Here is a 144,179-nt window from a genome sequence, read left to right on the forward strand (position 1 = left end):
AGAACATGATTTTTTTCTCCTGCCTCCATCACACCAAGGATCGGTAACATGGCTGATGGGAATGGGAAAGAAAGATTGCCAACAAGTTAGCATAGTATTAAAACATTTTGTGTGAATCAAACAGAATTTCTGTCTGACTTTGTACTACACAACATCTGTCATAAGAAGAATAGTATTTATACAATCATAAGAGCTTAGTAGTCTCTCATAGGAGGTATCTAGCAAAGTCGTAAGTACAGTCTTCACTACTGAGTCCCATCTACAGCCAGCCTTTTCAATATTCATATGTCATTTCAGGAATTAATAAATGCAGTGTTTTCCTAAGTATGAAGGCAATATGTAGGCTACAGCTGTTTTGAGAACTAACTGCATAGCTTAATGTCCTTAGCTATCTCAGTTGCATAACTTAATGTTTGTTGCATAAGACAAACTGGACAGTAAATTACTGTACCTTGAAGCTTCTAAACACATCATAATGACTTATGCAAGTAAGAGACTCAAGAAGATTGAAGCATCTTGCAATAAAATAGTCCTCCACAAATTTGAGTCTAGCAAGCTTACAGGCCACTGAAGAGGACTGCTAAGGGTGAACAGGCTCTACTTCATGGAGAAAGCAAGAAAACGCAGCAACGAACACAAAACCCCAACATGATAAGTTAGGAGAATTTACCTGTGATACATTAGGAACAAGTTTAGAGACAATCAACTCATTAAGGACTCTAGAAACAGCACAGGTCTTTGTATCATACAGATATCTCTGACTTTTGTAAAAAATATGGATTTAAAGGTTTAATTAATTTACTAATCACTTCTATGAATTACTATTGTGAATGGATGTCCCATTCTAGATTCAGCTATTTTCATAGAATCAGAATATTCTGAGCTGGGAGGGACTCACAAGAATCAACCATCATCTGCTTCCACCCAGGATCATACAGAATTCAAATCATGTGTCTCATGGTGTTGTCCAAACACTTCCTGAGCCCTGGCAGCTTGGATCGCTGTTCTGGGGAGCCTGTGCCAGTGCTTGACTGCCTTCTTAGTGAATAACCCCTTCCTAATTACAAAATTACATAACTGTAGGGATTGGAAGGAACCTCTGGAAATCACCTAGACCAAACACTGATAAAGCAGGTTTCCTAGAGAAGGTTGTACAGGGAAGATCTTTAATAATTTTCAGAGGAGATTCTAGAATCCTCATCCTCCCCTGATGCAGCTCCATGCCATTCTTTCAGGCCCTGTCACTGTCAACACGCAGCTGGGTTTCCTGTGAGGAGCTGCAGCTGCCTTGAGGCCTCCCCTCAGCCTGCTCAGCTCTGGGCTGAGAACACCCAGGGACCTCAGTTACTCCTCATATATCTTGCCCTCCAGATACTTCAATATATTCATAGCCTTCCTTAAGATGCTCTCTAATAGCTTTATGTCTCTACGCTTTCATCTAAGGATGCCCTGTATATAGTCACAAGGTGAATGACTTATTTTGACTCTAACGTCAGCTCAGTGAAGATAAACAGTCAACTATTCTTACAGCTTAGCCAGACTGTGAACATTGAATTAGGAAAGTCTGGACACTGATGATGCCAGTATATTTTAGCTGAAATCAACCTCTATGCCTTAAATCACATACCCTCATTACCAAACAGGCACATTTCATTTTCATGCATCTAATACCACAGAATGGTTTGTGTTGGGCCTTCAAGATGAACTAGTTTCAAAACTTCTGCTATGGGCAGGGATACTTCCCACTGGATCAGGCTGTCCAGGGGCCCATCCAACCTTGGCCTGAGCACTTCGCAAGACAGGGTGTCCACAGCTTCTCTGCTTCACCCTCATTGTGAAGAATTTCTTGCTTACATCAAATCTAAATCTATCCTATTTTAGATTAAAGACTTTATCTCTTGTCCTATGGCTACATGCCCTTGTAAAGTTCCTCTCCATCTGTTTTGGGCCAACATTTGTTACTGGAAGACTGACGTTCACTGAGTGTTTCTGGAGAGCAATGAGTGGATGTTAGCACAGTGAGGCAGTGGGTGGTGTGTTTCAGCAATGGTGGCAACAGTGACAGTGGGTCTCCTTCTCCTGGTGCAGGCATAAGCACAGAATGCAGGCTCTTGATCGTTGCTAGAGAAAATACATAGCTAATGGTGAACTATCTTGAAAAATAGTGTTCTGTACCTGAGAATTTGCTGTATCAAATAGTGTTATTGTGCTCTTTGTATCTGCCTTAGTTTCCATGGCAATAAATAAGTGATATTACTTTTGGAGCAATCAATGTATTTAACAGTGACTTTTCCAGAATTTATGCGCAAGTCAGCCTTTCAAGAGGCCACTGCCTAAACTCATTTATTTCTTACACATATTCATACAGTCAAGTAAACAGAACCTGCAATAAATGAAAAGTGACATGGTCCTCCGTATTTTCTTTTTACCTTAATTAAATTGAAACACCAAAATACTCATAATCACACAGCAAGTTTATTTTTTCCAGCACAATACATTCATGGCCTTTGCTGCTTTCATGATAAATATTCTACAGTGTTAATTTTCCTTATGCGCTCCCCCATTGCACTGCAATTTGCACAATTCTAAAAGTGGGAACACTAGAATAAGCCAATCAGCGTAGATTTCACTACTTTATCTTGTACTCACAAACAAGCACCAGCCTGTCAATTCAATAAAATCAAGTACAAAGTTAAACTCTTTCAAAATCATGAACACAAAACTTGGACTACCTGGGTAGGAAGCAAAATATTAACCTCTAGAAGAGGCAAGGAAATAAGCAAGATCAGCACCATGTGCCTCTGCTTTTCCTTAGAGTAAGAAAGAAAATGAAACAATGGAATTGGGTAGACCATAAAACAAACACAAATGTAATACCAATCACACACAGACAAACCAATTGTTTTGGAATATACTCAAGAAGCACACCTTAGATAAAGGAAATAATTATTCCCCTCTATTTATTCCCCACTATTTAGTTTTGAAATCTCAGGTGAATATTGTCTTTTGGACATCACTTTCACATAAACACACCTTGAGAGTTTAAAGTGAATGAAGATACTTTGAAAGACACTCTCTCTTTTAAGCCTATGATGAAAGTTAAGAAAAATTTATATCTTGAGGGGAAAATAAAATAAAATAAAATTAAAAAGACTAAGGGAAACTGGTCAGAAGTACCAAGCACATTCATGGAAGTTATTTCAGAATTGAAATTATAAATTAAACAACTATTACCTCTTCCACAAGAGAAATTCTAGCTGTATCTAATTAATTGCTTTGTTGCCAATTATATCAGGCCAGGAGGTGCCATTCTAATGGAATCTGTCACACTCACCCATACTGCATACCACAGATCAGTACACAGGTAGGTAGAATATCCTTCCTTCTAAGATTGCTTCAGCAATAAAAGTACTGTCTCCAAAACCCCATGAGCGGGACATGAGAAGACTTTTGCAGAGGACACAAGTAAGAAAGGCACTTTCCAGGGTTTCTTATATCAATGATTTGCTTGATCATCACAGGGTTTGTCTTGACTCCTTAGCAGAAAGGGCGAGGGGAGTGGAGAGAGAGTGGAAAGTGAAAGAAAAAAAGGGCTGCTGCTTCTTTCTGGGGTAAGCCAGACACATGAACTATCCTGATGTGTAACACCAGACATTCCCACCTTATTGCAGCAAACCTACGGAGGCCAGTCTGCGGTCCCCAGATGATGATCTAAATGACCTCACCATACGGCAAGAAATATCTCATCTTCACCCCATTTTCACCTTTCAAAACTTACAAAAGTTCAAGCATGTACATAAGCTTTTTTTTTTTTTTTTTTTTTTTTTTTTTGAGGTGAATACTCTCTACCAAAACAGCCATCAGAATTATTAGAAATTATCAGACATCTGTTTCCTTAAGGCAAGACTTCACCTTGCTCACTTAAGGCTTCCTTGGATACATTTTAAAAAATAATAAGTCATTGTTGTTAATTGCATAGAAACCTGAGCACGAAGCCACCTTCATGGAATGCGGTAGCTTTAACTCATTTTCACTGTCCGTCTAACCTTAGCAGCTGGACTTAGCATCGAGGACTCAGGTGCTAAAACAAAGAAGCAAGAAAGCAAGCCCCTAATTTCTGCCACTTCTGCTGCAATGGCTGTAACTGCTGGCAGAGAACTATCAACACAAACTGTTGCAGCATGGCTTTCTTTTGAGGTAATGGCAGGTACAGCTACAACTGCAACTTCCTTATGACAGTGATTTGCCCTCACATTTTTAAGATTTGCTAAGCTAGACAAATTGATCGGTGGGAAAGTAATTTCTATTTTCATATTTGCTATTCATCTCCCACCCAAGTCTCATACCAAACTGTTACTGATCCTACCATTTTCACCAAGTGATTTCAGTTTAGTTGAATATCTTTAATCCTGACTAAAGAAATAAATCCAACCTGTCAGTCAATTTACACTCAGATTAATTCATACTTTACCAAAGACCAAATTGAAAAAGTTTGACATTAACAATATACTCACTCATCTGAGGCTTTGTTGTCCCAAATGGCAAGACAATTGGCTGCCAGTGACCTCCTAAAATAAAGATAATTGTTAACTAAACATAGTTACATTTATCTAAAAGCCTAATGAACAGATTTTGCCTGTAAGACTAATTTTACGTTCTTTCCTTATTCCCTGTATCCTTTCTTGTAAACAACCAAAAAAAAAAAAAAAAAAGCACAAAACCAAATCAAAAATGGAAAACAAAAACAAAAACAAAAAAAAACCCCACCCCCCCCCCAAAAAAAAAAAACAAAAAAAAAAAAACCCACAGAAACTGGCTCGAGCTGGTTTGTAATGGTATGAATACTGCCCTGTACAGCACAGAAGCTTCCCCTCCATTGCTTGGGGTTTGCTTTCCCTTTGCAAAAAGTGCAGGGCCTGCAGACTGACTCTGGGAATAGATAAAAACAAACATCCAAAGAATCCGCCCACCAAATACCTGTTTATAGTTATGGTATGATGAAAATTAAAAGAAAGAGGGAGAATCCTTTCATCTGCGTTAGAATCAATTCCCAAAAACCTGAACTATGTTCTTTCAGTTCCAAGACGCTGGATTGCAATTTATAAAGTGGAGTTTAAAATTAAATCCCACATCACCCGTGGATCACAGTTTCAAGTAGCGATAGTGGATACTTGTATACACAGATTTGAAAGCGTTTCCATTTATTTCATTTTATCTGCACCTCGATGCTACCCACAAAAACAGTGACGAACTGAGCACCTTCTCTAGTCGGTTTATTGGACACTCGGTGTTGACAATTATCTATCGGCATTTTGGCAGTCACTTTGGAAAACAATCAAGACGAAGCTAACGATCGTGCGGTGACGCCTCAGAAAACACAGTAACAACAATCACTAACACTGCATCGCTAGGTTATAACCGGATGGTCACCGCTCACATTCCACCAGCAATAAAGGTCCAAAGCAACCACGGAATAACACCCGCCGCTGCTCCGGGTCCTTAAACCCAGTCACTAACTCGAGCAGCGCAGCGTCACGTTAAACGCAGGCGACTGAGGGAAGAGGCACGCTTTCCTTCACTTTAAACTTGATCTCTAGCAAAGCGTGCAGTCCGCAGTAGGACAGGCACATCACCTGCAGAGCGGCAGGCTCCCTCCCCGTGACGGAGTTGTTTGGACCGCGCGTTCAGCCGCGCTCTGCCTGCCGGCGTGCTTACATCTGAGCAGCCCGCGACGGCCTGTTCCGAGCGCGGCCCCGCGGCGCCGTTACATAAACAGCGATACCTTCCGCAAACAGCGCCGTAGACGCGCCGCCTCCTGTGGGTACGTGGCCGGGCACGGATAAAGCCCCTCCGGCCCGGGGTGCGAGCAGCGTGCCGAGAGCGGGGGACAAGGAGCGGCACGGCGGCGCCATTTACCCGCCCGCACCGTGCCGTCACCGACCCGCTCCCCGCGGCCTCCCGGCGGCACGGGGCTCAGGCGGGGCGCGGCGCCGCGGATGGACAGGGGGCGGCCGCCCTGAACGTTGTCGGCCGCCTCCTCACCGCGCCACGGCTGCGGCCCCGAAGTTTCGGTAACGCCTTTCTGCGAGCCTTTTTGTTTGTGTGTGCGCCCCTTCCCGCAGGTGTCCCGCGGCGCACACCGCCAGGTGCGGGAGGCCCCGCCGCCCGCCGCCCGGCTCCTCCCCGCTCCGCCCCGCGGCTGCGGGCCGGCCCAGGCAGGCCGCGGGGCAGCGTCGCGCTTCCAGCACCTTCTCCACCTATCCCCACGCCGCCCGCCGGCGCCTCCTCACGGAGGTGGCCCCAGACCCGCGCTCCGCTCCGCGCGGGCGGGCCGGGAGGCGGCGTGACGGAGCCTCGGCGGCGGCGCGGCTGTCGCGGGCAGAGCCGGGCGCATACCGCACCCCCCGCCCTACAGGCCTCCCGGCTGAACGACGGGCGGCGGCAGCCAATAGGGGCGCGGGCTCCGCGCTGGGGGGCGGGCAGACCCCGCCGGCGGGCCAGTGGGAACGGCGCTTCCTGAGCAGCGGCGGCGTCGGCGCGGGGAGGCGGCGGAGGGGGCCGTGGGCGGGGCCGGAGTTTGGGAAGCGGAGGGAATGGCTGTCACCGGTGAAGTCATGCTCGGCGCCTAGCCTCTCTCCGTCCCCGCTCCGCTGCTCGCCCAGAGGCAGCGGCGCGACACCCGGCGCGGCGCTCCGCCCGAGCGGAAGGTAAAGGCACCTCGCCCCGCGGGGCCCCGCGCCGTCAGCTCCGCACCGCCGCCCCGCGCGCTCCCGGAGCGCAGCCCCGGCCGCCCCCCGCCCGGTTCGCCCCGGTGTACGCCCCGGTGTACGCACGGCGAGCGCGGCGCGGGGAGAAGAAAGTTTGGATGCGGTGTCGGGGGAATAACCCCCGCGCGCACCGCCGGCAGCGGAATGGGACAGCGACCGCCCGCCAGCGGCGTTCGGCCGCGGTATTTTCGCTCCGTCCGCAGCGGGGACGGAGTCGGAGTAGGGAGCAGCGGCCGGGGCCGCCTGCCCCTTCCCCACCGCGGCTGCGTGGCTCGGGGAAGTTGGGGCGTCCTGCGGCTGAGCGCGGTGCAGGGCTGTCTCCGCAGCGCTGCTGGCATCGGGAGGCCGCGGGCTGGGCGCCTGTCACGGCGCGGGAGGGAGGGAGGGAGGGAAGGAGGCAGGGGAGGCAGGGAGGGCCGCGGCCCCGCGCGGGGCTTCCGCTGCCTCCGGTCCGTTCCCCGCGGGCACCGCGCCTGCCCGGCCCCCGCCCCGCAGAGCGACATACGCACACACACACACACACACACATACACACACACATACACACATACACACACACATACACACACACAACGTGCGCTCGCGGTTTGGCGATCGCCTTTCCAAGCGAAAAGCATTTTATTTCCGGTGTGCGCGGAAATTTTTTTTTTTTTTTTTAATTCGCTCAGTTTCCAGCCGCCTGCCCCAGCCGCCGGTACGGGACGCGGCGCCGTGCAGCGCCCTGCCGCGCCGGCGGAGCTCGGCACCTGGAAAAGTTCTCTCATAGCCGGGGCGGGGGCGGCGGCGGACGATCAGGAAGCGGCCCCCTTCGCGCACGGACGCGTTCGGTGGCGGTGACATGGTGGCGGGGGCGCAGGGCGGCGGGGCTCCGGGCCGGGCTCTGCCCTGAGGCGTGCCCCGGGGGGAGCCCGCCTGCCGCCGCGCCCCGCCGCGATACGGAGCCGCACGGCCCGGCCGGGAGGAGGGACGGAGCGTGGCCGCGTCTCCCTGCGCTCGGGAGCCTCTGGGCCGTGGCGAAAACTTTCCAAGAAGGCCGGAGGGGCGTGCGGGGCCCGGCGGGGTGCAGCCCGCCGCCGAGCCGAGGCCTACGTTCCTCGGCCGGGCCGGAAGCCGCGCGGCGCTGCCGAGGCGCTGCCCTGCCCCGCGCGGGCGGCGCGTAACGGTCCCGCGGACGCCGTCCGGGAGCCCACGAGCGGGGCCGGGCCCGACGGCGAAGAGCGGAGCGGACGGGCTTCGGGTTCTGACTGCTTCACCCCCCCACCCAAATTTGTCATGGTGGAATGGCAGTCTGTGCACAGCTGGGAAAGTTACGGTCCTTCACGCTGCAGCCGAAGTTACCGTTAAATGCTTTTTTTTTTTTTTTTTTTTAATTTTTTTTTTTAATTTTTTTAATTCCCCCCTCTCCTTCCCAATTTGCCTTCTGCGAAGCGCGCATCGTTATTAAGTAATTAGGCTCGTTCTGTGTCGGTTGTTGTGGCCGCGCGGTTCGCCTCGGCATCGGCTGTTGACGACACACAGCCTCGCCGAACTTCGGTGAACACCGCGTTTTTTTGTCTTTCCGCGAGTACTTTGGGTAAGTAAATAACCGAAGAAAGGGAACGGTAAAGCGCGATCGGTTTTTATCTGTCTATTTATTTATTTTTTTATTTTTATTTTTACCACTGGAAGTAGTGTGCGCGCTTTCTGCAAAAAAGTGACGTAGGACCTATGACACCGCCTTGTGCCATTTGCAATCTCTTTTGTTTTTGTTTCCAGTTTGTTCGTGTCATTTAACGTTACCCACAGCCTCTGTGGCCCAGGCAAACACACGTTTCCGAGCCGAGTTCCCTCAGTAGTGCACCAGTCCGAGGTGGGGCCGCCGCTGCCGTGTGAGCCGGGCATTGTTATGCAAATCGAGGCACACTTTCTCTTCGGGAGCCTAATTGCCCCCTTACTGTCTTTGACTTTGTTTCTTTTGTCCTTTTGTGATTCTATGCGAAAAATGATGTAGGAGAGTGGTAGCGGTGAAGACCGGGTTGTGTCAGCAATAGAAGGAAAGATCGAATAATGAGCGTTTTAAAATACATCCAGGGTTGGGTGTATCACACAGAATGCGTGGACGTGACAGAGGTGAGGTTAAAGCTTCATTAAATACAGCGTTTCTCTCATGAGTTGTTATGTCTCAGCTTCAGTATTGGTGTTTCTGTGGTGTTTCATAGAACATATGCGCCAGAAGAGTGTGTTCAAAGCAGTCTCAGATCTTTTCTTTTGTTCATTTCTGAAGTGGTCTGTGAGCATTTCTTGTGAAGTTTGAAAAACGCTTTGACCAACGCCTGAGGCTTGAAGTTGACAAGAGGAAAAAGTGCTCCAGCTAACACTCATATGAAATACATTCTTGACAAAGGTGTACATGAAATTAACATTTCTAGATATAATTTATCAGGTTTTGTTGAAGTTAAGGTCACAGTGTGCATGGTCTGCACTTCTTCCATCAGTGTTCATGGTCTGGACCATCAGCATTGCTGTGAAGTAGCAATCCTAAACTGAAAAAGACTTATTCTTTAAATGAATTTGGACATCTTTGCAGATTGCTTTTTGAAACGCCTTTTTTTTTTTTTTTTTTTTTTTTGGCGTGTGTGTTCTTTCTGTATGAAGTGTTTCTTGGACATGCACCTCTTTTGTATCAGTCTTATTTTTCAGTTGTTCAGTTGATCCTCCAGCGGGATGAGAAGAACAGTGTTATGACATAAAGACCGCTTGTTGTGAAAATGGCAGCAGAGAACAGCTTATGTCTTATTTGCAAGCTATAAAATAAGGAAGGATGATTTGGAGAAAGAAGCAAGGCTCTTGAAACACATCTCTGGTAGTTTGCTGGTGTAGCAGGATAAGAAGACTAAGACTGAAAATTGTTTTTATTTTTTCTAACACATTTAAAGTCTACTCTTCTTGTGGGTAAACGTTTTGCTCTGAGTGTGTCCCCATGTATTACTGCGGGGTTGCAGCACTTAGGTGAATCATTTAGAGCCAGGATCTTTAGGGCAAATGCTAAGAATGTTTCTTGTTATGAAAAAGATGCCTTTGCCTCATCTTTGTTGATACTTTATTTTAAACAACTCATAGTAAGAAACAGCTTTCTTCCTTCTTCCCCATCTAAATAGAGACCTGTAATTAATTCTTTTGCCTACCTCTAATTGTGGCTTTTGTTTTTCAGAGTCTGACATGAAGATGATGTTCACTAATCATCATTAATACTTGTAGAAAAGGTCACTGTATGGAAACTTAATCTGTAATCAATCAGTGCTGTCATGAGACAGTTTGCTGTGCCCTGGATGTACAATAGAACCTACGTGTGCAGCAGACATGGGCTTGATCTTGGGCATTGACAGATTTGTTTGTGGCGACCATGGCTGTGGGGTTAAAAGGCAGTTCCGTGAACTTCCAACTGTCGTGCCTGCCCTCCTTTTCTCTTGAAGGCTGTTGGCTTCTGTAGCAAATCCAATGGAAAGGGTCACGGCTGTGCTTTGGCCTCTTCATTGAAGTCTGGTGACATAGCTTAACCTAACTTCTATGAACTCTGACTTAGGATGACTTCTGTGGGGCTGGTTAGTATGTTCATCCCAGGCTGGTAGGTGGTCATTTCTTGGTGCTGTTTTAGTGCTCTGGGGGAATTTAGTCTGTGAGTTTAAGTAGTTTGTTTCTTTGTGGAAAACTGAAACAGCTACACAGTGGGAATAGGAATTTCTTCAACAGGATGCAGCCAGCCTCTGGTAGATGGCTAGACAATCAGCTAAGGCAGCATCCAGGGGTTTTTATCTCTGACTGAAGTATCTGGATAAGCAATTACATTGCAGTGTTTCAGATTCTGTAGTTTGTAGTCTGAACTACAAGTTACCTTCTAGAAGATTTTCAAGTTACAGTAAAGTTATGTATCTGAGTATGCAAAGGCAGAGTCTCTCAGCTGTTACTGTGTTTGTTTTCTCCCATGTCAACAGAATAATTCTGGTTTATTTTAGCTGAAGATGTGACTCTTCCGCTTTACTGATTTTACACTTTTTCATGTACACCTACTGTTTACTGATTGATTCTTTGATGAAACAACAGTAGTTAAGTGCTCATAAATGTCACTGCATAGTGTCCAGGGGTGTTGTAAAACACATAATGCTGATTTGCTTCTAAAAACTATGGGTTATTTATTTTAATTGTAACAAGCTACTGCTTTTGTGAATCATGTCTTAAACTCTGAACATTTACCTTTGATTACAGTTAGTGGGTGACGCAAATACCATGAGCCATTAGAAGTATCATTTCTGATTTTGCTTGGTAGTATTTTAAAGATAACACCAAGGTGTTATGCATTGTATCTCAGCTTTGCAGTGTAGGTTTTTTAAGCCAGCTTTGAAATGTGACTTGTTTTTGGAGATGTCTGAGAAGAAGTAGACTGTAATAGTTTTTCTGTGGAGTTATAGGGAGAGTACTTTGCAGCATCTGTGTAGCATGGATCCACGTTCCCCTCTTGTTGGATGAAACTGGCACAGTTTTCTTGCTTTTCACTGTCTGTCCAAAGCAGGGGATCTGGTTGAAAACAACTGAAACTCAGTTTAGGTTGAGTCAATCACAGACAGGCAGAAGTCGAATTGAATGGTAAGGGAAACAACTAGAAGAATTATAAATACTTACTGCTCCATCTGTTCCTAGATGCAGTGTAATCATTCTGTGCCAAAGCAGTCTATAACCTCTGGATCTTTCTGGTTGTCCAGCTGGTCTTGAATTCCTAAGTAGTGCTGGTGGCTTACTGCCCACTGTGGTTTAGTTTCAGATCCATGCCCTTGTTCACTTCAGGTTTGTGTCAGGTTTATAGCAAAGTGTGTATAATGTGCTTAGATGCTCTGTGTTCTGAAAGACTGAGTGAATGTATGATGAAAGAACTATATTTACAGAACTTTCTAGGTGTGAAAACATACACACTTACCTAACATTCCCTCTAAGCATACTCAAATTCTTTATAATGCAGATACTGTCCTAGATCATTTGTTCTAGAAAGAGTGGAGCAAAGGGCGTGAGTATCCCTCTTAAGTTCTTAATGTTGTGGCTCTTGTTGTATTTCCATTTCTCTAAGACTACCTTGACAGTGATGGATTTTTGTTTATCTGTCTGTACGCTGATTAGTACAGAAAAGGTGTGAGAAATTACCTGGGACCAGTAAGAAGTAGGATTCACAAACTGAATTAAAGCTGCTCTTGTTCTCTTAACAGGGGCTAAAGTAGTGAGGGGATTTTGTGTTCAGCTTATAGTCTGCCTAGACTTCAGTGTGTGTGTGTGTGTGTGTTGGGGGTGAGTGAGATGTCACACTTTGCTGTGCAAATGTGGGAGAAAAGAATCTGTCCTTTTTTAAAGGCTGCTCTGAGCGTAATGCCTCCTATTTTGTTATGTTGGCCTGGGACACCAGGAACTGATGTTGGTGGAATGGCAAAACCTTCCTGGCAATATTCCACTGCATTTTTTCTGCTGCGTGACAGATGGAAGTAGGGGGCAGTCTGACAAATATAGTGTCTAATATGAAAGTGTAGATGAAGTGAAAGTGTCACTGAATTCCTCCATGCAGAAAAAGATGGCAACCATTGACATTCATTGACTCTTGGAGAGCATTTGTGGAGACCAAACTGTGTGTGAGCACAGCGAGGCACTGGGTGGTGCATTTCAGCTGTGGTAACAGAAAAAATTCTCTATGCAAATTTATCTGGACCTACTGAACCAGGATGAGGCTGAAGGTGACAGTTTCCTGGATCTCATCATTACTGATGGCAAAATATGGTATCACCACCATGAGCTGGAGTCAAAACAGCAGACCATGGAGTGGGGGTGTGTGAATACCTCCTTGGAGAAAAAGTTCAAGATGCAGCTCCCAGTGAGTAAAGTGATGTGTGCTGTCTATTGGGATAGGAAAGGGCTGGTCCATCTGGATTTCCTGGAACCTAGATGAACTGTCAGTTCTGACTGCTATGTCACAACGCTGCCAAAGCTGAAGGCTTGAGCTTGCAGAGTGAGACTAGAGAAGAGGACACCTTTCTCTTGAAAATGATAACGCTGGTCTGTATACAAGTTTGAAGACTGTGAAGCACATTGTAGTGGTGACAGTAACAGTGAGTCATCTCTGCTGGTACCAATATTTGCAGGTGTGGCATGCAGGCTCTTGTTTGTCGCTGGAGAAAATGCATAGTTAATGGTGCTGACTGTGTCAATTTTGTCACTAATTTTGTAGCAGTTTGCTCTGCAAGGTACTGTGATTGTGTTGTTTGTTGTAATTTCTGTGCAGATAAATAGGAGGCATTACTTTCAGAGCAGGCTGTGTAATTGCAGTGTTCGCTAAAGGTAGGATGCAAATGAATTTAAGAAGTGATATGGGATTGCAGCTCTAAACCAGCTGTGTCTTTTTGGGAGTCACGTGAATTACTCTGCTTATATTGAAAATCTGAGGAAATTTAAAGATTGGACACTTGAGAAACTATTAGCGTGTAATACACAGGAGAGTCTGAACCAACAGCTACATCATCTGGGACAGTGAGATTTTTGTTTTGTTTTTCTCTGTAACTAGCAGGAGCTACTCATTAAAAAGGCAGTCAAAACAAATGAGTTAACTCTGGCTTTGCCAGAATGTTGATTTCATTTTGCTTATTTCAGCAAAGGCACCATAATTCACCCAACGTTATAACAAGGTTTTCAGGATAGAACTTGGCTATCGTTGGATCTGTTTTCTCTCTCTTTTTTTCTTCTTTTTTTTTTTTTTTTTTTTTTGTCAAGACTTTAATGAGACTTTTGTGAGGGCCTGGACAGATTAAATATCTACTTTCTACAGAATTTTAATGAGAATGGTGTTCCTGATTTGCGAATTTTTAATACAGTATCAATTTTAGTAATATAAACTAAACTATTTTTGAAACGTTTTAGTTCATAAATGTCTTATTTAGCAGTTCTACTCTAAGTAGAATTGGGCAGGCTATGTATAATGCATTCACATTAATGGTAGTGACCATTATTAAAAAAAAATTGGTTTTGTGCACCATTAATTACTTGCATTCACATTATGGTTTACATTATTGTATGTTCCCATTATATGGATTTTGTAAACAGTTACTATTTGCTTCCACATAAATATTTTCTTTGATTTATAAAAATTTCTTTAGACATATTCAAAATGATACAAAATTGAATGACTTTATCTGTTTTTAAAGGGGATGGATAGGGGACTTAATCTGGAGTTAGGAGTGTCAGGATTACTCTCTTGTTGTCATCGTTTTCCACATGTTGGGCACTTGCTATCCCATTCAAAATTACTCAGAATTTTCCAGATTTGCTTGCTGGAAAAACTTAGTGTATATGTAAATGACCTTCTAATTAGCAGTGCAGAGATCAGGGCCGGTTACTTTTTAGGCAAGTGACAAGTTTGCAATAGAGGTGAACAGAAGGGGAGATTTTGATATTTATTCTAATATATAGCTGTAAATGAAGTATTTTATGATATAGATTATTTTGGGATACTGTGAACTAATGGTAGCTTTGTATGAGTTGTGGTTCTGTACCCATTTGTTCGGATAGTGGAGTTGGTACTAGGTTCTGCTTTGTTGAATGTACTGAATTTGGCTATTACCGTACTGACTCGGCTTTGACAGGATCAGTATTATGTTTCGCAATGGAACCTGGCTCGTATAAAAGCTCTTTGTTTTGCAGAAATATCTGTTTTCCAGCCAAATTCCGGGCAATTCCAGGCATCTTGCAAGAAGCTATAGCATAGTGTTTGCAGCTGTGGACGTTTGATGATGCAATTCCTTCTGTGGCAATGTTGTAGGAATGTGAGGGACTCAAGCGTTTTGTTGTTACATTTTGTTTGAAGAGAGAAGCTTCAGTGGTATCACCTTGTTTTACCTTGCAAGCGTTTAAGGTCCTAAGGCAGCTTATTTCAGGTAAGGCTAGTTTATTTTAAATTAGTTAAGCAGCCATTGTTCTGATTTGTTGCCTTGAATCAGAGCAGAGTAGCAGCTAATGAAACTCAACTGGAGGGTATTATAAGTAAAAGCTAGTGAGTTGTTTTGATCCTGGCAGAACATGCAGATAACTACGGGTAAATAATTGGAAGTAGTCTAGATGTGATAGTATTTTATTTTCTCTACTGGACCCAGTAAGCAAAGACTCTTGCTTGTAAAAGAAAATAAAAAAAGAGTTCTGTAAACTTTGAATTCCCTAATTGCCATAATTAAACACAAATCTACTTTTCTTTCTGATGTGTCATGCAGATAGGCCTCTTTTCTGCTTTGGTAGAAATCTCAGGAGGCTACTTTGCTTGTCTTCAGTGTTTCTTAATTTGACTTCTGTGAGCCAGGGTGTTTGCAGTGTTACAACGTGGGTTTATGTAAGCAATGCCATAACAGGGTTACACCACTTCTGTTAGAAAGTAATTACTGCTAACCATGGCTTGTGTATAAACCCTGATGTGGGTGTTGAACAATCTTCTGTAACAACTTCTATAAGGAGAGAATATTGGTCAGGGAGCCCCGTAATGTATTATGGAAATACTGCAAATTAAAATGCTTTTTGCAAAGGCTTATTTTTCACTGTGCTGGATTTATTACTTTGATGCAGGTAACTATTAACTGTGTCTGGAATGAACTGAGAGAGCAAGCTAAGCCTGCTCAATGGTCAGCTACTGCTGAAAGTGGTGATCCTGCTTGCTTCTTTGTGCTAATGTTGGGATCCATCTGTTACTTTAGAAAGTCAATTTGGTAACCTAAAAAATCTGTAACTTGTTTTCTTATGCGGTGCTACTTTTCTGCTGTCTTAGTTACTCAGATAATGAGATAATTGTGATTCTTGTGATCAAACACAGGAAAGTGAGGCTTTGGGGAGGGGGGAGTACCAAGAAATATGGCTGGTCTTGTTGCCATCAACTGGCTATCAACTTTGTAAAAATATAGCAGTTATGTCACTGCGTTACAGTACTCTGACAATAGTAGACTAAAAGTTCTCAATGCTAGCCATTGATAAAAGTTCTCAGGAAGATAAAGGATGTTTCAAGCCTGTACCCTGCATCAATTTGTTCTTTTAAGAACATAGAAATAGAGAATAGTAGTAGTTGTTTGTCCAGCTTGTAAAAGCCTGCCATTTGTTCTCTGAGCCCTTACTGTTTTATAAGCCACTTGAGCTGCATTCTCCTGGCTTGTGACATCAGCAGAACCCCTCGAGTGAGTTCTAACTGTGTTCAAGCCAAAGTAATTCTCTTTTCTGTTGTGTGCTTTATTTGATACTGAGGTGGTATGTAGCGACAATCAGAAAATTCTTCAATATCTAACTAAAAAAAGTATTCAGAAGATAACGTTAGTAGTACTTCTAACACTTGTTTTGCTATATCCCCATGAATTTTATAAGAATTGCCATCACATGTTGAGTGTGTATTTCTGAACACACATATATCACAGAGTTGCACAGGTCTACTCTGTATTCAATAGTAGTGTACATGACCTTCTGTTATGTAATTTGATGACAGCAAGTCTGTTGAACTACAATTTTCTCTAGTAGATATATCACATAGCCTGGTAGCTTCTTTGTTCTTATACTGTGTCCAGAAATTGACTGAACTATCAGGAACTTCCTCCTTCTGATGGGCTTTTTGAAGGGTGATCACATTGATGTTCCATATTAAGAATCACTTAAGCATTTTCTGCTGGTGACCCCTTAGATGTGTGTATGTGATAATTGCTAGTACATTTTCTTTATTACATTTTCTTGAATGCTCTGATGTCATATGGAAAATGTCTTTGTTTTGTTTTTTTGTTAATAGAGCTATTCTGCTCACTGAAGAAGAGACAGAAAATAGATGTCCACGCCCACAGACCCTGGCGCCATGCCTCACCCTGGTCCTTCCCCTGGACCAGGACCTTCACCTGGACCGATTCTAGGACCTAGCCCAGGACCAGGGCCATCTCCTGGCTCAGTTCACAGCATGATGGGGCCAAGTCCTGGTCCACCCAGTGTCCCGCATCAAATGCCAGCAATGGGGCCTACTGACTATCCACAGGAAGGCATGCATCAAATGCATAAGGTAATAATTAATTCCAAGTGAAACTTTTATTCTTTGAAGTTCTCCCCAGTGAATAAAAACTCAACTTCTTCTGCGTTTAGGCCTGCATAACTGTTCACCTATCACCCGCTGAACTGCAACAACACTATTAGTTCTGTCTTTGTTGCTAAAGATGATGCATACGTGAGATTACATACAGCTTCTTTGCTCTTAATATGCTACTTTGAATTATATACTATGCTTTCCAGTACACTAGACCTTACTAAAGAAAATGTTGGAATTATAAGTATTAAAAACCTACAGTAGGTGATTCTAATCACCTTTTACTTTTCATCCTTATCTGTTTTGGAGGATCATACTGCTGTAAAATTTTTCTGGGTTCTTCTTTAGTTTTGCACAATTCAATTTGATTTAGTTATGATTTGATTTAATTTTGATATTTGTTTTAATACTTTTAACTCTCCATAGCTTGTGCCTACAAATTTGTTTAATTTTCTGTGTTAATGAAAACTTTGTGTTGAAATACTCTTACATAGACTCCTTCTTAGTAAGGAATTTTAGACTCCATGTTGTAGAGTGTGTGAATAATTGTATAGTAGCTGTTGTCGTACACTTAATGTTATACGTGTACTTGGACTGTTCTTAATGTCTTCTGCTTTGAGAAGATTTTTGCAGGAGCAGAATTTTCTGTTTGAGAACAATCTCCTTTGTACTGTCATTTTCATGTGTCTGTGAGTCACGTATTTGGAACTGCTGATCACTTAAACTTTACTGATTTTCTGCTTTTTGCTAACTTTTGTTGATGCTATGTGTTACTTTTACAAGCTGTTGTGGATTGACCCTTGCTGACTGACGGTGCTCACCTAAGCCATTCTCTGACTTCCTCAGCAAGACAGGGCAGGAAGGTGCAGAAGATACAGCGGGAAAGTTAGCAGATTGAGAAAAGGATAGGGAAATCACTCAGCAATGGCTGTTGCAGGCAAAACAGGCTAGTGGAATTGGTATCTGCAGGGCTGTTTCTCTCACATTTTCCTGTTCTTCTTTCTCACTGTTACTGTGCAGTGTTTTAGCCTTTCTCAAAATGATTATCACAGAGGTGCAACTGGGCCATATCTCAGCTTTGGCCAGCAGTGGGTTGCTTTTGGATCCAGCTGGAAACTGGCTTTCAGCTAGTGTGGGGCAGCTGCTGTGCTGTGTTTAAAGGCCACTTCTGCAGCTCCTTGCAACTGAGACCTTGCCATGCAAACATACATATTATGTAAGCAGATCAGTAAAGAAATTCAAATCAAAGTAATAATATAGTTTTAAAGTAATGTAAACATATCTTAATTTTCCTCATGAATTGACAACTTTGTGTGTCATTTTCACGTATGGATTAATTTTAATCATTAAAGTAGTTAAAATGTCTATTTAGTAGAGACATAACACTGCCAATGCGTGAAGAACTGTATCATTAAAATTTCTAATAACACCATGACAGCTGAAGTGAAGAAGGCTATGATCCAACTCCCTGTTTGTACTAAACTGCTGCAGTTGTAATCTCTGAGAAATTAATACTTTAAATAACTGTAAGTTTTGCATGCAGATCTTGAAGTCAGTTAGCAATTAGCCAGACTAGATTTCCTACTTTGAGTTGGTATTTTCTTGTTTTTGAGGTTGTTGGCTACCTAAGGTGCCATTATTCTGGTGAGTGCTCCAAACATGATAGATGGATGAGGTTTACATTCTTCAATTTTCTCAGTTCTTCCTTTATTAAGAGATTCTGTACCTGAAGAAAATAAGACCAACATCAGGAATTTGTAGTTCAGCAGTTTAATGTTTTGTACACTGTCTTCAACTGCTATATGCTGTGTTCATAGAATCATAGAATAACTTGGGTTGAAGGGGACTTAAAAGATCAAGATGTTCTTCAGATGTCTGATGTTATATCAGCATTAGAAGTAATCATTAAATTTCTTACAGGGATTGTGTGTGTGACAGAGAGAGACAGAGAGAAGCTGAGACTGTGCTACAAAAAAATGTTGAACTGATGCAGGTGGAAAGGAAACTTTTTTTTTTTTTCTTTTCAGTCTAGATCATTTTTTTTTAGCCTGTTTTCATGTACAACTTCAGAAACAGTTGTATTGAGACAACTAAGAGAGAAGTTCTGGGAAGGGTCTGTTCAAGAAATTCTGTGAAAATGTGCCTCTAGACTGTTTTGCAAATGCTGCTTGAATGACATTCCATGTAGTTAAAAAAAAAAATCTGGTCAGCCACTTGTAATTTTCAGTTTGACAAGGTACTTTTTTTTATGTCTGTTTAGCTTTATTTAAAGCTGTTTGGCCTTTATGTCGTGATCTAACATGGTGTTTTGGGTTGGCTTTTTTGTTTGTTTTTGTTTTGTTTATTTATTTAGTTAGTTTAAACTGGACAAGTAGAAGTGTAGTAAGAGTGGGAGAGTAAAAAAAAAGTTCCATTTATGCTATTACATGTTGGCTATACACTGTGCATATGCGGTGGGATTGTGCTTCTCACTTTCAGAATCCACCAAGAAGGCGGTAAAGTGCCTTGATTCTTTGTTAGATGTTTGACTAGCTTACAGACCATAGTGCATGAAAATGAAAATACTGAAAAAGTAGGTAAGTGACTGGTTAAGTAAGTTTTGATTCCTAAAGTTTGTTTACTTGGAAGCAGTTACTATTGGAGGATGGAGACTGTATATTCACATAACAGTCCCAAAAGACTTCCACGGGAAAATTTACAGTTGATTTACATAATAACGTAGTTTTGATAGAAACAGTAAGTTAATTATCATTCCTATTACTTGCTCAAGAAATGTTTAGACTACCAGTGAAATTGACAGGGAAGTTATTACAATTCCAGTTTTTATTGATGTGCATTTTGGATGCAAGAGAACACAGATTCAAGGAGAGATACTTAGAGATCTTCTGGGGCACTGTGACATGGGCAAACTGTAACAGCCTTGGATTTTATCATGAGTCGAAAAAATCAGAAGGTGGGAAAATACTAGGGCAAAGTATAGTTGCATGATTGCTTTGATTTTACTCTTCTAGGGAATTAACTGTTTCGGGCTTGTGAAACAAGGTTTCAGTAATGGTGCTGCTGTTACATAGGTTCAGGTCATCAGCTAAGTTTGTAACTATGTAGTGTTTCAAAGATGTTGTGAAAAATAACAATTTTTCAGGCAGTGTAGTCCTTATCTATTTGGATCTACATGTTTTCCCATGGACCATAGAGATACTTTTAGATTAAGCATATTCTTGAAAACACAAGTCTCATTGCATAACTTGACATCATTGAAACTAATTTTGTCTTGGAAGAAATTTATGCCACCTTCGTCTTTATTTTGGCTTTTTTAGTAAAGACAGATCCATCAGTTCTGCCTTTATAAATCTGCTTCTGATGAATTTCTCTTTTAGACTTTCACGGCATAGTTTCTGCAAACACAGCGAAGCAAATGCAATTTTGGTTAAACTTACCCTCCCCTCTGTCTGACTTGAAACATTTCAGTTTGTTCCAGGTTTTGTTTTGTTTTCAATTTCTTTTGGAAAAAAGATCTTTCTGTTCTTTTGGTCAGCTCTTCTTCCCACAGAACCATTCCTCCAGCTGGTATTTCTGTTTGTGGTCATGTGCCATTCCTGTTTGTTTTGCCTTAAATTCTTTTTGAAAGGAGAAGTGTGGGGATGTATTTGCTTTCTTCCTCATTGCTGCTTTTCATTAGTGCTCAAATGGTTTGTCCACCTCCTCCTGTGTGCTTGTATTTCTGATACCCATGGGTATGTATGTTGTGTACCATCTCAGTCTCTTTGAAGTTTCCAGTATCAACAGAGGCTGCACTACTGCTGTCCATTAATGCAGTGACAGTCATCCCTGCTGTCACACCAGAGGTGTGTACAGCCGAAGTCCTCTGTTAAAGAAATCAGATCTGGTTTCTTGAACAATATTTTTCTCCTCTTGGAGATCCTAAAGATTGAGTTATAGATATGTACTGTGGCACAATAGGAATGGTTCTGGCAGTATAAGAGTTTCTGTTTCTGTGATATCCAGCTCTCTAAGATGTGAACTAAGCATTCTCATCAGGGTTGGTTGCTTTTATAAACAGGGGAGAAGAGAGAGGAAGACATATTCTTTGCTTCAGAAAAGGGTGCTAGCTTTACATAGTCAGCACAGTTAGACTATTTTTCATGTGTTGATCTATCTCTACATTTCTGTTCCATGTCCCAAATTCATCTACTCAAAAAAATGTATCAGATTTTTTTTTTTTTTTTTTTTTTTTCTGACACAAGTTCTTTTCACAGATGTTTTTGTAATGGCATGATCAAACATTCTATTGAAACAAAACTCCTCTTTGCTTCTCTTCTTTTTTTGTAACTTTTTAAAATCCTAAGTTTCTGGTAAGGAAAAAATGATGGTGAAGTGCTTCAAAAATGCTGACTTAAACAAAAAGTGTTATTTTTTTTTAAAGATAATTTAAGTCTAGTAAAATTATTTTGATGGAAAATGTAGAATTTTATGAAGGATTTACAGATAAAATGTATAATTTTTTTTTTCCCCCATTTTCTATATAAAAAGGATAACCTATGATTAATTAATCCATATGCAACAAATTTCTCAAAGAGAAGAGATTTGTCTGTGTTCAACTAAATGTACCTTCCTAGACACTTTTTTGTTAGCAATGTGTACTTTAAGTTGGAATAAGTTTTTCTGACTTTTTTAAAAGAGACTTAATAGGTGTGCATTTGTGTTAAACAGACTGCAGTGTGTCTGTGTACAACAGGGCTTGCAATAACAGTATTTAGTTTGCTTGTGTGTATGTTTTGGAGTGGGGCAGTTTCTGTGTAAAGATAAGTGATGACAGCCTTTTCTTTCCTAGTACCAAGCCTTGCAAATACTCTGAAGTTGTCAGAGAGGAAGCAAAATCTCATTTCAGTTTAGTGGCCTTGTGTAATTTTTGTTCTCAGGTAGACCTCTTTAGTTTTCTTAAGGCACCTTTTTCTTCTGATACCACTTCTTGCCTTGTTTTCATGTTTGGAGTCTTACCGTTTCTATTAAGGAACGGTTTCCAGTGCCCTGCATGCCTCCAGCATGTTTTTCTGACCCCAAGCTGTTTTCTCTGCACCGTCTTTGGAAGACATTTGGCCCTGTTCTGCATACCAAGTACCATGGTAAATGCAGTTCTTGAGGAGCGAATATGGTATCAGGAACTATAGGGAGTGCAAGTATTTGAGTAGAACCTTGTCTACTCAAATTCCTTGATTGCCTTAACCTCTTCTTTGCAGGCAAAGCTGGGGAACCTCTAGCAATTATATCCTTGTGTTCAAAGAGAAAAAGTGTTGGGGGCATTCCAGTAGAGCCGAGACAGAAAGGGCAAAGTTTGGGCTAAAAATAGTTCAAGCCAAGCCACAGGCTGTACTTTAACAAGTTGGTGTATGTTACATCGCTTTGTAATATGAGACCAGTGCTGTTCATGTGCTTGTGTGTGGGCAGTTTGCCTCCCTGGCATTGCCAAACAGATCCTAAGGAGGAAGCAAGCAAACAAACAAACAAACAAAAAATTAAAAAAAGAAATGGAAATGAACAAGCAGTCCAGTGGTGCTTTGTGCTTTCCAAAATGTTTGATTTCAGGGGTAAATGTTTCAGTTGAATTTGTTTGAATGACAGTTAAGAAAAGTTTCTGTATTTTGTATTTATTTAAGTTTTGAGTTAAAGTCCTTTGGATTTTTATAGTGAACTTATACATTGTTTCTGTTTAAATACTTATTTTGTTTTCACAGTCCATGGATGGCTTGCATGAGAAAGGAATGGTTGAAGACGTTCATTGTGGCTCCATGAAGACTATGCGACCTCCTCACCCTGGGATGGGCCCGCCTCAGAGTCCAATGGACCAGCATAGCCAAGGTTCATACATACTACGCATGCTATACATTTGAGGCCACATTATGCTGCAGAGAGTCAGCAGTTCCATGGAATAGTATTCTAATTATTTTCCTTTGTCTTTACTTGGAAAAACTTATCTCCTATCAGGGAGCAACACACCTGGTCTGGAGTGTTTATTGGTTATGTATTGGAAAAAAGTAAAACGACATTTTCTTAAGGTTCAACACATAATTGGAGTAAGTCTGTGTCATGGTCTGTTACAAATATGTCTGTAGAATAGGTGTGGCTAAATGGAAATGCAATAGAATAGTATCTGTTTTATTCCATTGATGAAGGAATGGCAAGAGAGAAGAGTCCAAGCAAACCTGAAGAAATCTTTCATATCAGACTTCTTGCCAGTTATTTTTTTATGTTGAAAAATAGGAAAATCTTTTACCATGTTGCTGTTAATCTTTGTGTCCTTCAGCTTGTAGCGTGAAAGGACTTGCATTTTGTAAGCAGCTCAGTACGCTGGAGATTTAACTGGTAGCACCTGGCAGTACTAATTAGTTCAGTAGATGAGGCTATGGTGTATTGTATAGTTAACTGTGTTACTGTAACACCTGAAGAATCCCACCCGAAGTTTAAATTCTAATTTGATACACTAAGAGACTTGTTAGCTGTGTTTACACATTTGTTACAGAGAATAAGAAAATTACTGGAAGGCTAAAACAGATGCAGGTTAGCAAAATGATTTTACCTGGATTAATTTGTGGCTTTGCAGTTTACTGTGACCCTGATCCTAGTGGGTTCATCATCGGAGTCCCTGTCTTGGACCTTAAACACTTTGAAGTCTTTTTTTCCAATTACACTGTTTAGTATCAGTTAACTGCAAAACATACTCTACTGGGACAAATTCTCCATTGGTTAAAACATTTTCACTGACTTAGTAGCATGAAAGCATGATCACTTGAGAGCAAAATTTTACCTCACTTTGCATTCACATTCATTGTTTTGCTTGTAATGAACTTGTTCTTTAAAATGAGCAGAATGATTAGCCTGAAGGTGAAAAATGGATCCAAACATAGCCAGTTCAAATATACAATAATAAAAATTGCAAATGCCACAAATACAGAAAACTAAGTTGTTTTCTTTTCTTTGTTAGCTGAGATCAGACTTCTGGGTTGTGTTGTTCTGCAACAGATCATAGTGTTAGTAGCATCAGCGGCAGCTTACAGATTGCAGGTTCTTGCTGTCTTCATGCTGTACTTTAGCAATGGTTGCAAGGTAAATCAAGAACACTGGAGGTTCTCATCTAAGTAGGCTTTTTCAAGAAACAGTTTTTTAAAAAACCAAACCTCCAAAATGCTAGTATTTAAAATACTCTATGTTAATGAGGAGCTTTTCAGCTTTCTTTGCCTGTTTGCCATCTGTTTTTCTTCTTACATGATTGTTTTTTCATTCATGAAGTTGGTAGCTGTAGAAGTTCTTGCAGGTTATGTAGCAATATTATGTGCTGATCTAGTAACTTCTTCCTTTAATGTGTATTTCTGTGATAGAAAACCAAACTTCTTGATAGCCCTTCAACACATAGGATACTTTCAGTCTAATTAACTGGGCAGTTAGAGTTGTGTTTCTACAACCTCTGAGAAAATAGGATATTTAGTAAAAGAGACTTCAAAAAAAGAGAGAAGTAAAAGAGACCCTTCTCCCCATGAGTGCCCACACTAGGGGGAGTAATGTAAAGTCTTCCACAGATACATGGAGAGATGTGTAGTGACTCTTCTAATTTGGACAAAATCTTCAGTTATGTTTGGTATGTTCTTAGAAACCAAGATCTATGGTATAATATACACTTGGAGACTTTGGAGTAGTAGCTTGAGTTTGCATTAGTTGTATACGGTCTTAACAAAATGCAAATCAAGTAGAAATTACACATTATTGGTTCTAGGTTTTTTTTGTTTTGTTTTGTTTTTTCCTTTTTTTTCTTTTTTCTTTTTTCTTTCTTTTTTTTCCCATGGTTTATTGCTTGTAGGCCTGAAATCAAAGTAGGTGAATACATGTAATGATTACTGATATTTTCAAAAGTTCAGTGGAAAGTAGCTGAAAATGTTCAGAGCATTAGGGAATGGGTGCCTTTGGACTTCTGCAATTAGTTTAAAAACATAAGCAGAATAATTACATTTAATGGTTAGCCTAACACTGATTCTAGGTAAAATAAAGAGTTTTGTCTGTCTTTTAATTTCATGTGGCTTTCTGTGATGCAGGCTATCAGACAGCCTAATATACTTACAAAAGGTGCTTGGATTGTTACTGTCTGACAGCAATTTAAGAGAAGAATAGCACTGCATAAAATCAGGATAAGCTCTATTAAATATAATTACCTTGTTAAATGATAGATTGTAAAGCTCACTAACTAGAAGTTGATCATCCTATTAGGAATATTTCTAGTTCGTTTTATATGACTGTTTTTGGCTCAGTGCTATTGAGAGTATGTAGGCTCTCAAAAGTGATGCCTCTTATTTATTTGCATGGAAACTACAGCAGATATAAGTACATAATAATTTTATTTGATAGAGCAAACTCTTAGCTACAAAAAACTGTTTTTCAATATAGTCAGCACCATTAGCTGTGCATTTTTGTCAGCAATGAACAAGAGGATACATGCTGTGCTCATCAAAATCCGTACCAGCAGAGGTGACTCAGTGTTTCACAGCTGCTCTGACAGTTCCACTGTTAGAAAAATGTTGCCCGTGCATTCCATGTTTCACCATAGAAGATAGAAGATAGAAGATAAAGGAGGATAGAAGGCAGAAAGCACCAAGTCTGGGCTATGGTGTGGGTGTGGTAGGACAGCCTAGTGAAAACTGGTAGTGTGCTCCATGGTATTCAAACTGATATAGGGCCTGCATTACTGTGTTGCTAGAGAAAGGATGTCTTCCCTATCCTGACTGGAAGTTAGGGCTTTCACATTAGTCAGCATCATGATGCAGCCACCAGAGCTGAAGGTTTGTTCAGGTTCCATGAAATCTAGAAGCACCATCCCTTTCCTGTCCCAAAGACAACGCGCATCACTTTACCCACAGAAGACTGCATGCTGAACTTTTTTTTTTTTTTTTTGCTAATTCACACATCTGTACTCCATGGGCTGTTGTTTTGATTCTAGCTCATAGTGGGCTGCTGTTTTGATTCTAGCTCATAGTGGTGGCACCATGTCTCATCACTGCTAATGATGTGATCCAGGAAACCATCACCTTCAGCTTCATATTGGTTCAGTAGGTCATGACAAACTTCCACACAGTGTTCTTTCTTTTTCTGTCTGAGCATTTGTGGAACCCACCTGGTACAAACTTTGTGATATTCCAATGTTTACCATGCTTTGAAGCTGATATTCAGCTCTGTACACAGTCCTGTTTGTAATCTCCAGATTTGCATGGATAGATTGTTCCAGGTGCTTTTCATTTTGTGGTGTGACAGCTGTGTGTGGTCATCTGAAATGTGGCTTGTCTTCTGCATCCATTTTGCCACAGCTGGAACATACTGTCCACTGCCTCGCTCACATTCACTGTTTCTCTACAAGTGTTCAGCAAGTGCTTGTGAATGTCAGTGGATGCCTTTGCTTTTTTCTGCATGGAGGAGTTCAGTGACATGCTTTTGCTTCATCTGTACTTCTGTGTTGGATGCTATTATGTCAGACTGCCCTTCTGCTGCTACCTGTTGCATGGCAACAACATGTAATGGAATATTGGGGGGAAGGTTCTATCTCTTCTGCTGTACCATCAGCATCCACCTCTGGTATGGTGGGCCAACGTAATAAAATAGGAGGCATAACTTTTGGAGCACTTATATTTGTCAGTGATTAAGAAATAAATACAAAATCAGTGCTCATAGCTGTGTTCTGATGAGTTCTGATTGCTCTGGCAGAACTGAATGCATGTTCCTATATACAGCATTTGAAACCACAAGGTGGATTATAGTGCTTGCACACGAGCAAGAGTAAATTGGATGAAACGCTGTATCACATTACATTCTAATACCTGCAGTTAACAGGATGTTGAGAAGTATTTAAGGTAGTATCAAATGTTTGGAGTGTCTGTCATATGAAGAGAGGCTAAGTGAGCCCTCATATACTGAACAAAAGAAGCAACAAAGAGAGAGCCACATTCTTTGCTGTGATGTCCAGTGGCAGAACAGAAGGCATAATGCACAAACAGAAATATACAGAGTTCCACTGGAATATGAGACAATTTTTCACTGTAGGGGTGGCTGAACAGCTCCAGTGTTATCTGTAGAGACTGTCTAATACCTGTTCGTGGAGATAATCTCCAAACCCTTCTGGACATGCTGCTGGGCAGTTTAATGCATCTGACCCTGCTTGAGCAGGTGGTTGGGCTACATAATCTTGGAATGTCTCTTCCAGCGTTAATGATTCCACGTAATGGTATCTTGAGTAGAAAATACATAAAAGAATGATTTTGAAACTTGGAAAACTTACATTTTTGCTTAGAGAATGGTGAGCTGCCTGTGAGAGGGAATTAAAGGATGACTTGATCAATTTCCTCATTTCCAGATGTTAGAGTGGAATGCAATGGATGAACCGTATACCTTTAAAAGTACAGGCAATTTTGATATCTGCAAATTCACATTTTATGAATTTAGACTATATTAAAAATCTGCCTCTTACTTCAAAAAAATTATTAGCTTTTGGGACAAGGATTACCCAAATATTTGTGGTAGGCTTTTTGTCAATTGAAATGTAAGTCAGTGGATGTGTTTCTGTTAAATTCTGTATCCCAAAGGGAGGGAATTGTAGAATGTTAGGGCTTTAGGTCTGTTTGATTCGTGCTAGGAGGACTGCAGTAACCATAGTGGTCCCTTACCATCAGAAATCTGTGAACCTGTAAATAGACTCTTAAGATTCTGAGAAGCGCTGTGAAGCTTGAGGTGGAAACAGTGGTTTTACTTCTTGATGAATGGGAAAGTGGATTATGAATTTGTGATAAATGCATTGTTAGCCTTTCTGTATGTGTATAGTTAGAAGTGATCACCAAGTTGTATGTAATCTAAACTTTAATGTTCTAATTAAAGCCAATTTTTTTATTTTAGTTATTTTTTTTTTTTTTGAGAAGTTCTTGCAAAAGTGTGTTTCTAAGTACCGAAGCATGCATGCACTTTGGAAAAGCAAGCAAACAAACAAACAAAAAATCAGTGACACAAAGTGCATAAATAAATAAATACATAAATAAAACATTGAAATCTGCAGCTCAATGAAAATGTATATCCACAGTTTTGTGGATCTAGAAAATGTGCATTTAACTGTGGATTATAGGTTAGAAATAAAGTGAACTGCAGATGTGGTTGTAGATGAACATGCTGCTGCAAATGAACGATTTTGAAATGAGGATCACTGAATTTAGAGCAAGTTAGGACAGAATTTTCAAGGTAATGATTATTACAGTCTGTGGAGAAACAAGAAGTGGATCCTTTTTGAGGTGATGAGTCTTACCTTGAGTGAATCAAAAACATTTCTAAATTAAGTCTGTCATTCTGCTCCTAAATACATGTTTCCTGTTTCCATGAGGGTCACTAGTCAGAAATTTTTGCGTTTATTTATTTACCTTTTGAACTAATAATAATTACACTCACCTTTGTTATTTAGATTCTGGATTTTTTACTTTCTTGATGTTCATTGGCAAGCTAGTCACGCAGAAATAATCTCTTGCTAGTTGAGGCAGTCTGTTACATTTTTCTTGCAATCATACTACAACACCATTGCTTACAAATGCTGGACATCAATTTATAGGCAATCTGTGTATCTCCTCAACAGTTACTGCTGGTATCTTTCTTCTCCACAGTTAATGCTTCCCACTGCCAAATTTTAGAAAGGGTAGCATCCCTATTTCCAGCGACCAGTTTTCTTTTCTTGTACTCAAGCACAATGATATCCTTGTTTTAGTCTTAAAACCCTTATTTTAATGCTAATAGATGAAATAGAAAGGGAAGTCCATTGCTCTGACTTCATAGTTGGCTGTTTAAATAATAATCTTACCACATTTAACTGAATTTAGGCTGTGTTAATGTTTTCAGCTTCTGTGAATGAACTGTGGCTGGAGGTGCCTGTATTGATTCTAGAAGTATGACCTTTACTTTAAATTGTTAAAATGGTAGACAGAGTTATCCAGAAAATTAAATGTATGTTTAGGTTTATTTTGTAAGGGGAATGGAGAGAAGCTGCAGAAAGAAGCCTGGTATCCATGGGATGGTGGCTATATAAATTGGATCAGAAGTGGAGATACAATAAGCTTCAGTAAGGCCAAGTGCAGGGTGCTGCATTTGGGTTGGGGCAGTCCCAGGTATTTATACAAACTGGGGGAAGATCTCCTTGAGAGCAGCCCTGCGGAGAAGGACTTGGGGGTCCTGGTGGATGAGAAGCTGGAAGTGGGCCAGAAGTGTGTGCTTGCAGCCCTGAAGTTCAACTGTGTTCTGGGCTGCGTTAAAAAAGGGGTGGCCAGCAGGGAGAGGGAGGTGATTGTCCCCCTCTACTCAGCTCTTGTGAGGCTCCATCTGGAGTACTGTGTCCAGGCCTGGGGCACTCAGTACAAGAAAGACACAGAGCTGTTGGAATGGGTGCAGAGGAGGGCCATTAAGATGATCAGAGGCTGGAGCACCTCTGCTATGAAGAAAAGTTGAGGAAATTGAGCTTGTTTGGCTTGGAGAAGAGACGGCGCTGGGGCGAGCTCATTGTGGTGTTTCAGTACTTTGAAGGGAGCACATAAATGGAGGGAATATGACTGTTTGTGAGGTTGGACAGTGATAGAACAAGGGGGAGTGGTTTTAAACCCAGACAGGGGAGTTAGGTTAGATATTAGGAGGAAGTTTTTCGCACACAGGGTGGTGACGCACTGGAACAGGTTGTCTAAGGAGGCTATGGATGCCCCATCCCTGGAGGCTTTCAGGGCCAGACTGGATGTGGCTTTGGGGAGTCTGGTCTGGTGGTTGGAGACCCTGCACATAGCAGAGGAGTTGAAACTAGGTCATCTTTGAGGTCCTTTTCAAATTGGCGATTCTGTGATTCTGTGGTAATTTCCTGTGTTTTCTTGGTATTGAAAACAAGTGAAATGCAGTTAGTCTGACAAGGAAGTGGCATGCAGACCAATTTTGAATAGTTCAGGTAGTTTCACTTGCTTTTAGTAAGTGCAAGCATAAGAACTGCAGGTGCTCAAGGTTCTGTGACCTAACCTATGTATACTTTTAATCACCAATTAGTATTTGTTGACATTCGTGTTAAGATAGTTTACAGAATTCCTCAAGATTTTACAGTTTCACAAACTATATTCATTATTCCTATTGTTTTTAAATTAACTGCATTTTGCTTTCTGATAAGTGTTAAAAATGAAAAAAGATGTGTTGGGTCAGCTTACCGCCTGCCTGCCAGCATATGACCTCAGAACAGTTTATTTCTCCAGCCTTAGCTTTAAATTATTTTTGCACACAGATCCTCTTTGTCCTTTTCTTGGTAGAGAGTTTCACAAGATGTTAATACTGACCACTCTGCCAGCAAGAAAAGCTTTAAAGCTTTACTCATTTCTTACATCAAAAAAAAAAAAAAAAGAAAGAAAAAGAAAAAGGTTATTGTTCTTGTTATTGTGAGCTTTTACTTGATTCTTCTATTTAAAAAAATAAAATTAATTGATGGCAGAAATGATTATTAAAGTAATTAATAATTACCTTAGTGACAATTAAGGTAAATACCATACTTGAACTAAGTTTCTATGATTTTTTTTCTGTATCTTAAATAAAATTCTCTTACATTTACCTTCTTTTGTAAGCATGTAAATTTCATACTGTGTTTGGCAGAAGGATTTTACATATATGGTACTTTGACACTTTAATCATCTGTCTGCTTAATTTCTAGTGAAAGTCAAGATTTCTTTTGAATATTTCATTATTTGAAGTGATAAAAAAGTAGGGTTCAAAGTGTCATTTGTTTCAGGATTCACTTGCTTTCTTGGAGCTTCATTAGAGTCCTGCCATTTTCAGCAGCTTCATAAGGTTTGTTTTGTTTTGGCAGATGAGGTTCCATTTCCAAGGCAGGCATCAATAGAAAGAGGCATTTGATGTTCTTTGTCTTATACAATAATTTAATCTTTATCAATTAAGAAGCAATTATATATAAACTGAATACTTCCTATTTTCGTGTTTGGGGACTTTTGCAAAAAAGGTCTCTGTCAGTGAATAAGTATTCTTTGATGCATGTGCATTAAAAAAAACAACACAACACAAACCATAAAACATCAAGCTGCAAAATAAGCAGTGAACTAAGATCATAACTTCTTAACAGTTGGAAAGGATACTAAAAGGTAATCTAGTCTAACTCACTTGAAATGAACAAGAATGTCCACAGCAAGATCCTAGAGCTCAGAGCCCTCAGCTGTCCACCTACCACCTCTTTGGGCAACCTGTTCCAGAGTCTTGCCACCCTCACTGTAAAATACTTTTCCTTTATATCCAGCCTAAATCTAGTCTCTTCATGTTTAGAATTGTTTCCCCTTGTTCTGTCACAGCAGACCCTGCTGAAGAGTCTATCCTTTCCTGTAACCCCTCTTTATGAAAAGCTGCTTTCAGGTCATGTTGAAGCCTTCTGTTTATGTCTCTCCTGAGTCTAGTCTTGAACTAGTCTGCCATTTTGATATCTCTTTGTTGTATTTAATGTTAAAATATGTCATTTGCAAAATAAAAAAAAAAAAAAAAAAAAAGGAAGATTGTTCTTTTTAGGAATATTTAAACCACAGAACCATAACTGCTCAGACAACAGCTCATTTAGCTAATTTCAAGTGGTGCTTTGTTCTTGCTGAAAGAATTACAAGCCTCCTGACTTCAAAGGGGTGCTTTTATACTCTGTGTACTGCCAAAGAAATATGGTGGAATTTGGATTTGACTTGTCAGGGTGCTAAATTTGTGATCATCTCATCTTTTTTAGGTTATATGTCTCCACACCCATCTCCACTAGGAGCACCAGAGCATGTGTCCAGCCCGATGTCTGGAGGAGGTCCAACTCCACCCCAGATGACTCCTAGCCAGCCAGGACCTATTATACCTGGGGATCCACAAGTTATGAGTCAACCCAACAGAGGTCCTTCCCCTTTCAGCCCTGTACAGCTGCACCAACTTCGGGCTCAGATTCTAGCATACAAAATGTTAGCTAGAGGTCAGCCTTTGCCAGAAAACCTCCAGCTTGCTGTTCAGGGAAAGCGGACCCTTCCTGGCATTCAACAGCAGCAGCCTCCCAGTGCCTTCAACAGACAGTCTGGTAAGTGCAGCTAGGCCTTGTGTCCTTGTGTCATTGGTGATGCTCAAAGTTCTACTTGTGGAATGTTACTGGATCATAGTGTTTGCATTGTAATTTGGGACAACATTCTGAACTTTTTATTACTGAGAAAGTGCACTGAACATACCTATTACTAATAGAATATTGTGCACAGAAATAGAAGTGTTTATCAATCACAGTTTTACTCTTCTTAGAGTAATTTCCAGTTTCCAGTTATGTGGAAAAAACAGATAGAAAATTTGGAGCAGATTAAAGGAAAACAAACTATGTATAGTATGCTGTTAAGTATGTATAAAGAAAAGAAAAAATTATTAGTCTTTCTCTTGCAATGATAAAAAAATGTTACAGTGCAGTATTCAGTCTTGAGAAAACTTTGTTAAAATTGAACACCCTTTACCTTTTGTATTGTATGAACATTTCCTTTTTTGATTATTAGAAATTGAGTGTAAGTCAGTCTTGTTTTCTTGCTAAAATGATTTTAATAGTTCATTTCAGTGTATATCACTTTGATAGCAAGTAGAGTTAGTTTGGTTTTTTTTAGGATACATGATTTTTTTAAGCTTTGTTGTTTATTTTCTTTCACAGTAAAAATTTTCATAAAACCATATTTAATGCACAGAAATACTGTTTGCCTCAATAGACCAGCATGCTAGAAATCAGAATAGTTGTTGAATGTTTCTTTCTTAATACAATTATTTACTCTGTCAAATTGTTAGGTATTGGGATGCATGCAATGAGTGGTGCTGCAACTGGACCAGGGCCTGCTGCAGGAATACCTGGACATACAGCTGCCATTACCCCTAAAACTTGGAATGAAGGTACAGAGGAGTATAAATCTCGTATTGTTTCATACATGGAGTTATGGTAAAACAAGAGAGTGAGAAAAAAATAGAGGGAAAAGTTAAAAGTAATGCAGACAAAATAGTGTAACCTTTACTGTGCGCAGGACTTAAATATCAAGGAGAATCTAACCATTTGTCCATCTGTGACTGACTTGGCCAGATGAAGTTACTGCAGTTAGGCAGACTGAACATGAAGCACCTTTTTATAATCAAAGTGAAATACGTAAGCTGCCTGAGGGACACCCATAAAATAGATACTTAAGTTATATTCTCAGCATGCGTAATTGCAGGAAGCTAGTCTTTCAACTGTATTCTTTGTTTCTGTAAACTCAAGTTTTCAAACCATGTTAGAATGAGGCTTTTTTTTTTATTTGCTTTGAAAGTACAGTGCGGCCCTTGAGATCAAAAGAACACTGTAACATTTTTTTCACCATTCCGTGTGATAATAATTTTTGGAATAAAAACATTTAGATTTGGATTTACAGGCTTATTTTATGATTGGAAAGAAGAAGGAGGGATGTATTGAAATTCATTAGAAATTATTAAGAATATGTTTTGAATTTGTTTTTCAAGATAAATTTAAAGGTGAATATAGTATTACAGACTTGAGAATAATTTGTTTCTCATTCAGCAGAAATCTTAGACATTGTTGTTGCTTGTGGGTAAATCTAAGTACAGATAGAGAACTGTGATAGTTGATGGATAGTAGATTTTTTTTTTTTTTGAATACATAATGAAATATATGTAAGTGTGTGTTTATCTGGTAATTTTGAATGTTTTTCTGAACTCGCATTCTTCTGCAGAAACTGTCTTGAATTTCTCCCTGTGTTCTATATTTCATGTTGTGAATAAGTATTTTTTTTATGATTCAGGCCAAACCCCAGATATGAGTGTATCCAGTGCACCGCAGAAACTTCCTGCACCATCTCCAAGTGGGAGGCCTTCTCCTGCCCCTACTGCTGCCCAGCCTGCTGCTGCTATGCCTGGGCCTTCTGTACCACAGCCACCACCTGGACAGCCTTCCCCCATTGTTCAGCTGCAGCAAAAGCAGAATCGCATCAGCCCTATTCAAAAGCCACAAGGATTAGACCCTGTTGAAATTCTTCAAGAACGTGAATATAGGTAAAAGTGAATAATATGATTCAAGTACGTGTGCAGGTTGTTATTTTTCACTTTCTGAACAAGGAGTCCTTGCAACGTAATGTGGTAGTGACAGTCAAGTAAATCTAGTTTCCAGAGAAGAATCATGTCAAAGAAAAGTAGAAACATTACACTCAAAAAGATAATCTAATTGCACCCCAAATAAGGAACTAGGATAGTGTACGGTCATTGCAAACCTGCTAGGTTTAGTAGGCTCAGGGACTTTGCGTGGTTACTGTATTATTGGATGCTTCAAAAGACAAAAGTTAGGAAATCTAAATCCCTGTAATCTAGAGAGAAACAGATTTACTGTGTGAAGTTTTCAAAATTCCAAACAAGTTATAAAGGGAATAATGGAAGTCAAAAGGCTGATAAAAGTTAGTGGCTAGATCAAAAACAAGTTTTATTAGTGTGATCATGAGGTTGCCTGAACTCCAAAGAGTATGCAGGTCATGAGCAAGATTAAAGAAGAGGTTACCAGAAAACATGGTCTTAAAAGTTCCTTCCTGAGTGCCTCAATTCAACAATGATTTATATTCATATATAAAGTATAGAGGATAACATTTCTTTCAGAATTATATAAAGAGTTCTCATGCTTTTTTGCTGTCATCAAGACCATCGAGACAGCAATAGTTAGCCTTGAGAATCTGCAGGGCAAGAAGGGTCTTGACCTGCACCTGAAGTGTTTCATTATCATTATCATTATCCATTAGTGAGAAGAGACCACACATTCTGTATTTTCTTGGTTTGAACTGATAAAACCATCTTCCAATTGCTGTAATAATGAGTTTGTAACAGAAAGGTAGCCAAAAGGAATGATGGTCTTGCCAAAATGACTTTCAGTTTGTGAAGATAAAGCACCATGGAGTTATTTAGTATGTGGTGCTATGCTCAGAATATAGGCCTTGATCACAGAAAAGCTTTCACTTTCTGCATAAAATAATGCTAAAATAATTTTAGGTCATATCATTGTGCTCAGTTTTTTTTAACCTTATACCATTGCTGTTTCAGTGTTTTAGTGCAGCTTTCTGGTATGTTTAGTAAGTTTCCAGCTACTCTATGAGTAGCACTAACCTGATTCAAGAATCACGTAGTCAATACACTGTAACCTTTTCTGCATCAGTTATTTCAATTTTTTTAGTCCTTTCAGCCCTGCTTTTTAAATCTTGAGTCTTCCTAGAAATTAGTTTTGCTTTGCATACCAGAATACTCATAACTTGTAGAATTATTTTTGTTGTTTAAAATTGTGTAACACAAGACAAACTTATTTTAAAAAGCAATGTAACAGTTTTTATGTTTCGGATACTACATGGCTTAGTTTTGGAATAGGAAAGTTCAATGCAGAAACATGAACTATTCACACTTGACAGTATAAACACTTGTATCCTGATAACCCGTGGAGCTAGTGACAGTTTTATGAGGATGTTTGTCTCTTAAGATCTCTCAGTAGTTAACTTTTCTGGTAAAGCATTATATTGGAGACAATACCTAGAAAATGAAATGAGTTTTTAGTGAAAGGACAGAATTACAACATTGATGTTTTAGGGATCTGTATATGAAAAGACAGACCCAAAAGGTATTCTTATTTGTTGTGGAAGTCTGAGCTTCAAACTGACTAGGACAGGTATTCTTTAAAATTGCTGTATTTTCTCTGTGACCTTGATCATATGAAGTGTGCTGCCGGGAACACAGTTTCACATACATTTACTGCTAATTCATCAGCATCATGATATAAGTTAATTACCATTATTTTCAGGGCACATACTTCTTTCTTTTGGGAGAGGATATATGCAACTGTGTACACATTTCCATGTTTTTATGGATCCTTACATGGTTTATGTATTAAAGTGTGTCTTCCTTGCACACAGTATAACATTGTAAATGTGAAATACTTCGGTTTTTGCTACTACACTGAAGAAATTACACCTAATTGTTGTTTTCAGTGACAATGATTTTGTTTTCACTTCCTCATTACTGGGAAATTATGTAGTTTGACAATTTATCAAGTAGGCACTTAAAAATACAATATAGAGATCCTATCCGTTAACTACATGTTAAATAGACTAACACAGATAGAGAAGTGGTAATGGACCCAGTAACATATTGTTGAGTCTGAAAAGGCTTAAAATCTGGTGTAACATCAGCATACTACTTTTTCTCCCTGAAGACCCTTGATCTTAATTATAAAAAAAAAAACAGGTTCTGGCATAAATTAACAAAGAGAAGGAAAATGGAGAATTAATTTTGTTAAATTCATGTGACTGGGCCAAAAAGCTGTTTGTGGCATGTTAAAATGGTATTACATGGTAATTGTTGTTAATCTCTGTATAACTAATGGCGGATGAAAAGGAACTTAAATATTTAAAATTCTAATTAATGCAAGAAGTTTAAGGTACCGATATGTGGACAACTGTTAATCTTGTGGTCTTTGAAATCTTGCTGAAGTGATAAGTACATACTGTGCTCTTACGAAATCTTTGCCCTCTCTTTAAAATAAGTACTGCTTCTCAGTTTTAGTGAGGATATTTTTAAAATTTACCAGCCAATGTATTGTAGAGTTATTCCATTATGTGGAAAGCCTTTTATCCACTTTTTCTGTGCTAATTAAAAGGAAAAAAACACTTGCTGGTGTCCTGTATACTGTCACTAGCTTCTTTCTGTTACCAGCAAAGTCCCTTTTTTGTACGTCATCGGTGCAAGACGGGCTGGAGTGCAGAAAACATAACCTCTGTACTTGACCTCAGTTAATGAGGAAGACGTGTACATCACTTAATTGCAAAGGGATCTCTGTGTAGTTGTGTAAGCCACTTTCTGCATCAATGAAGATAGATTGCTGAGTTGGAAAGAGTAATTAAATGTATCATTTAAGTAAAATGAGATTATATTCTTCAAACACTAGTAAAAATCATAAGGAAAATTTCTTTCCTTTGTTCCATTGACGTTATAGCCATTAGTATTTTTCAATACAGTTAGGAACAGTCCAAGGAAATGTAATTGTTCTCTTTAAATACTTGAATGTGGCTGTAATTTTGAAATGCCTCAAGTAATTGGGACTTTTTCTAATATGTGGTCGAGATTTTCATTAATATGTACTTTTTTTTTTTTTTTTTTTTTTTTTTACCAGGACTTTATTTCAAGAACAGACTAGGTTTTCTTAGTGTGAGTAGTATGAGTAGTGACTTACAAATACTGCTTTTTTTTTTTTTTTTTTTTTTTTTTTTTTCCCTTCCTGTTTTTTCCATGTGGCTGGATTGTATGAGGGCAGTAATTACACATGAAAGAGATTAAGTGCAGTTGTGTGTAGCTTGGTGTAAACTTCTCTTTTTGAGGTAATTTGGAGAAATTTGAAGATTAACCTGGAAGTAGTAAGCTGCCTTGAGAATGAGATGGTTAGCGGTGTGAAGAGTCTTTTGTGTGGGGTGGGTTGCTTAGAGTGATAACAGGACATAAAAGCTCACTGTAAGCTTGCCTTATATTTTGTCACATCTTGAGAAGGTTGTAGGTTTGGATTTTTTAGGATTGATTTACATGATAGAAATACAAATTCCAGCCCTCTGGAGTGACCCCAACTCCTGCTTTTGCTTTTGCTTGACTTTATACTCTGTAAACTTGTGGAGGTACTTTAAATTATGTTTAATTCCCAGAGGTAGCCTAACAAAACAATTCTTACAGAATTATAAAGTGAACATTTCACTTCATATTTGTTTGCAAAATGGTCAATCCATTTAGTTACATAAACTTAAGCAATGGTAGGGAGCAACTTGATTTATTTTTGTGCTCATCCTTTTTTATTGACCAAGAAGGAGCATTCAATGCAAAAAAAAAAAAATAAAAATAAATAAATAATAATAATAATAAAGTGAAAAAATGCTCAGCATTCAATTGTTTTACTTACATCCACAGCTCAGCAGAGGATTTTGGAAAGATTGTGTCTTCTTTCCTGACTAAATTTCATTGAAGTCAGTGAAACCAGAATTTTGTTGTAGCTGTTTTGTAGGTGACCATTTCAGAATCATTGCAGCTGTTTGATCAGTTATGATCCATAATTACATCCACATGCAACTTTTGTTGATAACTCCTGGCTTCCTGATCTTGGTTGTCAGTGTGAAAATATAATAAAACAAGCCCCTACTGACTTTTGGTCCATTCTTCCCTCTCTTGAATTTGCAAATGAATGCAAAAGAAGAGTAAGGAAAGAGTACACAAAACTGTACCCACCAAAGAAGCCTGAAAACAATCCTATCTGATAGGAGAAAAATGCATTTTCTAAGTTTCTTTCCACACCTACCCTCCTAGTCAACATTTTTAAAAGGGCCTAGGATTAAATCCGGTGTTCGATAATTCAAAGTGGATAAGTTTAATGTCATCTTCATTTTTGCAAAAGCCTTGTAGTTCAGAAACGCTTACTAGAAGCCAAATAAGTACCTGAGATAAAGTGCCTGTTTTTACTGTATTGCTTTATATATATTACAGATTTCTCTGGGTGTCTTACGCGATTTTCTGTTTACTTAGGCTTCAAGCACGAATTGCTCACAGAATCCAGGAACTGGAGAACTTGCCAGGTTCTCTGCCCCCTGATCTGCGAACCAAAGCAACGGTGGAGTTGAAGGCACTTAGGTTACTGAATTTCCAGCGCCAGGTAATGCCTTTCTCTGGATGAAAATTGTCTGAGATTATAACCAGACATGCTCATGTAATACAGGATAAATTTGCAAGAGAATCTGTAACAGTACTAAGCCTGAACATGGGATTTTGTGTGAGAGCAAACTCGCTTTATGAGCAAGTAATAGAAATGCTTAACTCAGACTTTGTTTTATTGTTATAAACGTGCAAGTGTTCTTTCTCTCTTGCTATTTCTTACATTTTAAAATGTGACCAAAGAAGTGCACCTTTCATGAGCCAGATGGTTGCACAAAGAGGAAATGATGAGAAAAAGTTGCAAGCACATTTTCAACATAAATCCTAGCAGATTCTTCTTTCTGGACATTCTTTATACTTGTTATGAGTTCCTTCATTTTGGGAAGAATTGTTTGGTGATGATGGTGTGTGGTATTCCATTGTGATCTTTTCTACTGTGGCACACAAACTTTGATTTTAATGATTTCATTTTCATACCTAAGAGAGAAGTTTGATCTTGAGTGCTTGCATGAGCAAATGAATTTCAGAGAAAGAAACACTGTGCTAGGCTCTTACGAACATCTTGTCATTGTTTTTTTCAACTAGTTTGCAGAAGGAGGAATGTAATTTGACAGGTTTGGAAAAAATGCTTCCTGACAGAAGTCTTTGACGGTAGTTGTACTCTGATGTCTGAGTCTTCCTTGATGCTGCCCTGATACTCCTTTGTAATGAAGTTTTGTCAGAGGTCAAATGAAATGCAGCAGGCTCTCCTTGCTGCAGTGCTGGGGCTGTGACTCTGCTGTTCAGTTTCCTCTTCCTTCTGACCTCTTTGCCCTGACCATGGAAGGAGTCATCAACACTGTTCAGCTCCAGCTCTGGAAAGCATGTTATATGTGTTATACATTTGTGTTTCATGAACCTTGGTAGCCCTTATATTGAAACAGAGCAGTGATTTGTGATATCTTATTAAGAAGGAAGAAATGATGTATGATGAATTCTTTTGGTCATACTTTGGAGGGTAATGAGTGTTTATAGAGACAAACGTATCTATTGCAGCTGAAAAGATGCTGGATGTCTTTAGAACTATAATATAAAGGAAAGAGAAGGCTAGGACATTTCCTGTTCTTTTTCCATGTATTAAACCCATTTTATTTTTTGTTTACGTGTTTCTTTTTTCTTACTGGTAGTTGAGACAAGAGGTAGTAGCCTGCATGCGTCGTGATACAACACTGGAGACGGCACTGAACTCCAAGGCCTACAAACGAAGCAAGCGCCAGACTTTGAGAGAGGCCCGTATGACAGAAAAGCTTGAGAAACAGCAGAAGATAGAACAGGAGAGGAAGCGTAGGCAGAAGCATCAGGTATCTTGTTACTTACTTTATTCACCTTTGGAGTTTTTATGAAAAAAAAACACAAAAAAACCAAAAAAACAACCCACCTCAAAATAATGCACTGGAAAATAGTGAGATTAGACCTCCTGTGTTCCTGATTTCAGATCCTGTACTTTGTCCAGTTAACCTACATTTACTTGTTTCTCCTTCTAGGAATACCTGAATAGCATATTGCAACATGCTAAAGACTTCAAGGAGTACCATCGGTCAGTGGCTGGCAAAATTCAGAAACTTTCTAAAGCTGTGGCAACTTGGCATGCCAACACTGAACGTGAGCAGAAGAAAGAAACGGAGAGAATTGAGAAAGAAAGAATGAGGAGACTAATGGTAAGGAGTGGAAGGAAGGGTATGATTATTTTGGTGTAAACCATTTGTTTTTAATGTGTATCCTTTTCATATCTCATAGACAGTCTCAGACACCCATATCTTTCCTTTGCAGACTAAAATCTCTGTGACTTAATAAGTGTAAATCTGAAACTGATATACTTTGATTATTTGTGTTTGTAATTATGGTAATCAGTGTGACACTGTTCACTTTATCTTGTAGCAAATCTTGTTTGTTGTTTTGTTTTTTGTTTTCTGACACGAATAATCATTTTTTTTCTACCAGCTTGAAAAGTTAGCATAGCCACTGCATCGCTTAATCTCATTAGCCTAATATACTAGCATTTTTACTGAATTGCATGGTTACTGGTCCTCTATATAAATACCAAGATTTATTTCTAGTTTTACAGTTTTCAAGATTCCATATGATTAATTTGTTTGTGGTGTTTCCCACCAACTTTTATATAAAACTGATTTCACATGCAAAAATACATAATCCATAGTAATACTGTATATAGCTTGAGACTGAATGGCAGTCAGCTCTACCCATAAGTGCTCCAGGACCATACTCCCTTGTGTTCTTTCATGTTTTTTTCTTCTCCTACCCGTGCATACTATCAGTATACTTTTTAAGACACTATGGAACGATTTTGTGTGCAGTTGTGTATTGCCAGAGTGCTGTGGAACTGTTGAGTTGGCTGTCTACATTTTTGGAGTTAAAATAATTCTGGAGTGTAGAGTGTAGACATATTAATGTGCATGTGTGCAAGCATATTAGCAACTAGGACTGGAAAGATTTCTTCATGACATTTGTTAGCTCTTTTTTTAACACTATTAACACTTTGCCAGCAGAACTGAATAGGAATTGACATGTTTTTGAAACGGTGCTAGTAAAAAACAGTAGGTATCAAAAGTGGGTGCAGATGGAAACAGAATTTCTTGTATTTCTTGTCCGAAATCTATTTCTGCCATGAGTTAAGGACTGAACAATTTGCTTTTAAAAATCGCAAAACAATATGTAGAAACTATTAAATACAAACGTGTTAAGAACTTAGAAATAAAAGCATGTGCAAAATGAAAAGAAGGGTCTCTTTTAAGAGAGAAGAAGAACTGTTTAGACTGTAGGGTATTTCTGAAGTTTATATACTGATCTGCACTGTGGAGCAGTTTTATAATTAGAGATAGCTGTCTGCAATCTGTGTACTTAAGCTATCAAAACATTAATTCATATAGGAAAAAAAGAACTAATTGAAAAACAGAATTGTCATGTTTTAAAAATAACTCAGTACATCATTGAGGTTAGGCTTAAGTCAGTCTAATGTACAATGCAGTAAATAAAGAAGATCTCCAGTATGAGAAAAATGAAGTAGATTTGCATATCTAGAAATGACACAGGATACCAATGCTTCCAAACACCAGTTCTTTGTCATAAAGCTACTTTGCCAAAGACTGTGCTTGAGCATTTAACATAGGTAAAGGACTTGGTAAGTATGTTCAGTTTAGGGATTTTCCCTCACAAACGTTTGCCTCACTACTCAGTTAAGTTCTCCAGTAGCAAAGTGTTCTGTAAATTGGGGTGCTTTGCCTGTTTAGTTTTAGTCCCATCGTGGTATGTTGTACTGCTCTAAAAAGAACTAAATGCAAGTTCAGCCTCTGATTCCCACACTCTTTCTTATGGCATGAGGTAAATGCAAGTCGTGTCTTTGAAGAGACATCATTGTAGGAGACTTGCCAAATTGCTTCAGAACAGTTGCTAGTGAGATTCCATGGGTCTACTTTTGAGGACCTGCTATCTTCAATGCTTTTTTTTTTTTAAAAAAAAAAAAAAGATCTGGATTCAGGACTTGAATGTATACTAAGTGCATTTGCCAATGATAGTCAATTAGGAGACCCTAGCCTAAGGCTAGCGAGGCCTTGCGGAGAGAACTTGACAAATGGGAGGGCTGGGCAGTCATCAAATGCATAAAGTTCAGCAAGAGCAAGTGCTGGATTCTGCATCTGGAACAGGACAGCTCTGAATGTAGGTTCAGATTGGGTGATGAGGGGCTGGAGAACAGACCACAGAAAAAAAAAATCAGGGGATTCTGGTTGACAGCAAGTTGAATGTGTGTCAGCAGTGTGTATTTTTTTTTTTAATTTTAATTTCTTTTCACTTTTACAACTGGTGTAGATTTTCCAGTAGTTACTATATGAGAATTGGATATGTTTAGAATCATACAATTCCTGGTCCCCATAGTGACTCAGGAACTTAGGATATTTCTAGTGCAGCCTTCTTCTCAAAATAAAGTTAGCATCGAGGTCAAAGTGGGTTGCTCAAGTCTTTTTTCAGTCATGTCTCGTAAACTTCCAATACCCAGAAACTGTGCAACTTCTCTGGACTTCTGTTGCATTACATTTCTGGGGAAAAAAAGTGCCTTCTAAAATCTAGTATCAGCTTCCACTGTTTCAAATTCAATCAATATCTTCCATGCTGAGATTGGGAGATTTCAAGCGTTGTCTACATGTGGTCTGAGAAGGAAAAGAAGGGGGGGATTATCATGTGCTGTGATTTTCTGGCAAGATTCCTGCTGATATAGTCCAAAATTCTGTAGACCTCTACTATTGCACCACATTGCCAAATCAAGGTTAATGTAAATGGACATGTATATCCTTTATTGTGGAGCTGCTTGCCTGCCTGTGTCATTTGAACTTCACCAGGTTCCTCTTGACCCATTATTTTGCCTCTTCATGTCCTTCTGAAAGGCAGTGCAGCCCTCAGAGTTACTGACTAGCATCTCTAGTTTTATGTCATGTGCAAACTTAATTAGGGTCACCTTCATCTTTTAGACTGACTAATTGGTAGACATTTGGAACATGTGCCTTAGATACAACTGTCTTCCAGGTTGGTATGATGCTCTGGGCCTACTCTCTGGTAGAATCTCCGTCCACCTAAACAAATCATAATGATATAACCAAAATAGCACATGATTATTAAGATAGGCATTATCAATTGTTTAATGTGTGTTTCATATTCCTAGGCTGAAGATGAAGAAGGCTACCGTAAGCTGATTGACCAAAAGAAAGATAGACGCCTGGCCTACCTATTGCAGCAGACAGATGAGTATGTTGCTAACTTGACTAATCTGGTATGGGAGCATAAACAGGCACAAGCAGCCAAAGAAAAGAAGAAGAGGAGGAGAAGAAAGAAGGCAAGTAATTACACCTGACCTTTTTCTGCAGCGTTCAGTTCAAATCCCATTTTAATAGTGATAAACTTTCTATAGAAAAAACTGGGACAGACACGTAAATTATAATCAACACACATTCTGAGATGAGATTTATTTAGTTGTTAAATACAGGATAACTTTCTTAGATTTTTGCCTCCTAAACTTTGCTCTGTCCAACTTGTAGGTACACTGAAAGTAACTAGGAAGAACTTAGCTAAATTTACAAGTGTTATGTTCTGTGGGTAGAATGTTCGTTGTTCATTCCTACAATTTAATTGGAGCTTTTAAAAATTATCTTTCTGTGACTGGTTGTGGAAACTGAACAGTGTTATTTCTGAAAAAATATTTTTTGTGTGTGAAATTATAATTCAATAATGATTTGTCATTTTGTGACCCCTGAGTATCTTTAATTTTTTGCAGGGTTGTTTAGAGGATTTTTATAATCCATTTCTATGCCTGGCTAACTACTAATTACTGATACAAGTATAAACCTTGTATCTACATTGTTCACATTCAGCACACTAAGCTTGCTGATAAATAACACTGACTAAAAAATAACAGTTCTGGAGATTAATTAACTCAAACGTACTCTGTGTTTTCTCCTCCAGAATGTCTGTACTTTTTTTTTTTTTTTTGAGAGTAAATGTTTAACATATACACAGTCCCTTACCTCTGTAGTCAAGATACAACTTATATGTAGTTCTTGACCTATACAGTGAGAACAGACTTGATTTAGAATATTCACAGTAAAAATTCACCATAGAAACAGAATCATAGACTCGTTTCAGTTGTACGAGACCTTTCAAGGTCATCTAGTCCAACTTTCTCACAATGAACAGGGATATCTGCAGCTAGATCAGACTGCTCCGATGCCCTTTCTCTCCTGATCTTGAGTCTCCAGAGACTCCAGAGATGGGGCATCCACCACCTCTCTGGGCAGCCTGTGCCAGTGCCTCACCACCCTAATTATAAAAAACATCTTCCTTATATCCAGTCTAAATCTCCCCTCCTTTAGTTTGAAACACTTTCCCCTTGTCCTGTCACAGCAGACCCTGCTAAAGAGTCTGTCCTCTTCTTTATTATAGCTCCCCTTTAGGTACCTAAAGGCAGCTCTCAGATCACATTGGAGCCTTCTCTTCTCCAGGCTGACCAATCCCAGCTCTCTCAGCCTGTCCTCACAGAGGAGAAGTTCCATCTCTTGGCTCATTATTTGGTGCTCTAACAGGTTCACATCTCTCCTGTACTGCTGAGACAGTGTAGTGTGTACATTTACGACTATAACAAAACATTTGAATTCCTTTGGTAATGTGTTAAGATGTTTATCTCCATGATGCTCAGTTTAGCTATGTATGAGGAATAAAAGATCTTACAACAATGTCAATAGGGATATAATTATCTTTCACTGTAGCAAAAAAGTGTTCTAGTGCTTGTTAATGTCTAGGCCTTTCCTTGCCTAAATGGAAGGTCAGGAGTAAAATATCTGAGCTTTGTCTTAATCATTGTTTTTAATTATCCTCTTTCCATCAAACTTTTGTTCATCTGTTAGGAATACAGGAGGGTGCACTCAAATATTACTCTTTTATTGACTGATAATTCCATTCATTTGTTAGTGTGTGGCTGCAGCTTGTGTTGTTGTTTTTCCTAGTTTTTTCATATGTGCTCGTAAGTTCTTCATCATCTTTATAAAGTGAAAATTAATCTATGAGCACCCGTGGTTATTTGTTTCATCCCTACAGCGAAATGAATGAAAAGAGTTCTTAGAATTTTCTCCTAGAAATCACGGTGAGGTGGTAGGTCATGAAAAAGTACTTGTTGCCTTTGCCAGGCTTACATTTTTATACAGTCCAAGTGAACCTTGTATTCTTATGAAAACAAATTTTAAATGACTCAGTATTTTCTCTGGAATACAAATTGGGAAATCTTAATGTTAGATTCTCCTTTGTCTATTTTTTGCATTCCTGTAATCACATCTTCCATCACCTTGTACAGCCGTTGTCCCACATCCTCGTACTGTCATAGATGGAAAAAATGCAACAGATGAAATTTTGATCTGTTGGGTCAGCTGAACTTGCATAGCAACTTCTTGTCTTTATCTCTAGGAGCTTTTCCTGTCATCTTACTAGGAAAATCTAGCTTCCTACTTCTGTAAAATTGGTATTTCCTTGTACATTAAAGGAACCCTTGCAGTGCTTAAAGCACAGCAGCAAGAAATCTGTATTTATTGCTTTGTAATATATGCTTCTGCTTTCCCAAATACTTGTTTCTAAGTGTTTACTTTCATGGCAGGATCTGGTCTTTGCACAGTGTAATCGGGTTATCTAGATTTATCCGTGATAGAGGCTGCTGCCCCTAGAAGGGGAGAAATGAACAAAAACAACGGCAGCAATCTAAGGAAAGAACTTATTTTACTAAATACGAGACACAATATGATACAATATAACTACAACTACTATATCAAACAAGGCAGAGAAAAAGAAAGAGAGAAAAAGAGTCCCGGAGAACCGGGGGCCTACTGCAATCTCTAGGCGACAGGCTGGAACGTTGCTGATAGAGCGAGACGGCAGGGATGGAGCGCTCCAAAGCGATAGACAGGGCGAAAAGAAGGACGTTCCAGCCTGGGAGCGAGATTATATGTGTGTCCTCCTCCTCTGGTGATTCATCTCTGGCCGCGTTGTCCCCTGGGATATGTAGTTTCCTCCAAGGGCTGAGTACTCGGGATGCTGCCATTCCACAGATCTGGAGCATGAACCTTCCACACTTCCGCATACCCTCTGTTACACTTCCACATACCCTCTGTTACACTTCCACATACCCTCTATTACACTTCCACATACCCTCTGTTACACTTCCACATACCCTCTGTTACACTTTCTTATACCACCAAAACAGTTCATACTGCACATGATGTCATGATGTAGAATATTGACAGCACAAAACCATGACAGCACAGTGAACAGCACTGATGCTTACTGCTTTTTTTTTTTTTTTTTTGAGTGTTTGAGTTGTAAGCATTGACTTTAACTAATCTGTAACAATCTTTAGACAGTCTCAAATGCAAAATAATGGATTTTTGTCTACCTCCTTGTTCAACCCAGGAAAAATAATGTTATCAGTAAATGAGGCCTTTATAATTGAGGCTAGGTATGTGCTGTTGTAGCTTATCCTACCTCTTGGTATGAACTGTTTAGATCTGGCACAGTTTCTTCTCTTTCAGCAGATGTACATGCTGCTCTGAATTGCTAAAGCAAGCAGTCTATGAGCTCATGTTGATGCTGATCTTAACTGAGCAACAGCTACTGCTGTATTGAGCAGGACCAATGATATTTGTATTGTCCAGAGGAATGTATATAAGCCTCTCTGTTCGGTTATTTTTTGTCCATTAAAAAACATTATAATGAAGGCTATATAAAATGAGAATCAACTTCTTCAAAATGTAAAATTGGTCCATTTCTACTACTGTACGTTCACCTGAAGTTTGTGCCTTGGAGATGAATTCTAAGGGCAAAGAGTTCAGTTTTGATTGGGAGCAGATATTGAGGATCATTTCAGTATTCAGAAGTACAGTTTGAGTATGCTTCTTAAAAAAAACCTGCAAAGCAAAAAAAGCACCCTAACAGAATTGTGTAAATTTTTAGCACGCATTAACAATACTTGAATGTTGTTTAAAATACGGTTTGAAAGATCCGTTCTTGTTTTCAGCCTTATCTATTCGCATTGATAGCTCAAGGAAAACTGTGCTGTAGTGTATCAGAGGCTACACTGTTATGACACAGAAGCTGCATCTGTCCTTTCTTAGCCATTTTCAGAATTATTTAGGGAAGTGCCGCTTCAAAAGCTGTCTGTCTTCTATTTTTCTCATGCCATCTCAACATTTTTAAATAGGGTAAATGAGGACAGACTTTGTTGAATAAACACCTTATTTCTCAGAGTAGTGTCTTGAAAGAAAAACATTCAACTTACTTCAGCTATTACCCTCAAACTCCTTTTTATTTGTAAACTGAGCAGCTGTGGTCTGAGCTTAAGATACAGTGCAAAGAATTCCCAAAGGACTCTGGTAGTTAGTTGTCAGACTAAAAATTAATTATATACATACCCAAAATAAAAGTACATGCACAAATACATTATCTGTGATGCTTGGTGATACCTCTGAAACTGAGTTTAAATCACTTTAGAAAAAAACAACAGTAAATCACATGAAAACTGTTCGCCGTTGTATAGCAAATGTGTATATTGGCACCCTCTATAAGCACTGAGCTCTGATCATGATGAGAAATTCAGTAGGCTAGCCATTTTTCAGATTCATTGCAATGACTAGAGGTGTTGTATGTACCATGTGGTAAGTGGGCTGTGTGTGCAAATCTGTCTGTATCCATCTTCTCTAAACTACGTGCATTCCAGACTATGCAGACATGGATTGAGACCTATTTATGGTGCAGAATGTTTACATAATATCAAGTATTCACTATGTTCTTGTGATCTGACCATGATGCTCTTCTTCATTTTTTGTAGAAGGCTGAAGAAAATGCAGAAGGCATGGCATCTGGTCTTGGTCCTGATGGAGAGGTATTGTTTTACAGTTTTACAACTTTTCTTATGATTGTTTTGTGATATGTACCATTGAGATAGCTTTACCAAAAATCATGCCCTCAGATGCTCTAAGACCTGTTGTTTCTGAGCAGAAAAAAAGTCTTTCCAGGTTAACACTTACACTGAAGTTGTCTCTAATAAAAAAATTGAAGATTGAAACAAAAATGTGTTTAATGTACCACTTTGTATATTGACTAATCCCTCTCGTTTTTTTTTTTAATGTGCTTAAAAGTAAACAATGTTCTTGCAACCCATGAGTAGATATAATGTACTTTTTAAAATGTGGTTGTAGCCACTATATATTCTATTTAATTCTACTAAAAAAATACATTATTGCCAGTGTCAGTTACCTTTGCTAGAATCATAGAATGGCTTGGGATGGAAGAGATGGTAAAAGTCATCTAGTTGCATCCCCTCCCTGCCATGGGCAGGCTTCCAGGTGAAGGATGGATTGTAGTAGAATGATGACTTAATGTATCGGTATGATTTTGCTTACACAAGCAGATAGAAATGATTAATTTTTTCTGAGTCTTTCTTTGATTAATATTTTTTTATAATAACAACATAATGTAGCAGAACATATTCTGTTTCATTATCAGCTATCCTGTTAGTGTTGCTTTTCTATTCTATCTTCACATAAATACTTCATGTTGTATGTATATATTACTCTAGTTCTCATCTTTTTAATACTTCAAATAGACCTTTTTCTGATATAAAGATTTATCGTAAAGTCCATTAATATAGTTTCACACCGTTCAAAGAAAATGATAGCACTTTAACTTTGGCATCTGTGAAAAGGGTTTAAGTTTTAAACTCAGTGAGTTTGTTTATAACTGTTTCATTTATTTTTGCTACTTGTTCGTATTTGGAAAGGATTCTTCAATGTAGGCAGTGTTAGAAGGTGAAAGGTTTGTAAAGTAGAAATTTTGAGATTAAATTACTAAAATTAATTAATTAAATTAATTAAAAAGGAGGAAGTAACAGAAAAATATTATTTTGCTCTTCTAGTTTTGTTGCAGCACTGGAATTAGTAAGAGGACTTCTTTTGCAGATGCCTTATGGCCATAATTGAAGTAGTCAGGACAGTGAATCTTTAGAATAAGTCTCTATGGGAAAGATGCCATGTCTGGTGGTTCAGCCATTGGTTCGGGCTGTGACCTGGCAATTCTACTTCAGGTTTTCCTTACTTATAAAGTTTGTGAAATTGTTGTGTCCTTATCTTTCTGTATAAGAGATAAAGTCATAAAGTTGATGTATATTTCTTGCTGTAGATGTCCATTGGCATAAACAACTGGAATTAAATGACCATAAGCATACTTAACTTATATTTTCTTTCATGAAAGTCAACAGTTTCTTCTGCTCACTGTTGCTCTTTTTGATTAAAAAGTTTGAAATCCTGTGTTATATTTATGTGTATGTCACATAAAGATGTGTTACACACAGAAATACTGTGATTCAGTGTTTGCTTGGTAGCCCTGTGGGAAGCTGTGTCTACTAATAAAACTTTGCTCCTTGCTCAGATCTGTAATTCTGAAGTTGCTGTTTTTTATTGTGTGTGGCAAGAATGAAATTCAGTTGCCTTATGGTGTGAAATTTTGTTTGAATTTTTAGCCCATAGATGAGAGCAGCCAGATGAGTGACCTTCCAGTCAAAGTGACTCACACTGAAACCGGCAAAGTTCTTCTTGGTCCAGAGGCACCAAAAGCAAGTCAGCTAGATGCTTGGTTGGAAATGAATCCTGGGTAAGTACTTAGCATATGCATGGACTTTTCTTTTAATTTGCTTTTAATTGGTTTATCTTAATTATTCTCTTTTCTTTTTCACTTATTCCTTCTCCTTTCAATTTACTATGTGTAAACTGAGTTTGACATTTGTTGAACCTAATCCCTCCTTCTTTTGTTATCTATAATTCATATGCTGTCTTCTCTGTGTAGCTATGAAGTTGCTCCCAGGTCAGACAGTGAAGATGAAAGTGGTTCTGAATATGAGGAGGAGGTATGTGTTTTTAAAAAAATAATAATAACAGTAGTAATGTGACAAGTGCTGCAGTAAAAAACAAACTCATCCCATTTGATATTCTCGTCTTTTTAGTAAGGTAGGAAAGAAAACCAATACCAGATGTCCAGTTGTTTTAAGAGTGAAAACATAGGCAGTTGTGTTGGAGATATAGAGTCAGGCTGTTGAAACCAAGTTTATTTGATTCAGTATTTCAGTGGTGACTTAATGTCATGGTTTTGTAATTTTTGCTATTGGTATTCCACATCATAAAATCACATAGAGTACAGAGAAGAAGAACTACATGTCCCAGAGGACCTCATGGTCAGAGAGGGAAATACGTCACGGAAGTGATCCTCGCTCTCTCTCACTGTGTGGCAGTGGGTGTGGGTGTGCTTCCAAGCCATGTACTTTCAATTACAAAGTAGACTTCTCGGTCTTCAGAAAACTCTCTCTTATTTTACTTGATTTATTAGCTTCTGTTTTAATTAGATTGTATTATATTGTGTTATCTTGCATTCCGATATCATAGTAAAATAAGTTTTCCTCCTTAGATCGTCATCGCTGCTCTGTTTGTTTCCTTGAGCCCAGATCCCATCTCCCTACCGCTTTCCTTTCTCCCTCCCCATTTTTGGGGTCAGGGGGCTCATGGGCCTACTTCCCCCCTGTCACAGACGTAGATGGGTCTAAATAACTCCATGACACTTAAATACAGCTGTTCCGAAGGTTCGAAAAGGGAAGAATCTTAAGATTCTTAATGCACGTGAATATTCTGACCCTGAAGCATCTGTCATGGTCCAGAAGGTGTGGGGAATTGTGCTAGCTTATGTGCAGATGTATAGTGATCAAAATAGTGATCTCATGGGATTCCATACTACAGGGACACAGAGCCTTTTTTTATTAAACATTTTTGTTTTTTAAAGATTTCCTGTCAATATATATAATTACTAGCAAGAATACTGTGATTAATAAGATTAATAATTGTATGTGTTTGGATAAAAAGCTGCTATATGTATCAGACAGAAAGAATATAGTAATAATTAATAGAAGCAGTAATTAGAGTTAGTAACTAAGATGCAGTTTGAGGTAGGAAGATAGCTAATATAGTAGCAGATACGATTTGAAGATTACTACAAATTCAGTAAAGTTTTTGGCAGTACTGTGACAGCAAAAATGTTTATGGATTCCAAGTCTACCAATGCAGCAGATAGACTTATAGTATGTTGTACTTACCAGTAAATGCTTGAGAGCCTATGTACATGGATAAATATTTGTAAAATTACTGACATCAAACAGATTCCAAAAATGGGGTTGGAAGGGAATCTAAAACTCATCTCAGGAGAGACTGACCAGCCCCAGAATTGAGCCTAGAAGGGAAATACAAGTAAGGGACAGAGTCTTGGTTCAAACTTGTCATGCCACGTGGAGTGTCATAGAGTTTAGTTGTCAGTGTTGGTGAGTCACAGAGTTCTGTCTGTGTACCAGAGAAGCTTCAGCCTCTTTGTGAAGAGAAAAAACAAACAAAAACTGAAAGGTGAGCAGCATGGTGAGCTACGTAGAGAGAAAAGCTCTGCCTTGGATAGAAGTTATGCCATTTTTATGTTGAGACATAAGAGGGCGTAGGATTCCACTGCTTAGGTGCTGTTAATTTCTGTCTTCCTGAGAAAGACAAAGATGATGTTTCTAGTTTTCCTTTATTATCTCTAAACAAAAATTTATTTCTCATGTTGATTCTCATTTTCTCAGGAGATAAGTTGTTCTGGTTCTGGTTTCTTTTTTTGTCAGAGTTATTTTCAGGATGCCTCTGATGTTTGGTATTCAGCCACATTTAAAGAATGCCCTTAGTTCCCAGGCAGAGTTCCTATGTTTGAAGGCCACGTTCTCAGGCTTGGTTTCTTCATGTTGCCGACAGCTGTGTCACTGGTGCCTATTGGCAACAGCAGCAGGGGTAGCAGTCTGTGAGATGTACAAGGTCTGGCAGCCTCTCTGTCATGTCTATGTTGCAGGCCCCTGGCAAGCAGCAGACTTCTCTAGATAGCAGTTCAGGGTGATAAGTGGGTGCCTCCGTACTCCTCACTTGAGAAGCTCCCACCACTGTCATCCATTGCTTTTTCTTAGTTGCAGTAGTTGTTACACAGTTGGAAACATGTCTGGCTGCCTACCTCAGTTTAGACAACTTAGATTGGTCATCTGTCACAGGAGGTCCTCCACCGGGGCGCATCTTACACTGTCGAGTTTGCCACATGCCTCTGCTCCAGGAAAAAGGTCCAGACACCTCCCACAGACCACAGCCTGCACAGATGCCTCTTCCTTTAAAAGCTCTGGCTGAGTGGAAGTTTCCATACTGATTTTCAGGCTGGCATACATTTTTGTTCCTGTTTGTGTAGTGCAGTCAATTTATGTCAGAATTTTTCTCATTATAGTCAGGTTACCTCTGTAACTGCTCCCTCAAGATCATAGTATTAGATACTGTGAGTGATCAATGCTGGTGGTTCCACAGCATTTTTCAGACAAGTACTTTCTAAAGAAGGGAAAAGCTTATGAGTGGAGAAGTACTAATGTTGTTTTAGAAGATTGCAAGTGTTAAGATGGGAAGTCAGGGACCAGTATCTGTCAGATTTGGGCCACAAATAAGATGGGCCTACATTTCTAGTACAGGCTTGTTAGCAGCTGTTGTTCTGAGTTGGGGAGATGACTCACAAAAGTCAGAGTACTCTTTTCTCATTTCTGAGAATTTAAGTTGCTGATGATCCATTGCCACTGCAGGCAGAGAGAAATTAAATGATTTTTAAAAGAAAAAAAAAAACAACATGATTTTTTTAAAAATAAGAAATGAAAACCCTGAAAAAACTTAAAACATAAAAGGTAGTACTTGCAATTTTTTAAACTGCATTAAGTTGCCACAGATCTGGAATACAATACAAAAGTGTGCATGATTGTGGAATCTTCTTCCTGTACTGAGTATAGCAGACATAGTAAGGCTTCTTAAAATAAGATGATTAAAGGGGAAAATATCTCATATTTCAGAGATTTGTAACCTTGTGTTGAAGAATGTATGCCAAATATTTCTGCTTTGCTGCAGTGCAGTTCTGTATGATCATAAGTGTAGGCTGGACTTCTGGATTCAAGTTCCTATCGTAAAACACTGACCAGGGAAGAGTACCAGTTTGTGAATGCTCACTGAAAGAATGATTTAGAAAGTAGTTGCACTTTCTAACAGCCCTTTCTTCTTCTATTTTATGTAGGATGATGAAGAAGAATCGAGCAGGTTAGAAGCAGAGGAGAAGATACTCCTGGATCCTAACAGTGAGGAAGTTTCTGAGAAAGATGCTAAGCAAATCATTGAGTGAGTGTTCTGCATGTGCTAATTTTCTTAGGTGCTGCTTTTTGTTAGCAATTGTGGTTTCTTACAGTGGTGTTCCCCAAGACTGGTTTGCTGTAGTTTACAGTGAGTTATAGCTGCTTCTATGACAAGATAATCTACAGAAGACAGCATGTAATAATTTGGCGTTTATTAGGTACTGCTAGAAGACTAGCTCCATTGAGAGTACTTGCCAGAGTTTGTGATTAGCGCTTTTTCTGTACAGAGAAATGTGAGCTATGGTCAAAACATACTGTTTACTTTTTTCATTCTTGATTTATTTGTTTCTGGAAATTTAATTATTTCTCTGCTTTACAGGACAGCCAAACAAGATGTGGATGATGAATACAGTATGCAATATAGTGCTAGAGGGTCCCAGTCCTACTACACAGTTGCACATGCAATCACAGAAAGGGTGGAAAAGCAGTCTTCTCTTCTAATTAATGGCACACTAAAACACTATCAGGTGAGAAATAATTGAAACACAGTATTTAAAATTTGTATGATGTCAGACATTTCAATGTGGTATTTCAAGGGACAAACTCAAAGTTTTTTTCAGGTGGCACAATAATTTAATTAGGCTAGAAATAAGGAATCATATGAGCAAAGAAATCACAGTTACCTATCACAGATAATGATTATTGCTTAGTGCTTGAATAATAATACAACTTTATCCTTGTACTTCTAATATTTTTTTCATTACAGTCCAATGTTGTTTTGTTTTACTGTCCTTCTTACTGACTTATGGTTTCAGTTTTGCTTAAAATTTTAATTTGTGGTGTTTAATAATAACCTTTTTTTTCTAATATTTGAAAGTTGAGATTTTAATATTTTAATTAAAATCCCAACATTTCAGTGTACTGATGTGTTACAGTTTTGAAGAGAATTAAAACATTTACTGTGGAGGATGATGTCTCATGTTCCTTACAGGCATTGAGTAGATTTAGTAACTTAAGAATTTCTGTGTTCTGACCTGAGCAGAATACACTGAAAATGTCGTTAACAGGTATTTTTGACACGTTGAACATTGTATCGTTTTCCAGAGGGCTCTGTGGACCTGCAGCCTTTATGCAAACTGACCACCACATTATCTGCATATCCACACTTAAAAAAAAAAAAAAAAAAAAAAAAGAAGAAGAAAAAAGAAGAATAGCTATTCACTGCATTACTGTAAAGATGCATGTCTTTGTACTTGCAGAGAGCTGGGGGGAAGACTATTTCTTAAGTGCTCAGTGTGTCAAAACTACAGTCTCTGCTTTGTGTGGCTCTCAGCACTGTTATCTATTACAGTAGTTTAAGTTACTTAAAATTCAAGTGTTAAGCTAATTTTGTCCTTTCAAAGCATTTCATTGTTTTTTTTAAATTGTTTTTTTTTTTTTTTAAATTTTAATTTACATGGTTGGAGAACAAGAGAATGAGCAAAAAGTGAAGCATGAGGGTTCAGACTGGTTATATGGTCAAACTTTTTATCTGCAAGGACAATGAAGCAAGGCCTTAGAGTGGTTTTACTATCTCCTTCCTAGGAGGGTTTCAGTCTCTGAGCAGACCAAGCCCTGAGCAACATGGCTTGACCAGTTATGATCATAGATTTGGGCTAGAGATTTCCTGAAACCTGTTTCAGAATGAATTATTGCATGGTCCTGTGTTTGTCCAAGCAAAACTTCATCTGAATTTGAATTATTTTGTCAGTTTTTTGCAAAAGTGTTTCACACTGAGCCCTCAGCAAAAAGAGATAGTCGCTATTTATTAACTGATTTTTGAAAGTGTTAACATTTCTAGCACCATTGAGGAACTATTACTAAGATAAGATAGAATCTAACTCACTATTCGGAGAAATAAGTGACTTTCTTGGCTCTGAGGTCCTCCTTATTTTTGCAGCCTCACTGTCAATATGTTGTCCAGGCTGTACACCAAATGTAACATGGATTCATCAGCAGACTTGTTTACTGTATAATGCTTATTCATTGTCTGGGAAGGTTAATTTGATGCAGTAAATAAAGTCATTGTGTAAGAGTATAAATTTGATGTCCATATTGGCTTAACATGCTCATGGACAGGAGTGTGACAATTCTTCTACTTCCTGAATTTTAATTATTTTTTGAAGCACGCAGATATTGTTAACTCATGCCAATCTGTGTCTTGCAGTGCAATTTTTACTGTGAACTGCAGAGTAAAATGATTCAATCTGTGGAGTAAGACAAATACTGGCAGTAATTACCTATTAGAGCAGATCCTTGAGCTATTTAATATGATATCTAGCGAATGAACTGGGAATTTTGTTCTTCATTATGTCTTTTCTATGTAATTATGACTACTATAAGAAATAAGAGGCATTTGGTGAAGGAGTTTATGGCAAGAGCAATTGGGCTTGTCTTTGGTTCTAGCAGAAGTGCTCTGAAGGACACTTCAGTGTTTTGCAGCTGTCCCCTTGAACCTCTGTACTTTCCTGTCCTCTGTATTTTCTATCCTTTTCTTAACTTTTTTTCTGCTTTTCCATATTTTTTATTGCCAAGTTTGGTTAGATTGTCTTTTCTTGACATAGTAGTACTTGTCAGGGGAGAAAGTTGAATGATGCAGAAACGGCTGGGTCCCTGTTCTCAATTCTGAAGTTACTTGTAAGTGAAACATACAGTTGCAGAATAAATTCTGGTCTGTTCTTGATGTCTTGAGTTCAATAAAATTAGTTTCCAGATAACTTAGTATCAAGATATAAATCAGTAGCGCTAGTAAATCAGCAACATTATTTTGAATATTTTCTTGCAGAGACAGTGGAACGTTACTTCAAACATATATTGTTTTCTCCTTTGACTTTCTTGGACTTCATAATTTAGTTTTCTCTGTGTGTGTGAAACCCACTGAAAGTCTGGATCTCAGAAACAGAAACTTAGATTGCAGTTGTATAAGTAATGGGATACATACACACATGGAAGACCATGTGCCAAGTCAATAATCTGAATTCTAAAATGTAATTGTGCTTATGGCTGTGCTTTCTAGCAGTATTCCCTGAAGTGTAAAGGTCTCCTCAGTGTTATTAAAGGAAATCCAGCATTTAAGTAGGCAAGTCGTGAGAACCTTCAGATTTTTACTGTTGATGTTAATTACTTGTGCATGTTTTAAATAACAGAAAATCGTATTCTTCATTTCAGCTTCAGGGACTGGAATGGATGGTTTCACTCTATAATAACAATCTGAATGGCATTTTAGCTGATGAAATGGGTCTGGGAAAGACAATACAGACTATTGCACTTATCACTTACCTGATGGAGCACAAAAGGCTCAATGGACCCTATCTCATCATTGTTCCCCTTTCGTAAGTAGAGAACCTCATTCTTTTATTATAATTCTAAGCATTACAGGTTGCTGTGTTAGGAATACACGCTTGTTTTTCACATTGCACCAAGATGAGGGGTACACTGAGATACACTGAACATCTATTCTGTACTTTCATTCATAATTTCTTCCCAAGTAATTGTCTGGAATTGGAAGGTTAACCACATGTCTCATCAAAGAACTTGTTTCCACTGTTTTCATGTCTTATTCTTTTGACAAAATGTGTACTGAATTTATCATTATTTACTCCTAAGCCACATTTCTTTTATATTACATGCCTGCTGATTCCCGTTCTTCTTTAACGGCGATACTCAAAATCTGTTTTTTAGTTCTTTAAACAACTGCTGCCCCATCAAATACTAAGTAATGATCCTTTTTTGAGATAGGATAGTCTTTTATATAACAAGCTGTTGCCATAGCTTTGGTGTGTGAATTCACAACTTGGTCAGTTGTGCAGTAGTATGACTGTTATAATTTGTCTTATTGCATCCTATTTGTTTTCCAAGATTCTACTTGTTTTATAGATTTTTTTTTTTTGCAATGAATTTTGCTTGCATCAAAGGCAAGGTGTGACTTGAAATGCTGTATTTTAAAGAACATCCATTAGGTATTGTAAAACCAATGTAGTATCTTGAGGATTTGTTTTCTTACCTTTGTGTTTACATGATAAATGTCTTGATTAATATACAGAAGTACCTTGTCCTTACTGTTAGATAATTCATCCACTGATTGTGTAGAGTATGCAAGTGCTGTAGGATTGGGATATATTTTATTCATGGCCATCTTTATGATTTCTTTTGAAGTATCATGTCTTCTCACTGTGCTGCATTAGTAGTTAAGTAGCATAAACACCACAGCTACACCTTATTCTATGAGTACATAAGCCATGCCCTAGTGTGAGCAGAAATGACAAGGATAAATCCTATATAGTAAAACAAAGTCAAAAATAAAGGAAGAATGTTATTAATACATTTTCTTACAGGCATAGTAAAGTTGTCAGATTCCTTTTGAGTACTCACTGATACTTTTTTCCTATTTTCTTGTTTCCAAAAGAGAAGAGCTGAAGTTTATTCCCATAGGCATAATAAAGGCTCCTTTCTCTACCTTTTTCCATACTCTAATAGCCATTGCTTCTGCCATTGCAGATCTATTTAATGAAAAAGAAAAAAAATATAAATCTATTTTTGCTGCACTTAAAAAGCTGTTTGTTGTGACCCTGTGGTAGAAATAAAGTGCAGATGTGTACCTGCATAGTTGCACTCAATCACATTTGTGTAATTAGAGTGGAAAATTGATAAATTCTGCTGTCAACATCATGAGGCTATATTTTAAAAGTTACAAACTCAGTTTGTGTATCCTAAGTGATGTAAAATAATTCACGAATGTATTTTCTATTCCAGTTTATTTTTCCTGTTCATAATATGCTCCAGGATATCAATATTACCATTAGATACAATTATGAATTAATTTTGGAGTGGTTTCTGGGTGTGAGCTGAAAGATATTTTTCCCATTTTTGTCCTGTTACCATTTCTCTGAAATGCATGCATTTTATTACAGTATATGATTTTAACTTCTTTAATTTACTTTTAATTATGGGGGTTGATAATCTGGAATGTGTTGAAAATTAAGCATCCACTGGGAATTAGAATTTGAACTACAAGTAATGAAGTATTTCTTCTTCTATGTTAGAACATTATCCAACTGGACATACGAATTTGACAAATGGGCTCCTTCTGTGGTGAAGATATCTTACAAGGTTTGATTCATTTTTTATATGATTATAAATGTGAATGAATGAGAATAGAGATTGTTTTTCCCTTGCTTCTGCTTGCAATTCTAAATTTGTCACATCATGTACTGAGTAGTGAGAGTTAATCATCCTAAGATGACTGTAATGAACTATAATTGCTTTCAGATAGTGAAATGCAGAAGAAAATTGTTACTTACCACATTGCAAAGCTTCTAATGAGAGCAATACAAATGAGCAATACTTCACATTTTGCACATAGCTGACTACTTTGCTTTTTGACTACTGTAGTAGTGATGAGTACAGGCAATTAGTAATAAGACTAGACTAGTGTGTTTTCACTTCCTGGTATTTAAAAGAAAAAAAAAAAAGAAAAAAAGAAAAATAGAAGATTGTATATTCTAGCAACAAGTTAGGGGAAGGACTCTGAGTAAGTCTGGAATACATAAATAGATTCTTTGCAATACTGTAGGATTACATGCAGTTCATGTGCTTGCTCTGTGTCTACTTATTCCTAAAAAGATGGACCTAATTTCTTCCTAGAAGAGCGAAAAACAAAATACTCATTTCTCTCTCTTTTTTAGGGTACACCTGCAATGCGCCGCTCACTTGTTCCTCAGCTTCGAAGTGGAAAATTTAATGTTCTTTTGACTACTTATGAATACATAATAAAGGACAAACATATCCTTGCTAAGGTAATAATGACCTCTGCAGTGTTGTCTCCCCAGTCTTCTCTTCAGGATGAACAACTCAAGCTCTCTCAGCGTTTCTTCATAGGAGAGGTGCTCCAGCCCTCTGAACATCTTTATGGTCTCTTTCTTTCTTTCTGAACCATATTCTGACCTTAAGGAGCCAGACATCCCAATTTATTTCCTAGAAATATGAGGAATTAGCAGTTTTCTGTGCAATTCAAGTAAAAATTCGGAATCGTGTTTGAGTTCAGCGTAGGTAGTGTTTGTTTCTGTTTTTGCTGTTTGTAAGGCCTTTGATAATGCTTGATTTTTATTTTTTTTTTTATTCCCTTGATTGATGTTTCATGCTTGAAATATTTTTGGTCTACACCTGCTTAACTTTACCAACTTTCCTTTTTTTTTTTGTTTTTTTTTTTTTTTCCTCTTTTTCCAGATTCGATGGAAATACATGATAGTAGATGAAGGTCATCGAATGAAGAATCATCACTGCAAACTGACTCAGGTCTTGAACACTCACTATGTGGCCCCTAGGCGAATACTACTGACTGGGACACCATTGCAGAATAAATTGCCAGAACTGTGGGCTCTTCTCAATTTCCTTCTCCCAACCATTTTCAAGAGCTGTAGCACCTTTGAACAGTGGTTCAACGCTCCATTTGCCATGACAGGAGAAAGGGTACTGTAGCAGGATTTTTGTTTTCTTTTTGTTTGTTTTTTTAAGCATCAGCAACAAAACACACTCCATGAGCTCCATTTTGTTTTCAAAAGCGTAGTAGTACTTGAACTCTTTCTGGTACTTAAGGAGTTAATGTAATTAAAAGTCACCCTTAGTAATCCCAGAAAATTTCAATTTTTTTTTTTTTTTTTTTTAAAATGAGTCTATTTGATTAACATACAGTTAAGACACATACTTAGATTTCATGTGAGATAAGACATGACCTAGTATGCTAAGTAATCTTGTAGTGACTTCTGTAAACTTTTGTAGGTGGACTTAAATGAAGAAGAAACTATTCTGATCATCCGCCGTCTCCACAAAGTACTCCGACCCTTCTTGCTAAGAAGACTGAAGAAGGAAGTAGAGTCTCAACTGCCAGAAAAGGTTTGCAGTGAAAGATTTGTGGAAGGGGTCTAATACATTTTTTAAAGTATTATCTGATAGTTTTTTTTGGTTTTTTTTTCCAGATTTATTTTATAGTAGAGTGCTTCTCTAACAACTGTGGGGTGTTTATTTTTCATAACTCCTTGCAAAGAAAGCTGTCAGCTGAGGAATCCTGAAGATGTGAAGCTTCTGTATTTGCAGGATTCATCCTCAGTCTTGTAGCTTTAATTCTATTTGTAGTCATCCATGATGTGTGTAAAGCCTTCAGCTTAGTTCTCTTGGAATTGATTTCAAGTGATAAATGAGTACCCAACACATTGGGCATTAGATCCTATCCTGTCCCACCTTCCCCACACTAGACAGAACCTTTTAACCATTGCACAGAAAATCATAGTTATTATTATTGATGTTATAAAGTGGACAGAATTTTATTCTAAATTAATATTCCAGGAGTTTTGAGTTACGTGAAGTGTCAAAAGTTTATTTATTTTGTTTATTTGGAATGTAGATTTGTAATCAGAATGTAAAATTATGTTCTGATTTGAGATATCATTGTTTTTATCCATCTCATTTGTCCCCATACTGTCTTCCCCTGAAGTCCTGTAACACATTTCACTTCTGTTCTTCTCAAGTAATGACATCAAAAAATGTTATAATGGGATATGAGAATAGGTCTAAAGGCAATGAACAGTCAAAACTTGCCTTCATAAATGCAGTTATATAAAGGGGAATAACAACTTAAACTAATTGCAGGGTTCATGTATTGCGTCATAATTTCCCTGTATTTTTAGTAGTTACTAAGAAAATGCTTGCATTCTAGTTTAAGGTATGCATAATGCTTGATAGGCAATGTATGGGATACTTATGCTTATTTGCTAGATGTACCACAGTGATCTTTATTGTGCTTTGCAGACATTATAATGTCCACAGGTGCAGACATGTTTGGTTACTGTTCGTTTTGTTGTTGTTGTTGTTTGTTTATTTGTTTTTATTTTATTTTATTTAAGCTTCATGTTAAGCATTGTTAGACATTACTTAAATATATTTTTACATTGTGAAAAGATGAGAAAAAAGTCTCCAGAAGTTTTGCTGTTATATTCTCAGAATCCAGGTGTTTAATAGTTATTCTGACTGATAGATAATGCTTTGAAGTACCTGTTGCTATGCTTGCATTTGGATTGCTGCTCTCTGAAATCAAAGGTGCTGTTAGGTTATGGATAAAAGAGTAAGTTCTGTGGTCTGTGTTATAGGATGACAAGAACCTGCAGTTAGATTCTGCTAAAATTATTATATCATTGTGTTGTGTTTTTTGTATTTTTTTTAACTGTAGGTGGAATATGTGATCAAATGTGATATGTCTGCTCTCCAGAAGATCCTATACCGACACATGCAAGCCAAGGGAATCCTTCTTACAGATGGTTCTGAGAAAGACAAGAAGGTACAAGGCAAAGGCTAGAACACACAGGAAACAATGCATTAAAATTACTTCTTGTACATATGGTTTCTGTTTCAGAAAGTTAGTATGTAGACTGTTCCAGCAGGTATCTTTCATGGGAAGTGAAATCTCTATGAGAGATTGCTTTAAATGACTGCAACTTTTCTTCACTATTCACAAGGGAGAAAAAAAAAAAAAAAAAAAAGATAAAGAAAAAGAAAGAAACATACGTACATTTTTCAAATGGACAATATTTAGACAAAAAGAAAAGTACAGTATTTCTCTTGGCTGACTTTAAGAAGTTATCTGAGTAATTGTGCTTGCAGCAGCCCTGACTGTGAGAAATGCTATTCTTGTCATCTTCCAGAGCTCTTGGCATCAATATGGTTTTGGCCAGCTAGGGCTATAGGCCTGCATTCATAATTAATCTATTAATGAAAAGGTTCTTAAGAGAACAGTAGTATTCAGATTCATAGAATTGGATGTTAGTCTGCATATTAATAAATGCTGATTATGGCATTGTGGGACTTGATCCAGCTAATATCAGGAAAAGAGATTTCCATTCATCAGCTTAATTATGTATATGGTATACGTTATAATAAATGTGAAATAAGTTGAATGCACTGTGAGAGTTGTTGTCTCAAGTGCCCTTTCTATAGGGCACTTGAACACTGCAGAACAGCTTGCATACAAGCTTTGTTTGTGCCAGGCCCCTAACTGGCCCTACTGTGTGCGTTTTACTCATATAATGCAAACGCGTACTGTCTTTCTACCGTTCTTATGCAGGTTCTAGCTCAGAATCTTTTGTTGATTCTCCCAAGGTTGCTTGTCCAGTGAGCTTTTTCTTTAGTTACTTCAGACTTCCTTTATTGTCTTAACACCTTCCTCTACTTCCACTCTACAAGGGTCTCATTTTTTACTGTCTTCCCAAACCTCTCTTCTTTTCTATGACTGCTTCATCAGGCTCTTTTATCCAATGCTACTCATTGCCAGCAGAGGGAGGTGATGGTTGTTGAGTACTTCTAGGTTCATTCAGCAAAAAAGTTGCTGTGAAGAAAAAAAGTCGTGTCTTTCTGCCAAGTCCAGCCAGTGACCAGCTCAAGCTAGAAGGAATGCCTTAAGCAACAAAGCTTCAGGAAATAGTGTGAATTTGAATACCTTTTAGAGAAAAATTGAGATGATTTTAAAAAGAAAAAAACAAGTTTTAGATGAATGGAATACCCGCTCCAGATGTAAAATTCCTATTCTTTTGTTGTGATTTTAGTTTTAGATGTTATGGAGTTCTTGGTGCACTTTCCAGTAAAGACTAGAAGATTACAAGTATATAATATGACTGAATAACATAGTTTTTGCAGTATTACCGAGCTGTATTTTGCCTTTGTTAGTCCACTAGGTGCAATTGTGTTGCACATGTACAGCTTAGCCTAGCACCTAGGGATTCTCCAGTGTTTGCCATGTCTCAGCTGAACTGAACATTGTCTGAATTTAGTCCAGCTTCTGAGAAGGGTTCGCTACAAAGTAGGTTTTGAAAATACAGTTTGTTAAATATTAGAGCATCTAATGCTGTCTGTTACCTTGTGTTTTGCTTGGCCTAGAAAGGGGGAGTAGATACTGTAGAATTGAAAAGCATCCAGCTAGTACTGTTATGAGTACAGCTTATGATCTTTGTTTTCTGTATGTTTTTTTCTTCTACTGTTATTTGTTTCTTTTGTTTATTTTTTGTCTTAATAATAATTTGGTGTTTGGTTTACCTGCACTTAAAATTGTCTTTCAGAAGCTTCTTTAATTAGCTAGGAAATTAAATTCAGCATTTGATTTGCATTGTTTATTCCCATAGGGAAAAGGTGGTGCGAAAACTCTTATGAACACCATCATGCAACTGAGAAAGATATGCAATCATCCATATATGTTTCAGCACATTGAGGTAAGGTTGCTTTGTTTGATGTTGAGTTGCTTTTATTCAGAATGGCTAACATAGTAGAAAACTGCTGTCGAAGGTTGAGTGTGTGATAGGAAACAACTTCACACCTAATTTGTTCTGGAAAAGAAACGTTTAGAAAGTGCAGCAATCCCAGTCCTTTATATTTAGAAAGAAATGGAGCACCTGTTATTGGTGATCTAAAGTCTAGTTTTAAAGCATTTAGTCTTGTTTAGATACCATCTCTAAAAAGTGAAGTGTGGGGTGTTTTTTGTTGTTTTTGTTTGTTTGTTTGTTTTGTTTGTCTTTTTTTCTTTTTTGTTATTTTTCTTTTTTTTTTTTTTTTTTTTTTTAATTTAATTCAAGACATTTCAGAGTAACTTAACCCCTGCCTAGAATTAATTTATGACATAGGAGTATTAGTCCAAAGTGCCAAGTGGTAGAATCTTTATAACTAGCAGACTGCTGATCTTTTACTGTGTCCAAAATTGTCCTTTCTACCTTGTTTGTCAGCAAAAATCTGCTGTTGATCTCTTGGAAGGACCCGAAGTATATAAATAAGCTAGTACATATAGAAAGTATCATAAATATCTGAAATGGAACTATACTTGTGAATAAGCAAATACCTACCGTAATGCACTATTGTAGTCTCACTGATCATTCTTTTGAATGTTAATTAACTGAGTAATTATCAAATAGTTCTTCTGGTAGTTAGTATAATTTAATTAGACTCTACTGTATTTGTAATCTGAGTTTCAAATAATAACAGTACAGAAAAATATTAAGCAGAGCACTAGTGCATCAAGGTGGATATCAACAGTAAAGCGTAATATAATTCAAACACTTAACATTCACATATTTAATGTAGTCGAAATAAAGTTGCATAATTTTGTTTCCTATTTGTAATAATCTCCTCATTGCTTGTAAATCTGCAGGAATCTTTTGCTGAACATTTAGGCTACTCAAATGGTGTCATCAACGGGTAAGTCATGTTTTTCTTCCTTTTTGTATAAGCTGTGTTAGAACTATTGCATCATATTCATTTTCTAGAAGATAAAAGCTAACAAACATAATCAGTTTCTAAATTAAATCAGGGTAATGTTATTAAGAAGGCTCCTAATAACCATAAGGCAAGGCTGTCTCCATAGTCACCCTCACATCGAAGACACTACTCTTATCTTGAAGTATTATTTCATCTCTGAATTAGCAGTTGACCATCTTTAATGTTTTTTATTGGTAATAGCAATTCTCCCTTTGAGTAATGCTCTATCCGTGCTCCATCACTAATTCCTGAATGAGAAAGGTGTTTCTCTGACTAATATGTTTTGTATCACAAAGAGAAGCACTCACCTTAACCAGATAATGGTTGCAGGAATCTGAAGATGGATTCTGGGACTTTCCTTAATGTTAGACCAGCAATTTGTTCACAGGATCCTTCAGTTCACTGTAATTTCAGTTCTCATGATTGGAATAGGTGTGATAGAAGTATTTCTTTTTCCACGGGTAGTTTATTTCCTGTTGTTTAAAGGGTCTTTAATTTTCCTTTTATTTTTATTTTCTTGTAATGATAAGTCGTAATGGTAATATTCAGGATCCTTTTATTTATTTATTAAATACTACCTTATGTATCAAAGTTGATCCGTCTAAAAATTCCTACATGCTTGATTGGATATCTACAATAGCTGACTGTACAGCTATATTTGTGACTTTTCTTCTCTCCCCTACAAGGCTAGGGATAACTCTCACATTATTATACTAATGCAGGCCAACAAAATAGGACATGAAAGATGAATGTCTTCTTGTTTACTGCATGCCACACAGTAAAACTTCCAGAGACTTCTTGCCAATTCTGAATTACCATGTTTCATATATGTCAACTGATTACAGCTAACTGCATGATTGAGACCTCACTTGTGCAACATTCTCTTGTGATGGATTTCACACAGGCTGACTTTTATCATTTGCTTAATCTGAAATGAGACAAAGTTTAGTCATCAGACAACATTAATTCATTCAATTCCCATTATATTGTACTAAACAAGAAATCTGAAATCCAGGATCTCAGTCTTTGAGAGATGGATGGGTAGGACAGATGTTTCTTTTCCTTTTTGCTGGAGGGACATACTCACTATGCTAGTCTTTTCCAGGATACACTCTACCAGACACATGTAAAAATTCTAGCTCAAAAGCACTTCTGCAAAGAAAAAAGGAAAGAACAGTATGACTACTGGAAACCATGTGTCAATCATTGTCCTTCTCACACAGACTGAAGATTGCTGTGTTAAGATAGCTAAGCGGATGACTGTTTCAGAGGGCTGTTTCCATCATTGTTTTATACATATCCACAGTGTTCCATATCTAACTTGCTCATTTTAGTTCTGAATATCACTAGTCCCTGCACATGGAAATGTAGTGCATTTGAAATTTCAGAAAATATTTTACAGTATTTCAGATGAACAGAATGATTTGCTCATTCTGAGGAAAGGTGCAGATTTCTTAAACTGACTCCTTAGTTCATGTACCATTCTAAATTGTTCAGTACATTTGCCTTCAGCATTCGAACTCTCCAAGCTCAAGTGTTCTTAACTCTTGACCTGCACAAAAATAGGAAATTTCCTTCTCTTAATTACGTTCCCAGTGGAAATTATTTGATATCAGGAAGCTTTATATATAAGAGTATTCTCCCATCTATTACTAGTTCTCAGTGTGATATGGTGTAATAGTCAAGGATTTATTATACTGAAGAGTGCCTATAGCTAGAAGACTTACTGATCAGAGTATAGCTAATAGTCTTACAAATAGTAGCCCTGTGATGTATGCATATGGCTTAGTGTTTTCTTAGCAGCATGGACTTGTGTTTGTGAAAAAACTTTGGGAGAATTCCTATCATACTGTATTTTATGTCTGTTTTATAGAAGGGCAGAGGAGATGCAGGACACATGTATTTAAGGCGAAATAACCAGTACTAGATCTCTTATGTGAGGCTTTTATGACTTTCCATTCATTTCAGGGAAACAGGCAGAGAAGGTGGTAAAACGATGTCTTCCCTTCCCTTTTCTACAAAACAACATAGAAACCAGACACCTGAAATTTATTGCAATGACTCTTCAGAGATATCATGAGGAATTTTCTTTCTTGTGGCTTTCTTGTTCTTTAACTTCTCTACCATCTTTATTCCAAATTAAAGTAACACTTCTTACGCTAGTTGTTTGAGATGAAATGGAGTTAATTTTTTTTCCTTGGCACTTCTTCATCCAGCTGTCTATAAATGGATGCTTTTAAAGGAAATATGTGTGTCTTGTACCTGACACCTGCTGCTTTCTTTAAAAAAAAAACTTGTTTTTTTTTCAGTCACGCCACTTGGCTCTTGGAACAGTTTAGTCTTTTGCTCAGTGCTTATGTATACATACATATACACATCAGAAGATTATGTACCCTTTTATTTAATTATATAGTTGATAAATCATATTTTAATGGTATAGTCAAGGTTAAAAAAAAAAAGTTAAATTTATTTCTGTGATGCACATCTTATATTGATTCAGTCATTCTTTTTGCTTTTATTCATTTTCTTAGTTATGGCTTGGATTTCAGCATTAGTAGTCTTTTTTGCAGTTTGTTGCATAGAAGGAAGAAAAGCAGTTAAGCAAAGCAACTAAACGTTGTGCAATACTGTTAAGGGTACATGTTGAAACTGTTTATCCCCTACAAAGCTTCTCCTGTTATTTCTGTGTATTAGTCCAGTTTGGAATTCATCTCTTGCTTGAGCATAGGAATTCACTAAGAGGGGGGTTTTTTCGTGTAGTTATATGGAAAGATTTCTAACATATAGCTGTCTAGAACAATTTGTGGCTGCAAAATCAACAGATGAATGCCTTAACAAATAAATGGCTTATTACCTAGCTAAGAAATTATGTTTGTTTTGATACTCTGTGAGACAGAATTCAGTTTTCTAAAGGTGGGTGTGGCTGTAAGTCCATACTGAAGAAAAATCTGGTACAAGCAGGAATTCACCTGGGTGTTTATTTTTTATTTTAATCAACATAAAGCAATTCAAAAAGTTTTATTGGTCTTGCTTATCTCAAACAAATCTTTCTGTTTTACTGTGACACGACAATGACTAAAACATTTCTATATGTAGGCTTATTACAGAATTTACTGTTTTTGTTCTCTTAAACAGAGCTGAGCTTTATCGGGCCTCAGGGAAGTTTGAACTACTTGATCGCATTCTACCAAAGTTACGAGCTACAAACCATCGTGTGCTTCTTTTCTGTCAAATGACATCTCTCATGACCATTATGGAAGACTACTTTGCCTTTCGAAATTTCCTCTACTTGCGTCTTGATGGTAAGCTGAATGAGAGCAGAATAAATAAGCTAGGGACTGGCATCCTTTGCTAGTTTGGTTCATGGAATACCTAAATTCTCTTCATGGTATGCCAGTGCTGTGATTTGACTCTATGAAATGTGAACAGGTTCAGCAGTTACATGAAGGAAAAACCTGCAAGGATATTTGTCATGAAACTATAGCTACATGTCCATAATCTGTGCTACACTGGATTTTTCCCTGTCCTTACATATGAGGCACTGAGCGCGGTGTACTTCTGCTTGTTTTAGTAGAGTTGATGAGATATATATCTATCTCCCAGTTTCTTTATCAGTTGTTTCACAGGTAATTCGTAAATCAATAAGAAGAACTCTTCTTTCAGCTTTTCCTGTTCTCTGATTATGTTCCACAACGGAACATAAAATATACATATAAATTTTATCTACTGTGTGCCTTCGTACATAATGTATTTCCTACTCAAGTTATGTACTGACAGCATTTTGACTGTGTGACTGTAGTGGATCTGTCTAGAATGGAGTTAACTTTCCTAACAGCAGCCCATATAGTGCTGTGTTTTGCATTTGTAGCCAGACAGCATTGATAACACACCAGTGTTTTGGCTCTTACTGAGCAGTTCTTTGCAGTGTTGAGGCTTTCTCTCCAAGCTCCACCTACCCCTTCTTCCCCATTCCCAAGGCCAGTAGGTTGAACGTGAGCAGTGTGCAAGAGCTGGGGAGCAGACACAGCCAAGATCCAAAATGTACATAGGGATATTGCATGCCACTGTACTCAGTTATAAGTGTTGAAGGACAGGAGGAGGATGCAGGAACATTTGTGGTTATGATGGTTTGTCTTTCCAAGTAACTGCTATGCACACTGAATTCTGCTATCCAGGACGTGGCTGGACATCTGCCTGGTGATGGGAAGTAATGAATAATTTCTCTTTTTGCTTTGCTTCTGCGCATAGCTTTTGCTTTTAGTAAACTGCCTGCACTTCAATGCAGAACTGTTTCCATCTTATTTTCTTCTTGTCATGTTGAGGAAAAGGAATTGAGAGAGCTTCTAGGTGGAGTTTTGGAAGCCAGCCAAGGTCATCCACTTCAGTAATAGTGGGTTATCTTCTGTGTTTTATAAATAAATATGTATAAAAATAGATTTTCTTTGGCTTTTTACTACAGACAGAAGTGTAAAATATATCAGGATATCAGTGGACTGAGATTATCAATGTAGAGTTTTAATGAAGTGTGTAATAGTTAATGTGAATGCCAGGTTGTGCAATACTTGTATTTTGTTTAGAAATGTATCTCTTTTTTTTTTCTTAACCACTTCTTCCCTTGCACAGACACAGCTACAGTTAAGATATGACATATTAAGAATTTTCAGTCTTTCTTATTATTATGACCCCTGAGATAAATTCTGACATTTTGATAAGTCGATTTATGAATGCCTTCTAAAAATACTTAGATACTGTTGTGGCCAGAGCACATTAATCAAAGTTTCAGCTCTGTGCTGTTTGCATATAGTAACTTCAGTGTAAATTTATGTGAATTATAAAAACATATAGCAATGTTAGCTGACATTTTAAAGTCTACATTTGAAATGTCAGAAATAAACCCTTAAATACTTAGCAGTCCTTCTCTCAAATGTAGTAAAAAACAGCTGACAGAAACATCCATGGGCATTATTTTATTTATTATTATGGAAAATATGGCAAAGATCACAAAGAGCAAATGAGCCAAAATTTCACTGCCACCTGTACATTTAGGAACTGCCACTGTGTTGGAGTATTTCGGTTCTTGTCATTGTTATATTTTTACTTTTCAGGCACAACAAAATCAGAAGACAGAGCTGCTCTCTTGAAGAAGTTCAATGAGCCTGGGTCGCAATACTTTATCTTCTTGCTGAGTACAAGGGCTGGAGGGCTAGGCTTGAATCTCCAGGCTGCTGATACTGTTATAATCTTTGATAGTGACTGGAATCCCCACCAGGTGATTGTTATTTGCTTATCTGCAAGCAAATTGCAAAGAATGGTGTTTTGTTTTTTTTTTTTGGGTTGCTTCATTAGTTTGAGGTTACATTCTGAAGTAAATGGTATTGCATTTTTTTAACTGTAAGAACAGAAGTTAGGTATCTGTGGGAAGCACCTGTTCATGGTGATAATGCATGTCTTTTCAACTATAGTAAAGTTGTAAACTAATCCCATAACCGTTGTCACATGTAAGGGTAAAGGTTGAGACATGGAAGAATTTTACATAGAACTTTAAGAGCAGCAGTCACATAGATGTTCTGGTAATCAGTTTAAAACAGAGCTTGAGAAATTTGAAGCAATTACTTTTAAAGGCTTAAAAACCACCTCAAAAGGCACTTAATTCTTTTATATTCTTGGTTATTTCTATTTCACCTTTACAGACATTTTTAATGCAGGCATATTTTTACAACTGGATAGCAGTAAATCTCACATTAGAGAAAGTTTACTGGAGAATCTAGTGAATAGATCAATAAATCACAAAATGTGTGCATTTTTCATTTTGCTTGTGGTTGAGAGTCACTTGTTGCTTCTAATAAGCAACATGTTAAAGGAGATGCTTTTATTTGTTTGCTTGTTTTAGCACTTGCACAGCGTATTTCAAGAACTTCTATTTTTTCACTTTACTGTCCCGTTCTTCTGAAAATGATTATACAAGCTAATTAATATTAAACGTTCATTTTGTCCGTTCTGTAAACTTCAAATTCGCTTTTAAATTCCAGCAACCTTACCACATGGCTTGGAAAGGAAATTGTGTGAAGCAGGAGCTAACAGTAGTATAAAAAATAGGGTGCTGGACTGAAATGGCCGCCTCACTTAAATGTCAAACTCACTGCCTGGCTTATTACTTTCTTATTTCGAGAAACTTGTTTTGTGAGATAGTAGAAAGCCATAACAGCATTTTGCTGGAATAGAAACAGATTGTATAGATGAATTTCTTTTTGCCACCCAAAGAAAATAGGTAAGATTTTGAATTAAAAAAAGAATCATTTCCCAGTAATCTACAGCATGCTTTTTTACTTTTAGCAATTTTTGTTGCAATTGCTTGACCAAGAAGTAGTTATTCACAGTACTCTAAAAGTAATTTAAGATCATATTTAAACTGTTATAACAGAGCTATTCAAAGGTAAAAAGGCCTATTTTACAGATCAGATAAGTTTTAGGTAACATATGTATTAATTAGAGACTACCTTTAGTTGGAAAAAATTATGTATTAATTTTATGCTACTAGTCTGTTGTTATTTTTTTTTTACTTGAAGTGATAATTTTTTTTTTTTAGGGTTTATTCTAGCTTGGAATGTTGTGAACTTTTGTGCAGAAAATTAAAAATGGATACATAAACCCTTTTCAGTCACTATGTGCCTTGTTTAGCTTACAGCATTTATAGCATACACACTATATACGTGTTTTTTTTTTCTTTGTTTTCTCCCTATCTGGATCCGGTGAAATTTTAAAGAACAACTGGGAGTGAGCCATGTGGATTATAGTGGACTGTAGTTTGGGTATTTCCTTTTTATGACCAAAAGTATTCAGCATTATTACACACTGTAAGCAGTAAGAGATTTGAGTAGCGCACTTATATAAATCCCTCCATGTGTTCTTTGCTTAATAGGACTTGCAGGCACAAGATAGAGCTCACCGAATTGGTCAGCAGAATGAAGTTCGAGTTTTGCGACTGTGCACTGTGAACAGTGTGGAAGAGAAGATTCTTGCTGCTGCAAAGTATAAGTTGAATGTAGATCAAAAAGTTATTCAGGCTGGAATGTTTGATCAGAAGTCTTCAAGTCATGAAAGGAGGGCTTTTCTACAGGCTATACTGGAGCATGAGGAAGAAAATGAGGTAAGGTTGTTAGAAATAATTGAGAAACTGAGAAGAACATGTTTCAGGGACAGCTTAATTTTTCTCTAAGTTTCAAAGGCTGATTTCTTCAATATTAGGACTGTAATAATTATCTTTCCACCTGGTCAAAGAAAAAATTTCATTTTTCTCTCTTTTTTGGTCATAGTAATAGGTTGTTATCTAATGGTGATGATAAAATCTTAGTAGAGATTTGGACATTAAACCTGTTTTGCTCCTATGGTTTTGGCAAAAGCTTTTTGAGCAAGTTTTTTTTGTTGTTGTTGTTGTTGTTGTTTTGTTTGTTTCTTTTGTTTGGTTGGTTGGTTGGTTTTTTTCCTCTTTATTTTTTTTGTTTTTCCCCTTTATTTTTTTCCTTCAGTGGGATATAAAGCAGTTCCTAAATCGGTTCATATTTTATTATAGTGTGATTTTCAGACATACTGAGAAAACTAGGACTTTCTACATTTAATCATATTAAACCCTGCTTTTTCTTTTGTGTGTTTGGCAAGGCACAAATATAACTTTTCTTCTTTGTTCTGTATCCAACCTGGATTTGTGATTAACAGTTTCTATTCAGAAAAAAATTAGTTGTTTCAAGACAGCTGCCATATCTTTTCTTCATAGTAGTGGGGAGTGAGATTACAGTATCACTGACAATTTGTCCCAGAGTTTGAAATTGTGGTTGTAGAATGCTGAGCCCCTTCTTTTACCTGGCCCTGCAGATTATTCTTTTACTGTGAACAGTGTTCATCATTTGGGTAAGCACTACATTTAGGAAAGACTGTATTAATGTATTAATTGTACTGAAGGCACACACTAGAAGTCCCATTTTGTAGTGTGTTTTTTCCTGTCTCAAAAAATGAATGGTAAAAAGTCTTGGGTTGAAGAGACCATAAGATATCTAGCTCCATCTCCCCTACCATGACAGAGTTGGCAGCTGCTAGATTGGATGTTACATCAGGAAGGATGTACAGGGCCCCATCCAGCCTGGCCTTGATGGCTTCTGGGATGGGATATACACAGCTTCTCTGGGCAGCTTGTGCCACTGCTTCACTACCCACTGAGTGAAAAAACTAACCCCCTAACATCTGATCTAAATCTCCCTTTTAGTTTAAAACTGTTCCTCCTTGTCCTAGGACTATGAGACTGTGTAAAAGGACTGCTAAAAGGACTGCTTCCCTCCTATTTATAACATTCTTTTAAGTACTAGAAGGCTGCAGTGAGGTCTCCCTAGACCTTTCTCTTCTCCATGCTGAACAAGCCCAACTCTCCCAACCTTTCTCCATAAGAGAGGTGCTCCAGCCCTTTGTCAACTTTCATGGCCCTTCTCTGGACCTGCTCCAGCAGCTCTATGTCTTTCTTGTGCTGCAGGCTCCAGATTTGAATGCAGTACTCCAGATGGGGCCTGACAACGGCCAATTAGAGGGAGTCACCTCCTCCTCTCTGCTGTCCACCTGCTCTTTTGATGCAGCCCAGGGTACAGTTGTTCTTCCAGTCTGGAAACATGCACTGCTGGCTTACATCATGTTTCTGGACCACCAGAACCTGCACATCCTTCTCTAGGAGTTCTCCTCCAATTCAGTATACATACCAGGGTTTACCATGACCCAGGTGCAGCACCTTGCACTTGGCACTGTAGAAGGTGTGTTCATGTGGGCCCACTTTCCATTCTTGGCCAGGTCCCTTTGGATGGTATCCTTTCCTTGTGTCAGGTGCATCACTCAGCTTAGTATTGTCTGCAGACTTGCTGGGGATACACTGAATCCCTCTGTCTGTGTCATTGATAAAGATGTTGAAGAGCACTGGTTCCAGAATGGACCGCTGGGGGGACCTCTTGTCATGGCTGCCACCTGGACATGGAGTCACTGACCACAGTGTTTTGGCTGCAGCTATCCAGCTAATTATTTATCCCCCGAATAGTACACCCTTCAAACCCATATCTCTCCTGATAAGGATAGATAAGGATAGAGATAAGGATAGATAGAGATAAGGATGTGGTGTGGGACCGTTCCAGAAGCCTTGCAGAAATCCAGAAAGAGGACAACCTAATTTTGGTTTTCAGTGTGGCTTGTACTCTCTGAATATGGTACACGCTGAAATAAAATTATTTCACAGTTATCCTTTTATTATTCAGTGTAAATTTTAAAAGATCAAGGTGTTGATTTCTTCAATAATTAAGCCCTTTGTGTGACCTCTTTGTTATGTTGTACACTTAGGAAAAGCCAGTACATCATTAAGAAAGGATTTACCTATTTTGTACTTCTGTTTTAGTGTTTTTCTTAAGAAATTAATCACAGATTTTTTTGTTTTATAAGTAATGATGATTTATTTGTGAATGCAGAAAGGGTATAGCATAATATGTGTTTTATGTACCTTCAAAATATCTTACAGAAGGAAACTTAACATTGCGGAGCCTGATTGTACTGAAATTGTTATAAAAAGCTGTATAACTTTTTAGTTGTATTCTAGGATTCTGGTTATTTTTTTTTTTTCCAAAGAAGGTTTCTGTTCTTATGAAATTATTATTTTTATCTCAGGACAGAGGTTTACATCCCTGTTTGTATGGATGGACAACAGAAGGAGGAATTCTCTGAATATAGTGACATGTTGGTTTTTTTTGTTGGTGATGCTTTTGAATTATTATTTTTTTCTTTAGATAGGACTATTTTCAGTCTTCTTTCTATGAGTGGAAAGACCTTGTAGTGCAGAATTATATTTCTAAAGGAGTACTGTAGAACATCAGAACAGAAATGCGTGTATTTTAGCTGAAGCCCTAGCTGTGCTTCTGACCCAGGAAAACCACAAACCAAAATTTCCTGGTTGCATGTTTGCTCATTTCCTCATTCTCAATTTATGGAGGTGGTAATAAGTCCCAATTGTCTCTAATTTTGTCAACTTTGTGTTACTTCTGAATTGTTGATTGTGCTGGAAGTTTTAGTTTTGGTTTGAATTTTTCACACGTGTCCTGACAGAAGGAAGCTGGGTGCAGTGCTGACCTGATGCAGACTGTTACTTTACGCTGAAAATAAAAGCTTCTTTCTGATACCTTTATCCATCTTTGTGACCAGGAGGAAGATGAAGTTCCCGATGATGAGACTCTGAATCAGATGATTGCTCGACGTGAGGAGGAATTTGATCTCTTTATGGTAAGGATGAGATGATCAAATGCGGTGTATCTTTCCTAGTGTTTTTAGCAAAGGCTTTAACCTTATTTGTCATTTAAATGTTGGAAAACTTTGTTGTGGGACTGGCTTTATTTACTTGCATTGTTTATATGAGGAAAGGAGAGCAGACTACCTAAACACAGAGTTGTTTGCAGAGGTGAAGAGCATTGACAGCCAGGGATTTGAAAACATTAAAGGTGGAAACATTGAAGTTAAATGTTAATCTCTAAGCAAGATGTTCATTTATTATTAAGCTTTTCAGTTATAAGACAAAAATCTGAAAACCAAGTTTGGTAGTCAGGTTTGTTTGTGTTCTTTTTATTAATCTCTTAGGTCTTAGGTAGTCATAGAAAGAGCGTGAAGTTAGATTTATATTTTCCTTACCTCAGTGATACCCAGGTAGCCTTATTCCTTCTGTGCAGATGAGATAAGAATTCTGTGAACTGAAATATCCAAGAAAAAACGTGTTTTGGTTTGTTCATTTAACTAGGCTTAAAGGTGCAAAACCATGTATTTTGCTTATATAAATCAAATCTATCTATCTATCTATCTATCTATCTATCTATCTATCTATCTATCTATTTATTTTTTTAATCTGAAATAAGGAGTTCCAAAACAACAGATGAGAGAGCAAACTGACTGGTTTCTCAAGAAACTATTCTTTTGTCACTTTTTGGAACAGAAGTGTCCTTTGACATTAATCCCGTAGTATTCATGGAGTATTTAGCTATGCACGCAGTGGGGATGCATGCAAGTAGATTGTGTTCCCATGGGTTTTGGTGGCTCCACATTTGTAGATAAAAACTCCAGGTAGCCTCAGTGTGTCCTACTTTTGCATTTATTGCAAATGATGACACTTCTGATTTTTCATCATGTAATAAAAAATGTATACAAAATTCAGAGTGTTTCAAAGTAATCTCTGCAACCATTGTCATTTCTTCGTAGCGTGCTTTAAACAAGGGTTACTTTTCCTGGCAAAATGACATTATGGCAGCAGTTGACTGTATAAATCAGTGTTTTTAAACTGAGTAGTTTGGGGTTTTATTTTAAGGTATATTTGAAAAGGCTGTACATATTGTCTTATGGGAGCTAGTTAAATAACCTAAATGAGATTCATGGGAGCATAAGAGCATAGGTCAGCATATAGTCAATACAGAGAAATGGATGCATTCCTGGGAGAACTATAAACCACTTCATTCACATAAGAATGTATCCTGAGTAACCGTATCTAGTTTGTGAGGTAGTTGGTCACCATTCTTGAAATTAATTTATGTGATTAATTATTAAAGTCCACCTTAAAGTCTTAATACTTCATTACCCTTTTAATATTCTTAACACTTCAGTTAATCTTGCCTGATTTTTATTGTATGTGTTTTCACTTTTCCTCAATACAGCAGTAGTAAAAATCTTCTGTTGAAGCTGTTTGGAATTCTAGCATTGAGTCATCTTTTCCTTGAATTCTTAATCATCTCTCTTGATTCATTTTCTCTTACATCAGATTTTAAATTTACTTTAACTGATATTTGGAATCACAAAAGTTGTATGTTTTCAGTTATTATTATTAGTTATATAGTAATAACATCTTATGAGGATGTTGTAAAGGAATTACTAGTATTTGCAAATCACATTTATGAATGTATAGAAACCATAAAATTTGTTTGAAAAAAAAAAAAAAAAAAGATCTTTTTAATGGATAGCTTCCCTCATTTTGTAATCTACATTGTCTTACCTGGATCCGTGCAGTTACTTCAGTATCAGCTTGCTACCGAGCAGTGAATGTGGCAGAAAATCAACTATAAAATGTAACTACTTCTATGTATGGTTGCATTTCACAAGAATTGGGCTAAAGGAATGGAAGTACTTGCAATGAACATGACGGCAGGAATTGCAGTGGTTTATTTTAGTTGCCTTTACAAGTGTTTTATCCTTTCCCATCTACCATTTCAGCGTATGGACATGGACCGTCGTAGAGAAGATGCCAGAAACCCCAAGCGCAAGCCCCGCTTAATGGAGGAGGATGAATTGCCATCCTGGATTATTAAGGACGATGCTGAAGTTGAAAGGCTCACATGTGAAGAAGAGGAAGAAAAGATATTTGGAAGAGGATCCCGTCAACGCAGGGATGTGGACTACAGTGATGCTCTCACTGAGAAACAGTGGCTGCGGGTAGGGTAACTCTTTCTTTGTTTTAAAGATAAAATTTGTTTGTTTGTTGTTCATTTATTTATTCATTTTTTCATTGAAAACTACAAAGTTGCATAATGAAAATAGGTAAGGTATACTTACAGCTGCTATTCAGCGTTTGCAGCTGTGCTCTATTTATTAAGTAGCTTAATTTAATGTTTCTAATAATTTGGAAGCTTTCACAGAAGTCTTCTTTCCCACATGCAAGTCTTGGCTCTGTTGGGTTAAAAACAGTCTTGACAAGTGATGTTACTACAATTGAAGACCTTAAGGAGGGGAATCTTGCCATTTTTGGCAAAATACACATACAATGAATTCTAATCCATATGCCTTTTCAGAATGGTGGTGGTAATGGGGTTGCTAAGAAGTATCAGAAAGTATTTTCAAAACCAGCAAATTTGGTATCGTTATGATTTCTAAAACATATTAATATAAGTACTGTGCACAAAATTAGTCTACATTATTTAAGATATATATATATATTAATTATCACTGATTCGATGCCAATGTGAATAGAGTTTTTGTGTATAAAACTGGTTAGAAATCTTACGTACTTGAGTTATGAAAGTAATTGTGAGAGTGTACTCTGAGAGATGCTGCTAAGAGCTGATCCAGATTCATTTGCTGGATGTAAAGTTTAGGGGGGCAAAATTTTGAATTACAAATCAACAGCATGTTGACAAAACTAGAGGAGTTTGATAATTAGCATTTTGAAGTAGCAAAGAAGAGAGACCTAGAAACATAAACTCCCATTTGGATTCTTCAACATTTAACTTTTCCTATACTGGAAATGCATATGGTGTAGCACTCAAGATCATTCTAATCTGGTTATTTTTAGTGACTTCGATTTGCGTGCTTCATGTCTTTGTTCCTCAGGTTTGTGAATTAAGTTCTTTACTGTCAAAAATGTCAGCTCTTAAAAAGGTTGTTTGATCCATCTTCCTACTCAGGGTAGACTCAGCCAATCCTTTGTCACTTACAGTAGATGTTCTTTCCTGACAGTGAGTTTAAAACTCTACAGGAAATACCTGTAACTGCTTAGTTTCCCCTAACATTTTTTTCTAAATTTTCTTGTTGGACTTTAATCTGGTTAGTTTTAGTTTTGATGACTCTGGTCATGTAGATCAGGGCGCTGTCCTTCCTTTTTGCAACAATTCTTTGTCGTAAAAAGTTGTTCTGTTTCTGTTTCTCTTTTAAGTCAGTTATTAAGGTTAACAACTATTACTTACTTCCTTGTAGATCCTGTTTTCACTGATTTCTCCCGTCCAGCTTTCTGTGTGAATGGTGTTTTTCTATAAGTTTGGTCAAAAGCTAGTTTTTAGATATTTTTGGATAAGGAGGATTATAAATTCTTTTACATAACTTGTAGTATATTTATTCCTCAAAGTACAGTGTTTCATATTTTCAACAGAAAAGATACTGACTTCATTAAATTTTTCATCTGTTGTATGTGCTTGTGGATCTTGCCACTTTTTTAGAACTGTGTATAGTAAAGTTGAGCCTTCATTCCTGCTGAAAGAATTAAGCATATGCATCCTTTTTGACAAATGTCCCATACTTTATCATCCAAATCTTTCTGAATTATAAGCTTATCCTCAGGTGAACTTTGGACCCTGTCAGTTTAGTGTTCTTTAGTATTTCTAATGACATTGAAAAAACTGAAGAGCACTGGATCGACTGTGTGCTTCCATAGTTTTCTATGTGATAATGTACCATTAGGTACACATGTTTCTGATTGTTACTGTATTTACTTCATAGTAATTGTTTCCATTATTTGCTTCTGAGACTTTTGTGTGAGACCAGGTCAGAAACATTGCTGAAGACTGAATTTAGACTGTTTTTCAATGTGGCTTTTTATTCTTTTTTAAAAAAATTACCCCTTCTCCTCCTCTACTGAGTTATTAAGTGTGCTCTCAAATCAGCTAAGTTAAAGCTGTGGTATATGTGGCACTGCTTAAATGGTTGCTTAAGTATTTTGAGTTTGGTCATTTTCTGGTGATGTCTCCATCCTTGAGAATGTGTTGAAATAAATGTAATTGTAGGTAGGAACAGTGACTGTTTTTCAGACTGTATTCACAGGAATTAGATATATATGTACTTTTATACTTGTTCAGCATAAAAAGTCCTTTTTGTTGAGTGGATGCTGAAAATATAAATGAATATTTTTCTAAGATTTTTCATCTTGTATGTGAGAAAAACTGTTCTTTCTTACACCCATTGTCTTCCTACCATCATTTGTCTTCTTCAAGAATTTTTTCAATTTTTCTGAATTGACTGAACAAGAAGGTTGTAAAAAGAAGAAGACTATAATCCTGTACATTTTCAGAGTAATCTTTAAATAAATAAAATAGCTGTATATAGCAGATTTGTACCCTGTGGTTTTGCCACTGTAACTTGTAGGAAAAAAAATTTCATGAGATCTCTGCATACTGCCAAGAAATTTTAAATTAATCATTTTATGTTGACTTAGGCAAAGCAAACTGTGAAGAAAAAAAATAAAGCCAGAAGAGCATAAATTTTAGTTAAGGAATTTATGGACAGCCTTTTACCTTGGTTTCATGCTTAGTCTCCACAGATAACTGTAGATAATTCTATGTTTATTTCAGCATTACAGGAAATTTTAAAAGATCATAGAACAGCTTGGATTGAAAGGGACCTTAAAGATCCTTGAGTTCTAGTCCCCTACTGTGGGCACAACTGCCACCCACTAGATCAGACTGCTCAGGGCCCTATCCAGTCTGGCCTTACATAACTACAGAGATGGGGCATCCACAGGTTCTCTGAGAAATCTGTTTACTAGGAGCAAGGGATGCCCTTGATTTTTGTTCTCTTCTTGTAGCTGCCATTACAGCTTTATATCTGTCCTCTTCATTGGCCTTTGCAGAAGGAAACCTTACATTTCTGAATAAGTCAGTTTGATAATATCAGTATCCAGTACTTAGCTGCCTCTTTGCCTTGATTTATCTTGGGAGGTTTACTTCTTCTCTTTTCTGAGGAGTTCTGCCTCTGTCAGCAGGTACAGCTGCTAGAGTCTGATCCCTCTGCTGATGTACCAAATGCTGAATATTCTAGTTGAGATCCCACCTTCATAAATATACACATCATAGCAGATCCCTAAAGGAAAGATAACAACTCAAGGCCTGTGTGCTTGCATGTATACTGTCAAATTATGTCAGCTCTGTCCTTATCAAGAGGTCAAGTACCTGAGTTTAGAAGCAAGAGACACGATAATAACAAAAGCAGTAAGCGTGGACATAAACAGTGTCAAGTGAGATTATGCTGCTGCCCTGAACTACCTGTAATTCAGCAACAGTTCAGAGAAACTGAACAAACAGGCTTCATCACTAGCTGTCGCTGCAGCTTGCTGTTCTTTAACTGTTGGCATGACAACCACATTCCCTAATAACAGGAAGGAGGAGTTTGCCACCCGGTCTTAGGAGACATGTATATTGTGGAAGTATATTATGTTCTAGAAGATTCTATCACTGCACTGTTTCTATCAGGCCTGCAAAATACTGGATCTGTGGGCACGTTTCCTGGAGTCTCATGAGTGCTCCTTTAAGGTTGGCCTTGCTTAGAATGAGCTTCAAGAATCTCAGGATTTTTTTGACCATGAAGTAGTACATTTGACCTGCTGATCAAGGGCCACTTTCCTGTAAAGCATATTCTTTGCCATCTGGAATACTTATTCTGTACTCATCTTTATTCTAATAGCACTGACTTAGGCAGAGTCTTCAAGAAAGCTCTTGTCTGACCGTTACAGATTATCTAGTTCTCATGTTTTTTGTCAGTCATTTCTGACTCTCTCTTGCTCTGTGGCTAACTATTTGCATTCTTCTTGTTGTTCAGTTTAACTTCTGGCTAGGTGACATGAATAAATTTCTGTTCTTTTGTTGTGCAGCTGATTTGAAATAGCTTGCTTTGTTGGCCAGATAAGCATGTCTGAGTCCAAAATGAGCAGTGTCTTTTCTGAGTCCAAAATAAGCATTGTTTACATTCTGCAGATAGGCAGAATCCAAAAGGGCCAACTGTATCCTGGGGTTCATTCTGCACAGCATAATTGTCTGGCCAGAAAAGGTGATTGTCCAACTGCACTCTGCATTGGTGCAGCCCTCTCTGAGTACTTTGTGCTGTTTTAGGCTCTACAATATAAAACGTGTATAAAAATGTTAAGATGTGTCCCAAGGAGTGCAAAAAAATGGTCTAGGGACTTGAGGGCAAGATATATATGGGGTCGTTGCACTGAGGGTATCTGGCTTGTTCAGCTTAGGGAGTAGAGGACTGGGAAATGACCTCATTGTGGTCTATAACTTTTTCATGTGGAGGAGCAGGGAGGGAGGTGTCCACACTGCCAGGGCGATTAAAATTCCTATTAATTATATCCTACCTTTTTCCGGAGGAAAAGATACTTTGTATAAATATCCATGAAAACTACTCTGCTATTCAAAGAAGAAAAATAAAGGAGCATTTTATGATGCAAAGAAACAAGTAATCTATATTAGTATATAAAGACAGGGTGAACAGCAACAAGAGTTGCAGGAGTCTCAGGGTTGTGAACAGAAGCCATCATACTGAACCACTTATTAGTGATCACAGGAATGTATTTCTGATTGAGATTTGTGTTCATGATTCCCCTGTAGATGAATCTGTCTTGTCTGACTGAGGAAGAGTAAATCCTTGGAATACTGTTTAATTCCTTTATTTGGGAATCTTCTGGTTTTTACTATAGAGTAAGTTACAACCCGTTTCCTCTGTCTGCAGGCAATGAAAGGAGCATAGTCATTACCAGAGATATGACTGAATTGTCTTAAACTTTGTTCTTAAGTTCTTAACTAACTAATGAAGTGTTTTTACAAATTACTGAAGAGGGAAGAAAAAAAAAAATCCCAGGGAAGATGATACATTTCACCAGTAAAAGATTTATTTTAGGCTACAGAACGAGGGATCTGGAAGTGAAACACACATTAAGCCAAGGTATAAATACCTGCTTTATTCATTTTTCTAAAAACCTGAGATGCCAAGGAAAGCAGAACATCTCATAGTGTACGACACAGAAGTGTTACACACTTTACTTATTTCAGTGTTTGTTGTGTTAACAGAATTTAGGAAAAGAGAGAGAAGTAATCTCCCCCACCTGCTCTTGTCACCCACCTGAAAGACTAGGTTTCTAAAGCAGCTAACTTTCTTTGCCCCATCTCCTATGAAACATAAGATACTTGGTCAAGTTAAAAAACCAAAATAAAACAACAACAACAACAACAAAAAAAAAACCACTCTAAAAGCCATAGTAATGATGGTCACATGATACCTTTGTGATTGTCTGTCATCTGTACTGCTAAAAATACGTTGTCCTGATTCAGAATTGTGAGTAAGTTAGAGAGGATACCAGTACAATTTAAAAAGAGGAAGAAAACTCTTCTCCTTCCAGTATTCCTCAGTAAAACGAACAGTCCTGAAAAGCTCCAGGGTTTTGTCTGTGCAGCAGATGTATGCATCTCTGTCATATGAACAAGATAAATGGGAAAAAATGATGTATCTCAGTCTTGTTAGATTTTTCTTGAAAATGAATTACCTGTTTCCAGAAGCCAAGAAACATGTATTTTCCTTTAACTGTTTTTCTCTGCTGGTGAAAACTGCCCATAATGCATCACGCATGAGTGGAGACTGTAGCAGGTAGCAAGGAAGACTTGTTTGCAACCAGAACTCTGTGTTTCACCTTTTTGTAATTAGTGTAAAAAAGGATGCTCCCCATGCAAATTCCTATCTGAAGTTTTCTTGCATTTCTTGCTTACGTGTTTTATTTCAGAAACTTTCCTTTCATTAACATGTTTTTTGAGAGATTCTTAAAATTCTTCAGTTTGGGTTTAGGCATTGTTTTGTTTTGGCAAGGGAAACTTCAAGGAATCGGGACCATTTCCGTTAAAGAAGAATAAGCGTAACAACTTCATAGCGCTATTTATAAATTTTAAGGAAGAGTAAATGAGCAAAGTATAATTGAGAAGCCTAAAATGGCATTTCATCAATTGAATATTATCTTCATGTATGTAAATCTGGAAACTGATCTTTTTTCTTTTTTTCTTTTTTGTTTTTTCCCTGGTCAATTTAAGAAAATAATTATGTTTAGAAAAATCACTTTTTTTTTTTTTTTTTTTTTTTTTTTTTCTCCAGCCTAGTTAGTTCTATAGTAATATGCTGAGTAATATAAGATTATACAATAATATAGTTATAGAACACATACTGCCTCTTCCTCTTGATCACAGTCAATTCCTGGTTTGTTTTTCTTTTCTATTTGGAATAACATGTAGCACTTCAATTAAATCAGTCTTGTTAGATAGCTTCAATCATACTATATTTATTTATTTATTACTGTTGGTCTGTAAACAATCTTTTTTTCCTCATAAATTTTCCTTCAGTATTTTCATAGATGATACCCTTGCAGTGTATTTCTTAAATTGCTTGCATCTTGTTCCATTTGTACATTTTGCTTCTAATTACTTTATCAATATACTGTAAGTTTCTAAACAGTCTGAAATTCACAGATTACCACACAGGTCAGAACAGCTATTAAAGAACCCTTTCAGAATTACATTTGTCATGTAACCATGTTCAAATACGAGGACAGCTGTGAAAGCAATGGCTCCTGTTATATTATGCCAGCCAACAGTGTCAGAAGCAGATGTTGGTGTTATGGCAGTAGAAGTTGAACCTTCCCACCAGTATTCTGTTACGTGCTGTTACTGTGTGACAGATGGCAGCAGAGGGCCACTCTGACAGCATGGCGTCTGGCATGGAAGTGCGCATTAAGCAAAGGTGTGTCACTGAATTCGTCCATCTGGAAAAGGTTGCACCCATTGACATTTGTCGACACTTGCTGAACATTTATGGAGACCAGGATACAAGCACAGTGAGGCAGTGGTGGTGCATTTCAGCAGTGATAACAGTGGGTCACCTCCACTGGTGCAGATTGTTACATGCATGGTATACAGCCTCTGCTTCATTGCTGATGAAAATACATAGCTAATGGTAGTGACTGTGTTGAAAAATAGTGTTCTGTAGCTAAGAATTTGCTCTATCAAATAGTGTTATTGTGTGCTTTGTGTTTGTTGTATTTTCCATGAAAACAGGAAGTGACCTATGTGCAGCATTTTCTAACTCTGTTATGTGCTGGCTTTCAAACATCTAGTTTTGAATCGGGGAGCCAGACAGTGCTAAAATGAACAAGAGTTGTTTGGTAGGTGATTTAGATTTTCAGAAGGACAGAGAGAAGATTTAAAAAAGAAACAAAAAATGACAAAAAAACAAACCAAAGCAAGTCTTTCAGTAATAGACTAAGGTTGGTAACAGTAATTTCCTGCCATATAATTTTTTTTCTAATTCCTTTGTTTTTTTCTTTCCTTGGGTGAGGTTGGCTTGAACATCAGGCTGTTTCTTCGAATTAAATGTACTTAATAAGACATAAAGTACACACGCGTTTTAAACGGATGGAATAAGTCTTGCTTATTTTTGAAAGCCTGCAGAAGTCCACAAGAGATTGTGGTTGAGTAGATGTAGACCACAGCGTATAGATGATGCTGTTTTGCCATATAGTGTCTTAGTGCAGGGAATGTTTTTATTCTTAGCACTCCACCCAAAGGAGGCATATTCACAGTCAGTACAATATAACTAATTCAGCCATTCCTTTTTGTCACTCAGTTCTCTCCCAATAGTGGAACTTACATTTGTGTCAATGTAGTTTGCTATAACAGGGAGGGACCTTATCAGTGCTGTCTCTGTGTGTTACTTTACTTAGTAATTGTCAAATTAGAGATAATGATTATACAATAAGATACAAGTATTTATACTAGACCAAAAACAAAATACAGATGATGAAAGCATTATTTGTACAAAATTTTAAATAGATACTTTTTAAAAATTTTTGATGAGGCTATTTTATTATTTCGACACCTTAGAGTTTTGTAGGGTTCTTTCACTTCTTTCTGCTCTTCAGAATTGTTAAATGGGAACTTTATTTTGTAAAGCAGTAGTCTCTTGTTAGTAAGTGCATCACTGATAGGTTTCTTGTTGTTAAGTTCTTAACAGCTTTTAAGTTTAGTTTCTCATGGTCAGTTGTCAGAACAGTGCCTTCCTGATTTCAGCTGGGACACGGTTGTCTTTGGTGTCTGATACAATGCTATATTTTGGCTCCAGGAGAAGAACATTGTTGATAACACACCAATGTTTCAGCTGTTGCTGATCAGTGCTGCGCAGAGCCAAGGATGTTTCAGTTTTTCAGCACTTCATACTGTCCTGCCAGTGAGGGTCTGAGGGGGCACAGGTAGGAAGGGACACAGCCAGGGCAGCTGACTTAAATGGACCGAAGAGATACTACGTACTATGTGGCGTCATGTAAAAAAAAACATATAACTGAGGAGAGTGGACTGGTGAGAGGCCTCTGCTGCTCTGGGACTGTCTGGGCATGGATCAGCATAAGGTGAGCAGGTGCACTGTACATTAACTTTTTTTATAGGTATAAGTTTATATTGTCATCATTATAGTCATTTCTCTCTTTTTTTTCTTTTTTTTTTCCGTGTTAGCAAATAATTTCTATTTTAATGCGTGAGTGCTACTTTCTTTTTTTTTTTTTTTTTTTTTTTTTTCCTGACTCCCTCCCCCATCCCACTGTGAGCTGGAGTAGTGTAAGCAAATAGCTGTTTGCTGCTGAGCTGCTCCTGGGTTAAACCACAAATGCATGTTATTTGCTATCCCTGGAAAAGCTTGTACTTTAGAAAAGTTTGCATAGCTGAGCTAGTATTTGTGCTTAGGGAATTTAAAAGTGAACATACTTTTGTTCGTTTATGTATTCTGGATTTTCAACACGTGTTTATCATCAAGTATATTTATCATGTCTCCCTACCACATTTGTATTTCCTTTTGTGTGTTTAATGTCTTTGACTGTAGGTAGTAGCAGTGGCTTTCTGTATGCTTTAGCGTGGTCATACTGTAGTTATATCAAAGGAAAAATAACTGTCTTGCAGTGTTGTTTAGTATGAACATTAGAGACATACAGATCTGATACTATTCTCAGTACTTCCACTGACTGCATTCAAGTTGTTTGATTCCTGTAAACTGTATGACTGTGTTCAAGTTGTTTGATTCCTGTAAAATGAGTTCAGGACTGTTCTAAGACCTATACGGTGCTTGACTTGTGGAAGATAGTCAAAAAAACACAACGCTGTAGCTCTTCATGTTTGCTTGGGTCTGTAAGTATTAGTTTAAAATAATGTTCAATAATGTGTCACATTTTCAAGAATCTGACTGGATAGCTAACACTGCTTCTTTAATACCCTATTCTTCTAATGGGGTTACAAATTGGTTTCCATTTTGATGTTTTCTGTGGGACTCTTGTAGCATAGTATCACATTTCCTAAGTGCTTCCACCTCAAAACAGCTAAGATAGTTTCATTTACAAAGAAGAAAATGTAATGGCAAGCAGCAATAGGAATGTTGACTGTCTAAGAAGCAGCTTCTGCTTGGCTTCTAAAAAATCAACTTTTTGTCTTTGTGTGGGTTTCTTTTTCAGATAAAGGAGGCTTGACTTCATAATTTATGGCCTATATGCTCTTTCTTACAATTTTGATGCCCCAGGAAACTTAAGTGACTTTAGCTATTGAGAAAGGAAGTAGTTTTGTCTACGTGGACTGGGATACAGCAATAAGATCCACAAAAGCTCAAAAGTTTTCTCACTAGTAGACTTAAAATGAGTCATGACACTTCCACTGGCTGCTTCTTTGATGAGGTGTCCCAGTCCTTTGCAAAACTGGACTCTATTAAATTATCACAATATCACAGCTTTCTTTCAAAATAAAGGCTGTGGGCTCTTCTACTGTTTTTTCTCATTTCCTTAAGAGAAGGAAGTTGTTGAAGTTCTATTTGTGTACTGCTTTCCTTGAATGTCTCGCTGCTCACCTCACCAGTCCAGAGGCACAGAGTATGGCAGATGTGTGTGCTCTCTTGCACAATGCATCATCTGCCAAGAACTGGAGATTTGCATCTGGGATCTGTACTGTTAACACGAAATTAAAGGCTTGAAAGGGCGTTCTCTTTGGCATGGCGCTTCTGTCCTAGAATAGTAGTCTTATAGATAAGAGTTTTGATGGATTAGTTTAATAGATATTTTGTTGTATATGCACATGAGTAGGTGCATACATAGATCATTAACACCTTTGCTCATACTAGATTTTTGTGGGTTGTAAGCCACATCTAGGGTAGAAGAACTCATAAGTTTTAAGTTTTATTTTAAATACTATAACTTATATCCAAAATATAGATTTACTGTTTAGGGACCGATACTAATTAGTTGTCCTATTAACAACATGCTTGATCTGCTTGTGTTTCCACATTAGTTTGCAAGTGTTGTCAAAAGAAATTGCAAATTAAGCTGTGAGTTAAGAAAAACTGTCCGAGTGTACATACATGCACATACATTTTGAAAGTTGAGTGTAATAATGAATTGGTTTAAGTAGAGGAATTTTAGTCTTCATTTGCAAGTCTGTGGTATGCTAACAATCAGTTTACTACCTGCTTGTCACTAATTTTAAGAATAGAAGTGTAAGAGTTATTTTCCTTGGGCTTTATTTTTATTGTGAATTTTTACTTCATTGCTGAATGCATGGAGTTTTTTAAAAAACTGTGTTTTTATTTTTTCCTTCTCTCTTTGTCATTATTTTCAAAGTCTCATATACTCTAAGCAAGAACTGTATGTATAATTATAAAATAAGATGGCTGTACACTCTGAGGTGATGGCAGCACTTATTTTTTGGGAGCAGAACATTTAACAAAGAAACAAAAACACAGATTATTGTAATTGAGCAGATGCCAATTTTCTGGAAGACAACAAAATTATACCAAAGTTAACAAAATGATAACTTGTTTGTTTTTAACTTCTTGTCAATTATGGTAGCATTTCAGCAGTTTCAGCATCCAAAACCTGATCTGCTCGCTGCAGAGCAGAAGGAATACATTTACTGTGATAAATACCTCTTTAAAATGCATGCAACTGAGTGTAGATTTAGTATCATATGTGAAATTGTTTAATTTTGCCATTGCAGTTGAAATAGTCTCAAGAATAAATAACTGCTCAACTAAAAATCTAATTTGGATGGCTAGAATAATGAAGGGAAAAATACGATAAGTAGTTGTCAATATTTAAAGCAGGCTGAGGGAGGAAGGCTTCAGGCCTTGTGGTAGGTAGAATGAAACAGCAGATTTGAGTATCCACAATCCTTTCAGTATTAAATTTTCAGTAAAATAAAATTACTTGTATATGAAAACATAGCCTTTCCCCAGCTCTCTTTTTTTTCCTGATCAGCTGATGAAGAGACTAGCAGCTCGCTGCTTTGCTGGCTTGTTAATTTTATCCCCACTAACTGTGATTTCCGATAGCCGGCCTGCTGATAGTGGTAAGGTAAATATCCTTTTTCATTGCTGTCTTGAAGATTCAGTAGAACTACATCACAGGCATGTGTAGGTGTTTAACACATCAAAAGTCGGTGCTCTCTGTAATTCTATGTACAACTGAGTGCTTAAGGAGAGCAGTGACATTAACTGTTGACAGCCTTGCATGCTGTATTTATTATTAGCATTTCTAGCTTCCAAGATATGCAGAGAAATTTCTTTATCTTCGTTAGCTGCAGTGGTTTGTAGTGGGTGTCCTGCTTTAGCCAAATGAATATTAATGAATTTGTGTGCAGATTTTTTTTCATTCTTTTTTCTTCCTAACTCATCAGATCTCAAGCCTCCTTCATAATGGTTATCTGAGTGCTGTGAAAGCATGATGTAAATTGTCTTTTCATTATTAAGGCCTAGTTTCAGGCTGTCCCTCAGGATTCTGTGTTCGTGTTTGTTCTGTGGATTTGCACATTGGAGAATGCATAGGAAACAGATACTGAAATCCCACTGGTGTTTTTAACATGCCAGGTTGTTCTGTGTTGCGCACCAGGTTTTGTTCACAAAACGTTTTTCAAGAGACATTGTACACAATTGAAAGAAATTATGTCTGGGCTGTAATGACTCTTTTCATATAGATTGTTATGCTCACATGATCATAAATATTAGCCATGTTTGGTGCTGTGGAAAAATGAAGGTAATTGCCTTATGATTAGAGCTCTTTCAGCTTCGAGAAAGGATTGATTAGCATTTGCATGTTCTCCAGGCGATATTGAGAGGCAAAAGGGACAAATATCAACAGCAGTTATGTTCTGAGAAAGCATTAATCAGAAAGACTAGTTTTAAGGTTCTTTTTTTTTTTTCCTTTTTTTTTTTTTTTTTTTTTTTTTTAATAATAACAGCTCCTTTATGACCTAGGTTTTTTTCTTTCTTTTCTTTTTTGTTTTTTTTTTTTTTCCATTTTTTTCTTTTTTTATTATTATTTTGGAGTGGGAAGGGGGGGTCTTTCCCAATGCAAGAAAAGTTCAGCTTCTGTATCACATGGATCTCTTAGTCATTGTGTGAGCAGATTCCTTTTTTTTTTCCCCTGTTTTTTTTGTTTTGTGTGGTGTTTTTTTTTGGTAGCAGTTTGGGGTTTTTTTGTTTGTTTGTTTATTTGTTTATTTTATTTTTTTTTAATCTCCCTGTATGGTGCTGCTGGGTCTGATTAAAAGCATACATCCAGGTAAAGGAAACTGCTGTTCATTGTTTGTGACTGTGTGGTGTTCTTTTTTTCTTTTTTAATTTTTTTCTTTTTTTTTTTCTTTTTCTTCCTTTTTTTTTTTTTTTTTTTTTTTTTTTTTTGCATCCAATGCTATGAGTGTTTTTTACTGCAGAGCACTGTATTGTCAGTTCTTCTGGCTCTTTTCTTAGATGCTATTGTAGAAGAAAATTATATACTTAATAGTTGGCTTTAATGCTTAGATGATTTGTAAGTCACTTAAACTATTTGGAAGAGAATCTGATTCTTATTGTTACTGCGTAAGTTAGCTGTGCATTGTTTGTGTGAACAAAGAGCTGTGTGTGATCTGGTTTTGGGAGCAGAGTGTAGTGTATATTGTCCTGGTTGAAATCAAGCAACATAAAATTCTGTTCTGCGTGCAACTAAATAATCAAGAACTGCCACTGATGTAACAAACAACTATTTCCTGTATACTTACTGACACAGTACCACAGGCCCTCGTTTGCTGTGAAACTGTGACATGGTGTGAAATTTAAGGTTCAGATAAATGTTTATTTGTTAAGAGAACTGAGGGATTTTTAGAATGAATTAGTGTGTAGTGTGTCTTTGCCAGAAACTCAGTTTTCCATTGAAGTCTTTTTTTTATGAGGAAACTTTTCATATAAGTAGAATGAATACTTAGAGTCGCATTATCTGCATCCGTTGGGGTTGCACTTATGTTTTTAAAATATAGTCTGTTATTTCTTTCTGCGATACATCCTTTGTTTTAAAGTTGTACATTTTGAATCCATGACTTTCAGGCAATTGAAGACGGCAATTTGGAAGAAATGGAAGAGGAAGTCCGGCTTAAAAAGCGGAAGAGACGAAGAAATGTGGATAAGGATTCTGGAAAGGAGGATGGAGAGAAAGCAAAGAAAAGAAGAGGCAGACCTCCTGCAGAGAAGTTATCACCTAACCCACCCAAACTGACAAAACAAATGAATGCCATCATTGATACAGTGATAAACTACAAAGACAGGTGAGCACTCTCTCTCTCTTTTCCCCCCACCCTCCTGTCCTGCTTCAGTTATATTTTCATTCTACAGAATGGATTGCTTACATAGCGTTTCTGAAAAGTAATTCCTCTTAGGCTTGATCCTGGAAGTCCTCCTTAATCATGGAATTACATAGCATCATAGAATCATAGAATGGCCTGGGTTGAAAAAAGGACTACAATGATCATCAAGTTTCAACCCCCTCTGCCATGGGCAGGGTGGCCAGTCACTAGACCAGGCTGCCCTTGAATGCCTCCAGGGATGGGGCATCCACAACATCTCTGGGCAACCTGTTCTGGTGTAAATGGAAGGTAGAGAGTTTAATGTAGAGAGTTTAAATTTTGAAGACCCACCTGATAGGAAGTTGTGGATATAGAAAGATATTTTAAAAAAGAAAAAAAAAAAAATTAGAAACGAAGTTATCCTGCTTAGGAGGTGTACTTCAGAACATGCAGCTTGAGAAGGATTTTTCTTTAATAATCAGTGCATCCTGTATTAATATCTCTTCAAATATGCATTTATATGCATTAGCAATTAATATGGATTTGTTACTGCAAGTTCTCTCCATGACCCGTTAGATTACATAAAATATATAGGGCTAGTATTGTGAGCTCTTGAACTACTGAAAGAAAAACTGTGGAAATACTGGGAATAATGCAGGTGAGGTAGAACCCTGGTCATCAAACCATTTCAGCATCATAAAACAATAAATAGCTTAGCCTAAGGAATAAACGTAGGTTCTAAACCAAATATGACTTGAAGATTTTTTTGTTTGGCAGGTTTCTGAACTGAAAATCATCTTTGCTTCAGGAGGAGGAAATTGAGAAGTTGTTAGTTAATAGCACCTTTGAATCAGATTTGTTTCAGGAAGTTGTGGTTTTTGAATTCTGCTTTTATCTCCCAAAACTTAGTATAGACTTTTTGTTTATATATCCTTTCTTAGCCATACGTTGAATTACATGCATCATAGAAAGGCTGATCTTAGTTAAATTAGTATGAAATGCATTCGGAGACAATTGTGAAGTATTTGCATGACACACAACAGTATAACAGTACAATTTTTGCGTGTAAGGAAACATGCATTGACTTCAAATGGCAAGTTGCACTTCTTCCTTTTTACAGCTTCTGTTCTAGATGTGGCTGCAGAAATTTAACTTAGGTAGTATCGGGTGAAAGATACTGAGCCTGACTTCTTTGGCACAGTAACTGTTGAAGTGAATCATTCTGTGATCTGTGGACTCTCTGGTTGTCAAAGGTTGTTGTATCAGAAGAGGACACACAGCAGTGAACAGGATGAGCAGAAAGCTGACTACAAACTCAGTATATTCATATTTAGTTTACTCATCTCATGAAAGGCTCAAAATGAGCCAGCGATGTGCACTTGCAGCTCAGAAGGCTAACTCTTTTCTGTGTTGCATCAAGAGAAGTGTGACTGGCTTCTTGTGAGTCCGCACTTGGAGTACTGCATCCAGTTCTGGGGCCCCCAACACAAGAAGGACATGTTGCTGCTGGAGTGAGTCTGGAGAAGGGCCATGAAGGTGATCTAAGGGGTGGAGCACCTCTTCTATGAGGACAGGCTGAGAGAGCTGGAGCTATCAGCCTGGAGAAAAGAAGGTTCTGAGGGGACCTTGTAGCATCCTTCTAGTACCAGAAGGGATACTGGAAAGGAGGGGAGGGACTTTTCATAAGGGTGTGTAGCAACAGTATGTGGGGGAATGTCTTTAAACTGGAAGATTTAGACTAGACAGTAGGAAGAAATTCTTTACTGTGAGGGTGGTGAGACACAGGAATGGATTGCCTAGGTGAGGTTGTGAATACCTCCTCCCTGGAAGCATTTAAGGCCAGGCTGGATGGGGCTTTGAGCCACCTGGTCTATGGGGAGGTGTCCCTGTGTATAGCAGGGGGACTAGAACTATGTGATCTTAAAGGTTCCTTCTAACCCAAGCAATTCTGTGTGTCTATGGTCTTGCTATGGCTTCTGAAAAAGAAGCTGAAATGTGTTTAAATTTCACGACTAGTAATCAGGGAATAATAAGGAAGAATTTATCATAGTTCGGCTCCCCATCCTGGAACTTCTTCATAACTGACATGCTTCTGATGGGAGCTTCTACCTCTCAGTTCAAAAATAGCAAGCATGTTACTTCTTCAGACCTCCAGTATAACATGAGACTATTACTGGCAATATTTTCCTTGTTTATTCTAGAAGTTTCAAACAAAATAGAATGGGTTGTCAACATCTAGGAGAGCTAAAACTACAATACCAACTTTAATCATAGGATCATAGAGTGGTTTGAGTTGGAAGGGACCTTTAAGATCATGTAGTTCCAGTCGCCCTGCTATAGGCAGGGAGACCTCCCTCTAGACCAGGTTGCTCAAAGCCCCATCCAGCGTGGGGGATCTGACCAGCAGTTTGAGCTGCAGTTATTAAAATATGGTCAAAGGGAGATTACACGGGCAAATTAGCAGTGTTTAAAACAATTATTTGGTGTGGAAGAGTACAGCATATGGTTCTTCTGAAAACAAAATTCAGTGGTAGATATCTAAGTAGTTGTAAAACACTGTTAAAGAGCTCTATGCAAGCCAGTGAAGTTAGCATTGAGGTCACGTCCTCATGGAGGCATTTCCCATTTAATAAAGCAAATAGTAGAAAAATAGGGGAAAAAAAAAAAATCCAGCTCCGTTTGGACACTTTGTAGTGAGAACTGTTGAGGACTTCATCAAACTCATGCTACTACCTCCTTTCAGGCTGCTTTGCTTTGGATTCCACTCTTGGATTATGTTCTTTAGGCTCTTCTTTGTGTTGATAAGTGTTTATCTTATGTATTGCTGAAACAAATAGTCATACCTGAATTAGTGGAGAAAATGCTGTGGAGAAGTAAATGTGTGCTGAAATCAGTGTTGCATTCTTAAATTTTACCTCTGCTCTTATTACTCATCTTTAAGTATCAAAGGATAAAATATGTTACCAGCTGTAACAGCAGAACTACAGATGCAGAGCATTTTTCTCTTCTCTGTTATAAGTGAAGCCTACATATAACATAAATTTCATCTGTAATAGTTTAGACTGAAGAATAGATCTTCAATGAAGGAAAAACAACATAGATGGTCAGAATCCTCTGACTTCAAGGAATGATGTCCAAAGTAAGGCTAAGACAGAGAAACAGTCTTAAAAGATTTTGCATTATGGTTGTTTGTTTGTTTTTTTTTTTTTTCTTACTCCAGCTTTTCCAAATTTTTGCCGCATCTACTTGGATGGAATACAGCTGTGGATAAAAACTTTGGATTAAGTAATCTGGTTCCTTCATTGTAAATTAGATGGACAAATGGAGAAAAGAGTACGGTTTGATAAATTAAGAAAAAACAGCTCGGTAATTGAAGTTTTAATGTGGTTGAGATCTGAATTTGCTAGGATAGAAGTATTATGAACTGTTAACATTAAAGTGAAGGATAGTCTTCTGGGAAAAGGCTGATACTTCAGCTGGATGAAAGAGAAAGAATAAAGGCTGTTTCTAGAAAAAATGGTGAAGTAGTCTGAAACTGTTTCAGAATTGTCTTTTTGAGAAAAAGAAGTGAGAATTCCCAGAAGTGAGTTTAAAGCTTGCAGGAAATACTGAACATTCTGGAAAATATTTCTTGATTTATATTAATAAAAATGGAACAGGGAAAGATGTAGTGTGCAGTGAGGGTGACACAGTAAATAAATCATAGAATTGTGGACTGACTGAGGCTGGAAGGTACCTCACAGGTTGCAGTCCTACGCCATGGACAGTGTTGCCAACCACTCAGTCAGGCTGCCCAGGGCCCCATCCAACCTGGCCTTGGACAACTCCAGGGACGGGACATCCACAGCATCTCTGGTCTGGTGCCTCACCGTTCTCCAAGTAAAGCATTTCCCTCTAACATCTAAACTAAATCCCCCTGTTTTAGTTTAAAGCCATTTCCTCCTCGCCTATCATTGTCTGCCTGTGCAAACTGTCAGTCTCCCTCCTGCTCATAAACTTAGTTCAATTGCTGAAAGGCTGCAGTGTGGTCTCCCTGGAGCCTTCTCTTCTCCAAGCTAAACAACCCCAGCTCCCTCATCCTTTCTTCATAGGGCAGATGCTCTGTGGCCTGCAGAATGTGGCCTGCAGAATTAAATGAACGCTTATTTAGCTCTCAGTAAGAATAGTGATATTGGCTGTGAAGACAAAGGAATAGTTTAAGGGGATAGTAAGAATATAGATAGGACAATAGCAGGGCAATGAAGTATTCAAAGAACTATACCATTTAGCACAGAAAACACTATTGCCGGTGTGGACAAGGAAATATATGTCATTATGCTTCTTCTGGAATACCTTCCTTGAATAACGAAGATTAGTCTATACTTAAACTAGTATAAATAGCTACTTCAGTGTTAACTAGGTTGAGAGAGTCTTGCAAGAGGAAGCAGGGTTTTTTATTTATTCTCATACAGCCCAGTCTGAGAGAGGAAGATGACTGCTTTCAGTAAATTCACCTGAGAAACAAAGAAAGCATGAAGACCAGGAGAATGTAGAAAGAAACAGAATACACAAGGTTATGTGAATGTAAACAGTCAAGAATGCATTCAAGTTAGTAACTAAAAAGAATTCTGGAACATCCTTCTGTAGGGAATAATGGAGCAAAAATACCTATCTAGATTTAGGATTTATTCCTTGATTAAAAAAATTGATATGATTGTCTATTACTAGGATCTTAGATACAAAGACCTGGAAGCACATTGATCCTCATCATCCAGTGTAAAATGTATACATTGCCTGTACAGGCTCTGTGTGAAATGAATTTCAGTATATTTGAATTTGATATTGTGTCTTGACTTCCAGTAGTATTTTGTTGCCTCTACAACGCTGGTACCTCATTTTAATCTTGCTGTATAAATCACCTGTTTAGAAGAGAGTGCATCAACCCAGATTACTGTCATTCATTTCTAGTTCTGATGATTGTAATTTGTCTTTTGTTCACTCTGAAATTAGGAATGCCCATAGGATTGCTTAGTATGGAGAATAACATATAACATGCATGTTGTATCTCTGGAAAGTGCAGTTAGTCTGGTCATATAGTTGAAATGCTTTAGCCTTTTAAAGAGAAGAACAGTTTTACCGGAGAGAGAAGTTAAATTTCTGACTAAGGAATTTGCATACCAAATGCTTGAGGTGACTGACTTTGCATCATGCACATGAATGCTTACTTTCAAAACCATCTTTTTCTTCCTTTGAAGGTTTAGTTGTTGTTGTTGTTTTAAATTATTGCAGAGGAAGACAAGCTGTGAGAATTGCTTTACTTTCTTGATTGTTGCAATTAAGCAAAGAATGATACTTCATTCCTCATAATCCTTCAGCATCCATGCAAATCTTCTGTCCACTCCTGCCTTGCATCAGAGTTTACAGTTTAGGCGCCTGTTTGGTGCACCTGCTGTTTTGCATTACCTTTGTTTAGATAGAAACATTATACTTAAAAGCCCATGACCTTATCAGGTCAATTACAGGCAGTGATTTGCGTTTGTGATCCAACTCCTCAGCCAATCAGCCTTGGCTAGACTAAGGACTTAAGTGTTGAGCCTGCTAGCTTCAGAAAGCCTCCACCTTGTAGTGGTGTAGCTGTTTACCACATTTAATAAAACTGGTAAAAAAATTGGAGGCTGGAGTTGTTGTTTCCTACCCATGTTTCCTGCTTGTGCAAGAGGCTGCACCTGTCTGTGATTCCTTGTATTATAATCACTGCCTCTTTAAAAGTAAAATGTTCAAATAGCATTCTAATTTTGAGAGAGCGTAGCTCTGGGAGAGAATATTTTCCTCTGTATGTGAAATGAATTTTTCTTTCAAACTTTTTCCATCGGTTTTCTCATGTTGGCAGTTTTTAACTACTGCAATACAGTGAGTAATATAATTAGCCATTGCTGCTCTAACTGCTAATTAATTATGCCAACTAGTACTCTTTAAGTATTCAAACATGCAGAGGAAATAATTCTTATTTATAGTCAAGCTATGGAGTATATAGCCGTATCTCAGAAACAGGAGTATTAGTACTTGTTTCAATTTCATTGATAAGGAGAGGTCCACCATTTATTACTGTAATCAGTTTCAAAAAAGATGAATCACTAAAAACTTACAACAAAAATGAATAACCTCCCTGCCTATGTGGATTATTCTTTGAAGTTGTACATAGTGAGGTGGTTGTCCTAATGTTTTCTTTAAATTCTTCACACACACATTTGTTTTGTTTTGATTGTTTAGCAAACGTCATTTTGAGTTTCACTCACATAGGAGCTGTAAATTTGTATACTGTGTTTCTGGATGTCAGCATTCATTCTAAACCACTCTACACTGGATTTCAGTGTTAACAAAGAAGTCTGAGATTTGCTAGAAATACAAGAGCATCATACATCTTCATCCTTGTCATTGTCTTTCCCTTTTGAATCCTAAACAGAAAGTGGTTTGATAGGTGGGTTGCAGCTTGCTTCTGGCCTCACGCTGCCAGGGAAAAGGGGAACGAAACCAGATATGCATGAATTAAGCCTAATTGCTCCTGCATTTAATTCTGCTAACAATAATACTTACCAAATGAGTGGAAGTATGTACTTAGACACACATTATAAACAATTCTAAGGTAAAACTGGAAACACTGAGCACAAGTACTTTCTAAGCAAAAATCTTTTAAAAAAACAGTAATTTCTCATAATGAGTTTTAGCTTGCTTACCATTTAGGTATTTGCATGTGAGCAAATAGGACTGATGCAGTAAGCTGTCAGCCTTGGTTGTTTCACAGTCAGCTCTCATAATTTATTCTGATCCTTCTTCCCTTCAGCATGTATCCTGCTAGTTGCCAGGCAACCGTGATTTTTTACTGCGCATGCAGTAGTTCTGCTAGTTGTTGTTATTTTCTTCTAATTATAAAAGTGAGGATGGAAACTGAAATCTGAATATTGCTTTAATAATGCTTAATTATTAATAATTTGCTCCATTTGTAGCAGTGACACAGCCCATGACTGTCAGAAAGTATCAGGTGATTTTATATTATAGGCAAAGAGCAGAAGGTAACAGTCCTTGTGAGAGGAGGTTCTGTAAAAATGGTACAGCAGAATAAGCTGTTATTGATCTTCGTAGACAAAATCAGGCATTCCTTTTCTGTCTGTTGCATATTTCATGCCCTTAGTGCTTTGTTGTTCCTTTTTTTTTTTTCCATGACCTTAAGTGATTCTCAGTAATTAATTACATCAAACAAAAGCTTGAAGGTTTTCTGAGGCATTCTTAGTTTAACAGACTGTGTGAGCAAGCTGCAGTTGGCTGGATTTATAACTTGAAAATAAAATATTGCTATTGTAATAGTTTACTACTGTTTTATTTTTCAGCTAATACAATATAAGGGTTTGTGCAAGTATGTAGAAAGGAGGGGAAGGGGGAAGAATTATGGAGCTATTGAATAAAGGCTGTGTAATTATAGGAAGCTTTTTTAATAGTGCAAATATGTGTACTGTATTTCAGAATCTGATAAAAATCGGGAAGTTATTAGTAGCTGTTCATTCTTAAATAATACTTAAATTATACTGCTAGACTCTGAAATGTACTTGAAGCAGCACCTGCATCAGTGGCTTTCTATTTCTTCTCAAGTATATGTCTTTGTTAGAAGAAAACTGCTGAAGTTTAAAATACAGCAGTGATAACTCAGTGCTTGCATGCCAAATCCAAGTCAACACTGTATAAATTTTTGAGAGCAACTTTGTATTTTATAAATTTGGTAGTGTGTTCTTAATACATAGCTGTTAGTAGTCTGAGAGGAAGACGGGTTCTGCTATTTGACATGACATTATCACTCACAGACATCATTAACAGGATCAGCAATTTCAAATCCACAGTATAAAGAACTGCCACTTTGGCAGGAGAAGTATTAAATTAATGAATTTCACTCTTTAGTGTAATTCAGTACTGAAGGAGATGTGAAGATAGAGTGGCCTGAGAGCATCACAGTTATTTTCTATAAGGACAGAAAGGATGAAATCTGGGATGACAATTTTGTTGTCATTTTTTCATTTTGTTACTTTGGTAACAGAATGATACCCAAATGAACTAGATTTATTTGGGAAGGTTGGACTATGTGATTTCCAGAGGTCTATCCTAGACCCTATAATTCTGTGAGATCTGTTGGCTGAGGTTGCTAGTGAACTGCCTGGAATATGAGGTGCAAATGGTCTGAAAGGTTGTCCATACCAGTATTTGTGTAGTGCATATAGGCTTAACTCTTACCTTCCCTGATGGAGTGGCACTGTACACCTTCTTATCTCACCGTGCATCCACAGCACCAAGAAATGTGGTTTTGTATGTGCCATAGTCTTTCCCAAACAGCCAGGAGACAGTCTGACAGTTACTGTAAGCAGACAAAGGGAACAGGGTCTGCTGCTGCAAATCAGAAAAAATGATTGTGAGGTAGGGACATTTACAGTGTTAACATTGAATAGAAAAATACTCTAGATGCAAGTTGTCCCTAGGGATATCAGTTGGATGGCACTGATTAGCAAGCTATGATTGAACTTCAGTATTATTGTCTTCTTTGATACAGAGTATATAATGAGCAAAATTGTCTTAAGAACAGTTAAGAAAACTTGGATTAGGTGAGCAACAGCTGCTTAAGAAATGGCAAAGTTCTGTTTGTTCCTTCTTCTTTGTTCATTGATCTCTAAGATTCCCAAAGCAAGTTTGTGCCTCTAAAAATGCTTGTAATAGATCAAACATTAAGAGATGTCTAAGATATGATAGGCATTCATGAATTTCATATAGGACAAAGCTGTTCTGTACTTCTCACTATCCTTATCTTCCGTAGCAGAATTGCCTCAATTAACCTTTGATCCAGCATCAATTTAACATGTCTGTTACGATCCCACACTGTTATGGAGGGTAGCTGCGAGATTGAAGCTGAGGTAAAGGCTGAGACTAGGCAGCAGCCTTCTCCTTGCTCAATTTCTATGGAGGTTTTGCATGTTAAGTTACCATCCAAAGGTGGAAATTAGAAAAAAGGGCTGTGAGAGAGGGGAGTATGAGAACATGAGCCAGGAAATGGCATGTGAATGCTCTGTGCAATGAGTTACAGTTCTCCTCAGCAGAGTTTTTTTTCCACTATTTTGATGTGAGAATCAAAAAAAAAAAAAAAAAAAAAAGAAAAAGAAAAAAGAAAAAAAGAAAAAAAACCAACAACCCACAACCTTAAGCTTGTAAGGGCCATCAATACATTTCATCTCCAAATATCTCACAGTCATCTATTAGTTGGAGAGCTACATGTGGGAAAATTAAAATAAATAAATAAATATAACTTAATAGAGGATTAACAATGGTAAGTCTGGAAACCTTAGGAGTTCCAAACACCTTCAAATAATGTGACATGCTCCTAGAGAATGAGAGGATTTTAGATTACCCATCACATTATTTCAGATGATTGAAGAAGTACAAATCACAGTAGAGATTTTCAGTGCAGTTAGTATGATCTTCCCAGGATCCTAACACTCATTAAAGGGAGTTAATAATGTTTTTCCTTGTAAAATCTGGTTGTTCTGATAGCAATCAGCATCTGGTATAACCAAAGTCAATGTGAACAAATGGTGTGGTGTGACCCGGAGATACAAAAAGAACTACAAAATGACTGAGGAATATACTGAGGAATATAAACTTAGACTGACAGGAGAGAGGGATGCTTAGATTTATTAAAAAAAAAAAAAAAAAAAAAGTTTATAAAAGAGTAAGGCTGCAGCTGTCAAAGCACTACAGTATTTTGATTCAAGTCCTTTTCCTGCTTTCATGAAGTTCCACAGCACTTCTGATCCTGTAATGGTGGTGATATTTTAGGACAGGGCGGGAAGATTTGTATTAAATTGTAAACCAATTATCCATATCAGTTTATTAAAATAATAATATGAGATTAAAATAATTGAGAGATCAATTTCTAGTTCTTTGAAAGAAGAGGGGTCAGGGCTGTATTTTTGCTGTTGTTGTTTGTTAATCTGTTTTTTAATGATTTGATTGTATGACCTGTGTGTGTGAGGAAGTTGTAGTAATTCTTGGCTTTGTGGGTTTGTTTTTTTTCAACAGTTCTGGACGGCAGCTGAGTGAAGTATTCATTCAGCTCCCATCGAGGAAAGAACTGCCAGAGTATTATGAATTGATAAGAAAACCAGTTGATTTCAAAAAAATTAAGGTAAGAGCAGTTTTGGAAGTGGAGATTCCTACATTTCTTTTTCTTAGACACAGGTGAGTATTAAAGCCAGTATTTGAATGACCAAAGTATGCATATTGAATCTATCTCTCTGTCTTGGATTTTAAACATTATCACATCCTTTGTGATATTGTATGATGAAGTTCATTTGGATTGTATTGTAGTATATTACCATAATTTTGAAGTTAAATAAAAATGCAGCAGTTACATGAATGGTACTTTTAGAGATGACATAGAACCATAGAATCATAGAATGGCCTGCATTGAAAAAAGGACTACAGTGATCATCTAGTTTCAATCCCCTACCGCTGTGGGCAGGGTGGTCAGCCACTAGACCAGTCTGGCCAGAGACACATTCAGCTTGGCCTCCAGGGATGGGGCATCGATAACCTCTCTGGTCAGACTGTTCCAGTGGACATCTCAATGTGTGTTTTTCGTAAGGAACCAATAAAGAACCATATAAATAAATCTTTAGCAAGATAATACCTGTGGGAGAATATAGCAGTCCCTGAACTAACATCCAAACACAGCTGGGCGGATGGTTTTTTGGCACCTTCTTGAGGATTAGTTGATGTAACTCTGTAATGCTGTTCATATCAGAGGACATTGTATGTCTGTTCAGGGAAAAAGAAATAGAAATTCCTTTTACCGGAAGAGCTCAATTTCGTAATTTTTGTCCCTTCCACTTCACACAGCAATTGCATGAGTTTTGTTTTACCTATTGCCCTACTGTGATACTTTTTTTAGTATTACATTATTGACATGTTTTATTGTTCCTTTGTTTCTTTTAAATAGGCACTTGTTTTGATGCATTCTTAAAGATAATGTATTTTCAAAAACTAATTCTGTGTCTTGTCTGCTGTTTTTTTGTTTTGTTTTTTTCCTGCACCACTGCCTCTCCGTACTTCTCATTTTCCTCAACAAATGCAACAGGAAAGAATTCGCAACCATAAATATCGGAGTCTTGGGGATCTGGAGAAGGATGTCATGTTGCTGTGTCATAATGCTCAGACATTCAATCTGGAGGGATCACAGGTCTGACTGAACTAATAATTGCACATACAGGTTTTCCCTTCCTAATGCTTTCAGTTCTTAACTGATGAATATATTGTGCCTATAAATGCTGTGTTTTAATTATTATTTTAAATAGAGGAAATTGACAGATTCTTAGAATTAGCCAAAGTTCTCTGGTCACAGCTGAAGTGGGAGCATGCAGACAATTTGGTTTTGAGTCCAGTTCTAAGATCAGCTTGTTTTGATCTGTGTGTAGTTCCCAGCTGTTGTAAGACTGTTTGAATCTCTGCTGGGTACCTGTTCATGTGGAGTGATACATGGGTTTGGGCTACCAGATTGGATTGCAGAAGGAGCAGTTATAATAGTACAACTTAATTCCAGAGGTAGAAGAAGAGCTTAGTAGTGAACTCTTCAGCTCTTCTAGTGGAAGATAGAAATTCAAGGTCCAGATGTGCAGTTTGTGTAGGAGTTAATATTATATTCTTTTAACCTTTGGACTGATCTTTCTTTCAAAGATCTATATCCATTTTGAAAGTTAGTAATAATAAATTCCAGTGGAGCCTCAGAGGTTTGCAAAGCAAAATCTCTAACCTCAAATGTTTTAAAAGATATGATTGTGTTCAGTCCTGTAAATTAGGAACAGAGGATAGTGATGCAAAATGAGAGACTACAAAATCTGGATAACAGATGAGAAAATTGTCACGTGATGTAGTGAAATGTAGCATAAGATGCATATTTTTACAGAGGAGTCTAAATTGTGGGATACAAATTCAGTATGAAATTGAAGTAAAGGACACGAAAACCACATCAATAATGTGAAAAATAAAAATAAAAATTCCTTTCAAGAATCCTAGGTAAATTTAGCTGGAGGTTTCATGCTGCCAGTATTAATGCATCATCTGAATAACTATATGTTATTGATAGCCCTTTGCTAAACAGGTGAGTTTATATGAAAAATTGAGACATAAGAATGAAATTGAGCATGCAATTAGATAAAGGATTGATGAACACAACTGTTTGTTTTGTGTTTATTTTTCTTATATAGAGACAGAAAATGCTTTCTGACATACATACATGTGATATTTTTACTGTGTTAAGTTACGTGGAAGCAGCCTATAAACATCTGTTAAAATTATTTTAATAAAAATAATGATGAATCGAATTGTGGAACAGAACCTTTACTAAATGTCCAGAAGTAAATTACCAGTTTACTGCTAAGTCAAGTAGCTGTGAATTAAATAAAAATGAACCAAAACAACAACAATAACAAAAAACAAGAAAAACCTACCCAGAAAGTACCATTAAAATTGTTTAAGGGAGAGAATGACAGTAGTTTAAAAGGGATAAGTAAAAAGTAGTAGCTATGTGAAAAAAAATAGTTATGCTGATGAGAATGGCATGAGTTGCTAATCCAGACTGGTCTCTTGTTACATGGAGGTGATAGATTTGACAGGAACACTCTTGGATGGGTATAAACATTCAAGATTTTGTTACCCTGTTTGTAAATCATATCATCATCATAGTATCATAGTATCATAGTATTGTGCGAGTTGGAAGGGACCTTAGAGATCATCGAGTCCAACTCCCGGGATTCGAGCCCTCTGTGTAGCAGAGCGGCACTTCTACCCCCTGCTCCACAGGGAGGGATTCGAACCCGGGCCCCCTGGTGTTGCAAACGGGAATTCTACCGCTGCGCCACTGGTTGACACAAATAGGTCAACCAGCTTCAGAGTTCTTTTCCATGCTAGCATACAAATTTAACTACCATAGTTGGTATTACCTTTTATTGTATAAAGCCCAAAAAACCTGTATCTAGGTTTTGGTTGTTTTTTGGTTGTTGTTGTTTATTTGTTTTGTTTGTTCAAGTTTTTATGCTATATTCTCCTAACTTTTTATTTCCAGTGAATTGTGGGACATTTTTCCAGTCATTCTCCAGTTTTTAAGCTTACCTTACATTTGTTGTGATAGTTTAGTTCTACCCTTGGTGTGACGTACCAGTTTACTTAAGTAAACTGGATTATTGTGTGCACACTCAAAACAAAAAGGCTACTTTGAGCAGAGCTGTTCAGGTACAAAGCAGCATCAAGTGAAATTCTGCATGTTCATTTTGTTAGTGTTGATGCATATTTGTTGTCCTTGAAGCCAAGGAATTCCATTTGAGCCAGAACCTGAGGAGAGGTTTTTCAGAGACAGACTGACTTCTTTTTGAGACTTTTGTGCTCAGTGAAACTTTAGCAGTTCCAAAAGTTTTTAATGTTGTAAAACATGTAAATGTTTTAAAACATTTAAAACAGTTTTTAATGTTGTAATACATGTAAAAACAGACATGTAAGAAGTGCATGTCTTTGGAAAGAGAACATTTTTTTGTTTAAGAGTTTGCAGAATTTTAAGTTTCTTTGTCACTGTTTTTTCCCATTTTGAAGGAAATTTTGCTGCTATTGCTGTAATGATTCTTGTTGGAATCAACTTATCTATTAAAGTAAGAAAATTTTTTATTTGCCCAGCTTTTCTGAATGCAGCCATAAGTCTTTCCTGAGTCATAGTAGCCAGTGAGCATCTACAAAGAATTCCGTATTTAGAAAGATAACATTTTTTAAAACCCCTTTTTTTCTCTACGAAATTCTGTTAAAAGGTCCAGATCACAGTGGGATCTTAAATATGTATTGACTGGAGTTCAAAATACAATGTTGGGCTCTTCTTTAATTCCTGTTATCTTAAAAATGTGTTTTCGCTGAGAAAAGACTGCCAGGTTATTGAAGGGCAATCCTAAGAATAATGTGATGTGCTAGGCCTCTGGGAACAAAAAATTAAAACTAGGGGTTTTCTAGGGATAGGAAGCTTTAAAAATGTTAGGTGTAAAAGAATATTGGTGATGATTTCTCTTTAAGGAAAAAAAAACAAAACTCTGGGATCTAAAATCCCATTAGAGGCACAATACAAAAGGGAAAAAAAGCCACTTCAAAACAATTGTAATCATTATGTATCTTGGGTGTCAAGAAACACTTGTACCCTATTTATGAGCCATCTTGACATCTCTTAACAAAAGCCACTGGAGAACATATGGAGTGGGGAACAGGGAACTAACTGCATTGAAAGGCACTTTTTCTGAAAGGTACTTGAAAATAAACTGAAAGAAAAGTTTGTGTATTTCATATGAGGTGTTCTGAACCAAGATTTTCTAACTCTTTTTACTGAACCTGCAAAGTATGAGAGTGATTTTATCAGTTTTTTATGTATAGCTTTTTGTGTAATGACAGCTAAAAATCTTCCCATTATTTTTCTCACATTGGGACAGTGTTCCTTTATACAAGAAAATATTTTGCTTTTCTGAAGGAGTAAGTGAGGATGGTAAGGAAATCACATACAGTTCATGAGCCTTTACTGTTACATATATAACTGTTCTTAATTATCCAGTGCTTTGTCTTCTTACAAAGCAAAATATACCATCTCCTTTGTTAAGATGTTTGTGAAGTCTCAGTTAGTTGGGGAGACTATGATATCTCTGTTATCTTAATCTGAGAAGTGCATTAAAAGCCAGGTGTTGGTCTTATATATGGATGCTTGACGTTGAAAATCTGATGTGACAAAAGCACTCAGCAAGTTTGCCGGTGTTCAAGATAAGGTGTTAAGTTTGGGATAGGCACTGATTTTACAGTCCTTTTAGATCTGCAGGGAAGGATGGGATGCTTGGGATAAATTAATTTTCAAGCAGCTGGTTTGGGCTTCTGGAAAAACAAATGATAATTAACATAATCCAGTTTTATAACTGAAGAGCTTACTGCTGAAGGTTGTCATGTTGGGAAGTTTTCAACATTTAAAGTGTAGTGAAAACACAGAAGAGCCCTTGTGCTATTAGAAAGAGTAAAGGAAAACATTCTTAATTGGACTTTTAAACATAAGATATTTTAAGACTTCTATTTTTGTGACAAATTTATTTATCTTTATTGACAATTTCTTTTTTTTGTTCAGGACACATAAAGTTAATGTTTGTATTTCTTGTAAAGCATGCAGTGCTACTTTTAATTTGAAAAGACTGTATATTCTGTAGGCTTCCAGCAGAAATGAAGGTCTGCAGTATGGGTTTTTTCATGTTGCTTGATTTTGCAGCTCTAACATAGGTTTGTATTTGCATTGTAGATCTATGAGGATTCCATTGTTCTTCAGTCGGTGTTCAAAAGTGCACGACAGAAGATTGCCAAAGAAGAAGAAAGCGAGGATGAAAGCAATGATGATGAAGATGATGATGAAGAAGAGGAGTCAGAGTCAGAATGTGAGTCCTCTCTAAATAAAGAAAATGTGAGGGGTAATTAGATGTTCTGGTTTCTGCTGTTAGATTGAGTTTTCCATAGAGGTATGTAACTTCTCACAAAGTTTACTGCATTCAACTTACATCTCTGTTTTCTGTTTCTTCTGGCTGTATTTCTTCATAGTGAGCTATTTTCATACAGTAGAAACAAACAACAGAAGAGCTACGTGGGAACAGGTTTGATTGGACATGACTGTTGATAAACCCTTTTTGTTCTATTCATCTAATTTGTAAATAAAAGTACTAGAAGGTTTAAATACAGTTTTGATCCACAAGTGATCAGCCTTTCAGACATGATATGGCATGAAAGTCATCACCTGGTTAAGACAGTGGTGCAAGTATTGTTCAGAGGGACAAGGACAAAGTGAAACGCAGATCGTTTTAGAAGCAGGAGGTGACACCCATTCTTCAGAGGGCCAAGTTATGGGATAGGACAAGGCTGGACAGAATGTTCTGCAGGTATTCAGCATGTGATGCAGGAAAAGCTGGAGCATGTATTCTAAGAAGGGGAATGTTGAAACATTCTGCCATTATGTTTTCTCCCTTGGTGAAATTATTTGTCTTTTCTAGTTTGAAATTTAATCAGGTGCCTGTATACTGTTCCACCGATTAACTCATGTATTAAAAGTCTCCTAGCATACTGACAGCTACAGTGGAGCAAGGATTTCCCATACAAAATTCCTATCTCCATACAGCCTTTCAGTTCTCCTTGCTGATTTGTATTTCTTTGGTAGAAAAAGAAAAAGGTGTTTTTTATTCCAGATCTGCCAGTCATCTCCATTTATTGTTTCTGTAATTTAAAACGACACAATTGTTTGCTTGTACGAAGGTTAAACTTGTCTATATACAAATAAGAAAGTATTTTTACCTTTGCATCTTCCCACAAAACCAGATACTACCTGCTGAACATGAAAAAGAAGAGGTGTAACAGTCAAGTTCTACTCCATAGCTTAATACAAGTTATTGCTACAGCAGTCAAGAAGTAGAGAAGTAAAAGCAAGTATCTCTGGTTAATTGTTCCATGGTCCAGATAAAGAACAGGGAAAGCACCTTCTTCTGCTACCAGGCGAAAATTTCTAAAAACAGAGACAGCACTTAAAAATTGATAGGTGACATTCAGTAGTTTATTTTATTCACAGTCATGTACACTTTTATACTTTCTGCAGCAAAATCTGTGAAAGTCAAAATCAAGCTGAATAAGAAGGATGAAAAAACTCGGGAGAAAGGAAAAGGCAAGAAGAGGCAAAGCCGAGCAAAAGCCAAACCTGTTGTGAGTGATGATGATAGTGATGAGGATCAAGATGAAAATGTAAGTTTTGTTCACTGAGACTGTGGAAGTGGTTACAGTGATTGCGTCTCTGCCCTGTCCTGCTTGCTGTCAGAATTCTCACCTATTCATGCTTAAGCACATATTTAATCTGTATCCATCATCTTGAGAGAATTAGGCAAGGGTGTTAACTGTGTCTGGGTGTGTTTAGGAGATCTGGTCCCAGTGCTGAAAGACCAGAAGCCCTAATAGTTTGGAGAAGAAGTTGGGAGAAAAAGCTCCAAGAAATTTGGAGCTTATTTCTTGGAGCTGTCCCTACCTTCCTAGAACCTTTAAGTCTTGTGATTTGTTTGCTTTCATCCCCAGACGAAAAATTCTTAGCTTGATTTTTTTTTTTTTAGTAGTTGCTTCTGTAAGTGCAGCAAATGAAAAAAGAACTCTTCCCAGTTGTTTTTAAACATCTGGATGGATAGAAATATTTGACATTTCCTTACTTGGTGTCTTTTCTTCTCTAAAGAAGCCTGCAGCAACTGCATTAAATGTCTTGAAAGAGAAATATTAGATAACTACATTTCTTAAGACTACTTTGATGTGTCAATTTAATTGTCATCTTCCTTCCCTTTTCTTTCTTTTTTCTTCTTTAACAAATTCCACAGAATAGCTGGCAAAGAATTTCTCACTTGTCTTGTGTCTCTTACCTCTAGGACCAGTCGGAAGCAAGCGGAAGTGATGATGAGTGATCCATAGGGTTTATTTTCTTGGCAGAACTGACCCCTTCCCCTTCTCTTCTCCCTTCTCCTATTTTACGCCCAGTGAATTCATTTTGTCAAATAGACATTGGGTTGTTTCTGTATTCTCATTCTCTATAAATTAGCTTTAGGATAGTGCCAGACAAACGTATGATATCATGGTGTAAAAAAAAAAGAAAAAAAAGAAAAAAAAAAAAAAAAAAAGAAAAAAAAAAGTAATGTTGTGACCAAATGGGCCTCGAAGATTTAAAAAACAAACAAAAATGACAAAAAAAAAGCTTTTGATGGAAAATGTGGGTTAGTAGTATATTTCTATGGGCTGGGTTTAGCTTGTTAATGATTTGGTTTTGCCTGGTTTTGTCATTTGATAAGAACTTTTTAAGTGGCATCGGAAAGATGGAAAAAAAAAAAGGAAGTCTTTTGTAGCATTGATAACCAGGAGAAGCCATTAAAAGTCACTGGTTATTTTATTGTTCATCAGGCAGTTTTTGAGGTTTTTATTTCTTCTGTATTGGGTTTTCATTCTTTTTTTTTTTACACTGTGGTACATATATGCAACTTTGTTTAATAGCTTCTATTTGTACAGTAGTTAGCCTTCATCCATTTTGTCCCATTTATGTTTTTCCACTTATGCTTGACGATCTTCAGAAAAATGCTTTTTGAATTGTATCAAATTTATGTCTACTGTAAACTTTGCTTAACTTTTTTCTCCTTGATTAAAAAAGTTGGGTTGAAAAATGCTATTGAATATTGCAATCTATATAGTGTAATGGATGGCTTCTTTCATCAGACTGATCTTCTATGTTACCAATGTGGATTATCACCTTTTCCCTAAAGTGTACTTAATCTTTGCTTTCTTTGCACAATGTCTTTGGTTGCAAGTCATAAGCCTGAGGCAAATAAAATTCCAGTAATTTTGAAGAGTGTGGTGTTGGTGCTTTCTTAATAAAGAGATAATGTCGCTCAATAGATGCAGTCTTGTGTTAATAAGTTCCACAAAAACCTTCTTGTTGTAGGGATGAGAGGCCAGGAATGTTTCCTGTAGAGAGGTACACTATGGTCTGTCCTGAGCATATTTAATTAAGAACTCATTCTAATGTTATGGAATTTTCCACAGAGACAAAGCATTTGATGCATACTAAAATAAAAATAAAGCTGAAGCAGTAAGATAATAATATGAATTGTAATTCATTACCTAATTACAATTCAAGTGATTAAGCAGCAAATTAAATGGTTTCTTTTTGCTTCAGAAAGTGTATGTCCACAGGCGTCAGTGGGCGTGAAAGCAATCAGTTACACAGGCAGATATTTATGTATTTATGCAGTCAGTCCATCTATATATGAATCAGTTTATTTAAGTATTCCCCTGAGGTCTAAAGGTTGTGATGTACTCAGATGTGGTAGTGTAAGTGCTTGAACTAAGTAGTATCTACAGTTAATTATCTACTCTGTGGAAATCAAAACTTCTTGAATTTGACATACATTCAATAAAAAATGTGCAAACCTGCAACTTCGTATGTAAACAGTACCTTTCTTTGTTGCCTGTAGAGTTTTTCAGTGAGAGTCTACATTAGATTAATTTATGCTGCTTTGCTATGTATTGACTACTTCCCGTATTTCCTCTAGCTCAGTTGAACACTGATTTTTAAGTTTGCTTGGTACTTATTTATGTGTATTAGCCCCACCATGGGAGAATTTGTTACCTTCAGAGAGCCTTAGCAATTTCAAGCATTTCTTTTGTTGTAGGAGAGACATAATGGTCTTCTCTGGTAACAGTGTATCCTGGTGGAGGTAAAGATTGTTTTTCTTGGTCATAAATTCACCTTGAGTGATAGGAATAGAAATGAAAGCTATCTGTCATGCTTATTTTTCTTTCAGTACAGAGCCAAGTACTGTAATTTACATGATGTGTACTTGGAAACAAGATTTGTAGTAAGTTTTCTGGAGCGCTCACTTAGGCGTACACTGTCATGACCTGTGAACCTAAAGCTTTCTGTGCAGTGTCTTAACACAAGGCAGCTGTTAGTTAACAGTTTGGTCACACTGACAAACAAATCTTTCCCAAAACAGCTTTTTGCCAAACACAGTCTCTGTATATGCCCTATTTCAATGGGAGATACCGTCTTACACAGAGAACTACCTTGATCTCAGAGGGGTGTGAGTAGAGCTGGACAAAGCTCTGGAGCAGCTTGAAGAAAAGGTCCTGGGATTCTTGAAGGATACCAAGCTGGACATTTCTAGTCAGCAGTGTGCCCTGTGGCAAAAAAAAAGTTTAACTGTGTCCTAGGATGCAATAGAAGTGTTGCCAGCAGGTCAACAGAGGTTATCTACCCTTTTCTCAGCACTGATGAGACTACAGATAGATTCCTGCATCCAGGTCTACTCTCCTTACTCTGGGGAGTCCTGGACATACTGGAGTAAATCCAGAAAAGAGCAAATAAGATGGTTAAGGGACTGGTGGATCTGATGTGGAGAAGAGGAGGCTGAGAGAGCTGAGGTTGGAGAAAGAAAAGCCTTTGAGTAGCCTTATCAGTGTGAATCAGTGCGTGAAGGAAGAGTGTAGGCGGATGGATCCGGGTTCATTTCAGCAGCGCTCAGTGCGAGGACAAGAGGCAGTGGGTGCCAACTGGAACATGGGTGGTTCTATCTGAACATCAGAAAACACTTTTTACCATGCAAGTGACTGAGCAGTGGCATAGACTGCCCAGAGGGGTTGTGGAGATCTTCAAAAGGCACCTGGACACCGTCCTGGGCAGGTGACTGTGCATGGCCCTGGTTAAGGGATTTGAGCATCCAGAGAGTGTTTCCAGTTTAGACTTTCTGTGATTCTGGGTTAGTTTGGTTTGCAGAGACCATTCCATCTTCAGTGATAGCTTACCAAAATAATACATAAATACATATTAACTTTTCACTGTAAAATGAACTGATTTTACCAACCCACTATACTTAACAAGAAACGGCTGGCTGCAGGCTTCAGTTTCTGATGACTTAGACTGTATTTTAATAAGCAACTGAGATGCAACAGGCATGGTATCACATCCCCAGAATGCCTGATAACTTTATAGTGGCCCAGCTTGACTTATTTTTAAGAATTATTTACGGATGGGGATGTTCATCTGGAGAATAAAACTGAAGTAACCGCAGCATTTTGTTAAAAATAGAAGTTATTATACCACCTACTGTTGATCTTGTTATTTTGCTTACGAATTATGTTGCTAAACAGACTAATTTTTAATCGTTATCTTGTTTTGTTTCTGTGCAGATTTACTGTATTTTTCAAGATAAGCTTTTTGCTAGTAATTACAGCACAACAGTTTATGAAGAGAGGTGCTCAGACTAAGTTAGAAATTCTCATACATAATTCCCTTTCCAAAAAATAGGGGGGTAATTACTTTTTAAAGTACAAATATATGAAAGCTATATATATGTACACACACATATTCCCTTTCACAGAATTCCTTTCCAGATGTAAAATGAATGTATACTTGGAATACTTTGGGATGATACATATGTAAAAGGACAACACTCAAGTCCAAATTAAGGGGGAATAACTCATTTTCTACCTTAATTTCAACGACTGTTTTAAAACTGTCTAGTAAAATTGGTTAAAGTGTAACTTACGCTCTGGGGAACATAAGCAAAATAAAGTAAGTAGTGGGAGATTTGCTTGTTACTTCTGGTTCTCCTGGGAAGTAGGCAGCAGCATTAAGTGGGACGGATGAGTAACATTTAACAGCTTAATTTTAAATGCTATTAATATTCATTCTTTCTTCTCCTCTCACACCTTCTGAGACAATAAAAATGCAAAATTACTGTAATATAAATGGCTTTTTGCTTAAATGTGGTTGGTCCTCATTATTAAGTATTGCACTGTCGTACTTTTTGAGATCTATGTGTAGTTTTGTTTCCCTTGTTGTGTATATTGCTTTCAGAAGAAAAACCAAAGCAGGCTTTTCTCTCTCCCTTGCTACTCTGGCTCTGGAGCTGTACCCTTTAGTCATGCAGCTCCTCAATAAAGCTGGCAGTTCGCTGGTTGTTGAAGCAGTGAGATGAACCAAAGGCAAATACAACCACAGTCTGTGTGTACTAAAAGTCAAAGCAAGGCTGTTGTAATTGTAAGCCTCAAGGAAGCCTGCGATCAGTAAGCTATTGGTCATGCTTAATAGTGTTGACAACCCCAAAAAGTACAGTAATGGCTTTATCAATAATTCTCAAACCATTTTCACTCCCTCGTTAAAAAAGCTTGGAGAATAAGATTTACTGAACACATTGTCCAGTCGATAATGCAGTTCACAACAGGTTAAAATAAAGTTGTTACAAAGGGATTTTTGGAATGGTCTCATTTCTTTCTGCTCCATCCTCTTAAAATCTCTTAAAATCAATGCAAAAAAATACAAAAAAAAAGACAAATAAAAACCCAACCAGATCAATGTTCTGTGTTTTATAGGGACTTACATGCAACCTGTAAGCTGAGATGTGAATGCAGTTAAATTCTGTAGGTTCAGGAAAAGGGTGAGCGGAAGTAGCATACATATGTGTGTTTTGACTGTAACAAAACAGGAAAGGTAGGTTAAGGGCAGCCAAACAGATAAATTTTGACTCGATTGCATTATAATTATGTTTTATTTTAAAAGGAGTCCTTCTCTAATCAACATTGCACTGAGCAAGATATAGAAAGCAGTTAAGACAGAAAGTTATCTTGTGCCTTGTGTGAAGGGACAGAACATGGTACTTTGAGATTGTACAGACCTACATTTTACATGTTTAAACACCAAGAGCCGTGTTTGTGCTTGGAGTGACTTTGTTAATTAGAATGAAAACCGAAAATGCCTTGAAGGACTGTCCAGATGCAGTTTGCTCATTCTTTGTGTCAAAAGTTAAAAAGGTTGTATTTAACAACTGTTTAAACATGACATGAAAGTTAATTGGAAGTTGCTATACATTTGTATTTCCCCTTAACAAGGAGCTCACTCTTTAGATGAGACAGAAAGATCTTGCAGATACGACCTCTTTCATGCCTTGTCACACCTTCTCTTCAGGCGTTTATGGGTCTTGCCAACATCTTCTGTACCTGTTAGGGCTGGGACTCTACTGTCACGTAAAGAGATGGGTGTGCTGCTGAAGAACATACTGAAATCTCTGCCTCAATCTGGCACTTCTGTGAGGTTAAATATTTTTATTGCCCTGCCTCTACTAAAAGGACCTTGTGTTTCATGCTGTGTGGTATTATTACTTACCCATTTTCACGTCCACAGAAGACATAGTAAGGACAAAATTAATCTGTAATTGGAGAGTAACAGCTTGTGTTTTTCCCCTATATGTACCAAGTTGCAGTTGAAGTCTGAATGACAAGAAATATTGCATCATGAAGTTCTGCTTTCTAAGTGACCAGAAAATGTGTTGGAAATGGTACCTGAGATTTGCTAGATTAGGCAGCTGTTTTCTGAGATTTTTCTTAATATTCTTTTTCTTAATATTCATTGTCTTGTCTTGTGCAGTCCATTGCTGTGGTGACATTAACCCATATTGCTTCATTACATGTGCCATCTCTGAGCCAGCAGTCTTGCAGTATTGCATCATTATTCCCTATGAACACAGTGGTTACATAGCCTGTTCTTAGGCCAGGAGATGGAGATAAATATAGACCAAGAAGATTGTAATACTGAGATAGAAGTACACAATAAATAAGAGAACTATCTGCCTTCTAGACCTTTTCTTCCTCTAAAAGACCCATAGTTTCTGTGGGAGGTGAGAAACAACTTGTGTTGTTTCTTATCACATTTTACCATAATATATCTGTTCTGTTATGTATTTCCTCTCTTCTGGGTTTAAGCTTCATTGCTCTTCTGTTGCCTTTCATTTGAATCAATCTTATATGCCTTACAGACTAGAAGCAATTCCTTCTTCATTGTGTAGCATTACTTCCCATTTATGTTGAGATTCTCACTGAGACTAGGACACTGTTGCTATCAGTGCTGTTGCACTAGGACAGTAGGACAGTTGCAGTAGGGGCACTTTGGTGTTCCTTCAGCTTCTGAAGTTCTTTGAGCAATTCTTAAGGTCAAAGAATGGAGCAGTGAAGCTGAGCATGGCTGACATACACTAAGTATTATTGTCAGTGCACTTAAGCACTTGGAATCTGTAATTAGTATAGGTATTTAAACTTAATAATTCATTAACTGGAACCAGACTGGCAAGGGGCTGTTAAGAAAGTCTTCTATAGGTACATCAACCAGAAAAGGAAGTCCAGAAGAGCATACCGTCCCTAGGGAGCAGCACAGGCAGGCTAGTAGAAATAGGCAAGGAGAAGGCTGACGTAATTCAATAACTTTTTGCCTCGGTCTTTGCTAGTGACTGCTCTACATACAGTCCTCAAGTGGATGGTTTGAAAGGCAGGAACTGGGGGGAGTGATGCCTCTCCTTCTATAAATGAAGATCAGGCTTGTTACTGCCTGAGGAACCTGAACATCCATAAGTCTGTGGGTCCCAAAGAGATACATCCCAAAGTCCTGAGGGAATTGACTGGTGTAATCACCAGCCACTACTGCTGATACTTGAAAAGTCATGGCAGCCAAGTGTGAAGTCTGGAAAAAAGGCAGTGTTATACCCATTTTTAAGAGGTGTAGAAAAGATGACTCAGGGACTACTGACCTTTTAGCTTCCTCTCAGAGTCAAGAAGATCATAGAGCAGACCCTCCTGGTAGCTATGCTAAGGCACAGGGAAGAGAGAACAGTGATATGGGAGAACCAGCATGGCTTCACCAAGGGCAGGTCCTGCCTGAGCAACCTGCTGCTTTTTATAGTGGTGTAACTTGGTCAGTGGACAAGGGAGGTGGCACTGATGTCATCTATCCATACTTCAGTAAGGTCTTTCACGTGGTTCTCCATAACATCTTTCTCTCCAAATTGGAAAGGTATGGATTAGATGGTTGGATTTTTGGATAGATGAGGAACTGGCTGCAATATTGCACCCAGAGAGGGGTGGTCAGTGGCTCAAAGTCCACATGTAGACTGATGAAAAGTGGTGTCCCTGAGGAGTCCGTACTGGTGTTCTTTAACATCTACGTCAAGATGACATTGACAGTGGGATTGAATATGCCGTCAGCAGGTTTGTGGATAACACCAAGCTTTGTGGTGTGGTTGGTATGCCCAAGGGACTGGATTGAGAAGGGGTCCAGGAGGGTGTTCTGAGTTCCAGCAAAGCCAAGTGCAAGATCTTGTGCGTGGGTCCTGGCTACCCCCCACAATGAGTACAAGCTGAGGGATGTAACGATGGAGAACACCCCTGATCAAAAGGGTTTGGGGTACTGGTGGATGGCAGGGTTGGAAAGGATATCACTGTCTCTTCCTTCTTCCTCATTCCCAAAACATAATTACCAAGTTCAGCCCAATTGAGACTCGGTCACTGAGTAGTAAGTGAAAAGGAGAAGTTCTAGTTTATTCTTCAGTGCTTAATGCAAGTGACACATTTTTTCCTTAGCAGGTGACATGCAGTTGTTCTGTTATTCCAAGTACACCTGGGGATGCTTTTCAAACTGTGCCAGATCCAAATGCAAGCTAACACAAGATACATGACTGTTCTGGTCTCTGGAGTTGTAGTAACTTGTTCAAATCAGCTCTTCCAGGTGAACATGTTTGTCTGGATGGTGCACAGACTGACATTCATAAGGGAGGTACACTTCTGGTTGGCCTGGCTGACTGAGTGGGCAGCTCTCCCCTCTCTGGGAGCTCAGAGGAGAACAATCCAGTCCAATCTCACCCCAGCCTGCGACATCCCTGCTGAACTCAGCAGCAGTCTGGCCATGTTCTGTGTGCGTCACAGCTCCTCTAACCAGGAAGCACTGCTTGCTTCCTTGAGACTCCTTGTTCTTAATAGCTTGACATCTGCCTGATGGGAGATGTATGGCCTTGGCAAACAATCCTACCTGTCTTGGCTTTCTTGCCACTTCCTGAGTGTTCTTAGCATTCACCCTGGAGACACCCATGTTGTAATTTAACCTGATGGGATGAACCAGAGTAACACTAGATAGGTAAATTAAATCACAGACACTAATCCTACAAAATACCAGCCATCTGCATAAGGCCTGTTGAAGCTCTTTTGCTGTTTCCAGTCATTGAGAAAAAGTGATCTCTCGGTATTTTACAACTGAATGAGTTTGCACAAGTAAATGTTTTCTTACTTATCCCAGAACTGTTTCTGTCCAGGCACAGGATGAAAAATGCAGTGCCAGGTAGAGAAAGCTTCATGGAATGGTATCAGTTTAAACTCCAAGATTTACTGACCTGCTATGCAGAATTGACATAACTTGCAGAATGACATTTCTTTTCAAAAGAGGGATTCACTGTATGAGAGAACTCTACACTCTGCTCTTCAGAAGAGGAGCGACTTCCCCCAAGAAGCTGCCAGAAGGCTGTCTTCAATGCATTATGAGCTCCTAATCACATCATGCTTCTCAGCTGTTATCTCCCTTCTCATTCTTTCCAGATACTTTGGTGATAAGTACTAGGACACGAAATGACCATGTGGTTGGAGTATGGGCCACCTTTATTTAGTTGCTCGGTGTTAGACCTGGTGCAAGAAATACGATCTTCAGTGAGCATAGGACTTTGCAGTACACCATGTGACGTCAATGATTGGATCAGAACATTTAGACCTGGAAAACACTGGAAAAAGAAACATGACATTTATGCATACATTGTTTCACTTCAGCAATACAGACAACTATGGCAATACATTTTAGGAAGCCTAAATGTACCTGCAGATGTAAACATTTTCAGAAGGGCCACGTATGTGTTCCTGTTTTGCATACCCAGTGGAGGGGACAGTTGACCTCTCTAATTTTGGCAGAAAATAATCTCCCACATATAAACATGTCAGTGGTCTTCTGATAGCCTTTACGCTCAGTGTAAGCTTTGCAATAGAAAAGACCATGTCAAGAGAAGTAACCCATCAGTTGTGTACTAAGCTGTCATACAGCAGCTTTGAAATGCACCTGTCTGTTCTGATTACAGAGAATGTGTTGTACCAAGACAGGCTTGCACTCTAATCTGGCTGATGCTGATTTTGCAGCAGAATCATAGAATTGCTCAGGTTGGAAAAGACCTTAAAGGTCATCACCTAACCATACTACCCTAATTAACAGCACTCCACTAAATCATGTCCCTGAGCACCACATCCAAGTGGTTTTTAAACACCTCCAGGGATGGTGACTCAACCACCTCCCTGGGAAGCCTATTCAAGTGCTTAACAACCCTGTTTCTCCATGTGTCATGGAGAGATGCTTGATGCCCTGTGCCTGACAGTGCTCGAGAGGCATTTGGACAATGACCTCTGTAATATGCTGTAACTTTGAGTTTACACTGAGGTGTCCAGGCAGCTGAACTAGATGCTCTTTGTAGATCCTTTCGCTTTCTGCTTCTCCTCCTCCATTCCTGGGGCCATGCAGTGGAATGGGGTATCAGATCAGCAGTATCCATCTTATTTTTGAGGTTGTCTTCTCTGCCTTCATCTTCAAGGCTTTTCACTGTTAAAATGCTTTGATAGTTTCTCCTATGCAACTTCCTCTGCCACAGCACTGTAGTGATCTGCTATGATAATTAGAATTCTAAAGTGATGGAAAACAACTGAGTCTAATAAATTACAGACATTACTGAATTTGGAGGATTTAATCTGAGTTTCTGAATATCTCTGTCCTGAGAACTCACACACTGAGCTGTCTGTGTCAATACATCATATATAAATATTAAACACTGAAGTATGACACCATCATACATTTTCTGCACAAATCCACTCTGTCTGCTCACACTTTGAGGAAGCACAATATCCTTAACAGCCAAATGAGTGCAGCTTCTCTGAAACAAAGTGTTCTGTGGTTAGCACATGTGTGGAAAACCAGACTGGTTGCTGTAGTCTGAAGTTTTACATCTTTGTAGGCAGATGGACTGTGTGGATGCAATTTGCTGTTCAGTGATTACCTTTATGTGTGAAGCATCCCTCCATACTTGCATGAAGTATCCAGACAGAATCCATAATGCAAAAAAACAGCCATGGAAGTGCATTTCACTCTTAAGATAGTAAAGTTCTGCAGCTTTTCAATGAAGCATAATTTTAGCCCTCGATTCATAGAATATAGAATGTAAATTTCAGCTTTATTTCCAAGAAAATCAAAGCCACTTCATGATGTCAGCTCTGAGAAATAAAATGTCTTTTGTTTTTTTCTCCATATTTCCAAGTCAACACAAGCTGAAACATGCTTTTCTCTACAGAACTGAGGAGGGTTGCTGATTGAGAACTAGAACAGCAAAGTTGACCATCATAACCTGCGGATCTTTTGAAAATCTTTAACCATAAAGAAAGAAGTTATCTTAAAGGAGAAAGTGAAAAGGAGACTTTTTTCTTCTTGCTACTCTTAGGAATGTAAAATGCTGCAGCCTGCAGGTGGATGAGGGTCACCACCGTCCCTAGAATCTCACTTGGTGCAGTCTGTTGGATCCTGTCTCTGCTCTCTCTGCTTTAGGAAAGCTTCGTTTTGCCTGTGTCTTAATTAGTTGGCATAATAATGTTAGCTTACATTCAGATCTTGGAAGAGTATGCTCAAGCTGAAAGAATTTCCTTCCTGTCTAATTGACCTTGAGACTGGAAAGAAGATTTGCTGCTTTATTTTTCTTTCCTGGCTGCAGCAAGTCACTGAAATAAAGTGCTTTATTTTTATTTATTTATTTATTATCATGGCAGTGTTTTTGTGCCTTATTTCCAACTAAAGCTTTTCTGGAAGGCACATTTTTTTTTTCATGTATAAAATCAATTTCCTTGAATATTTGCATCTACTGTTATGTACACAAACCAATTGAGAAATGAAGCCTGTATCTGAAAGGAGCCAAAGTAGTCTTGAATTTACCATGCATTTCTGCCCAGCTGTGGTCAGTGAGTTTGGTTTTCTTTTTTCATAAGAGCTTACCTCGTTTGTTCAATCAGGTGTTACAAGCAGCTGTCTGCATCTCTCTTTTCCCCTCCTGTTTCCTTTAGTTTACCATGTCTCCTTCTCTGACCTCTCCTCGCAGCTTCCCACCAAATGCCTTTAGGAATTTAGTCTTTTAGTTTGGCATCTTTGGTCATCCTCACAGTCTGGGGCCAAGTAGGCTTAGTGCTGAGTCCCTTGCGCATATGCTAAACATTACTACTAGACTGTGACCCATTGAAAGGCACTGTTGTGTACCGGCCCCTTGTTGGTCCTGCAACAGGGAATTAGACCTTTAGTGCTGCAAACTCCAAGACAGCATTGCTTCTGCCATACCTCCGTGTTCAGGCATTTTTGTTTCCAAGCACAGATCTCACCATTTTTTCTTTCTTTCTTATAGGGGAATTGGCAGTGCCTGAACGAGTACTTTTTAGCAGTTAAAGAATGAAACAGCAGGAGTGTCCAGCCCACATTTCCTTCCTGGCACTTCACCCTTCTTTTCCTTACCTATTTAATACAGTTTAATAAAGAATTGCATTCCCACTGGAATTGTATTTGATGGTTCAGTAACCTCCTGCATCCTGCTGGGTTTCTGGCTTCATACACTCTGCATCCAGTAATGCTTTCTCTGGTGAAACAGCAGCTTTCTTCCCTGATGAATGTATCCAAACTAGAGAAAGACTAACTGTTCAAGAAATATAATCTCTACATTATATACCACTTATGATCATCTGAAATAAGTGAAACTAATAATTAGCCTTCAGACTGAACAGGTTTCATGTTGGTAGGCACCCTCTGACTACTGGTGTACACTAATAGTTATCATTTCCACTGCTTCTGACATTGTCTTGTGGAATTTTGTGCCTTCACAGGTTGCCCTGAGATGCACTGACACTTTTTTTTTTTTTTTTTTAAGCCATTCTAAGATTTCTCTTCAGTTTTTGCTGATCATCTGTTAAAACAATTCTTTATTTTTAGGCTTTTTTTTTTGTTTTGTTTTGTTTTTTTTGTGGCTGACGGACAACTTGGATCATAATGAGTGCAGCTAAGAGTGGGGGACAACAAATGCAGCAGATTGCATGGAGGAGCATGCAATGTAGTCCAAAAGCTTTTTTTGTAGTGCTATTTGCTCAGCAGCGCTGATGATGTGTCATGGACCAGTGTCACCAGCAACTGCTGGAGCAACTCCACAGCACCTCAGATGCATCAGGCAAGCCAGGTCCTATGGGAGGATGTCATTCTGCAGCTCAGCACCTACAGAGCAAATTCAAATTCAGGGCTCTGGCAGACAGCAGCTGGTAGGAAATTTGTACCTTGAAACCTCTGAGCCAGTTTGAAACCTGAGCCCCCTGGCAGCATTGAGAGACAAGGTAAGGATGGTGAAATAGTCCCTGCTGCAGAGACAGTGCCATAAGCCTGCATCTATGAAGCAAAAAGCCAACAAGTCATTATTTGCAAAACGAACTGGAATTGCTTGCTGTTGTTTATGGTCACACTCAGAGAGCTGCAGTCAGTGTCTCAGTGCCCAAGTGGAGACTGGTGACAAGAAGTGTTCCTCAGGGACTGCTGCTGGGATCAGCGTTATTTAACATCTTTGTTGTTGTCACAGACAGTGGGATCAATCACACCCCCAGTAAGTTTTAAGATGGCACCAAGCTGAGTGTTGTAGTTGACATGCTAGAGGGAAGGGATGACATCCAGAGGGACCTGGACAGGCTTGTGAAGTGGGCCAATGCCAACCTTGTGAAGTTCAACAAGGCCAAATGCAAGGTTCTACACCTGGGTGGGGGCAGTCCCGAGAACAGATACAGGTTGGATAGAGATTGGGTTGAGAGAATTCCTGAGGAGAAAGATTTGGGGGTGTTGGTTGAAAAAATGTTCAACATGAGCCATCAATGTGTGTTTGCAGCCCAAAAGGCCCTCTGTACCCTGGTTTGCTGTGACTTTTTATAAAGGCAAGTAGTAACAGGACAAGGGGAAATGGTTTTAAACTGGAAGAGTGTAGATTTAGGCTGGATATTAGGGGGGAATTCTTTATCAAGAGGATGGAGAGACACTGGAACAGGTTGCCCAGTGAGGTTGTGGATCTTCCCTCCATTGCAGATTTGAAGGCCAGGCTGTATGCGGCTTTGAGCAACCTGGTGTACAGGGAGGTGTCCCTGCCTATAGCAAGGAGGTCAGAACTAGGTGATCTTACAGGTCCCTCCTAACACAAACCATTCTATGGTTCTAGGATTCTGTGAAAAGTTTTACTGTATAAGAAATTTCCAATGCGCAAGTAAACAACAGCTACCTGATCAAGAAACTGAGGAGCACAGGTGCTCAGATGGACCTGAAATATTCTTGTACCAACTGGTCAGAGAACAGTCTTGGCTGCAGTGACCACAAGATGAAGCAAGTCAGAATCCTGAGAGGAGGGAATGGGTCAAAAAGCAAGACCATAGCACTGGACTTCAGAAAGGATTTAGGCCTGTTCAGAGACCTAATTAGAAGAATGTCATGGAACACAGCGATGGAGAGAAGAGGGACACCAGAGAGCTTTTTAATATTCAAGGATAAACTTCTTCAAGCTCAACAATGGTCTATCTCAGCAGGCAGAAATAAACAAAGAGGGCAGGAGGCCTGCAGGAATGAGTAAATAGTTGTCAGCTAAGCTCAGATGCAGAAAAGATGCATTTAAGAGATGTTAGCAGGAACAGGAGAACCAAAAGAAGCACAGAGATGCTCTCTAATCGTGGAGGGACTGGGTTAGGAAAGATAAAGCCCATATGGATTTGAATTTGGCAAGAGGTACCACACTGTCATAGTATTACAGGGGCTGGAAGGGATCTGTCGAGACCATCGAGTCAAGCTCCCCTGCCAAAGCAGGTTCTCTGCAGCAGGTTGCACAGGTAGGTGTCTTGGCAGGTCTTGAATATCTCTACAGAACAAGACTCCACAACCTCCCTGGGCTGCCTGTTCCAGTGCTCTGTCACCCTAATTGTGAAGAATTTCTTATGCACATTTGTGCGTAACTTCCTACGCTTCAGTTTGTGGCCATTTCCCCTTATCTTATTTCCACACACTGCTGAAAAGAGTCTGGTCCCATCCCTTTGTCTCCTGCACCTTCAATATTTATAGACATTGAACAGATTCCCTGTGAGTCTTCTTTTCTCAAGGCTGAACAGGCCCAGGTCATTCAGCCTTTCCTCACTGGGGAGATGGTCTAGGTCCTTTATCATCTTCCTGGCCTTCTGCTGGACTCTTTCCAGGAGATCCCTGTGTTTTTTGTACTGGGGATCCCAGAATGGAGCCTAGTACTCCAGGTGAGGCCTCACCAAGGCAGAGTAGAGGGTAAGGATCATCTCCCTTGACTTGCTGGTCAAATTCTTTAATGCACCCCAGGATTCTATTGGACTTCTTGGCCACAAGGGCTCACTGCTGGCTCATGGCCAACCTGCTGTTCCCTCTCTGCAGAGCTCCTCTCCAGCAGGTCATTCCCCAGCCTTTACGGGTGTATGCAGTTATTCCTTCTTAAGTTCAAGACTCTACACTTGTTTTTGTTAAACCTCATCTGGTCCCTCTGTGCTCAGCTCTCCAGCCTCTCCAGGTATTGCTTAACAGCAGCACGGCCTTCTGGTGTGTCAGCTGTTCCTAGAAAAGTTTCCACAGGGACATCAAAAGAAGAACGGCAATGAAAATGAAGGACCAAGGCCAGACAGGCCTTGTGATAAAGGAGGCCTTGTGGAAAAGGACATAGAGTTCTTAGACCCCCAGTATCTTCTTCAACTCTGCCTACTGGCAAGACTTGTTCTGAGTAATCTCAAGCCCTGATACCAATGGGGAAGTCCAGAGCATTATAGATTTATTCTCAGTAGATAATTGTTTATTTAGCAAACTTTTAAATAAACTCAGCCAACAGGCATTCATGGGCCTTGATGAGGGTGCACTCTGGGGGAACTGTCACTCACAGTTGGCTCTAAAATGTTGGTGGAGAGGAGGTGCTGACTGGAAAGAGATCCTGAGGACTGTAAGAAGGCAAGAGTCACTCCTTCTTCCAGAAAGGGAAAGTAGGATGCAGGGAACTACAAACTGGTCAACCTACTCAGTCCTTAGGATGGCGATGGAACAAATTATTCTGCAGTCCATTTCCAGGACAGGAACACGGGACAGGACAGGACAGTCCATTACACAGGACAGGAAGATGACTGGGAGTACTCAGCATGAATTTAAAATGAGGTAATTATGGCTGACCAGCCTGATGGTCTTCTACAATGAAATGACTGGCTATGTGTGTGTGTGTATGCACAACAGGAGAGACAGATTGGGAAATAATTACTCAGATCAATGACCAAATAAAAACTAGGTTTCTACTATGGGTAATAGATTCAAGAAATGTTTACTTAGCATAAATTTGGATGCCTGTCATTTGGGTAATTTTTATACTAGTGTTGACAGCAGTGATCATCAGTGACAGATGAAAGTACAGCACTGCTGCCCTCTTTGCATTTTTATTTATTTATTTATTTATTTCTTATTCTGGTGCTGAGTTTCCATTAGCATTTCTGGAGGAGTAAATATGTTGATTGGATGAGATTATTTTATTTGAAATATTTGACACTGGGGTGTTACCTAGACATCAAGAGGAAAATAGGAAGATAAAGGAGATGCTGCTTTGTCATTGTCAGCATCTTCAAATACTCACCACATTAAGCAAATGTACTTTATTTTTAGAAAGAAACTTAATGGGGCTGACATCTCTGCTATGAGTGGACTGGTTTTAGGGATGCAGGTGATTTCTGCTCTAAGATCTGAGAAAATGTTCATCACCCATGACAGCTTCCTTTTTCTCTTTGGTCACTGTCCCCTCTTAACAAAGAAATATTGAAACATGAAGAAAATACTTGCCACAAAATTAGAGAGTGCCCTGCTTCTGCCTCTATTTCTGATAGAGGTTAGTTCAGGTGTTTAGAACAAAATGTAAAAAAAGCAGTCACTCAGTCTAAAGAGGAAACCTTTCATTATTCTCCTGGTGATGGCACAGTGGCTTTTTTTGGAGTAGTAATTATTTTTCTCCCATCTTCTGTTGCAGTATGACATGCTGTTAATTTATACAGTCTTTCCATAATCCTCCTAAATTATCTGTATTAATACTTGACAATGAGTTCCACATAAACTTTTTACCTATATAAAATCATTTACTGATATTAACTTTATTTTTTTTTCTTTCATTTTCTTTCAGTTCTGCTATTGCAAATGCCAAGTAAATATGGAGATTTCCTTAGGCTTAACATTAATATTTTATCCCTATGTGGATTCCCTTTCTTCATCACTGATGAAATTGTGCCTTGGGAAAATGACTGCACTGACTTCACTAGGTTAAATGCACTCATATCCTCTTCCTTCCATTCTTCTGCTGTTGAATTTCTGCTTGAAAGGAAATTTTGCTAACCATCCCATTTTTCCTTTACACTTTTTTTCCCCTATTCTATATCTGTCATGAGCTCCATTGAGAGAAATTAAACATGCTGTTATAGACTGTACCAGCACTGTGTTTAATAGTACTATTTCTTCTGAATAGAAGTGGCTGTGGAAAAACAAACAAAACTAAACACTAGACTGTTAGATATATTAGCAAGAATCTAAAGAGACTCGTATCTTCAGATTGCAGCCTTTGATTTACTGTGAGTTTCTGAGGTGTAAACTTCATGTGCACCTCGTGTTCAATCCAGGTCATTCTATGATTCTGTAATTGTAGTGAAGCAGAGAGGAACTTCTGTGATTTTTATTTTTTTTTTAGTTAGTGAGAAACATAGGCCAGATTATTATATTATATTATATAAATCAGATTATTCTGCAAAATCTCAGTAGATTTGTGACATTTCAGATGTCCATAACCAGGGGTGTTTCTGTCTTTCCAGAATGCAACTCCAAAGGCACAAATGCTTGGTTGTGCCTTGAGTGCTGCAGATTTCTCATATTGCATGAAGTCCCACCATAGCTCCTCCAAATCAGGCCACAAGAAAGAGAGGAACCAGAAAACTAGTCCTTGGAAATGTCCCATTAGATAATAGGATTATTTTTCTTTGCAAGACATTGCCTTCATGGAATGATTGAAACATGATCCTTGTTCATACCAAACTCCCTGAATAGAATCATAGAATTCCCAATAGAACTGGGAATACTGGAGCTCATCTTTCTTTCAGATAATTTTCATGAGCAAGGATACATGCTACTGGAAAATAATGTTAACATGAAATATTTTGTCTTTGCAGGTGGTCTCAGTTCAGTTAATACAGTAAGTTAATTCAGATTTTAGCGAATGTATTTATAATAAATCCAAGCACCCTAAACAGGGCAGGGAAAATAACATACTCTATTTCTTTCTTATGGCAGTGTGGTTGACCTTACCTGAACACCAATAAAGCATTTCTGCTCTGACTAGCAAAAACTGTTTAAATCAGACATTGATAAAAATTACAGAATGGCCTAGGAAAACTTTCCTAGGGTATTTCTATATGACACTTTCTCTCCTTTTACCCACTGCTGTGGTAGAAAAGACATTTGGAAGACAAGGGACTGTGGCTACAAACAAAGACAATTTTGATAAGCTTATGAGGGCCTGATAATTTGCACAGTGTAGAGGACAATATTTTTTTATGACCCATTCTACTTTAATGAGTATGCAACATGGTCCTCCTAAAGCAAGTGGAAGAAAGGGGTTCTATTGGGAACGACCATCTTTATGTCCACTGCTTGAGAAGCCCCTTCTGGTCTGACATGAGGACCATGGCTTGGCTTGCTTTGACAGTGGTATCCTAATGAAGAGAGGAAGTAAATTGTCATAGCTGAGACACCAGTAGACTCTTGTATGACTGTATCAGTAAATATGAGAAAAAGCAGTAACAGCACAAACAAGCAGGCAGTGCAGTTCAGTTAATCAGTGTCCTGATAAAAATAGGGTTAACTTACAGTTGTAATACCGTCAAATGAGCAGTGGTGTAAAGGCTTGAATAGAACTAAATGAAAGTCATTACCAACTAAGTATTTTTCTTTAACACACTAAGTAGTTTTCTTTAACACCTAGACTACTTTCTTTCTTGGTAGTTTATCTGATGTGTTGTGTTTAAGCCACAGTCATGACATATACATATTTATGTTTCTTTTTTTTTTTTTTTTTTTTTTTTTTAGGGATAATGTGTGATATAGTTGTTTCTGGTTATCTGAATTTACAGATCTAAAGCTCAGCAGGTATAAGTAGGTTTCTTTCAGTGAATTCTGGCTTGAGGCACACCATAAGTTTTGCCAACTACTTTGTGCTGAGTCTAATATATGCGTAAAGAGCAAGAAATAAAGGATACAGAATTCCTTAACAATTGATTCTGGTAGTTAACCTTTGTGCTGATTACACTAAATCAATCCTCATAAACCACGCAACAAACTGGAGCCCCATGCCAATGACATGAATCTTAAAGCATTGTGGTTCCAAGGCAAATATAGGTGATCCGCAAGTTTTAGCAGTATTTACTCTAGAAGTACAGCTCTTCTCAACCCAGCTGAGCAATCATGGTGATGTGCCGGCCTCACAAATAGCATGCTGCCTCATCTCAAGTCAGAGCAAGCCATACCTAAGACTTTAATTCACACTAACCCAGTTTGTTTGACACAGCTGTGCAGTAGCCCTTAGCTGTTGCCCTGCCAATCCAGCTGTAATGTACTCAGTTTCTGCAGCAACCTTGTTGATTAAATCACTTTTTCAGGGGGTTTTAATCCACATATCCAGTGTAAACAACTAGGGATTCTGCCTTTACAAAAATGGCCTGCTTAATAGCTGATGCAGCCTCAGAGGTTGAAAACTTAGGTCTTTCTGTTCTAATGCTTAGAAGGAAGGAGGATAAGAAAAGGGGACAACCATAACATTCCACAGAAAAATGGTAACATCTACAAAAACAATTATGAGGAAACAAGGTCAAACAAAAGATAGCATTATCATAGTCCCCATATCTTGTGCTTTGAAGATAAACATTATACCTTTTCTTCTGCCATAATGCTAACAAGGAGCCATTGAGCTGTGATAACAACCTGTTATGCCAGCACTCTCCCTGATTATGTCCACAGAATCTCAGAACAACATGCTGAACCCAGAAAAGGGCTGAACATTGTTTTGGCTTCTTTTCATGCTGTTTAGCATCAGAGTTTCTTTTAAAATTAAGGCAGGCAGGCCAGTCCTGCTCTCCCTAGGATTAATCAGAATTTAAACACAGATTAAAAGGAAGCAGCACTGGATTTTTGTGCAACACATCTAAAACATAGAATGCTGATGAATGTAAGAAAGGCTCTTCAGCTCTCCTACCAGTAGTTGCAGTGCAAACATGAGTAGAATGTACAGTATCATATGTTTGTCACTATGGAAAGTAAACGATGCAGATCCACTTTCTGATTTCATTTCATGCAAACATTTTATAACATGAAATAAAAAAATGAATGGGCCACATCCTCTGCTTATGTAATGGGCACAAAACATGATTTGAAAAGTTTTACCCTGGTGAGGATACCCCACAATGTGAAGTGTGATGCATTATAAGTGAGAAAGCAGTGTTACCCTTACAAGAAAAAAAATGCACACTTTTTCACATAGGACTGCTTTTGTTGGAAGCTATCTTTTCATGGAATCACAGAGTGGGTGATGTAGGAAGGGACCCCTAGAGGTCATTTGGACCCACCCCTGCTCAGAGGGGCTGCTTGTCCAGGACCATATCCAGATGGCTTTGCACTCTCAGGTGTTTACAAATACAGATAAGATGCTTTCCTTAGGAGTGTTTGCTTCACTGAAATGTTTCCTGTGCAGATGATGTGTGATGCCTTTGTTGTTTTGTTGTTTCCTGGCAAGCCCATCTTAGTTCCTACTATACTGACAAAATAATTAAATTAGAGGAAAATTAAATAGCCCCTGGGCTAAAACTTCAAACATCCTATGTGCAGATGTTTCAACACTGCAATATGAGTTAAAAGTTTGATTTACAGTATGGCTTCCACAGGCAAATTCTTAAGTGCTACTGTCTTTTGTGAAGAATTCACTCTGATTTGTCCATCTTGTAAGCCAAAAATCAGAAGAAAAGACCCAATATCTTGCTTCTCTTACAGCAGTTATGTTCAAGATGCCAAATGCTTTCCTACAAATGGCAATATTCTTATTAAAGCCAAACCTTTACTGCTGCAGTAGCTGTTGCTATAATAGAGAGATAAGATACACTGCTCAAGGATCCTCTCCTGCCTTCCACATAAGGAATGACATCTATGCCTGAAGTCAAGACAATGCTTCTCAGAGGTCCTTTTAAGAGCAGGCTCATAGCCGCTGTCCTTTCCGGATTATACAGAAGTCTACAAATGACATGCAGATACCTAACATTGACCCCTGCAGCTTCATCCGACACCTTGAGCAGACACATTGTGCCTGAGTTCTGCCAGCACAGAGAATCAAGGCCAAGTGGTGTAAAGTATTCCTAGGATTCCTTTCCCAGCCTCATTCTCTGCTGTCGGTTCCATTAGACTGGGTTGTCTGTAAACGCTGAAGTGATGCAGGCTTGGCAGCCCCCCTCCCCTTGGCAAACAACCTATTCAGATACTGTTTGAGCTCTCAGAGGCCCCTTTACAGGCACAAGTGTTCAGTTAATTAATTTGAGAGATTTAAATACACAATTGGACTGCCTGCAAGGAACAGTCCACAGAAGCCAGGGGTACAGATGGCAATAGAGCCCTGGTAATTCTGTTCAGCATGTCAACCTGTGGGGCACCCAGTGTGCTGATTCACCCCCTTCTTGGTATGGGTGGACTAAAAAAGCTGCTGAAGCCAGGAAGCAGAAGTTGCTGATACAACGCAACCCTGGAACTGGCAGAGATAGCCCCAGGGCTTGTCCCAGGGAAAACCAAGTGTAATAGGAACAAATGGAGCAAGTTTTTCCCTGAAGCAATATTGGGGTAGAAGACTTACAGGAGTGTACTTGCTATGTTTTAAGTAAGAATAAAAGCCCATTCTGCAATCACCATTTCCAGCTTGTTTTCATCATTTGGCAGTCCATTTTGCCATTTTCTTGGTGTCAGCAATTACAGAATGTTATCTGAAATTTCCCTTCAGTCCTTGCTCAGAAATAAGGTATATTTCTGTCACCTGCTGTCCACGTGGGTTAGTCAGTTGGTTGGTTGGCTGGTTTTCTTTCTAGCTTGCTAGCTAGCTTGCTTGCTTGCTTCTTTTCTGAGGTGATGGTGTTTTGTTGTGTGTTAGGAAACTAAGACCATAACCCTCTCAATGATATTATTACTACCTGCTAACCAGAGCTGATATTTAGTAAATGTACCTTAGTACAACAAAGTGTTTTGATATCTCTGCCAAAAGTGATCAGGAAGTCTTATTATGTTATAAATCCTGTGGAACTTACAGTAAGCATTGTACATAATAGAGCATGATTTCTTTATTCTTAAATTACAAGATGTAAAGAGACTGAATTTAAAATGTTGATGAGTATCTCAGGTAAGCAGCTAGTATTATTTTGATATCTGCTGTTTCCTGAGATACTTTCTATGCAACTTTATTGACCTACTTCTATTTGCATTATAAGACTCTGTAGTTGTCTCTGAGTTTGTCATTGGTATTTTTGTGATAGGCAAGAAAGAAATTACATCAGACTATAGAGAATATTGAAAATACTTCAGACTAGCAAAAGCTAATTAATTTGGGTATGTCCATAATTCTGTAACAATAAACACACTAAATTTTCTTTGGAATAATTTGCATCAAAGGCCAGAAGAATTCCTGAATGTAGGTACAAAAATCCCTTAATGTCAATGTAGAAAAAAGTTCTTTCTTTTCTTATTGAGCATCACCCGCATTCCACTTGTACTGTAGTGATGTGAATCAGCTCATTTCTCTTTCTTTCTCTTTAAATCAAATGAAAAATAAATGATGTGGCCTCTAATGAATGCTTTAGGAAGAAACAGCATTGCTTCAGTGGATATTTGCAGATGGAGCCAGCTTCAAGGATGTACTTAGCTGGGCCCAGTTCTCTGCCCAGAGAAACTCTCTGCTCATTCATTCCACAAGCCCCATAGGCTGCACCCTGTACTGTGTACAGTTTTGGGCCCCTTACAACAAGAAAGACATCAAGGCCCTGGGGCATCTCCAGAGAAAGGCAGTGAAGTTGGTGAGGGGTCTGGAGCACAAGTCTTATGAGGAGTAGCTGAGGGAACTGATAATTCAGTCTGGGGAAGAGGAGGCTCAGGGGAGACCATATCACTCTCTACAACTGCTTGGCAGGAGGTCATGGAGAGGTGGGGGTCAGCTCTTCTTCTGCGTCACTGGTGACAGAACTACAGGGAATGACCTCAAGTTGAGCCAGGGGAGATTCAGGCTGAATATTAGGGAAGATTTCTTCTCTGAGTGAGTGGTCAGGTGCTGTAACAGGCTGTTGAGGGAGATGATGGAATTGTTATCTCTGGAGGTGTTCAAGAATCGGGTAGATGCGGTACTAAGGGACATGGTTTAGTGGGGAAATAGTGGTGGTAGGTAGACCACTGGGCTGGATGGTTCCATTTTCTGTGGAAGGTGATGTTTCTACAGAGATAATGAGAATGCTTTACATTCAGTGCTTCCCTGCCCACAGAAGTCCTTCAGCATGAGCATTATAACACATTTTGCTGCATACACTTAATGTATTCATATATAGGTGGTTCAGTCCATGTTTAAACACAGTGGGTACATTATATCTCCCTGGCATACCTGTGCTGGCCACTATAGCCAGGGACCTGAGGTGCCAGCTGCCTGCAGGGAGCAGGGGGCTGTTCCTGGCGCACATTCAAATTCAGATTGTTTTCCTAATTCCTCTCCCAGACTGGCTCTGTGCTGGCTGTGGTTTCCTGGTGGAAGCTGCGGCACGGCAGAACCTGACCTAGCTGTCTCTGCATCAAGCTACGACTGACCTAATTATTCCAGGCATTTGTGCATCTCATAGCTCTGCTGGTCACAAGTGGTTTGTAATGTAAAATGCAGATGAAACTGTCTCTCCACAGTCACATAGCTCTTGCAAGCAGCTCTTATTGCAGTGTTTGCTCTCTCTCATATTCTTCTTCACAATACATTCTGGTTTGTGGCTGCCCTACTCCCTCATGTTCTGTAGTTTACTGCTTTTTTCCACGACTCATTTCAAAAAAGCAAAGGAGGATAGAGCATTGTCCCCTCCCCTTCAGTTTCACAGCCTTTTCATTGTCTGCTGCTACAGCTGTTAACTGTGCTGAGAAAGTCCCTCCCAAGCTGTGGGATTTGAGCAAATGGTTTCTTCATTAAATAATGCATTTTTGCACATCCCATAGCTGTTTGCATGAAGGGGTTGAACAGGGGATGGCAGACAGCAGGCACATCACCAATGGAACAGCTCCTTTATTAGGGGTGTGTGCAGCTGAGGTGCAGCATCTCTCTCTGCTCCGGGAAGCTGTTGCAGAAATGCTGGGGAAAAAGTCATTGAGGAATTGGTTGGAGCAGGGAGGGGAATCCCATGTTCTATCTCTCTGGTTAGTATCCAACCCACCTGCATGCTGCCATCTGGTACATAAGTGAATGCTTCAGATAAAATAAAGCACCATCATCCATGGATGAACCTCAAAACCAAAAATCATCTGCTGTTGCATGGAGGTGTTGAACACAGGTCCCTCATTCCTGCAAGAGTGTGCAAAGTGTTGAGAAAAATGAGAAGCCTGCTTCCCCCTGCCACGTTCATCCTATGGTGTTGCTTCCTCTGCCTTTCTTACACTGACAGCAAAATAAAAAAATTTGTTTCAGTAGAATCCTTTTTGTTAAGAAGCTAAGATCTGTATTTGGGTCCACCAATGTTGTACAGGTTATTTTTAGTTTCTCAATTACCATAATATCCTTTTCTGTGTGTAAACATTTTGAACTGAAACTGAGCTGAAGTAGTCTGAGGACCCTGACATGAAGAATAAGGTGAACCTCTTAGGATAAGACTGATAAAAGTCACAGAGCAACAAAAGAAAACCTGAGGAATTCCTGTGTTCATTCTTCCCTCTCTTTCTTTCCCTGTGTCTCAGAGGCAGAGAACTGCAAACAGGTTTTCAGAGTGGTGCAAAGAATTGATTTTAGTGGCAGGTGCATGGCTGATCCCGTGCAGTACCCTCAGATCTCAGCACCCTTCTTACGATCCAGCTGGGGGAGGAAACAGTGCTGAGCTAGGAGCTGATGTGTTCAGCTGAGTGTTCCTTCTCCTGGTGTCCCAGGGATGCTGGGACTTGATAGACGCCGGGCTTCTGCAGGCTTGCTGCAACATCATTGCAGCCCTCTACCAAGTGATCACCTGTCCTCTCCTGGTTGCTGTTCCTGCCACAGCATAGGAGCAACCTGGCCCCAGACCCACACAGCTTCTCTCTGCTCCTCTGAGTAGGAGCAAATAGTGGCTATGATCTTCTTTGAGGTTGCTCATGGGCCAGCAGGGAGTGCTGCTATCAGGAGGAGCGCTGAGTCTTCTCAGCTCAGTGTGCTCTGTGATAGGGATTTGATGCTGCAGAGGAAAGTCGTTGTTAGCAGCAGAGAAGCAGGAGGGCAGTCTTGCAATGAAATGGGAGTTTATGTTGTCTGCTCCCAAGTACGACATTCAGCTGTCACTAATAATGCTGTGAATCATAATTATGCCTGCTGTGGAGAGGTTTACCTTTGATGAAAGAAAGCAACAAATGGTGGTTCCTGCAAGGTTACGACAGCACACATCAATCCTGTACTTGCAGTGGTGTGCTGAGCAAGGAGGAGCCAGTGCTCTGAGGAGCATGGCAGTGACCCGCAGGGGTGCACAGGGCTCGGGGGCACTGCAGGCAAAGGGGAACTGGGCAGGGGAAGCTCTGCCCTTGTCTCCAGTGCTCAGATTTGGTGCCTCTGGAGGTGTGTGATCTCTGCTGAGAGCTGAGCAGTGCTACAGGAAGAAGGCTGCTCAAGGCTGGAGCAGCTGGATTCCTCACAGTACCCGTCCCCTTAGGAACCAGCCTTAAATATGCAGTTTTCAGCATCTGCAATTTTTTTTCTTTCTTTTTTTTTTTCCTTTTTCCTTTTTGTTTGTTTGTTTGCTTGTCTTCCCCACAAATCAAAAGAAACAGCTACAAAGTCGTGATGGGTAAAGCACAGCTGACTGCCTCAGCCTGTTTCCCTGAATAGTGAAGCACCAGAAGTGACCCTGCAGCAGCACAGCGGCTTTCCCTGCCTATTTTGTACATTTTTCACCACTGAGGGGCCACAAGTGACGCATGCTGTGGTACAAGGACAAGCTTGACTGCTACCACATTGCTGTATTTTCTTTCTGCCCTCCTTTCACTGCCATCTCTTTTGAGCTGCATGAATATACGAGAGACATTTCCTTCACATGCCCAGGTGATGGGAGTTTTTACAAGGACAGAACACAAGATACAGGATATACTATGGCCAGAATTGCACAGGGTGATTATCTTAAGAAAACATAACTTGCACATGGCCTCTACCCCCTTAAAATATGTTCAAGAACTGGGAAGAGGCAGTGTGAGCAATTCCCAAACTGCACAACAAAAGGCTCACTATAATCTTCAAATGTTTGTTCCCCACAGCTGGCAGATGCTAACGGGGAGGCAAATGGGCAGCCAGCAAAGATGTCTGCATTTACTTCAGACTTTATTATGCTAACCTTGAAACAAGGATGGACAATCTCACAGCAGCTGCTCCTTGGCTGGATGTTCAGCAGATAACCATGCAGAACTGAATTATCTGGGATATAAGGATTCAACACGATCAAGCTGGGCTTTCTTTCCAATATATTTTTTTTCCTCTTTATGGAGAGATTCTACTTCAGAGTTCAGAGGAGGCATGTAATCACTCACTGCAAGACAAGAAATTATTTTACAAGAACAAATGCTGGTTGCCATGGTTTCTGAGAGGCAGACGCTCCAAGGTCATTCCCTGAAAATCCTTCACAACTAGTGCCAGCGGCGAGGATGCTGCCTCCCCTCACGGAGCCACCCTCCTCGCCTATAAGCACAATCCTCCCATCCCCACGGGTATCCACCTTGCTGTTTAAGCCTCAATAACACTGATAAAAACATGATGTGAAAAGTCTGCAGTTAGCCTAAAACCAACCAAAGTCAAGCTCCAGGTTACAAGCCTGTGGCCTGCCTAGGGAGGCTCTTTTCTGGCCCCTCTCTCCACCTGTGGGGAGAACCCAACCAACCCCACACATTTACCTTCAGCAGATTTGGAGTGTTTTCACCTGAGGGAAGTGACAGTCAGCCAGACTGCCATGTGGACAAACAAACACAAAATAGCACCAAAGATAGGAAAATTTATTCACACTTTTGTCTGGGAAAAAAAAAAAAAATGCCCAAAGCTTCATCTTACAGGTTTCTCCTTCAGGGCTGAAGTATGAGAGAGAGAGATTTTTTTCTCTTAATTCAGGTATATGGCCCTACACTAAGGTGTATGTTGTTACTTCTCCTGAAATCCTCAGTAGTTACCTATGTGCTACTGACCATCACATAACACAACGCCAAACTTGTGTGTAAAACCCATCTCTGTGTCCTTTCACAACAAAGCACCAGCAAGATTTACACTGCTCAGATTCCAGTCTGGCACCACAGAGATCAGAGAGAAGCATCCCTCACCTTTGAACCTGCCAGGGTAAGTTAATTAACAGATCGTACTAATTAGTTCTCTATTTAAAATCATGGATTTCCCACCTAGCATGAATTCACAGAGAAATGCATAGGACTCTTGCCTTTCACTCACATTTGTACACACTTACAAAACCATGTTCATGTAGCAAAGTATGGTTTACCAAGCTTGCCCCACGTGTGTGCTACCTCCATGGCACAGCAGCTTTGCCATGAACTTACTTGAATGCATGCAGTTCTGTTTCTGTGTATAAGAGCTGTTGCCTCAGCATAAACAGCTGTCAGTCACCAACACTTAACTCCACCAGGTGCCTAAGCCAGGCCTAAGCTAGGGTCTTTTATGCAGATAGAAATTCTGCAGAATGTAAATAACTGGAAATGTTCATCGTCTCATACTAGCATGGGAGCTGGTGCACCCCACAGCTGTGACCCTGGTCCAAAAATCTGAACAACAACACTCTGAGTTGGTCTACCTCTGTCTCGTTATCTGTCCTTGGAGGAACTGTGTTGACTTCTCTAAGCTCTGATTTTCCCAGCTCTGAAATAACAATATATTCCCACAGTGAAGCTATGTGGTTGGAAAGTGATAACGATTTCTCAGTGACCCCTTAGTCAGAGAGACTGCTCCTGTGGGAGTTCAGATGCTGACCCATCTTAATTTCCTCACAAAAATGCCTCCTGATCTACCTTATCTTCACTGTTGAACTCAGGTTGAATTTGCTATGTGGGTCTGATGAGTGAGTTTTAACCTGTCATATTCCCCCAAATGATTTTTGATGGGAAATATTGCTTTGTATGGGTATAAATATACACCAGGTATATACACTTTAACTGAATAACTGCATTCACAGCATTCACATAATTTCCAAATCCTAAGAAAAAGAGAAAAGCACAATCTTAGCCTGTTCATATAATAAACTGACAGATTACTCTGATCTACGTATAAGGAAATAGCTACATCAGCACAAACTTTCTCTTCCAAACTTTAAAATAAACAAGTTTGATTTCCTTAATGAGTCTACAGGGAGTCTGTAGTAGGGATTGTAATCCCTCTGCTACACCAGCAGAGTGGATGTTTTCCCATGTACTCAAAGTACATGTGCCTAAGATGAAATTCCTACTGCTTTTTCTTTCTACAGTTAAGACTTTTATCGGTTTTCTGCTCAGTAAATCATATCTTTTTACTTATAAGGCTCCTAAGGCTTGGCAAAAGGTGAGCTCAGAAGAGCAGGGGTAAATGTGTCTATATATAATAGCAAAAATATATGCATATGTACACACAAATAACTAAATTTTGCACAGATATAAGTATGCATACACATACTTTTAATATTTTCAGTCTTATCTCTTCCCAGCATTCATTTGATCACTGTCTGTATACAAGCAGTTTTCTTCTACAGGCTACAGCCATTTGATCTTTACCATTACTTCAAGCAAACACCAGCACGGCAGTTACGGGAGTAGAACAAACATCCCCCACAGTTTCACAACAAAAATAGCGGAGTACATCCCACAACAAGTTATGGACAAGAAACAGGATTCTTTTTGTCCATCCCAGTATGAACTACAGGAAAAAAATGCACTTTTTTCCTTTCTACTAATTTACTCTTTTTCTCCATGAAGAACAGAATCAGACATCCCCAGACAAGAACTTCCTGAGCTTAACTTCAGAAGGATTTTATGGTGTTGTCATTTGCACCTTTCAGCATACGGGGTTTTGATAGTGATGACGTTAAGATAACTTGTGCCTTCTCTGACCCTATTTCTCCTGCCCTGGTGATGGCTTTGAAGATTAAGTGCTTATATACAGAGTTGATATGGGGACGTGAGAAGGTGGTTTTGTGAACTAACCTATGTAGTATTCAAAGGAAAACTGAAGGTCTTGAGATACAAGTGGGGTCTATTTGTTCTACTACGTGTATCATTCACCCCTTCTTGTTGGGGACAGCTGGCAAGATGTCTTGAAGCTGCCTTGTGCAAATAAACATTTTCTGATGTGATAAATAGGGATGTGTGTTTTCAGTTCCTGCTTCCTACATCAAAAAGATGCATTGTGGACCAAATCAGATTATATGTAAAAACAAGGTAATAGGAAATAGATAAGTTTATCTGTTTTATGGCATCATATAACAGAGGAGAAATTCCCCAGTTTCTGGTCAGTAAACATTAATTCAGATGGGTATATTATATTAATAAAGTCATAAATCTCCACAGCAATTAGATGAATTTTTAATCTTTTTTTTTTTCCCTAGCTGCAGTTTTGTTCAGCCAAATTTCAGCTGTCTGTCATGCCTCACACAAAGCTCATCCTAGTAAATAAGGGCTTCTTCTCTGATTCAGGTTCTGTAAAAGCATGGAAACCTGTTGTCTTGACTTGACAAGATGACATCATGAAGCAAGATGACCTCTGAAACTTACCTGCTCATTTTGTCCCATGAGGCGACTTTCTAAGCTATCATCAAGATTCACTCTTTCACATCTTTTTAGACAGATGCTGTTGCATCTGTCTAAAAAGACTGCAGCTGGACTTTAAAAAAATTTCCTTCCTACTCTGTTGGCATGATTCTGGGGCTGGAAGTCTCAGGAAGACAGCAGTCAAAAGGGAAGAAGCAAATCTATGTCTCTGTTGTGCTAATCCAGCTGCCTATGCAGATCTGGGGGGATATGGACCTCTGAAGGAGAACTTGGCCAGGCCCACATGTGTCGAATTAATTACTGTCTGTAAAGTGAAAAAGCATCTGTAAAAGGCTAGAGGGCCCAGATACTGTTGTGGGAGTGCTGGCAGGAGCAATGGGATGTATCTGTGGGGGAAATTAGGAGCTTCTGGAATCCCAAGGAGGACAAGGGAAAGACTGAGCTTAAAACATATTGGTGGGGGGTATCTGAGGCCTTTTACTGTTTTTGCAGCTGTGCTGAGCACACAGGTTAATCTCCAGGTTCTCCCAGGCAGGCTTGGAAGGCTGATGTCCTGTCCTGCACTGTGGGAGAAAGAAAGAGACAGGAGTCAGGGTGAGGCCTGTTTTGGAGAGGCTGGGGTGATGCTAAGGTTTGGTTCAAAATTTGTTCAGGGCTTTAGTGGTCTACAGATAGAGGAGGTGAAGGTGGAAAGTGGTGCTACTCATCTTACTTACTCCTTGAATGTGGGTATTATGTGAGTGGCAATGCATTTCCTGAGGCTGACTGGGCTACTTCTCTGAGCTGGACAGCTGTGGGTGGCAGAAGCTAGGTGAAAAGGTCTGCTGGTGGGTTCTCTTCTTTCCAGACATGCCCTTTATGCTGAGCATGCAAAGAAAGGCTCCTAAGAAAATGCTGCCCTTTGGGTGCCTCCAGGGAAGCCCACCCCAGTGCCATGCTTCACTGTTCTGTGGCTTGTTGCTTAGTGGTACAAAGCAGAGCTCAAGGTTCAGACAATCTCCTCTTGTTTGCCCTTCTGTAGGCAGCTGGTTTCTTCTTGGCTTCCAGAGTTCTTCTGCTGGCTTTTATTCTCCATAACAAAACAAGAAATGTGTTCACCTTGGCCTCCATCCAGCTTTTTGTCCACTAGCACTGAAGGAATCCACGGCGGGTACAGCTGGAGGTCAGGCAGTAATGATGGGGAGAAAGGACATATTTAAAACACAAATAATACTGCTTGCAACTCCCTCAGAGTCGCTGACTTTCATGTCTGAATTTCTGAAAGGCCATAGCTGTCTTATTGTTTCCATCTCTACAGCAATTACATTCCTTCTCTTGCTCTTTCTTTAGCACTTCACTGATGTACAAGCTAGAAGAAATTTTTCCTTTAGTGCTATCTTGGGGATTTGATTTGGTTAATGCTTCATAAGAATTGCAGACAGCTTGCTTGATTCTATAGGGTCTTTTACTTTTTTCACCATTTGACATGCTTTATTCCAGAACAACAGAAGCCACAACCCAAAATGCCAAAACTGGAAGGCACAGACACCAGGAGTAAATTGAAATAATATCAGCTGCATAAGGCTGAAACAATATTAAACTTTGGTTCTGATGGCTACTCCTTCCTTCTCCACTTAAATAAAAACTTTTCTTCCTGTAACTTTTTTTTTTTTTTTTTTTTTTTTTTGCTTTCAGTTGTCTTTTCTTTTTCCAGGTAAATAGATTGTAATTGTGGGGAATGATGTTCTGAAGTCTTTACTGGAGACGTACCCCTTGCTGCCACTCTGTCAAAATCTTTGTTTTAGACAGAAATCAGTGAGTGAGTTTCTATCTTACCTTTGCCTTTCTGATGTGTGCATGTCCTCTGCCTTCTGTCTGCAGCCTGAGCTGGCTGGGCAGCCCCAATGGCAGCTTAGCAACATGGTTATGTGCAGTTCTCCAAGGGTTTTGCTGAGCTGGCTAAATGACTGTTAGATGTTCAGATGAAGATTTGAAATGTCAGAAGGATTTGTTAGGAAGATATAGAATTCTTCAAATTACTCCATCTTGGCTTGCAACTAAAAGTGAAATGAGTCAAGCAACTAATGTTCATTTGTAGATCTGTGTGAGGCTAGAGAGGCATGGCTAGATATAGAAAATATTATCACACTGTGCAAACATTGACAGCTCTGTCATCTCTGTTGGAACAAGTTCACTGAGGTCAGGAATTGTCTCACAAGTTTTCTCCATTCTATAACAAGATTTTCATTTAACCACACTGTATGTGTTCATGTGTGTATTTGCAGGCCAAAATATACATAAAGTCAAGAAATTGGAAACTTGGGAAATGAAAACCTTTGTTCTTGGGTTTTTCTTAAAGAGTCAAAGACATAATTCCTTCTACCTTAATCTGCCAGAACTTCTTGTGAGAACTTGTCTCATCTACAGAACAGCGCTTCTTATAAATCTTCTTTGTCTCATGGAGGTCTAGAAGGTGAGCCCAGTTTTCAGGACAGTGATGTACCATGAACGTTTTTTGGCAGTTGATCCAGAAATGGAGTCTCCTCTGGCTAACATTTGCTCTTCAGCTAAATGCAAACAGTACTCCTGTGCTTTCTTAATGGATTGTGTGAACAAGGTTGGCACTTGCATCCATATTGCCTTTCCAAGCTGGCCTTCAACTAATATGGATGCCTTTCTCCATTAAATTCCCAAAGGCAATTCTCCAGGGGAAGAGTATGTTCCTACATTGTCTCCCTTCCAGTCTCTGTAATGACTCTGGATTAAGACGTTAGAAATCCAAAATGTCAGAGGAGTTGGCGAGAAGCCAATCTGGGATACACAAGTGAATTTGTGTATGAATAAAACTGTTTAGCTTAAAAACTCCACATGCTGAGAAGAAAATAAACAGCAAGTCTGCTGTGCAAGGAATCCATCCCACTGTATTACTGTGCAAAGAGTGTGTGTTTATCAGTTTCCCTCTAAGTATTAGTTCTCTTAAATTTCAATTTTTATTTTTTATTTTATTTTATTTCCAATGGTCTATTCTCTTCCAGAAGCCAGCACTTGGTTCTGCCTTATTACACTTGGTTCTGCTTTATTACTATTCATGAAGTATAAATGTTGCAGCAGAAAGGCGTGAAACTAGCAACGTGCCTGGAGGGAGAGACAGGGTGCCGCTGCCTGGGATGAATGACCAGTTCACAAAGAGAACCTGAAAAAGAGGAGTTTGGTTCCTGCCAGAAATAGAGGAGAGTGGGACTGGCTCCCTTGTGAGCTAATTGCTTTGCCTCTGGCTGAGCAACTGCACCAGGAGGCGATGTCAGTGGTGCATCAGTGTTGCATCAGCATCAGACAAAGTGCCTCTGGTGTAGGCCGGGGCTCTGTTATGCCGAAGGGGCTATCACAAAGTGTTATGCAAATAGCCACTGACTTCTGAAAAGTATCTTAACTATAGATACAACATTGAAGCGGAATGTGGTTAGAGGCCTCCTTGGAGAGCAGGAAGGACCGTTCTGTCCTGCGGTTCTACATAGAGCTTGGCTTCTCAAGCCAAAATTTCTTTGCTCCAGTGCTGTGAGGAATTTGGTCCTATGAACTGAAGAGTCTAAAATTTGGTATTTGTTTGAAAAGAGCAGCCCAGCAAAGTAACCATGCTGTGATGAGCCTGCTGTGCTGCTCCTGGGGCTCAACCGGTCTGTAGGAAAGTGAGAGGCTCTGTGATGCACTTTAACCACTGCTTCAAGCAAGGTGAGGTGTGCATGTGTTTTTCTGACATACATTTCTAATGTATACATTTCTGATGTATTTTCTGTAAAGTAAAACTGAAGCTCTGGATTAGACTGCGTAAATATCCACACAGACTTCTGCACTAAGTATATCACTCCCAAAAGTTTGATCTTGGTGCTCTCAGTGGTTTCAGCATGCTGACAGTTTGGTGTATGGTTTGGCTTGTGCCTGGCTCCACAAAGGGAAGCCCCAGCCTCCCTGGCTTTTTGTGTGGATTGGCTGCATAATAGTAATCACATGCAGTTTTTTGTGCTTGTCTTACTTGGCCCATGTCTGAGAACAGTTTTATCTGCGTTGTAAGTAGAGGAGGACAGGGAAACATGCCCTGACAGTTTAATGCAGCTGTGTTTTGTAGGAATCAGATTTACCTTTGAGCAGATGAATGAGACATCTAAGGATTTTCCAGCTCTTGGCACAGACTGCTAATATTGGATAAATTTAGCATTTCTTTATCATCTCCTAGCAAAAGAACTGAGTGTTAACTGCTCAATCTTTAGAAGCTGGACAAATCCAATATGAAGATGAGGCCACAGCTTGCCAAGGAGGCTAATTCACAGATCAGAGCTGATTCACCCTGAAAAAAAAAGAGAAATTGACTTAACTCCATGTAATAAGCCTGCTCCAAGAATGGTTCCCATTACAGTTGTCTCATTCTTGTGCCTTGGGCAGAAGATGTGAAAACTATTTCATGCTGATTTCCTAGTTCACCTGTGACTTCAGCTAACAAAAACACATAATCAGTAAACTTGTGTTTTGCTGAATATTTGAATGCAATGACCAGCTCAGAGAAACAGCTTTGAAAAAATCTACCTGGCAAACTCTAAGTATTTTTCCTGAAGTGAATACCTCCCTGAGAATACACTTGATATATCTTCATCTTGATATATCTTCAGCCTACACTTCCAGAATGTTATGCAGAGGAGGGAAAAGGCAGCTCAGTCTTTATTGGATGTGTTCTGCTCAAACTATTCTGAACTATTCTTCCTACAAAGGAGAGGAATATTACATTGCCTCCTAAGACCTGAAGCATTATTGAAGAATGGCTATTAAAAAATCAAGAGGATTTAAGTTGGTCTTGGAACTTCTTTTCCTCACTTTGATCAATTCTATATACTTTATGAGTTTGAGCATGGTGTATGAGGTAATAATATGTAGCACATGTGCTAGTATCTAGATTTCAAAGGAAAACATTGCTGCACACTAAGAGGGGGGGGGGGAAAAAAAAAAAAAAGCCTCTCCTGATCATTTGTGTCAGCAGTCATTCAAATGATGCCTCTTCTATTTGTAGATTTTTGTTGTATTCATTTTTCTCATATGGAAGGGGCTCACATTGAATAGCATCTCCTGCTGATGATGAAGATAACAAAAACATCTTGTATCTTAACAAAGAGCCTGAATTGCCAGGAAGCTATTTAGATCTTGGGTGACTGGGCTGTTTTGTTGAAAATGTCACACTAACACACTAATGCGCACTAATAACACAAAGATTTCGTAAGGATTGAAAAAGCAGTAACAAATGGCCAATCATGTGAGACAGGAAAGAAAAGAGTAATTTGTTTTTCTCAATGTACTTGACAGATGCTTGGAAATTAAACATGAAATTCTTGCTGGAAGCCAAAATCTTCCATTGTCTTGCTGATCTCTCTCTCCGATTGCTTTCTGTTCCTTATTATAAATGAAATGTTGAACATGTTGGTACACTTAATAACTTCTGTGTTCTTTCTGCTGAAATTTTACAAGAGTTTCAGATTCTTTTTATCACCTGCTTAGAATCAGGTCGTTACATTCATGTGGAATATGGGACAGAAGGGGATAGAAAAGCATACTTACGTACATACACTCACCCGTATTTCTCTAAGGTTCCTAGGGTAATGGTCAAGGACTCTTCTACACCTGCCTGCTGATGCCTTCATATGAGCATCATTACAGAGCTGAAAACATTTGAAACTGTAGGAATGGTGGGATTGTGTCTCTATTTCACAGCATTAGTTTATCCCAGGATAAGAACAAATCTAACAATAGTAACTTGGGATAACTGATTGTCTTAAAGATGTGTCCTCCTTCTTCTATATCTCTTAGGGCTGAAACTCCTTCCCTTTTTGGAATCTAAACTCATGGAAAGTCAATGTGTAGAGTTTGCCAAACAATCACCCTCCTCCAAGAGAAGCGTTGTGTGGAAATTGAGGTTGTGTTATTTTATTTTATTTTATTTTATTTTATTTTTTAATTGTTAATTCTGAAACAACAGAAAGTACAAATGAAACAGATTCAGCATGAGAATTTTGTCAACTGGATAGAAATAATGACTGAATCAGCAATATTAACAAAGGGCAACTGAGTTAACTTTCATTAAATCTAGATGTCAAATTCATTAAGAAACTGAGAACTATCTCAATCCACATGAAAATATGAAACACATACACACAGACTGGTTTAGGGCTTCAGCCACGTTATACAATATTCAGGGAAAAACAAGAATAATGCATAGCTTCTGACAAGCACAAAAATAGCAAGAAATCTGTTTACATTGTGTGTCTTATAAATACTGCTCCTTGATGATACAAGTAAACAGAGGTCTGCATTGTCACAGAATAGTAGAATGGCCTGGGTTGAAAAGGATCACAGTGATCATCCAATTTCAACCCCCCTGCTATGTGCAGGGTCACCAGCCAACAGACCAGGCTGCCCAAAGCCACAGCCTGGTCCTGAATGCTTCCAGGGGTGGGGCATCCACAGCCTCCTTGGGCAACCTGTTCCAGTGCATCACCACCCTCTGTGTGAAAAACTTCCTCTTAATATCTAACACAAACCTCCCTGTCTCAGTTTAAAACCATTTCCCCTGTCCTATCACCTCTTGTTAAAAAAATTTCACTGGGATGCCAACAATAAATGAGCCCCCGACATGCTGGCCCCATAACCTCTGATGAGCTCTGCCTCTCATTCT

General features: G+C 38.5%; 1 protein-coding gene across 5 annotated transcripts; it reads left to right on the top strand.

The window, feature by feature from the left end:
• The first annotated feature begins 6,541 nt into the window (after nt 1-6,541).
• Nucleotides 6,542-109,373, top strand: SMARCA2 (SWI/SNF related BAF chromatin remodeling complex subunit ATPase 2). Of its 5 annotated transcripts, none has more exons than XM_072360594.1 (34): nt 6,542-6,707; nt 16,576-16,836; nt 22,590-22,713; nt 31,652-31,981; nt 32,716-32,817; nt 33,714-33,963; nt 38,494-38,620; nt 39,786-39,959; nt 40,143-40,316; nt 43,331-43,501; nt 48,029-48,082; nt 49,718-49,848; nt 50,041-50,101; nt 53,347-53,447; nt 53,781-53,928; nt 56,609-56,772; nt 58,483-58,549; nt 59,125-59,235; nt 59,666-59,908; nt 60,218-60,331; nt 61,662-61,769; nt 63,604-63,690; nt 64,620-64,666; nt 67,862-68,028; nt 69,832-69,995; nt 71,646-71,873; nt 74,942-75,019; nt 76,985-77,203; nt 90,668-90,885; nt 100,993-101,098; nt 102,050-102,151; nt 106,268-106,400; nt 107,603-107,745; nt 108,408-109,373. In XM_072360594.1, the coding sequence occupies exons 2-34, from the start codon at nt 16,612-16,614 to the stop codon at nt 108,441-108,443; spliced, it is 4,707 nt and encodes a 1,568-aa protein (XP_072216695.1). In that variant the 5' UTR covers nt 6,542-6,707; nt 16,576-16,611; the 3' UTR covers nt 108,444-109,373. The 5 variants fall into 5 exon arrangements, with proteins under 5 accessions (XP_072216695.1, XP_072216694.1, XP_072216696.1 ...); XM_072360593.1 differs by lacking the exon at nt 6,542-6,707 and adding an exon at nt 8,210-8,340; XM_072360595.1 differs by lacking the exons at nt 6,542-6,707; nt 16,576-16,836; nt 22,590-22,713; ... (19 more) ...; nt 64,620-64,666; nt 67,862-68,028 and adding an exon at nt 68,805-68,933.
• Nucleotides 109,374-144,179: the final 34,806 nt, after the last annotated feature.

The sequence above is a fragment of the Excalfactoria chinensis genome, chromosome Z, assembly GCF_039878825.1.
Source record: "Excalfactoria chinensis isolate bCotChi1 chromosome Z, bCotChi1.hap2, whole genome shotgun sequence".
Lineage (NCBI taxonomy): Eukaryota > Metazoa > Chordata > Aves > Galliformes > Phasianidae > Excalfactoria > Excalfactoria chinensis.

What these genes read in the sequence shown, in the direction of transcription:
- SMARCA2 (XM_072360594.1), top strand. Translation starts at nt 16,612, where the DNA reads ATGTCCACGCCCACAGACCCTGGCGCCATGCCTCACCCTGGTCCTTCC. An exon ending in GCATGCATCAAATGCATAAG is followed by an intron (nt 16,837 to 22,589) that starts GTAATAATTAAT and finishes TTGTTTTCACAG; the next exon opens with TCCATGGATGGCTTGCATGA. An exon ending in GTGACTGGAATCCCCACCAG is followed by an intron (nt 69,996 to 71,645) that starts GTGATTGTTATT and finishes TTTGCTTAATAG; the next exon opens with GACTTGCAGGCACAAGATAG.